This window comes from Meriones unguiculatus, chromosome 7 (genome assembly GCF_030254825.1).
Source record: "Meriones unguiculatus strain TT.TT164.6M chromosome 7, Bangor_MerUng_6.1, whole genome shotgun sequence".
NCBI lineage: Eukaryota > Metazoa > Chordata > Mammalia > Rodentia > Muridae > Meriones > Meriones unguiculatus.
Window position 1 is genome coordinate 61,425,981 of NC_083355.1, and position 144,179 is coordinate 61,570,159.

Genomic DNA, 144,179 nt, shown 5'->3' on the forward strand with positions numbered 1-144,179 from the left:
TCGATGCAAGAATTTTTCTGCACTGAGCTCTAAAGAAAAAAAGAAGAAAGGCAAAGGATACAGAGAATAAAAAGCCATTTGATGTGAGGTGAAGAGGAAGGATTAGGGGGAGGGGAGGGGAGAAAAGCTGTTACAAGGGAAAGCAAAGGAAGGAAGGGGCTCGGCTCATGTGTGACTTAATTTAAGGCTGGAATTCCGAGTGTTCCCAGGGCTTTGCTGTCTCCACAGCTGTAAAGAACATCCTTGGGTGGGTGACAGCTTTGAGGACCTTTGAAAATTGCTGGGGGAAAATGGACAAATAACATTTCTTACTGTTTTAAAAATAATTTTGTGATATTGCTATTTCTGTGTTGCTTTTACAGTTAAAGGGAAATAATTCAGAAAAATTAAATGGGAGAAATTCTTGAAGCTGTGACAGGTTTTTGAAGAGTATTCCATTAATCTTCTTTTATATATAAAACAAGTTGTGGCTTTCAATGTCCCCCCCCCTTTTTTTTTTTTTTTTTTTTTTTTTTTGCTTAGAAATGTTGTCTCCAGCTTTGGAAATAATTTAATCTCTTCAAGCATCTCTGATTTCAGAAGTTCATCATCTTTACATTCAGTTATTTGCTTGATGCCGCCAACCAGGACAAAACCATCCAACCGTTCTCCTCAATCTAGTTTTGTTTTTAACTTTATTTTGATTACTTTTCTAGTTCCATATCTCCACAGGATGGGAAAGTGTTCTCAAAAGTAAAGCAGGCTGATAGAAAGCAGACCCTTTGGGGCCAGTGGAGGGAGGGAGGAGGCTCCAGGGGGCCAGGGTCGTACTAGGTGGCAGGGTTGGTCTAACATGGTCACATGGGCATTCATCAAAATTCACCCTTCCTGACTGAAACGTCCCTGACAGGACCATGTCTCAGTAAAATGATTTTAAATAACCTTTATAATAAAATGAGCTAGAACTCTATAATAAGATGGACTACAACTTTTTTTGTTGCTGATGATTATCTGGAATACTCCAAAACGTTTTAAAAACGTTTTTTTTCTTCCAAAAAGAGAAAAAAAAAAACCCTAAAACTTATACCAAGTGATGTATATGTAAGGTCTGAAGAACTGAAAGGACTGTGCGTCCTAAAATGCCGCTTTTCATCTATTTGAAGCTGGCATTAAAAGAAGAAAAATTTTAAATTAATTTTATTCAATAACTCTTCAATGTTTTTCTTTCAATTTCTGAGAGAAGGAGGCAGGGAAGCCTCCTTCCGGTATTGATATTTTGATTAAGACAAATGTCCATCCATTCATTAAAAGTTTCTCTCGTATAAAGGAATTCAATTTTTTTTTTGATTGGTGGTAGACACACAGACAGAGAGAAATAAGCTGCCATTCTTCCATTTGATAGCCAGACGCTGCCAGTTGTAGCCAAGGCAGTCATGCTGTTAAATTAGGTCTAATGAAGGAGTAATTGCTTTAGATATAGTGAACCATTTGAAAGAAAACAAGGATTCTAATTGATTTGCAATTTGTTTGGCACATTGCATTGTCTGCAGCTATTGATTAGTCTTCTGGATTTCACACTGCATGTGTTTCCCTTTATTAAGGGAATAACAGGTTACTGATTACTTTCTTTCTGGGTTTAATGTAGCGGTTAATGTCTACTTTGTTCTTGTGTCATGTCGCAGGCGAGGAAGGAATAATAGGCAAGTGGGTGGCCCTTTGCTAAGCAAGTTCCCTGCTGCTCTGAGCTGTTTGCTCCTAGACGTGCTGAAAAGCAGATCGAGAAAAGGGGTTAGAATAGCAGGACTAGCAAGTTAAGGCCTGAGTCAGGCTAGACTCTGCTCCAAACTTGGCTTTCCCCTCCCAGTCAAAGCAGGGAGTGGGGTGAAGCTGCTGGAGGTAGGTTTGCTCTTGTACGGTTTGAGTATTTGTAGGCAGGATATGAATCTACACCCATTGTTTTGATTAATGGGTGTGCGTGAGTGTAGAAGGAATTGGAGGAGAAGGCTTTGTGGCTCCTTTAACCCTTAGGGAAGTGACATTTTGTTGGTACCTGGGAAGCACTTGTTGCTGAGGTGTCGATATGATCATCAAAATGGCTCTTATGTTTATACCAACTGCAGGGGTGGGAGAAAAAGTTCTCAGGGCTGCAGTCATTTCATTGCCCTCAAAGCACAGCGGGGGCTATTAGCTTTCCTTGGTGTGCCCCTTTGTTTTCCTAGGGCTTTGCTCCTCCAGCAGATACTCATTTAAGGCGAATCCACTGCTTTCTGAAATGTGTTTTGCAATGGTGCATGGAACAGGCACTCACTTAGCGGATCTAATCCTTTCACAGCTCAGCTTGTTAATGTAGCAAACTGCTGAAAATGGGAAATGGATTCTTTAATGAGACCAGGCCTTTCGTGGCTTTATTCCCCAGGTCCAACCCCCAGGCATTCATTCAGCTCCCCTCACTCACCCTCCCAAGCCAAGACTAGGCACCCCACTTCCCACCCAGCAAGCAACCCATTTTCCAGCACTCAATCCCCCCATCCCTAGGCCCCTTGCCTCCCTCACCTCCTTCCCAAAGCCCTTGCCTTGGCAGCTCACACACAACAAAGGGGTGTGGTGAGTAAAGTCCCCTTTCTCTGCATCAGCTACCTCTTTGCTAAGGGAGGCCATCTTTTCCGGAGCCCAGAAACCGCATCCAGTAAATTCCTTTGCTATACTACCAGCATATTTCCATAATGTTTATTTTCTTTCACATAGCTTTTGTGCTATGCTGAATTTCATAATGATTCAAAGCAGCAGAACAATGGAAAGTTACCTTGAGTTCTGGTCTAATGCCCTGCCCCCACCCTCTCTGTAGCCATGTTTGTTTCCATGCGTCTTCCCAAAGGTCTCGGACTTCTCTAGAATTCATCTTCTATTGGAAAAATAAAATCTAAGTAAGTAAAATTTAGGTTAAGTAACAAAGGGAAACTTATAGTCATGAGAGGAAAGCCGGCAGTTTTCAGCATTAATTTAGAAGAGAAAAATGAAGCCAGTTTGTGTCCATTTTGTTTGGAAATGGTTCTGGAGAGTAAATTATTTGTTCACAAGATCAAGTTTTCTTTCGTCCTAATCTTTGATTCTGTGTGCATGTACACACAATATCCATACATATGTATGCACACACACACATAGGTATACAGATGATAGAATCCTTACACAATGTGAACACTGCACACTTTACTGTTATTAGTGTTAGTATTATCATTGGTGCTGTGAATTAAAACCAGGATATTGTGCAAGCTTAATACACATGTTCTCCCACTGAGCTAGACACCCAGTCCTCAGAATAACATTAAGTGCAAAAATAAAATGACTAGGGCTGCAAAGAAACCAGTTTTACTGAAACAAAGTTAGCAAAATATTGTTAAGATCATCTTTGCTATTTATTGTTATTAATTAACTTATTGATTACAGAAGATCTATGGATGGGTGCAGCAATTCCTGTAATTTCTGATTTACTTTGCTTTTATTTTTGAGACAGGGTCTCACTGTAGACCAGACTGACCTCAAATTCACAGAGATCTGCCTGTCTTTGCCCCCCTGGGATTAAATGCATACTACCACAGCACCCAGAAAAGTCCTGTGATTTTGAAGGAGAAATGAGTGATTAAATCTGGGTTATTTTTTGTAATCTTGATGCATTATCTTTTTAAATCTTTGGTTTCCCTGGGTGACCACAGATGCTGAACGTGATTGTCTTCATTGCCTGTACCCATTATTGAAAGAGGTTATAAAAACAAAGAAACATTTTTTTTTCTCCCACCCAAATCCAGAGGTCTCCTAGGTTTTAGGCACAAGCCCACAGGCCCTGCCTTTTGCTTTAACCATCTCTTCAGTGCCTCCTGAATGACCAGCATCCTGGCATTGTAGTCCCAGCAAAGGGGAAAAGAAATGAGCACTGGTCTCAGCTGGTGGTTCTGGGTCTCCGCACACAACTCTCACTGTCCCGAGAGCCCTGATGAAGAAATGTCCTTCCAACCTTCTCTAGATCACGCTTTTCCTCATGTCTCTCCTTCATGAAAGTCATGACACAGGGAGGGAAGAAAACCTAGAAAAAGCAAACGAGAACACTCAGTAAAGTGTGACTTTTTGCATTTATAAGAATCTAGCTACAAGACATGTGAAATTTAATGACAATGATGTTCCTGAGGACGGGTGAGATGGGGAAATGGCAAAGCCAAGATATACCTCTTAGTTCACATTTGGTTAACCAGACTCACCAAACTTAACAAATAAGAGCACAAATATTGTATACTACATACTTATGAGAAAAAAAAAAACAACTTATTTCTTGTTTACCCAAAACCCAGATTTAACTAGTTCTATATTTTATCTGGAAAGTCTAAAGTAATACATGATGCAAGACAAATCAATCCCAGTATAGACTATAATTAAGTGACAGGTCAGAACTTGTGTTTTAGTGGTGAAATAATTTGAACTAAACTCAAAAGTAATGAGTCCAAACAAATAGTGATTCATTTTCAGAGCAAGGAAGATTTTTGAGGCTTGAATGAGAATAAGTAGCAGACAGAGGGTTCAAATGTAAGGAAGAGGAATGAGACTGGCAGAGGGGAGGAATGCTGAATATAAGCCTAAGAATGTCCGGACTAAACATCCAGGGCAAGGCAGCTTCTGTCAAGACCTAACTTTAACACTTCTTTCTTGGTCAGACTCTTCCACTCTGCCTCCTAGAATGCACGAAGGCAGTATGGCCTCAGTTTGTTTGTTTGTTTGTTTGTTTGTTTTTAAGTATAGCAATAAATGGGGGGAGCAGGGCTCCTGGAGACTAAGCCATTTGCCTGAAGTTGGTAGGGCTGGAAGCTGGAGAGCTGAGATTCAAATTCCAGAGCCGACACAGTTGTCACCATCTCTCCTTGCCTCTGTAAAGAAGTGTGCTACACACAATTATCCCTACTGCTCCACACACTGACTGTCCTGTTTGCCATGGAGAATTTGAAACTATCGAGAAATAGTCCCAAGAACTGACAAATAAGGAAGGGTGGGAGGGGTCAGTGGGTAAAGGCGCCTGCTGCAAAGGCTGATGGCATGATTTCGATTCCTGAAATATGCACAGTAGAAAGAAAACTGACTCCCACAAATAGTCCCTGACTTCTTCAAGTGTTCTGTGTGCCTGAGTGAATACAGACACACACCATTAAATATTGAATATATAAATTAATGCAAAAGCCTTTTAAAAGAAGAATTGACAGATAGGATCCCATAAAATTCAAATACTTCTGCACAGCAAAGAAAAACAATCGCCAGAGTGGAGAGCCTACCGAGTGGGAAAAGGTCTTTGCCAGCCCATCAGATGGGAAATTAACATCCAGACTATATAAAGAACTACAAAGACCAAGCACCCAAGCCCTAAGTTATAATCAGTAAGTGGGCTTATAAATGGAGTGGACAGTTCTCAAAAGAATGAAACAAACCACCAATAAATTGTTAATAAAGAGTTCAACATACTTAACCAGCACAGAGAAGCAAAGTTAAAATAGTCATGAATGGCTACCATCAAGAAAACAAACAGCAAATATGGGGAAAGAGATGCCCTATGCACTGTCACGGGGAGTATGACCTGCTACAGGCACTACGGAAAGCAGTGCAGAGCTTTTTCAAGACATTTCAAGTAAAGCTATCCTATGAGGCAGCTATACCACTCTGGGACATATAGACCCAAAGCAGTCTAAGTCAGCGCATCATACAGACACTTTCATGTTTATTGCTGCACTATTCACAATGGCCGGGAAATGGAATCTGCTTACATGCTCATCAACTGATGAGTGTATAAAGAAAATGCAGAGTTTTATTCAACTGTAAAGAAATATGAAATCATGGTATTTGCAAGAAAATGTATGGAGGTGGAGGCCATTATGTTACTAAAATTAATCCAGACTCAGACAAATACTTTATTTTCTTGTATCTATGTTTAGAATGTGTGTGAGGGAAGGTGGATGATGGGAGAAAGAGAGAAAGAGGGAAAGAGAGAGACATGAAACTAGAAATGGGATCATAAAAAGACATGAAGAGATATTAAGGAAAAGAGAAGCGAGAGTAATGAAATACAAGCGATGTGATGAGAAAACAGAGAGGAAAGGAAAGGAAGGGAAGGGAACTAGAGTCTAGTTACTAGATGAAAGGAAGCAAGACTGGGGGGAAAAGAAGGAGAGAACGGATGAGAAGAAACGATGAAATATGTATGCACATTCCATTACAAAACCCATTACTAAAATAATTACCCTTTCCCCCCAAAAGAAACTGTCATGGCCAGTGGGTGTATCCTGTGTGTCTAAATGTCTGACTTCTGTCCTCTCTGTGTATCTACCCATTGTCCAGGAAAGAGCAATAAAATTAGTCAGTTGGGGAGTTCGTATCTTGGGAAAGAAAAGTTAAACTAAATGGAGTCCCCTATTATCAACAATGAGCAGAACACCAGCATAGCCCAGCCTGTAATTCAGCCCTGGGTCACGTGAATTTAGATGCAGAGTTTTAAAATTGAGCAGCTATAGACCTAGACACTTGGACATGGCTCCCATCTTCCAAGCCAGGACCGCCCCACAGATGGCTAGGGTACCATGTTCAAGATTAAGATACCTGAGACCAAGGTGAAATACTATTTTTGCTGTTTATTCCCCAAAGCCCAGGAGCAAAGGCAATCCCCAAGTGTCCTGGGTTCTCTCTCAGGAGGTCCAGCTCGCTTTGAAGGACAGGAGATGCTGATGTTGAGTGAGTCCGGGCAGAGCCCTGCCACCTTGCAGAGGAAGCACACCTGTGCTTAAAGGCCCTGGAGGAACAGCCCCTTTAGTGCAGACCCGCAGACTTCCCGGATCCCATGCCGACACTCAGATACTCTCCCCCTTTGTAGATGACTTTGCTCTTACTGTATCACAAGTGCTATCAATATGTTATTTATATTTTGAACCCCATTGAAAAGAGGATTATACCAGGGCATTTAATTTTAGTTAAGAAAATATAGAAATTGCTCCCATGTATGAAAAGCGGTGCTTTGAAATGAAAGGAAATAGTTCAGTTCTCACTGTCACAGCAGTGGCCCTGGTAAGTACTTCTAAATTGCTCCACTTTGCTATTGTCTGAGGTCCTTGATAGGCATTCTGCATTTTCAAGCTTTATCTATTTCTCATTATTAAAAAGCTCATTAGTTAGTCAGCATACTGGTACTTCCTTTATAGTTCACAGATTCATATTATAACCTTGTGTCCTAAAAATGGCACCACTCATTAAGTCATCCACAACACTGGTGTGGAGACGTTTAATGGTAAGGTTTAAAGCTGAAATTCTACGTTATAAAACTAATGTGTGTGTGTGTGTGTGTGTGTGTGTGTGTGTACCCTCAGTACCTGGGGTTATAGGCATGGACTAAAAGTTCTGAAGCACCATCTGAACAGTTTGTGTACTAAAATGAACCCGCTAATCACAGAACGGAGAATTACAGTGCTGGTGGGAATCAATGACGTCACTGGTACTGATTTTTACTCAGGAAAGCTGAAGATGCAGGTCTGAGACTCTACGACAATTACTATTAGAATAGAATCACTGGACATTCTCAACTAGTGCATGCTTTTACACAATCTTTTTAGAGGGGAATGCAAATCAAAACAACTCTGAGATCCCACCTAACATCTGTCAGAATGGCTAAGATAAAAAACTCAAGTGACAACACATGCTGGAGAGGATGTGGAGAAAGGGGAACTTTCCTCCATTGCTGGTGGGAATGTAGCCTTGTAAAACCACTTTCGAAATCAATCTGGTGCTTTCTCAGAAAACTGAGAATAGATATACATCAGGACCCAGCTATACCACTCCTGGACATATAACCAAAAGATGCTCAACCACACCACAAAAACATTTGCTCAACTATGTTCATTGCAGCTTTATTCTTAATAGCCAGAAACTGAAAATAACCTCGATGTCCCTCAACTGAGGAATGGATACAGAAATTGTGGTACATTTTCATAATGGAATACTACTCAGCTATTAAAAACAAAGAAATCATGAAATTTGCAGGTGAATGGATGGAACTAGAAAAGATCATCCTGAGTGAGGTAAACCAGATCCAGAAAGACACACGTAGCATGTACTCACTCATAAATGGATAATAACCACAAAGTACAGGATAACCATGCTACAGTCCACAGACCCAGAGAAGTCACAGGAGGATGTATGAATCTCACTCAGAAAGAAAAATAAAATAGACATCTGAAGTAGATGGCTGGAGGGACCTGTGTAGGAGCAGAGGGGGTGTGGAGGGTAATGGAGTGGGGATCAGGTGTTTGGGGGAAGGAGAACAGGAGAGAGAACGGAAATCAGTTGGAGGAGGCATCTCTTGGACAGGGGAGGATCTGTGAAGTCTGTGGGGGTAATGCTAGCGAGACTCATAGCACTGGGGGGCTATGGAAGATGATATAGAGCCTGAAGCCTTTGGATCCCTTCCCCTAGCTGGGCTGCCTGTCTGGCCTCAGTGGGAGGGGATGTGCTTAGTCCTGCTGTGACTTGAGGTGCCAGGGTAGGTTGGTACTCCTTGGGGGCCTCCCCTCCTCTCAGAAAGAGGGGGGAGGGCATGAAGGTGGGACTTGGAAGAGAGGAGGGAGGTGCAGGCTGTAAAACAAACAAAAAATAAATAAATGGGGGACAATAAAACAATTGTGTGTGTGTGGTATGTGTGTGTGCGTATGTTCATGTGTGTGCACTTGCATGGAGAGACCAGGAGTGGATTCCAGGTGTCTTATTCTGTCACTTTAGTTTTTCAGATAAGGTCACTCACTGAACCCAGATCTTACTGATTTGACAAAACTAACTGGCCAGAAAGCTTTGGGGACCTTCCTATCTGCACTTCTCAGCTCCAGCTGTACCTTGGCTGTCACCCTGGGTGGTGGGGGCTTGTGCATCTAGCAGTTTACTGACTGGGTGATCTTCCCAAACTCTCAGGTAGCTATAACAGGCAGTTTTATAGCTTAATTAATACACTTTGCTTCTCATAAACCTTATCTGGTTGTGCTATTTCCAAGGGGGAAATGGTGAGTTAGGTCAACAGGACAAAAACCTGTTTGGTCCATCAACACAGAAGCCGCTCTGGCTCTGACTGATATAATCTTTGAGTGATTGATTGATTGATTGATTGATTGATTGATTTGGCTTTTTTTTTTTTCTTTTTGGCTTTTGGCTTTTTTGAGACAGGGTTTCTCTGTGTAACCTTCGCTGTCCTGGCCTCTGTAGACCAGGCTGGCCTCGAACGCACAAAGATCCACCTGCCTCTTCTTCCCTGAGTATTGGGATTAAAGGCATGCACCACCATGCCTGGCTTAATTTTTGATCTTTAATTCTGCTTTCTCTCATCTTTTATACATATCCTTATCCTGTGCTTATTTAAAATAATTGTTAATGGGGGCAGGGTGCTATAGCACTAAAGCAATGACAAATTTCTGGATGACTTCTGCTGACTCTGCTAGTTCTGAGAGAAAAGTGACAGTGTCCTTGGAAAAGTGAATACCCCCACCACACACACCCAAAACCACCCTCTTTTCTCAAATGAGCCAAGGAACAAATTCAGTATTGTTGATTCCTGTTCTAAGTAGAAATAGAGAGAACTAAGATCCAATGAAAACTGAGACTCAGGGCTGGAGAGGTGGCTCAGGGGTTAAGAACACTTGCTGTTCTTACGGGGGAGCCCGGTTCAATTCCCAACACCCACATGGTGTCTTACAACAGTTTGTAATTCCAGCAGCAGGGGCTTTGATACCTTCCTCTGGCAGGCACACATGTGGTATGCAGACAAAATACCCCCACATGTAAGTTAAATATTTTAAAAAAGAGAGAAAAGGACTCACACCAAATGAACAACAGTCAAGACAGCAAGATGGATGGGTGAATGGATGGTGGATGGATGGATGGATGGATGGATGGATGGATGGTGGGTGGATGGATGAATGGATGCATGGATGGGTGGGTGGATGGATGGTGGGTGGGTGGATGGATGGATGGACAGATGGGTGGATGGGTGGATGGATGGTGGGTGGATGGATGGATGGGTGGGTAGATGGATGGATGGTGGGTGGATGGATGGATGGGTGGGTAGATGGATGGATGGTGGGTAGATGGATGGATGGATGGATGGATAGATGGATGAATGGTGGGTGGATGGATGGATGAGTGGGTGGATGGATGGATGGTGGGTAGATGGATGGATGGATGGATAGATGGATGGATGGTGGGTGGATGGATGTTTGAATGGGTGGATGGATGGATGGATGAATGGGTGGATGGATGGATGGATGGATGGGTGGATGGGTGGATAGATGGTGGATGGATGGATAGATGGATGGATGGATGGGTGGATGGGTGGATGGGTGGGTGGATGGATGGGTGGATGGGTGGATGGGTGGATGGATGGATGGATAGATGGATGGATGAATTGTCTGAGACAAGGTCTCATGTATCCAAGACTGTCCTGAAAGTCACTACACTGTATCATCAAGGATGACATTGAACTTTTGATCATGTTACCTCCCTTTTCCTAGTGCTGAGATTACAGGAGAGCAGGACTTTTCCTGGTTTATGTGATAGTGGTGCTCTGATCCATAATGTGCATAAAAGGCACATTATGCATTCTACCAGCTGAACTGCATTCCTAGTCCGAAGACAGTATGCCTTTTTGAGAGCCCCTGACACATGCACACACCTTCATGTTCATATTCTTTCCGCTTGATCCTTCACCCTTGATAGGACACCACTGATCTGCAATGGAACTATAACGCATTTACTGCTCTCTTTTCTTGGAGTGTCCAGTATCACTCTGTGTGCTGTAGTATCGAACTGGCTCCTGTCACAGGCAGTGGCCAAAAGACAAGGCGGAGCAGCTTAGAGATGGTGATGAGTAGGAGTGTCCCTAGGGTTGTGCCTGGGAGACATGTGTCCCCTAGCAAACTGCTTGCAGACAAATATGAAGTTTCTTACCCAGACACGCGAGGAGTGGCATGTCTCCTGTGCCATGCTTAACAGCTAGGCAAGTTAACTAAGTTGAAATGGGTGAGCTTGAGTCAGTTTTGTTTTGTTTTTGGTTTTTTGTTTTTGTTTTTTTTTTTTTTTGACAAAAACTATCTAGAATGAGGACAATGTTCTCTTCCTGGGCCATTGCCTTTTCATTCCCCTTATAGCAAATTTTCTTCCTTTTTATAAAGGAATATTTATTTTGTTTTAAATAATAAATAAACTTGTATACATTTATAGATTATAACCTCATGGTGACTTTGGATAATTTCTGTCACCTCAGCCACCTCTGCCTGCAGATAGCATTTAGAAGATGGCGTCCTCATTTTTATTCACTGACTCCTGCCTATGAGAACCTTCTACGATGCTTCTTGTTTCATAAGGAGTCCCATGGGCCCCCGTCTCCTATGAAGCACACATTCTTCACTATTTTCTAAATGATGCCAGCCTCTCTCCCTACTCACCTCCCTACCCTTAGGGCCACACTGCTCCAATATCCTCCCTCTCTGCTCCTTCTTGTGGGGAATAGGGAGCTAAGAGACCCAGAAGTTCCCTTTTATCTCCCAAGATCTTACCTTCTATACCTGTATCTTGGTAACCCCATCTGTAAATTAAAATTAAAATAAATGCTGCCATGTCTTGGAGCACACAGTGTGTGCATGCTTTCATGTGTATGCAGGCACCCACAGAACTTGATCTACACACATCTTTTAATAAAGTTTAGGGTTTTTTTAATTGGCTTCTAGGCTTCCCTGGGGTTCTCTCAGTCTGCTGCTGGCTTTAAGAACCAGGGCTGAGCTGGGTTATGAGGCCCAGGAGGTACCTCACCTCAGCCATTGAACTCGCTCTGCGCTGGCCGTGAGTCTGTTCCAAGCTCCGGCGAGGGAGGCATCCGCCCACTCGGGGCATCTCCTGCCCAGTCTGCCCACGCGTGGAGCCCTGCTCTCTGGGAACTCACCTCCCCGCTCAGGGAGAGCCCGGTTAGGGCCGCGGGAGGCCCCAGTCTCAGACCTTCCCAGGGGCCAGGGAGTGACGAGCACTCAGCACGTGGCCCCGTTGATGAGCTTCCCCCGCCCCAGGGCTGAGCTGGGACTTTTTGTTTATGTCATTTAATGTGACTGTGACAGAAGCCCACATCACTCATTCACCTTTAACCAGCAAGCTGCACCCAGACTGTATCACCATGGTCTGCGTGTGCGGTTAGCTCTCGGTCAAGCCAGGCCTGTACTCTAAAGGTTCACTCTCATCAAGAAGGAGAACCGTCCTCTAGATTCCAGAGCCTGGGACCTGGATGAAGGGAGGTCTGCACTAACTCTGAGTGTCAGCAATGGCACAGGAAGGCCATAAAAGAAACAGATTTATAGAGACCACGCAAGCTCATGGCTTCACCCTAACTCCCCTCCCACCACTCGAAATATTTTAGTTCTCTGACATCAAATGTGCAACAACTTAAGACCATGGAAGCACACAAACTTGCTATGTGCATATTTGTTTTTATTTCTGTCTATGTGGTAAGCAGATAACGGCCCTCAAAATGTCCATATTCTAGTCTCCAGAATGTGTCACTGTTATGTTCTGAAGCTAAATGGGACTTTAAAACTGACCAGTGGTACCCAGTCAGGGGGAAACATGAGAGCAGAAGTAGGAGAATTATACCGGCATTGACCTTGAAGAACCTTGAACCAAGGAGGGTGGATGGCCTCTAAAAGCTAGAACCACATTTCCCCAACAGTTCTGTTGGCGCCTTGATTTTAGTCCAGTGAGGCCCACTTTAAACTCCGACCTCCAGAACTGTACGACAGGTCATCTGTATTGCTGATGCGGTGAAGTCTGTGGTAGTTTCGTTGACCACTTGGTAGAGCAGTTGGCTAAATCTGTTGCCATGATTTATCTCCCTTGAATACTTTAAGAGTTTTCATTACATTTCTTTCTTTTGTGGGTTTTCTGGAAACAAATCACCCCCTTGCCTTTTTTTCTCCCCCTTTAGGTGTAGCCTGAGGCCTTGTTCTATTCACTTGAAGCTTCCGGCAATGTTACCTCAGCCTATACCTCCTCACGGGAACAATCTGCACGGGATGCTGATTTTTTTTCTCCCTCAGTAAGTGGGGTGTGGGGGGGATCCTTGTGCGGGGGCAGTGAATGCATTTACTGAAGACACACTCCAGGGAAGAAGAATAGAAAAGAAGATGTTTTGACCAGCTTGACTGTGGCACTTCATCCTGGGCTTGTTCCCTAGAGTCTAAATTGCCACTGACTGGGCCGTTTCCCTTCTAAGAGCTTCAGGATGCCTAAGTGTGCTGTCCTGGGGGAAAAGCCCTCGGGGCGAACACAATGGCTATAAAAGAATCATGGATCTCACCCCAACCGCTCCCCTTCCCAACAATGAAAAGTTCAGAAAACAACCAAATGTGCGCCTCGGAAAAATGCCTAGTCAAGCAGATGCCTCGCTTCTGCCTGTTGAACATTTGGGTTGCCCAATGCAAATGTTAAAGCTGTGTTCAAACCAGAAAAATAAAAATAATAAGCTGTCAGAGTAATTACTAAGAACATGCAAGGATTCTACAAAGTAAACTGCAGCCTGCAAAAAAGAGAATTGCATGTTAGCTAATTGTTAATTTTAGCAATCGCAGCGGCTAATTACCACAGCGCACATTGGCGATTAGCTTGGTGCCCTGGCACCTGCTTTCTCCAGTGAACAGATTTCTTCATCGCTAGCACCGGAGCAAAATGTGTAATTATTGGCCATCATTGGGGCGATTTTTCAGTGATTCTTTTGTGCAGTGTGAATAAAGCATAATGACATATTTTATTAGAGGGCAAATAGCTGTTTGTTAATGGAAATGATTTGAAATCCAAAAAAAAAAAAAAAAACTAGAAGCTAGGAGCATGTTTTCAGTATCAGCATGAATTCAAATGTATTTTCTTTTAACTCTTTATAAAAGGAGCATAGAAATCAAATCTAAACTGAGTATAATATATTTAATGATATGTGCAAACACAGCATTGATTAATTACCTCAAATGCTTTCAGTGGTATACCATTTATTTTGTTTCAGTCATGTGTTAAATTTTAGTATTTCATATTTAAATTCTTATTTCTTGGTCCGAGGGTCTTGGTGAAGCCGGCCTGCGTCACACTTCGTTTCTGTAGAGCCCTCTTTTTATTGGTACATGCAGCACTTGCAAAAAAAAAAAAAAAAAAAAAAAAAAAACCACAACCTTGCCTTCCTGCCTTCCTTGCTTCCAGAGCTAGGCACACCAGGGTTTCTCTGAAGAGAAAAGCATGAATTAGGTTATCAACACCCAACCGTCAGCCATGGGGCGTACATTGTACATGGTAAATAAGGTGCCCTGAGGATAAGACTAGAACTCTTGCAGGCTTGGAAATGATATTCTTTCCCCTTTCATGACAAAATTAATAGATCGCTGCTACAGGAGCCTATCAAAGAATAAAAGCAATGCCTGTCTTCATCTCAGGCATATAAATGACCAAACATGAGTGTGAGTGGATGTGTCTGTGTGTGAATTTATCTGACTGGAGAACAGTGCTCTCCTTGGCAGTGACGCAGCCTAGGAAGGAAATGGGGACGTTTCCTTTCAGCTCTGTCCCTGACCAGGCTCTTAGACTCTCCTCTGACTCCATTTTCTTCCCCAGCAACTACATATTTTCATTTAATGGCATGTGGCATGGAGAACTCCGGCAGATTTAAAACTGAGAACGGATTGTCCAGTGATGCAAAGGGCTGGAGGTATATCTCAACACAGAGCACTCACCTAGCACCTTCAACGCTTTGGGTTCCATCCCCGTCACACCGAAACAATAACAACACACCATCCACAGATGCCCATCATTTCGAGCTGAGGCTGCATGGGGGCAGGGAGGGGAGAAACTCCAGGGACGAGCTTTCTTCCACCCAAACTCATCCCTTCCTTATAGTTCCTCTTTGTGCTGAATTCCCTCTAAACCAGACTCAAGCAAGCACCTCCTCAGGACCGCCAAAAGGGATTCCACTTGAGCCTTTGCTAGACTCCCACCCCTCCTTCCATGCTGGGGTCTGTTATGAAAGTTATGCATTTTCAAAGGTTGTGGAAAGGCAGTCATCTCCGGGAGTCAAGAACTTCTCCTAATTGCCAGGAGCGTTGTTTTATTGCCACTGTTTACAAACAGGGGGAAGTTCCCTTGAAAGGGCACTTCCTCTTTTACTGCAGGCTTCCCCAGTATTTTAAGATGTAGATAAGTTCAGTATTCAGGTTCACTGTTTGACCCATTAAACTGGTATTGAGGTATAATTTGTGTGTTTTCCCAGTACCCTTGCACATAGAATGGGGTTCATTTCCACACGTTTGAATAAATTTATCCAGTTCAGTGAACCTGTTGTGAAGCTCAGCAAAACTCAGTAGGTGGCTTTAAAGTCCCGTAATTAGCCCATTACAGAAAATCTGTACTTTAGATTTTTGCACATTGGTTAATAAGCATAACGTGCTTCATATATAAATAACATTACATTAAATGATGCGATACAAAGGAATTAAAGGCCAATGGAGTTAAAAAAAAAAAACTTGAAAGAGACCTCAAATTAGCATGTTTAATTCCAACTCAGTGCACAGGAAAAGCCCCTTGCTCTTACTGTACTGGTCCCCACCAGCTCAGGGTAAGGGTGGGGTTGTGCCCACGTGCTCAGGTGGCTTCCTACATACCTTCCAGCGCTGTCTCTGTCTGTCTGGCCTGGGCTGACTTGCCGTCACTCCGCTTCCATTCACTTTTGGACACAGGCAAGGAAATGCGTTGACAGGGTTAGAGGGAAATGACTTCGCTCCTTCAGGATTCCCAGAGTTGAGTGAGTGCCAGTCTCTTTGGTGATCCCTTCGGAATAGAGCGTGACGTGGGTGTCACATACACAGGAGCTTAACTTCAGAGCTTCGAATGTTTTGTTATAATGAACTTTGTCACATACTCAAGAACTTACATCTTTAGAGCAGTGGTTCTCAACCTGTGGGTCTCAACTCCTCTGGGGGTCACATCTCAGGTATCCAGAGTATCATGTATTTACATTACAATTCATAACAGCCGCAAAATTACAGTTATGAAGTAGCAATGAAATAATTTTTACGGTTGGGGTCACCATAGCATATTAAGCTGTGTATTAGGAAGGTTGAGAACATTAGCATTTTAAATGTTTTATTACAATGGAATTCAACCCTTAAACAACTGTGCATACCACTGCCTCGGTCTGGCTTGTTTGATAAAGTGTTTACCATCTCTCTGTGAAATGAAGTTACCTTTCCAATGAAATGATCCCCGAGTCCCACGTGATGGTAAAGCTAACCCATTTCATGTTCTATGAATTAGAACAAAAGGTGTAATTTGCGTTGTAATTGTGTAACTGGTAACAAGAAATAGCTGGGTTAGAACTCACTCCACACTGTACTTGAGCTTCCTGAGCCTGTTGCTCTGATGGGTTTGCCTCTGGTTGTGGTCCCTTGGAACCCTCGCTCAGTAATTACTTGCACCTCCTGCGTAGACACTGCAGGGAACCTCTGATACATTGGTGAATGTAGGCCGTCTCCAGCTGGTCAAATATCAACCTCGAAAACTCAGTTCATTGAATAATCGTTTTACTTCGTCACCGATTGGTCAAATGTGTCAAGTGTATTCAGTCACGACAACATTTTAAAAACTATTTATAAGGTTGTCAGTATTAGATTTGTCTTTGAGACTTTCATTTACTCATGAAGGCCGTATTTTGGAGAAAAGTTAAGTCATCGAAACCTAAGGATGCTTCACTCTCCTTAAGAATACATGCCAAGGAGAACGAGGGGCAGCCAATGAAGCCTCCACCTTACCCAAAAAACTGTGGGTAACCGAGGAAAGCTGGAAACAGGAGAGGTGGTCCACCCCAGGAAGAGCACACTGATTGGCTGTCCAGTGCCAAATAGTCAGGCCTGAAAGCACACACACAAGTAACATCACACAGATGGAGCAGAAATACGTGTGTACGTGAAAACATGCATATGCACGCAATCATGATAAGTGAAAAAAAGAGGCCACGAGTCTGAAGGACAGCAGGAAGTCTGGGAGGGAGGAAAGAGAAGGGAGAAATTTTGTAATAACAATATCAAAAATTTAAAAATACATGTTCTTTAGTTTCTACCTATGTTCATGTGTAATTATATGTATTCACATGTGTTTGTATTTTAGCATGATTAACATGTCCCGGCATCTCACATGCTGACTTTTTGTGGTAGAAATAGCTAACTGCTAACCCTTAAGCGGTGTTGACACACACGGTGGGGGAGTTATGGACGGCACGCTGTACCATCGCTGATGCTGATTCCTCATGTCTAACTGATGGACAGCTCCTGTCTTCCCATTTTTCCCCTCTGCCCTCTCCGGCTTCAGCTAACCTCCATTCTACTCTTTGAATACATTTTATAGTCACAATATATTTCAGGACATTTTTGTCCATGTGTCTATATAGATTTCTTTTCATAGAATTAGTTTTTCTGGCCCTTAACGCTTACAAGCTTGTTTTCATCATTATTAAGAAAACTCAATAATTCAGCCTTAGTCCGTGATGCTGCTGCATCATTATTTTTTAGTCTTTTCTTAACCTCCCCAACTTTGATAATTTTTTTTTGTGTGTGTGTTTTTAGCCAGCATTTCAAGTCTGTTGTAGGGTTTGCTATGTAAGTATTACGATAATATAGGAATCAAAATTGAAGTTTTATTTTTCACTTCATTACACCAGTCCTTCCGAGCGTCTTTTTATGCGTCTTCTTTTATGCATCTCTTAACATGTTTGTCCTTTAAGTTCAAGTCTTTTGGTTCATGACAACTGGGGAAAGCTATTTCAACTTCTTGTTGGAAAGTAAGAAATGAATATTTTACCTTCAGCCACTTCCAGTTTCTGTCATTTTCTAATGTTTTTCAAATTATGTTCTATTATTAATATTCTTTTTGTCATTGCTTGGTGGCATGGTAGACTTAACTTTGGCTCTAGCAATTAAAAAATTTAAATTCTACATTACACATGGGATAAGATAGTTTCATTTGCCTTAGAGCTTTTCCCCATCTTTCTGAATGGCATTTATAATTTTATCCTTAATCCTTTTACATTCTTTCACCAGTACCTCAAAAGGTATTGTTGAAAAGTGAAAATGCTTTTCACTTTATATCTCATAATTAGTATCCTAAATCTGTATTTCATGTTGGCGTGGCTGCACTGAATCTTTCTGATGATTTTATATTTAAGAGAATGAATTTTACATTTAAGAAAATAAATTTTATATTTAAGAGAACTGGCAATCCTAACTTTAAAGCTTTACTTATGAATTTTAAAAATCCTTTCCTGAATATTAAATATATACTTTCAAGACTAAGCCAATTTATGACCTATAGCATTAACAATTGAGTATTCTCAAAATGACATTATGAAGGACAAGTAAGGACCAACCAACCAAACTTCCCAGGGACCAACAAACCTACTAAAACATCATAGCCAGTATAAATTCTTACATAGTTTATAAATAGGAAATTAATCTATTTTGGTAAAGCATTCCTTGCTAAATGAGCCAGTGTCATTCAGAAAACTATTTTAAGTAATTTAGAGCTAAATGAGAAACAATCTACACCGAGTTCACAGAAGCCCTGTCTTCATGGAGCTTATAAGTTAGGGGCAGGCATTAATAGAGGAATGACACTTGACAATGTCACAATGCCAAGAGGGCATTGTGTCCTGAGGGAATGGGCTTCATGAGGAAGGCAGAGCTGAGGGATCAGAGTCTTCCAGGAAGAGAGAAAAGGCTGAACAAGGCAGGCTCAAATGCAGCACATACACAGGAATCTCTCTACACCTGTAGACTGAATAAATGACCACATACTCTGAGCACCCTTCCCAGACAGCCCGGCTGGCAGCGACAGTGCGCCATCAATGTCCTGGGCAGATTCTGCCCGGGAAGGCCTGTTAGCTACTATTCACAGGGGCCATATTGGAGAACTAGTCTCCTACCCACAATTATGCCTCGAAGTTTTCCCAGAGGTGTAGAACGATTAGAGGAATCTTCTAGCAGTGTTAACGGTGGCCAGCTCTCCAAAACAAGCATTTCTTATGAGGGATATTATAGATAGGTTCTATGGAACTTAAATGCCACAGGACGTGAGCTCTCTAAACATTTCCCTACTCTAGGGTTATCTTACAGTGCACTTCTTTAGGGAGAGATATGAGACTGTTTTTGAGTGTTTTCTAAAATGCAGCATGTAGGAAACTGCTCCAAACCTACAAAAATAGCCATCGAAGGGAAGAAGATCTGAGCACACGTTTTATCGACTTCCCTGACTTGTTTTGTACCCTGAGAACAATTAGTGATGATGAAAAATTACTAAGACTTGAAGGGCATTTGTAACTGGCATCCCAGCTGGTATTTGACTTGGCTCTTCGAGTGAGTTGCTTACTTTTGCTCTCTCCCTCATAGCGGCAGCTTTGTGTCAGGGTAAGAAGCATGACTCATTTCTCCCTCTCACTGTGTCCTAACGCTCGAGAAGTCCATTCCAGGAGCTGCTTTCTGAACTGTAACGGGTCACTTGGATTCAATTTGCACATGTCAGTTTGGGGCTGTCTTGGGCCCCAGGGAACCACAATGTTCCATACACAAGCCAACTTCCTAGTCCTCTAAAGGTATGCTCTCTCTCAGGCAGGAAGAGAAGTTCCAGGCTCTTCATTCTTCTTGGCTATGGCAGCAGCATCACCTCACACCATAGCTTCCCTTTACTATCTAATGGCCCTTTCCACATGATTCATGCTACATAGAATTAAGCAGACATTTTCCTAACAATTATCTTTGGCTGAAAATAGTATATTTTTGTGGCTACCTCACAGCTTGGTTCCTTTCTATAAGCAATTCCTGTAAAGGTGTGCAAATATCCCCTCTATAGAAGGCTCATGGAGAAGTAGATGAGAAAGACTGTGACAGTGATGCTCAGCAGACTAAGATTAGGGTGGTTTCTGACATAAGCAGACCTTCCCAGTGTCTTATAACAGCTGGAGGAAGCCAGTCTGCTCAGGCCCCTCACCTCATGAGGGACAAGCATGACCTGTAGGCAGACTATTGTAGGGCTCATAAAGGACAATGCTTAAGTTCTCACTGTGGATATTGCCACAAAGCTAGATTTTTACTATTTAAAAAAACTAGCCTTTTCTGTTAGAGAACTAAAAGGTAAATAAAAGAGGTCAGGAGGTCAGTAGTTCTCAACCTGTGGGTCAAGACGCATGGAAGACACAAATCAGGTATTTACCTTGTGATTCATAACAAGAGCAAAATTACAGTTATGAAGCAACAATGAAAATTATTTTATGATTGGGGTCAGCACAGCATAAGAAAATGTTTTAAAGGGGGACACAGCACTGGGAAGGTTGAGAACCGCTAGCTGATGCTTGTGGTGAGACAGGGACCCGCGAGAAGCTCCAGATATCACTCAATATTGACACCAACATTTTTGGCTATTGAGGAGGAATGGTTCCGTTCCATTCCTCCATGTCTCAAGGAAATGAGAAAAAAAAAAAAGCGCATTAGTCAAGGTTCCCTAGAGGAGCAAAATTGACAGAATGAACACACACACACACACACACACACACACACACACACACACATACACACACACAGGTTCTTTGAAAGTAGCATAAAGGCTTTGCCCTAGCTAGTCCAACAATGGCTGTCTCCTGTTAGAAAGACCAAGAATCTGATGTCTGTTCAGCCCACGAGACTCAATGTCTTGTCTGGTTTTCAGTATAAGTTTGAATCTTGAACGAAGGAGGCTAACACCTGCAAAGGAATGCATCAGCGTTGGGAGAGATGATTTTGCTCTTCAGAGTAAAGTGAAGCAGGCAAATGGCGGGCGGTGTAAATTGATCTTAGTGATTGGGGAGGAGGACACCATGACTGGCTTCCTGCTGGGCGGCGCAAGGGAGCTTAACAAGAAAAAGAACCACCACCCAAACTTCCTGGTGGCGGAGAAAGATACCACCATCAATGAGATGGAAGACTTTCAGGGACGATGTCGGCATCATTCTCATCAACCAGTACAATGCAGAGATGGTTCGGCACTTCCTTGACATCCATCAGCGGTCCATCCCAGCTGTCCTGGAGATCCCATCCAAGGAGCATCCCTATGAGGCAGCCAAGGACTCCATTCTGCCCAGAGCCACGGGCACATTGACTGCGGAAGACCTGCAGTAGGGCACCTCAGCCTCAGCCCCCTCTCACTACCAGGCCCCTCCCAGTTTGCATCCGCTCTTTAACTTTCAAGCAGTGTGTCTGTCCCTTCCCTTCCTCTTCACGGAGTGATTCCTAAGCTGTTGTGGTTCTGTGTTCAGGTCCAGGCTGGGTAGGGAAAAAAAGCTCAGCCTCTTCTCCCTCCGCTACCTCCCCCCTGTGCTGTTACACAGTGTCATTGTTGATATTAAAGGAATGTCCTTCTCTTAAAAAAAAAAAAGTCAAGCAGGCAAAAAGCAGAAGCTTTCTTTCTCCATGTCCTTTGACATTTATTTCCACCAGAAGGCTAGGCCCAGATTTAGGGAGGTCTTCCAACCTCAAAGAATGCAATCAAGAACAGTCCCTAGGTATGCCCAGCTGCTTGGGTTTTTGTTAACTCCGGACAGCCAACCAACACAGGAAACATTGTATGCTTGGGGCCCTTCGAAGTTTTCAGACCCAAAACACTGTGAAAAGTGAGGCTCCAGAGGGCATCAGGGATGACCTAACCAAACGTTCAAATTTATATTGTGACTATTTGATACAAAGGGATTGTTAGTGTTCAAAATATTAATAGAAGAGAAAAATCGAGTGTGCAAACTGTTAAGGAACAAGGTCAAAGCCTGGAATATTGATTCAAATGGGGTGGGGACATCATTTGAGTTTTCTCTGCTTCCCTCTAAACCCTTAATTCCTAAATGATAGCTTTCCAAAAACTCTACCCTGGAAAAGTGACAGAGAGAGACACACAGAGAATTATTGACCCATTAAGACAAGAAGGCAAAAAGCTCCAAGCTGTGCAGTTATTTTTTTCTGACTCAGAAAGTCACAATCCTCGGTAATATATACCCTATTGTTTGATTACCCTATTTTTTAATAGTCACACTAGTTCTCCATCTAAGAGAAGACTTAGTTCCATAGTCTCCCAATAAGCTGAGGCTAAAATAAAGGTTCCCCTTCCTGACAGTATCTGGGTGGACTCCTGGGTCAGTGTGCACATGTGTATGAAATCCTATACGTTGCCTGTAATGATGGTTCGAAAAGCTTGGTGCTATGATCCAGAGAACACACTCTTAGCTCTTCACCATATATCAGCAGAAAATCTGATATATATATATTATATATGCATATATATATATGCATATATATATATATTTTAGCAAAAGTGACTTGAATGAATACGATTTACCAATTTATTGACTCATTGTCTTAGTTAGGGTCTCTACTGTGGTGATAGAACAACTTGGGAAAGGAAGGGTCTCTATCTCCTTCTGGCTTGCAGTCTGGTTTACAGGGAAGTCAGGACAGGAACTCAGGGCAGAAACCTGGAGGCAGGACATGCAGAAGTGGTGGAGGGGTGTTGGTTCCCGGCTTGCTCCTGCTGGCTTTCTCAAAGCACCCAGGACCACCAACCTAGGGGTGACACGACCACAGTGAAGTGGGCCCTCCCACGTCAATCCGCAGTCAAGGAAATATACTACAGACTGGCCCAAAAGCCAATCTGGAAAGGGACGTTTTCTCAGTCGAGGCTCCTTCTCCCCAAATGACTGTAGCTTCTGGCCAGTTGACATAAAGATAGCCAATGTACTCATTAAGTGCATTGATTTATTCAGGAAGTATCAATTGTGTGCTTGAAATGTGTAGGACACTAGAATTTGTTCAAACTTAGATCCTCCTTCCAGGAAGCCTACAGTGACATAAGAATACAAACACTGAAAAGTTGAAAGGTAAATTGCCCTCTGGCTTATACACAGGATGGAGGATGGATTCCCTCCAACCAGGAAGACAAAAAAATAAAGCAAGTTTCATGTAAAGGGCATTTGACACAGGGCCTTGAAGAAGACTCCCAGACAGACCAATACGGAGGAAGCCACCGGATTGGAGGAAGTCCTGAGCTTCTGTCACATGGGCACAAGACGAGGATGGGGCATGTGATCTCCAACAGCTAGTTGCCTTTGAACACAACTCCCACTACTTCAGCAAGGGCATCCCCATCGTGCTCCACTGCACACAAATGCATCCTGCATGTAAAATAGCCACTTGTAGTGTTTTGTTTACATAGGGAGGTGGTGGCGGCCAGGGATGGCCGAACCAAGAGTTTGAGCCTTTCAAAATCAAGCCACGTATACAAACGACAAGTGAACACCAACAGTTTTCAGCCTCCAAAGTAACCCTTCTCTGGGAGAGGAGCCAGCATTCTTGTGTCTTGAAGACAGGAATAACTACTTATAGGAGGAAGGGGAGACAGAGACAGAGAGTGTCCATGTGAAGGCAAGATGGAGGAGGGCAAGGACGGAGAGGGAAGGTGGGATGCCATCCAATTTGAGTAAACTATAGGAAGCCCTCACTTAGAGTTTTCTCTGGACAGAAAGACAAGGTTACTGTTTTAAAATAACATTCCCCTGCTCAGATGTAGCCCATAGCTACATCAGTCTCCATGTGGGTTTCAGAGTAAGGGGAGCAGGGGCTGTCTCTGTCAAGAACTCGGTTGCCTGCTCTTTGATTACCACCCCGTGGTAATACGGCTCGCCAGGCCACTGAGGAAGGAGGATCCAGGCAGCCTTGATGAGACTTGATATGTTAGGATCAGATAGCAGGGGAGGAGGACTCCCCCTTTCAGTGGACTAGGGGAAAAGGTTGGGGTGAAGAGGAAGGGAGGGTGGGACCTGGAGATAGATGAGGGAGGAGGCTACAATTGGAATATAAAATGAATAAATTCTAAAAAATTCAAATGTAAGCCAATGGGGGAGAGGGGAGAAAGAAAAATAAAATAGACAGTGAAAGCAAGAAGCATTACCTATATAGGTTTTCTACTCCATTTTTGAAGTGAGAAGACTGTAGTGTCCTGGAGAATATTCCAGATAAGCATATTGTTGACATACTCTGTGATCGTGGACATGAGACTTAAAAGGCTGCTGAGAACCACTGGCTTAACACATAACAGAACTTCATTGTTCTGTCATCGCTCTAAAATAAGCTAGCCTTGGTACTGTCTGCCTACCAAAATGCACCGAAGACGTTTTAGATGGTTACGATGACCTGAAATAGCGTTTTGGAAAGAATTATACAAGATATTGCCTCATCTGGGACATCATTTACCAATGTAGCTGTGTATAAGGTCCTTACATGCCTCCTACAAAAGCTCTGAAGAAAATTTGCCTGTAGTCCACCTCACTGATTTAACTCTGAGATATTTCTAAAGAAACATTTCATAAAGGAATTATTATTAATAGAAATTATTAATAATTTAATGTTATATCTCACATTCTTACACTAAATATATAATATAAAAACTCTTATTTATTTTTATGTGAATAGGTGTTTTGCCTTCATTTATATCTGCGCCCCGTGTGTGTGCAGTGCCTGGAGAGGCCAGGAAAAGGAGCCAGATCCCACAAAACTGGAGTTGCAGACATCTTAGCTGCCGCGTGGGTGCTAGGAATCAAAACCGGGTTATCTGAAAAGCCATCAGTTTCTTAACAGTGAGACATCTCTACAGCCCCTCGTATACACATTTTTAAATTAAATTTATTCTTATAGTCCTGGAGCTATCTACTATAAGCCATTTTGAATACCAAAACTAAATTCGTGTGCTTCCTTTTAGCCCCATTGAGGAAATAGCATGAGGAAGTAGGATGGGACCGGGAGCATGCCTGACTCTTTCTGGCCAGGGGCTATACAATTTGCTAACTATGTTGAGCAGGCAAAGATAGCAAAGGAACAGCACAGCATGCAGCCTGGGACCTCTTGTGGAGCCTTGTTTGTGGAGCAGTAAAGGACTGACATTTGCACTCTCTGTGAGAACCTCACTACTGAGACCAGATTAAAATAACTAATTGAGGGTAATTCCAATTTCACAGTAGCACAGGTCAGGCTTAGCAGATGAGATGCATTATTTGATAACAGGTACCTTCATTACAGCATTTGGCAGAAGAAATCTTGGCATGATTCAATAGGAGAAAGAAAATTAGTCTGAATAAAATAGTTGTACATACACAGGCCTTAAGTAAAAATGAAAACTCTGGCTAGCTCTTCTTTAACTGTGGAGAGAAATAATCTCAAACACAGACATTTAAAAAGAAAAAAAAATCTTGACCAAGAAAAAAATCTGCCTGGAGATTTTTTTTTTTTTAAGTTCTTGACTCTTAAGGCAAGTGTACAGAATATGTGTAATTAAGGTATGTAAAAGAAAGCTGGCTCAGTGGTTAAGAGCACTTCCAGAAGACAGGGTTCAATTCCCAGCACACACATGATCTCTCAGCACGTCTGCAGCTTCCGTTCCAAGGGTTCCAACACCCTTCCTGGCCTCCACAGGCATCAGGCATGCACACTTACATGCAGTCAAAACGCCCACATACATAAAATAATACCACAATTGTTTGAAGAGGTGCAAGCACAATGCGTGAAGAAATAGAATAAAGGACTTTAAGATTCCTTTTTTTAAAGATCTATTTATTTATTATGCATACCATGTTCTGTCTGCACGTACACCTGTACGGCAGAAGAGGGCACCAGATCTCATCATAGATGGTTGTGAGCCACCATGTCGTTGCTAGGAATTGAACTCAGGACCTCTGGAAGAGCAGCCAGTGCTCTTAACCTCTGATCCATCTCTCCAGCCCCAAAGACTCATTTAGATTTGTTTATGTATTTTATGTATATGGGAACTTCATCTGCATGTTTATCTGCAGTTTTATATCAGAAGACAGCATCAGACAGTAGTTAGCTGCCACGTGGGTGCTGGGAATTGAACTCAGGACCTTTGGAAGACCAGTGAGTGCTCTTAACCACTAAGCCATCTCTCCGGCCCCAAGATTCTTTTTTATGTTAGCTGAGTGGGAAGTTGTATGTGAACGCAAGTGCCCAAGGAGGTCCAGAGGCATCAGAATCCTCAGGAGCTGGAGTTAGGGCAGTTGTGAGTTGTAAGCCACCAGAATACACTCCTAACCACTGAGCCATCTCTCTAGCCCCAAGAAGGGACTTCAGCATGTGGAAAGAGAGACACTCACAAGAAACTGGCTCAAATGGTGTGATCTGGCAGGAGACCTGGGTAGGGGTAGAGGATGAAAGAAACATTTTAAAAACCGACTGGTTAATCTTGAAATGACCGTATATTGCCTTGAAATGTTTTTAAATTAAAAAATAACATTCTAAGGCGTCTGCCAAGTGTTCTTCGTATTTGTCCTCTTTATAAATTATTCACTCTGTGCTTGCCCCAGTGCAGCTTTGGGAAGTTGCTGTAACAAATAACTGGATAAATAAATTAAGTCATAAACCTGTGAGAAAGCAGCTGGGGGATGGGCCAAGGGTATTTTTTTAAAAGTATTTCTTTGCTCTGACTTTTTTCCCCCTCTCCTTTTTTGTATTCCACATTCTAAACCTCATGGAATCTCTCTGCAGATTTCATAATTTCAGTTTTACCCAACTCATCCACCTTATAATTATGAATATATGGACATAATTAACTGAATCACTTTGAGAGAGAGGAAAAAATGCCCTACTTAAGGCTAATTAGATGAATCATGAATGCCTGGAAGGATGCATTTCAATAAGGTGAAAAACTTCAGATAAAAATTTAATGAAGTTTTCGGTGCATTTGACCACGGAGAGCATTGATAAGCATTCATCCCACAAAGATGATTACATTGTATTGATTTAGGGGACCGAACGCTAAACACTGCCACTGTTTCCACAGCAGAGCTGATTACACTTACATGTCACATTCATAAAAAACATGCTGCAATAATTGGGCGTCTCCCACCATCTGCACACTTGCCTCAAGGAGCACATGAAATGATCAATGGGAAAGCAGGGTCAATCCAGGCAGACTGTGAGTGAAATTAAAATAATAAAATGTCTAAACATTTAACTGCAAATAGGAAATCTTTATCTCCACCCACACCCTATTCTGTAGCATAAAGCTAAGGCACAATTATTCATATACCTCAAGTAATTTGCAGGCTCCATACAAAATCTCATTTAAAATAAGAAATTGCTATTTCTGCACATTTATCCTACCAAATGCCAGCTAATTGCTGCAATGGCCATTATAAAGAATAATTTTCGCTTAGTGGAAAAAAAAAAGGAATGAAGAGAACATTTTCTGGTTTTGTTCCGCGGCGAAGGCTCTATTCAGCGCGCACTGAATGCACAGCGTTTCGCTCTGCGTTTATTATGCTGGGAGGTCAAGTATTAGCCAGCATCTTGTCTTACGCTGTGCATGCTAAGTATTTCACTTCACAAATTGACCCTCCGGTGTACTCACTACATAATGCTTTAAAAACCCAGCTAAAACGCAGGACAATTAGCAATACTTTCACTCCCAGTTAACAATGGGAACACCGATGTAGGTGATTGCATTTACAGTGTAGCTTTCTTCACAAAACATTTTTGACACATTAAGGTACTTCGGAATTGTGCAGTACCAGTCCTCTCTTATGAATGGCTTTCCAGCATTTGCAGAGAGAAACAGTTACTGTATGTTAGAGCTTAATTGAAAAGAATTCAGCCACGGCCTATGAAGCACCAATTAGGGTGATATTATATCATAAAAAGCTGTAATATCCATTTTCAGACTTGTGCATTAGCCAATACAAAGTAGGACACAATTAAAAAGGTATACAGTTTAAACTCTTGAAACTGTTAAATTTAATTAGGAGTTCAGTATGAGGGGGAAAAGTGTGTGAGTGGGGGGCTGTGGCAGAGAAAAGGAAGTTCTCAGGAAGGCTGAAGGACAAGCAAGCACTAGCAGCCCTCGAGGACCACGTCAGTTGTTCCTCCCTTAAACTACCTGTAGTTACTGTGGGGGTAAGGTGTTTGCTTTGCCTGGTGACCGGTTTCTGAGGGCTGATGAATATTCATGCTAGTCACGAATTGCTGCTTTCCAGTAATTCTGGAGCCTACAGACAAGAGAGGACCGGGGGCCAGGCCAGACGGAGCCTAGTTAGATGTTCCCTAGCTCACACAGTTCAAACACAATTAAAAGGGAGTTAACTGCATAGCTTCTCACGAAGAAAGACACAGATAATTGTGAAATAAAATGGACAGGGCCACATTGGTATAAGTGTCTTTGCAGGCTTGGCTCTGAACGTAATATTTAAATACTGGAACCTGCATGAAATCCCACTTTGAGGTGCCAGCCGGCAGGTAATTATCAGTAAAACAACATTATCAAAGTTCTCCTGCCTAGCGTGTTTGACTGACTGGAGTGCTTCTCCTTCCAAATCCCACTAATATCCATCTCAATCTGCTTTAATATGTTCACAAGTTGGGGCTTACTTTGAATCCCACTGGGTGAATGAGGACAGCACACTTTGAATTTGCATACTATACACATTTCCTTCATTTGTAAAAGGTTCCAGTGTATTTTTTTTTAAAGAAAGCTAGTCTAGTATAACAGAAAGAAGCTTTCTCTACAGCTAAAACGAAAATAGAAATGCAGATCGTTTATGTCTTCTATTTATTCTATTTATAGATCTATGACAATGACCTTTACTGTATTTGAAGGAGAAGGTATCTTAATTTGCCACTGATAATGCAATTTTCTAAAGGCATTTAAAAAAAAAAAACCTTGGGGGAGAAAACAACACAGGTGGAAAGTTCCTGTTTCTGTCTTGAGACTGTTATTCTTCAAAGGTCCTCTTTTTCAACCTGACTTTCGTGACCTCTAAAACGTCAGCAGACAATGCGGAGAGGACAGAGTGTGCCCCATTCTCAAGCCTACCATCAATGCCGAGTCATCCAGAAGACACTGTTGTCACTTTGAGGCTACGTCCCCAACTCACCCTTGCTCTCCAGGGCTTGGATTAAATTAAGACTTTAATAAAATAGAGATAAGGGTCTATCATGGCTGCATGCCTGTAATCCCAGCACTTGAGACAGCTCCGTCATAAGTCCCAGGTGAGCATGGGATGTACAGGAAGAGCCTGTATCAAAAACAAAACAAAACAAAAACAAAAACAAACTGAAAGTATCATCAACAACCCCAAACAGTAGCAAGGTACCATACAAACCGGAAGTAAAGTTGGAATAAACTGCAAGGGCTGTTTTGTTTCATTGGTAGAACATGTAGCAGGAGGCATGTTTGTACTGGAAAATTCTGCCTTTGAAAACTGGGTCCATTAGACCCCATTCTACTAGACCCTGTGGTTCTAGCAGAATAAAGGTATTGTGTCTTTTCATAGAATTGTAGTCAAAATAATGAATGAAATTAAGTTAAGAGGAAGATCCAGGGATGTAAATGTAGATGGTTTTAGGTGAGGCTCCAGCAACTGCCTAAAAATTATACACTGAGCAATCTAGATTCTAGACATGTCTGCCTAACCCCTTTTCTGCTGTGATGCCCATCCTGAATGAACTAGATGGAGGAGGTCCTGTTTGCCCATTTAACGAGAACTTGGAGCTTGTTGTAGAACGGTTCTTCCTAGGAGACAAGAGATTTTTGCAAATGTTTTCTTGAATCCTTTTTTTCTGACTAAAGGTATTTCTGGAATCCTCATCCTATGGAGGGGGCTGAGAGAATTAATTAGTCTATGCGCACTTTTACTGATTTGATGATGAAAATTGCTGCTGAGGAACCCAAGATCTATTTTTATTGTTTTCTGCAGGAAGAGGCTGTCTTTTTCTCCACAAGCTGGTTCTCTCAGAAAGATACTACATGGATTAGCATCGGTGTTCGTCCCTCATACACTTTATCATCTCTGTGTCATTATTCATGATAGTGTCTTGTTGAAGGAGTAATCAATTTCTCGCTCACCACGAATTCCTGTGTATCTTTATGTAGCCTTGGGCCAATAGAAAGTGCAACTAAGCCAGTAAACCAGGAGTGAATAAGGTGTATCGTGGCGGCCTGGGAGGACCTTGGTGATCTATCCTTTGCAGCCACAGCTTCAGAGATTAGACTCATGGGAAAATGAGAGTTAATGGGTTGTTAGTTTTTAATTTTTTTCAAGAGAAGCCAGAAGCAAGTGTGTGTGTATAAAAGTCTCCCTGATTTTTTTTTCTAAAAGAAAAAAAAAAAGTAACGTATTTTGATTTTAATTTTTATTCATTGGTGTGAGGGTGTCAGATCCCCCGGACCTGGAGTTACAGACAGTTGTCAGCTGCCATTTTGGTGTTGGGAATTAAATCTGTGTCCTCTGGAAGAGTAGACAGTGCTCTTAACCACTGAGCCATCTCTCCAGACTCTTCTACCCATTTTCCAAATGCTGTGGTCAAAATGAAACACACCTATGGCCCAGGTTTGTCCACAGTCATCATTACCTGGGGCTGGTAAGACTGATCAGTGTATAAAGGCATCTGCCACCAAGTTTGACAACCCAAGTTTGAGCATGGAACCCGAAACGGTAGAAGGAGCGAACCAGTGGCCAAGCACATTGCCCTCTGACCTGTGCACATATACTGCGGCACTCACACATGCATAAGCACACTCTGAAAGACAATTTACAGAAATGTGTTTGCTCAGTGTGGTGGCGCCTTTATCCCAGCACTCAGGAAACAGAGGCTACACAGCCCCACCTCACCCCCAATAACGTCAGTTTCCTTATTTTAATGGGCTCTCCTCAGTGTGAAATGATTGCATTTGTTACAATATAGTCCAGTGCAGGGATGAGCAGGCAGGGCAGATGTTTCTTCTAAAAGCCCTAGCTTCCAGAATTTTCACCTGAAACTAAATTATATAACAACTACAACAAAGGCATTTTCTGTCTCAAGACATGTCACATCATTACTGTGACTTTCTAACAGTTCAGTGACCTTAGCCAACAGAGTCCTGACTCTGGTACATGCTTGCATGTGCCATGTGTTATCTGACTTAAGCATCACAACAATCTCGTTGCAGGCAGGAGCTAGAGGATGCTGCTCTTGCAAATCACCCCACCACTTCTGTGACTCAAGACAGCCACACCTCAGCCAGGCGCGGTGGCACACACACCTGTGATCCCAACACCCACATAGGCTGAGGCAGGCGGGTCTCTGTGAGTTCAAGGCCAGCCTGGTCTACAAAGTGAGTCCAGGACAGCCAAGGCTACACAGAGAAACCTTGTCTCGGAAAACCAAAGCAAACATGGGTTAAGCTTTGCTGAACGGTAGTGCAAACCCAAACCCACAGAAGTAGCTTCCCACTGGGTGCTTCCGAGACAGGAAGAATGGGGCTGGGTCCTCAAGCTCAACCCCCAGGCTTCTGTTTACACTAAGCAACCTGACTTAAAGAAACACTGGGCCAAATAATTTTTAGAAAGAAAAGCTACGAGGGACATGCTTTTGTCAAACACTGGATACCGCAAAGACTCTAATGTCAAATTAGGCATCTGCAGAAGATTATACATCAAGCCAATGAAGCAGGATGAAGAACCCAGAAACAAACCCCAGTGTCTATGAGAATTTAATATGTGGTAATGGTGACAATCCAACTCAGTGGGTAAAAACAGGGAGTTTTGTTTATTCGTGGTGTCTCTTTTCCAGTGCTGGGGATGGAACCCAGAGCCTTGTGCATTCCACACAGCTCTCTACCACTAAGCTACATCCTGTGGGTATAAGAGTATAGAATATGAAGTTGAATTTATATGCCAAAATAATTTCAGGGTTTTAAAAATGTACAAAAAAATAATAATAATCGAGATGGAGACATGGCTCAGTGGGAGAGGACGCACTCGGCAAGAGCCAGGGTCTAGTTCAAATCTGTCTCCAAACAGGAAAACTGAAAAAACAGACACTCTTCAAAAGTTTGTGTGTGTGTCTAAAGTTCTGTGATTTGGTCAGTAAGCATAAGAGCCAGCAAAGCAGAGGTGTATTGAGATATGCATGTTTCAAATAGCAGCTGAGGTAGAAGAAATTGAGAAAAACCATAACAAATCCACATCTGAGTTCTTTTAAAATATAAGCAACGTATATATATATATATATGCATGTATGTATATATATATATATATGTTTCACACGGGGCAAAATTAGAAGGCCTGCAAATTTGTGAGAAGACATTTAAGCTCACTAGTCAGTCTCTTAGAAAACAGAAAATGTGGTACCAATGAGGTTTGAGTCCCTCCGCCACACAAGCATCAAAGAGTAATAAATATCTTTTAGTGTAGTAACAAAGGGTACCCTCATTTTTATTTATGGAAACAATGACTACACAGTCCTTTTCGAAAAAAAAAACCTGAGGACATTTGTCAAAGTTAAATAGTCACATGATTTTGACCTAGAACACACACTTTTGGAATCTACTCATAAAAACAAAAGCCCCAGTACACAAGGACACTTATCCAAGGTCAACCGTGGCATTATTTAATATGCCAGGAAACTGAAAAGTAAGTCATGGTACATACACGCCATGAAAGAAATAGAAAACAAAGTTGCATTACAACAGTTACCTTGAGGAGGTGCTCATTCTTCTGAAGTAGTTATTAGTAAAAACAAAAAATATGAGAAAGAATATATTTATATAATCATTTTTCTTCAAAACTAATAATCTACAAAAGCTTCTGCCTAGAAGTGTGTATGTGTATCCTTAATACACACCCAGAAGTATATATAGATGAATTTAATATTCTCAGAGACACATGTTAATTTGATGCACAGTTGCTAACAGGAGCATAAAAAAGCAAGAAAGGAGATAAGGGGGGGGAGACATAAAAAGGAGGAAGAAAAATAGGCTATACAAAGAAACACTTCATCAATGAAAATATTTGTATATTGTGCATGTGAAGAAATAATTTTGTAAATCTAATGAAAGTGAAATCTGTGTATTTAAAAAAGAAAAGAAAGAAAATTACTCCAAACTGATGTTTACTCTGCCTTGAGCTTTGCAAGAACTAAAAGGACCGCATGACGAATCCCATCAGATGCTGAGGAGGACTTAAACTTGCCTAATGGCAGGTGCTTCCCAGAGGATGGCGTCAATGTGGGCAAAGTGTCCCAGTGTTGATGAGCGATGCTAACTCGGTCGTGTGTTTGTGGGATGTCCCGCATTAGGATGTGAGTCTCTAATCAATCAAACCCACTCTGCCCTACTCCTCAGGATCTTGTTAGAGACAGTAACCCCATCGCCCCTTGTTCTCCTGTGCTGAAAGCTATGCCGTCTGGTTGAGGCCCCTAAAGGAAGAGGGCTTGATTAAAGCTGTATTAACTAATAATTTTAATAGTGATAGTTCAATCCGGGGTTTCTTCTACAATGAGAATTAGGTCTGGTAGAAAACTGCAGTGAGAATTAATGTACATTTGGAACTGGGTCTTCTATAGGAAAAAAAATAACCATTTCACTAAATAGCTTTGAAGAAGCTGTTGAACTCTACTGTAGCCTGGTCAATTAGTAAGTAGTCTTCCTGGAGCTACTTGTAAATTGCTTTTCTTTTCTCATGAGCTTCATTATTCCTATAAACTCTTTTCAGCCATTAGCCAACCACACTGCAAGATAAGAGAGGAGCTCATAGAATTCATATTCATTTCAATTAGTCCTTCAGCTTCCTCAGTCCAGCTGTTGACACTAAAAGAACAGTTGGCTGAATCCAGTATCTGCCCTGAAGAGCTTAACCAATGACATGAGGAAAGCCATGTCTACTCTCTACAACCCAATGTCCCCATATATTCTGGAGAATCCTACGTTGGAACATAGGATTTCAGAGAGATCTTTTCTTTTGCCCAATATCACATTACAAGAACTGACTAGTTTCGTCTCTCCCACTGAAGTATAATCTGTAGGTGACTAGAAATTATACTGTAATAACAACACCTAGTATCTGGAACATGCTCAAATTCAATAAAAATGTGTGATTTTAATAAATGGATATGTAAAATGAGGGAAATGAAATCAAATATCTCCTATTCTTCACAGTATATGAGACTCTAAATGTAAGAGGCTTTGGTGTTTTTTTTTTTTTATTTTGTTTTGTTTTTTGTTTTTTTAATTTGGAGTTAATTCTGTCCCTCTGCCCAAATGTCATATAGTAGATTCAGTACCTAATAGTGAGCTTGTGTGCGCTGGAGAAATGGCTCAGAGGTTAAGAGCACTGACTGCTCTTCCAGAGGACTGTGGTTCAATTCCCAGCGCCCACATGGTGGCTCACAACCATCGGTAGCTTTAGTTTCAGGAAATCCTCCAAGGACATAGCACACATGTGGTGCACAGACTTACATGCAGGCAAAGCACCGTATTCATGGCATAACAATAAGCAGATCTGAAAGAAAGAAAGAAAGAAAGAAAGAAAGAAAGAAAGAAAGAAAGAAAGAAAGAAAGAAAGAAAACCCCTTAGCCGTGTGCGAATGTTACAGGATGCCATTTCATGCACAGCTCTGCTCTCAGCGGAACAGAAGCCCATAGGAGCTTGATGACTGTGGGGTGATAAAAGCAGGTTTTCAGTCTGCCTGCCTGTGTTTTCCTGGATCTTGAAATTCTAACAATATCAAAGCATGAACGAACTTGCAATCGTTGTTTGGTCCAGTGATTTCCAAACTGTATTTTAAGGTGAGAACTAATTAAAAAAAAAGTTACACAGAAGCTCAGTATTTCTAAGCTTATATTTATATAAACAAATACAAGCAGCAGAAAGAAGGGAGGGAAAGAGGAGAAAGGGGTGGACCCGGAGCAAAGGTGGTAGGGCTGGGGAAAGCGGGACGAAACAGGCTGGACCGGAAATGAGCAAAGAGCACTGCAGAAGGCTCCCTCTCGGGCCTTGACCTCTTAGGCTGCTTCTTTGCCATCTTCCTTGCTCCCTCACCTGTATAGCCACTCCAGTGTTCCCACTGCACCACTGATACCAGAGGCCTTTAAACATGACTACTTCCTTCTAAGAGAAGATTAAGGCTTGACAGTCCGGTCATAACTCTCCTTCAGTATGGCAACTCCTTCCTGCCAGAAGAAACACACCCTTCTTCTCTTTCCCGTTAATAGATGGTGCGCATTCTCCTCAGGTTACCATCCATTCAGCCGTCTCTCCTTAAAGTGAAATCACCATAATTTTATTTCGTTTGTGTGGCTTTATTTCAAGAAAATGTGTTTTTTTTTTTAAACACAAAATGTCAAAAGCACTGATTTCCAATAACAAGGAACAGAAGTTTTAATTTTAAAGACATTGGGCTTCCTAATTACACATCTGGACTTCACCGAGGGCTGCTAGCGCAAAGTGGGTGAATCAGAAGGGGGCATCACCAAACAGTCGCCGCTGAAACAGAGATCCCCATTCCAGTGGGGAGGGTGCAGATGGCGTAAGGCGAGGCGACGTGCGCGGAAGAGCAGGGGCAACGCTATCGATCCGAGATTGGCAGGGCGACGGCTGCCACGCAGCTCTTCCTCTTCCCAATTAAGGTGTCTCTCTTGAACTGATTGAAAGCTGTTGGAGAAGTATACTTTCTTCAAGATGGTTGTGCTCAGTTGGGGGTCTTTTTATTAAGCTGAAGTCTCATCATTAGCCCTGACTGGCACCAGCTGCTGTATAAATTCCACATTGACTCGGATCTCCACTGCTATTCCAAACGTGGCAGGTTTGTCTCCAAAGCCTGAATCGTGAAGTGTGAATAATTAGCATCTGATAAACGCGGAATCGAAAGGATTCTCGTTAGAAGACGCAGCACCGGGGACGGAGTTCCGCTGCGGCTTCTCAGACACCGAACCAGATAGGCCTCAAATCTGTTTTTTTCTCTAACTCTCTCCAATACCTAATATTTTTCTACACTTGGTTATAATGGGAGCATTAGGTCATGGATCAAATACTTTGCCTTCCAGAAAAAAAAAAGTAAATGCTGAATCCAAACTCTGTACATCCTAAATATCACCTACCTGTGACTCCGGGTAGGACACCAGGCAATGCGGAGTGAGCCTGCGGGAGTACTCTACGCAGGCTAAAGCTATCGCTCTGAGGACAGAGGAGAAAATTCCCCATTATGTGTCCAATATTATTTCTGTGAGATAAAAAAATGTAATAAAAAATAATAAAAAACCAGAGAAAGTCTCTTTACAAATAATGCGGGACCGGGGAAAACACTCACCTCGTGCCCAGCATACGCTAAGTAGAACTTAGACCTTATGCCTCGGAGGACGCATCTTAAACTTAATTAAAACGATGAAACTGTCATGCTGTGATGGTGAAAGAAGCAGGACCGAGCTGAACTTCCGAGCCTTGACTTCTTTTTCTGTAAAGTGCCTCCAACACCGGTGTTAGGCTCCCCGGGTGCTTGACGCCCTCCCGCAGTGTTATGGCATGTAGCATGAGGATAGAGCACTGAGCGTCTGTTTTCTAGTTCTGGAAAACAAATGACCACAGACTGGTGGTTAAAAGCAACCAGTACTATCTCCTAGTCTCCTCTGGCACTGGAAGTCACAAGCAAAGGGTCTCTCTAACCGTTCCAGTCTGCAGGCTTGATTGGGAAAGTGATCTCTTCCAAACTCACCCAGGCCTTTGCAGACTTCATCGTCTGTGGCTCCAAGAGAAGGGATCAGGCTTCTTACCCTTTAATGGCCGAGTCTGCTGGGCTGCCCCACTCAGTGCACTTCCGTAGTGTTGCTCTTCATCAAGATGGCAACCAGGAAGTCTGCTAGGAAGACATTCGTACGTGATTTAACTCGGTCACGGGAGGACATCCTACCACCTTTATCGTAGTCTACAGCTGTAAGTAAGCCACAGATCCTGTCCACATCCAAGGGTGAGCACCAGGGAGCAGAGACCACTGCGGATTAACCCGAGGCTACCGGTCTCTGTGCCACATGTAGTGAATTAATGAACGAGTGAATGTGTAAGCAAATAAATAAACAATTGTGTGAAACTCGGTATGGATGATATACAAGTCATAAAGCCTTTAATAGCAAACCTACAGACACATGCAGAATAAATGGGGTTGAGGAGGGCAATAAAATGCCAAGCTGATAGCTCACATGACGATGTGTTAAAGAGTTAGGAGACTTGGCCTTTGGGATACAGAAAACGTGAGAGTAAATTCTCAAAGAGAATGAGGAGTGGGACCCTAAAAGAAAGAGAGAGCTTTTTTGGTTCCTCTTCAGGGTGCTTTCTTTTCTCAAAACTGGATCAAAAGGAGAAATTATAAATGAAGTAAAATGACCAAATATATTACACATGTTTTAAGCCATCAAAATAGTAAAGTTAACTAGCAAGAAAAACAAAACACAGATAATTTTAGAGTTACCTCCTCCAAGCATGTGAAAATGTATTAAAACATGCATATGAGCTCTAACAATACCCCTTGGGGAAGTGGGCAAAACAGCATGGCTGCATGCTTTGTGCCCAGGAACATACAGGATTTTAAGACCTGAAAATAATTTACAACTAACATAGAGGCCAGTGACATTGCTCTGGAGGTGAAGAAACTCGCCGCACAAGCCTGACAGCCTGGATTCCAAGTCTGATCTCTGGATCCCACATAAAGATGGAAGGAGAGCATGAGCTCCACAAAGTTGTCCTCTGACCTCCACATGCACATCTCCATACACACCTGTCACACGCGCACACACACACACACACACACACACACACACACACACACAAATAATAAACATTTAAAGACTAAAATCTAATATAAATGAAATGGGCCAAAAAGCCTCATTAAAAAAATAAGTCCCAAATGATTACTGTGAGAGCCTAAACAGTACAATAAACTCCGTCAGTGTTAATCAGTGTTAGTCAGCAAACCCCTGGCATAGCTTGTAGCTCACCGTGGACAGGTGGGTGTCTGATGAGAATTAACTCTCAGTCAGTCAGTGGGATGGGGGAGTTATATTGAATAACTGCTGTCCCCAGATAACCAGACATTCTTCACGCCTTACTCTCTCCAGCTATGGCATCCCCCTACCCTGCTACCCTCCTCAGAGTCCAAACTCTCTGATTACCTGCAGTGGCCCTGTCATGTCCATGTACTCCTCACCCCTTAACATCTGGGTCAGCTTTCACCGGTTACCAGGAGTTGTCCGCGTGGGCAACACTGATTGCATGCTTTGCATTGTTGGCCTCACACGAATGCCATTGGGGGCTTTAGCTTGTGAGGCTTAGTTTTACAGCTCCGTGTCTAACAGACATCCCATAATATCTTTAAACCACCTCTGTTCCACATTCTCTCTTTCAATAATATTCAAATATGTAAGTATGAACTGTTAAGAAAACTGCTCTGTGCCAGGCATAGTGGCAAATCCCTTTAATTCCAGCACCTGGGAGGCAAAAGAAAGTAGGTCTCTGTGAGTTCAAAGCCAGCCTGGTCTACATAGTTGGTCTAGGATAACCAGAGCTACACAGTGAGACCTTATTTTAAAAAACAAAACAAAACAGGGAAAGAAAAGAAAACACTTCAAAGCTGAAAACAAAATAAAAAACACATTAAAAATCTAACAAGGGGCTGTAGAGAGGGCTTAAGGGGTAAGAGCACTACCGTCCCTTCCAGACGACCCAGGTTTAATTCCCAGCACACTCATGGCAGCTCACAACTGTCTGTTAATTCCCGTTCCAGAGGATGACAACCTCATACAGGCAAAACACCAATGCACATAAAAATAAGTAAATATTTTTTGAAAGTCTAAGAGGAATCTATTCTAAGATAGACTTGTAGGTGATAATCTGTTCCAATTAATTTTTTTAGATTTTCTTTATTATTTTATATGTATGAGCGTTTCCTGCATATGTGTGTGCACTACCATGCCTGGTACCCAAGAAGGTCAGAAGAGGACATCAGATGCCCTAGGACTGGAGTTATGGATGGTTATGAGCCACCTTGTATGTGCTGGGAATTGAATCCAGGTTTTTTGCAAGAGCAAAATGTGCTCTTCACCATGAAACTCTCCAGCTTTTTTTTTTTTTAATTTAAAGAACATAAATTATTCTGAAAATATAACTTGTGAGTGTAGTTCATACTAGAAAGACAACTCCAGACTTCAATTTTTGGACATAAAACTAGAGAGAACTTCTTAGCCCTGTACCATTAACATTTAATTTTTTATCAGAATGAAAATTCATAGAACATTCAAGTAGCCATTGAAAGTTATTTATTTCATAGTCCTTAGAACATCCATAATACTGTGTAGCCACCATCTCTATCGAGTTCCCTAATGGTTTCATTATCCCAGAAGAATGCTCTGTGATTTTTAAGTAAGCATTTCCTATTCTTTCTCCCTGTCTCCTGGAAACCCTAAATCTTTTTAAGTTCAAATGGAATGTATGTATGTAAATGGCATTGTGGTGTCTGTAGTCTTCAGGGTAAACTGTTGGTCTTGGGGCTCTGAGCCATAACCACTTCTTCATCTCCCTTTCCTCCACATTCCAGGTCACACTGCAGGCAGGGCTCACCCTTGAGAGCTATTCATCACTGTTTCTGCTGGATGTGCTACAGGGAATGGCACGATGTGCAATTCATAATCATGATATTCATTCAGAATTAATTCAACCAAAAAGTTGAGTAATCTAACTAAGAGTATACAACTAACAAGTGGTGAGTCACAATTTAAGTTTCAATCTCTCTCTCAGCGTCTTGAGAAAAATATGAGAGCTTGTTTGGGAGATATGACATTGTTCCTGCTAAAAACCCTACAAGATTAATGCTATTATTAGATCATAGAGTTGGGACAGGAGGCAGACATTCTCAAATCCAAGGAAACAGGAAAACAAGGTAAGACCTGGGAGTCTGGTAGCCATTTAGTCAAACCATTGAAAACCGCCATCTTTTTGTCACATTAGTTATGGCCTTTAGGATGCAGAGGTGGAAAGACTATAAGGGCCAGAGGGCATGGAGGACACCAAGAAAGCAAGTCCCTCTAGATCAACATGATCAAAGCTCATGTGAGCCCACAGAGACTGAAGCAGCATGCACAGGGCCAGCAGTGGCCTACACAAGGTTCTCTCAGCGTATATATTACAGCTATTATATATATATATATATATATTATAGTTTTTATGGGATTCCTGAGTGTGAGAATGAGTGGGTCTCTGGGGTCTCTGATTCTTGTGCCCTCTCTTGGGCTTTTTTCCTTCTTTGGTTTATCTTCTTCAACTTTGATGTGATAGCTTTTGTTTTATCTTATTATATTTTATTTTGATTTTTGATTTTTTGTTTTTTTAATTATTTTTAATTTTATTAATTACAGTTTATTCACTTTGTATCCTCTCTGTACCTCCCTCTCTCCTCCCCTCCCAATCCCACCCTCCATCTTCCCCACTCGTGTTCCTCTCCCAGTCCACTGATGAGGGAGGTCCTCCTCACCTTCCCTCTGATCCTGGTCTATCAGGTCTCATCAGGAGTGGCTGCATTGTCTTCTTCTGTGGCCTGGTAAGGCTGCTCCCCCCTCAGAGGGAGGTGACCAAAGAGCAGGCTAATCAGTTCATGTCAGAGATAGTCCCTGTCCCCATTACTATGGAGGCCACTTTGACACTGAACTGCCATAGGCTACCTCCATGCAGGGGTTCTAGGCCATCTCCATGAGTGGTCCTTGGTTGGAGTATCAGTTCCAGAAAAGACTCCTGTGTCCAGACTTTTTGGATCTGTAGCTGTCCTTGTGGAGCTCCTGTCTTCTCCAGGTCTTACTATCTCCTACTTCTTTCAAAAGATTCCCTGAACCCTACCCAAAGTTTGTTATGAGTCTCAGCATCTGCCTCGATACCCTGCAAGGTAGCGCCTTTCAGAGGCCCTCCATGGTAGGCTCCTGTCCTGTTCCCTGTTTTCTCCCTCCTCCAATGTCCATCCTCTTTGCCTTTCTGAACGGAGATTGAGCATCTTAGCCAGAGTCCTCCTTCCTGATTAGCTTTCTTAGGTGTACAGATTTTAGAATGCTTATCCTATATTATATGTCTAATATCCACTTATGAGTGAGTATATACCCTGTGTGTTTGTCTGCTTCTGGGATAGCTCACTCAGGATGATCTTTTCCAGTTCCCACCATTTACCTGCAAATTTCATGATTTCCTTGTTTTTTATCACTGAGAAATATTCCATTATGTAGATGTACCACAATTTCTATATCCATTCCTCAACTGAGGGGCATCTGGGCTGTTTTTAGGGATACAACACCCTTCACAATAGCCACAAAGGACACAAAGTACCTTGGTGTGACCCTAACCAAGTAAGTCAAAGACTTGTATGAAAAAAAATTTAAGTCTCTGAAGAAAGAATCAGAAGACGATACCAGAAGATGAAAAGATCTCCCATGCTCATGGCTTGACAGGATTAACATGGTAGAAATGGCCATCTTACCAAAAGCAATCCACAGATTCAATGCAATTCCCATCACACTACCAACACAATTCTTTACAGACCTTGAAAGAAAAATTCACAACTTCATTTGGAATAACAAGAAACCCAGAATTGCTAAAACAATCCTCTACAATAAAAGATCTTCTTGAGGTATCTCCATCCATGATCTCAAGCTGTACTACAGAGAAACAGTAATAAAAACTGAGTGGCACTGGCATAGAAACAGAATGGTGGATTAATGAAATAGAATTGAAGACCCAGAAATAAACCCACACACTTATGGACACCTGGTTTTTGACAAAGATACCAAAACCATACAAGGGAAAAAAGATAGCACTTTCAACAAATGATGCTGGTCTAACTGGATGTCCACATGTAAAAAATTCAAACAGACCCATATCTATCACCCTGCACAAAACTAAAGTACAAGTGGATCAAAGACCTCAATATAAAACCAGACACACTAAACCTGTTAGAAGAAAAAGTGGGCAAGAGCCTTGAACTCATTGGCACAGATGACAACTTCCTGAACAGAACACCAACAGCTCAGGCTCTAAGAGCAACAATCAATAAATGGTACCTTATGAAACTGAAAAGCTTCTGGAAAACAAAGGACACTGTTGTCAGAACAAAATGACTGCCTACAGCTTGGGAAAGGATCTTCACCAACCCTATATCTGACAGAGGGCTAATATCCAGTATATATAAAGAACTCAAGAAGTTAAACATCAACAAATCCAATTCAAAATGGGGTACAGAGCTAAACAGAGAATTCTCTGTAGAGGAATATAGAATGGCAGAGAAACACTTAAAGAAATGTTCAACATCTTTAGTCATCAGGGAAATGCAAATCAAAATGACCCTGAGATTCCACCTTACACCCATCAGAATGGCTAAGATGAATAATTCAAGTGACAACACATGCTGGAGAGGATGTGGAGAAAGCGGAACCCTCCTCCACTGCTGGTGGAAATGTAAACTGGTATAACCACTCTGGAAATCAATCTGGCGCTTTCTCAGACAATTAGGAATAGCGCTGCCTCAAGATCCAGCTATACCACACCTATATATATCCAAAATTCACTCAAGCATACAAGTGCTCAACCATGTTTGTAGCAGCTTTATTTTGATTTTTTTAAACAAAAATAAATAAAAGTGAGTCTTTTCTTTAAAAAGAAAAAATTCTAACATAGATGGAATTGGACACCCATGATACCTGTAATCTCACTTGAAAGGTGAGAGCAGGAGGATCATGAATTCAAGGTTATCCTCTTCTCCAAAGAGAGTTTGAGGCCACTTAGAATGCAAGACTACACCTTTGATGAATGAGTGAATGAATGAATAAAGTATATGCAGCTGAATTTGTTTTCAATGCATTTATTTTCTCAGCCCTTATAATAACAGTAATCATACATGTATAGTTCTTACGAATCGAGTAGTGGTAAACATTTCAAACTCTAGTAAAGGGACCAGGAAGATGTCTCAGTGAGTAAGGGCACTTGTCACCAAACCTGATGGACTAAGTTGGGCGCCCTAGTTCTAGGTGGTCGAAGGAGAGCTCCGGTCCTATGTGGTGGAAGGACAGACCAGCTCCCTAAGTTGTCTTCTGAATTCTACTCATGTGCGGTGCTAAGTGTGTTCCCACATACATAATCACATGCACACACACACACTAAACATAATAAAAAACAAAACCATCAACTGTCTCCTGGGGGTTCCAGGTGAAGTTCAATAGCAGTGTATTCTTAGCATGCCTGAGGCCAGAAATCCAACTTCTAGCACTGCAATATATAACAATACAATAACATACACATACAGACTACTGACTCAGGTCATTTTTTTCTTGACCATTATCTCCCTCATTATCAGTAATCACTACTAACATCTGGATAGAACTTGAAGTTTACAAATTATTTGTACACATACTTTCTTGCCCTACCTTAATATCCCCATTTTCTTTTAAAAGAAAGCCAAGAGTCATGAAGGCTAAATGGATTGCATGGGCCCTCACAGAGGCTTGAAATGAATGGCCAAGACTCAATCTCGAGTCTGCCATTTCTACACATTTTATCTACTATTCTACCCCATCTACGTTCCATTTCTTTGGTTGCTGGACACTTGCAGTGCTGTCAGTTGGCCTGACTGAGACAACATTCAATCAAACCTTTGAGTAGCAGCCTTCACCAGTGCTCCAAAAAGTCAATCTGTGACTGTAGACTAAAGCTCATGTGACACGCACACTTACGTGAGAGGGGCTCTCCTACCTCCTCTCACATCTGTGTGCTCTTTGAAAAGTGGCACCAAACATTAAAGGCATGCTTTTGAAGATTTAATATTAACATTCAGATTGAAGGAGAGAACGAAACTGTCTTCTCCACACTACCGCTGCTTGAGGTGGCAGTCGATGCCTCTCTCCATTTGTTGATGTTTAAATTTTTATTGGAAAATGTAAGCAAAATCCTCAAGAGGAAGCAAGCTTAAGTAGCAGGGAGTAGTAGAATATATTTTCTCCTATTTTGTTACGATAATGAAATGTCCAAAGCTAGATACTTCATTTTAGAAAGGGGGGAAGGGGATTATTTAGCTCATAGTTCTAGAGATCCCTGAGCATGGTGAATTCCTTTGTTGTTAATTTCCACCTTGGAGGGAAGCTCACGAAGATATAGGATGCTCTAAGGGAAGATGAAGCATGCCATCTTACAGGAAAGCTCATTAAGCTCAGGAAGTAAACAACTCAAAGGCTTCAGGAAATCCTTAAAACTGATCTGATTAACTGGGTTCCTTTCTCCACCAAACATATTTAAGCAGTGAGGACTGTGAGAGACAACCTCAGTGAGGAGTTGCTGTCTGGAAGAAACAGCCCAGCGAAGCTGGCTGACAGACACTCAGACCAACCGAGCCACCCAGAGAGATCACTTTCCGACTTGTACTGTTGCGCAGTACTGTTGCGCAGTGTCCTCCAGAATTCCGCTCCTATGGTCTATCGCCCGTGCTCAGGTAGGCTTTGCCGACGCCGCTGTCTTTGAGCTACTTCTGCTCCTGTAAGTAAGTAACCCTTCACCCACACTCCTGCAAACAACCCCAATCACGCCCTCATTCACTTTCGATGTACTTTCACGATGTCCTTACTTTGCTCTGTATTGGTTCGCTCTCTGCAAGGGTCGGGGAGTAGATGTTTGTTCATGTCTCCCGGGAGCAGTGTCCCTTAACACCATAGCCCTGGCCCTGGTGAAGTCAACACCAAAACTGTGAGCCTACGTCTGGGGAAAGGAGATAGCACCCGAGACAAGAAATCATGGGACATTAGGAGCTCAGAGGTTGGCTGGCTCTCACAATAAGTCACTCTCACAAGAACTAACCCAGAGTCCATAAAAACTGTCATGATCCCATCCAAGGGTAATCACCTAATGGCTTCTCAAGAGGACCTAGTTCTTACAGGCCTCACCACCTCTCCCTGGTCACACTGAAGAGCAGGCTTCCAACACATAATTATGTGAACGAACCACACCCAAAGCTGACCACGAGCCGAATCACCGTGCTCGACTGATGATTGGCCTGGGGGTTTTCCCATATTCCAGGCATCGCCCTTTAAACAGTGAGCACACACGTGTTCAAGTGAGTGTCTGCAGGCCTGAGAGGCCTCAAGCCAAGCCATGGCAGGCAGGGAAGGAGCTATGTGGGGACTCCTCAGAACCTCTATGGTAGAGTTGCCATGCCTAGAAAAAAATAAATAGTGCAGGGGACTCAGGGGTAGTTGGTTTCCTAATAGCCACTTTTTTTTTTTTGGTATAGCATGCTGCATTCAATAGCCTGTATGTAATTTTATATGAAAATATTCACAGTTGATCAGAAATTAAGTTTAACTAGGCAATCCCGTACTTGGTCTGGCTGTTCTTCCCCAAGCACAGCCGTGTCAAGCGACGGCGCTACTTGTTAGGGGATAAAACCTCGAACCTCTGAGCTACCAGGGGCAGGTCTGCATTAAGTCCTTGGGTGTGCACACACATCTTTTTAATGTGTTTCATCATCTGCTTGAGCCTTTTGTCTTTGATTGAAAGTCGCTGTAAACTAAGCCTGAATACCACAGCGTTAATCACAAGCCTCTTGAAGTATTTTCATATTGTGTATAATAAATGCCCGTATCCTTAGGATTTAAGTAAGCACTACTTACCACAATATTTAGTTAAAAGTACAAAGTGGGTGCAAATTAAGCCATCATTTTAAGGTTTACATTATAACTCTGATTTAATTTCCTCATGCTTTTCTATGTATGTTTGTACAACTGTTGTGTGAGATTTTTCACTGATAAAGCATTTCAAATTAGCTGCTAGAAGAAATACATTTAAGGAGTTACAACTGATGCACATTGGGCCTGAACACCTACAATCAGGGTTGTTTCTCACCTGAGTCCCACTTACTGATGTTATGTAACAAATGGTCCTGATTGCTGGCAATAACTCACTTGACAGGCTCACATTTGTACGATAAGCTCATAAAAATAACATAATGAACCACTAGTTTTCCTGAAAAGAAACCAACACTAGATGTGGGTTCACGGACATTTTATCACATCTGAAGCTCTCCTTCTCCATTTGTGAGAGGTGGTGGCCGAATGGGCGGCATGAGTGGAAAGGAAAAAACAGGAGTCACCCTCTTTATGGTCACTGATCTCCACACGTCCAGCCATTTGGCAGTACTGTCCTAGGAAATCAAGACTGTCTGTTAGGTATAGTCTCGGGTGGAGGATGACTAAAAAGAGCTGAAAATTCAGGGTAGTAGCAGTGAGAAGACACAGAGATAGACACGGGTTTGGAGTTTTCTTCATTTGTGTCCTTGTCTGACTTGTGTGAAGATTTAAAATTTTCATATTCATTTGACAATGTCATTTACAATCATAAAATCATTAGCATTTTTCTCATTTATAAAATTTCTCTACTACCTTCTTGTAAAACATCCTAATTTCAGTTCATAGAAGAGTCCAAAGAATTCTCCAGATCTAATTTCATCCCAATACCTCTCCCCAAACCACCTTAATGAGATGTTCTGGGAATTTTGAGGCAGACATTCTAAGTAAAGAATTTCTCTTTGCAACTCAGCATAAGGCTTTTATTTAAAGCTTGAAGAAGAGAGTCTTCACATTGTTCATCTTCAAAACTTAAGCAGGTTAGCTCAAGCAAGGCCTGGAAAATCACGCGTTGATGACCAGGTTGGTGTGGGAGGCCCGAGGTGGTCACTTAGAATGGCCTTGCTGCAGGTCGAATGCTGGACGCTGCCCCTAATACTGTCGTCCTGTCTTACCACATGCCCTGCTCGTGGGAAATTGTGTCTTTGTGAACTTTGTGTAGTATTCTTTCCCCCAGATCTGCTCAAGACAGACAACGGGTTTATGGAGAGGTAACAAAATCCAAGGCTTGTCTGTCTCCTGCTCAGGGATTCTCCAGTAAAATTCTTTATCTCATGTTAAGGTAGCCAAGCACCTAGGATGTCTGTGAAGAAGGGATTTGATTTTGAATTATAAAAGTACCTAATATGCTATATATATATATATATATATATATATATATATATATATGATATTCAAATGTTTGGAAAACTAAAATGACCCACCCATCTCAGAGCACTCCTAAACAGTTATTGATTCCTGAGAAATGGGGAGACTTTCTTCAGTGGTTTAGCCACTATTAAGTTGCTCATGTTTCCCCCACCCATGCTTCTGTCAACAACCATAGTGAAACACACGTGGGTGGGGAGAGAGAGTGGGGCAGACTACTTGGGACAGAGGAAGGGAGTCAGCAGAAAAGGGAGAGGGGAAAAAAACAGTGACTATAGCAAAACACATATGTCATAGTGAAACCCATTAGATATAACTAGTATATGATAATATACATGGAAGAAGATGAAAATAACAAAATTAAAATAGCACAAAGATATATGGATTGGAAAGTTACATTTAACCCCAAACTCTAATGCCCCATAGGGCAATACACTGTTTTTAGGGGAGGGGGGCCTTCCAATTTTTTTATATGTCGTCACATGTCACTTCCAGAGATCATTTCTGAGAAATATATCATAAGCAGTTTTGCCACTGGGCGAAGCACATAAAGTGTACTTATGCAGAGTGACTCTACAAGTCCTCTCAATGCAGGCAAAGAAGGAGATGATCATGAAAGTCACTTCTAGAGTAAAATAGAATCTTGTTTTATAGCATACTCTTTTGTACTAAGGAGGACACTCTGAAACTACAAAAAAATTCTGCAGCATAGCATGCACATGATCATTATTATCGATATCCAATATTACACACAATAGAGTACTTTCATGTAGCTGGCAGCTCAGTGGGTCTGTCTGCACCAATGTGATTACAAGCATGTCAGTTACTCTGCTATAGTGGCTAAGACATCGCTAGGCTGCCGAAACTTTCCAGCTCCCTGGGATTCTGTGAGACTGCCATCCTATCTGTGACCCACCATTGACTGAATCATCTTCATAACATTCCTGGATATATTCATATATATTCACAGGTTTTTCTACAAAGGGAAACACACATTATACATGTTCCGTTGTTTGCTTTTATGTGAAATTGATCCTGGGTCACTCCATGTTATTCCATGGAGAGCTTTTCCTAATTGACAGATTTCCTTCTCAGTAACAAAAGCCCCCTTGACTCTTCGCATTACGTACAATCCTGCACTGAGCAATTTGTCTTCTTTTCTTTTCTTTTCTTTTCTTTTTTTTTTTTCATCACAGGTATATCTGTGGAATAAGTTTCCGGAAGTAAGATGTCATAGAATTTTAATTTGTATATGTTTTAGTGTTTATCAAAGAGTGGCCTACATTTGGTTAGTGGTGTCTGTCTCCTCATAGTTTTACAAGCTTCTAAAAGGAATGCATGTTTCACTTCTCTTTGATCTACAGTTCTCACTGTAGAAGCTAGCATGCTAATGTTGAACATAAACTAAAAGTCCTACTGTAACTATAGCTTTGATAACACTGGCATAACCCTCCAACTTAAGGGCTAGGTTCAGGTACAGAGCGAGGCATTTCTGCGTATCTATTTCAAGATGAAAATGGGCCTGATAAAGATAAAAGTACTGAATAAGGAGTGGTAGTTTGAAGGATAAGGTTACCTCTTCAGTGCAGGGACTGGGTCAATGTCAGGTAAATCTCTGGGTTAATCACACAGGGGAGCTGAATGACAAGGTGGAGAGGGAGCCCAGAGAGCCTCAGGAAGCCTTGGAGACTGAGAACAGCATATGCTTGGACTCCAAGCCAATGAGGGGAGGAAGGTGAGTGCACCCTTTAAGTAGAACCTACGCAGAGATGGAGAAAGGAGAAACAGCCCCTGCAGCTCTAGAGGCTCCAGCCTAGCAAGTAGACTATAGTGAATGTTCTCTCTCTTTCCACAAGGTCATCATCATCCACCACAGAAGAGAATGCACTATGTTTAGCCAAGTTTGAGCAGATGGAAGGGCAGACAGAGGTATCCCATGTTTAATTCTCATCTCAGTCCTTGTGAAAAATCCCTCAAAATTTGTCAGAGAGAGGTGAGCTGGTACGGCTTCTTTGGTTGTGTCGGTAAGGTAATGGTGACACTTAAAAACTGCAAATGCGTTTTTATCTAGAGATTCCACTTCAAGGAATTAGTTCTGCTGAAACCACTTATAAAAACACACAGTGTGCATGTTTACTGAAGCATTTTTAAAGGCAAAAATCAAATGAAATAACTTAGCTTTTTATATTGTTTCTGTGGTTGCAAAGATCACTTACTCAGGCTATTATTTTTTGAGTTCCTTTGATGTATAAGTTTTGTGATGTTTGGTGATCACTTTTGATTTCAAGTAATCATCACTTTCACAAACTCTGCTCAACAGGGGTTCCTTATGGCTGAGTAAATAGCCATGGTTGACATTAACTGAGGTTCCCGGAACTTACTTTAAATTTGTGGGTATATTCTCCTGCAGAAAACTTAGTAAAATGTCATGTGAGTGCAAAATTCAGTATTTGTGTCCTCACACTCTTAATCAGATTGTATAACTTTAATGCCATCCTTCAGTTCCTATACACTTCCGTTTGTTCCTTATCAGGACACATATTTTAAAAATACTTTCCAGGTCTTCTGTTGTTGCCTGCAAAGTCTCCAAGCAAGTTACTTAAAATAATGGAAGAAATGTATCAGTTTAACAAGGTCAGATAGAAGTGACCAAGAAAAGACAGTCTCACCTTATCTAGGTACCCGCTTTGCTAAAGAGACTGCTCAAGATAGACTTACAAAAAGCAGTAAATTCTAATTTAGACTTCTCCATACTGATAATTGGAGCTGTTCTGTCTGCCTTGAAGAAAAAGAACATGAGAGAGAGAGAGAGAGAGAGAGAGAGAGAGAGAGAGAGAGAGAGAAATAAGAAAATGGCAAGGCAAGAAAAAACACACTTGGCCAATACAATCAGCAACAGACTCAACACTCAACATATATTCTCTTGGGGCAAGGCTTTGGTCAAAAAGCTCAACCAGGCTACAGAGGAAGACAACACAGCCAGCCCTGATGAGAGCTAATAGGCTAGGGTTAGACAGAAGGGGAAGAGGACCTTCCCTACCAGTGGATTAGGGAAAGGGCATAGGGGGAAAAGAGGGGGAAAAGTAGGAGGAGAAGGAGGGAAGTCTACAGCCAGGATACAAAGTGAATAAAGTGTATAAATAAATAAATAAATAAGATCAAATGTGGCAGTATATCATTTGAAACATTAATTTACAGGTCACCTAGCTGTTGCTAAGAGGATGAGGTCTTTGCATATATTTTAGCAAAAATTTCAGGGTTGGTGAGTTTTAGCAAATTCACTTTCCGCGGTATGAAACACGTTGTAGTGAATGCGGTGCTTATGTGATTGACTTGTCCAACCATGGCTGTTGGTGAGGAAGGGCGCTTTGTGTTTATAACAGATGCAGGGAGGCCTACATGTTTTAGAGTAAGCTAGTATCTGCAGTAAAGATAACTGAAAGCCAGGCATGGGGGCACATTCCTCTAATCCCAGCACTCAGGAGGCAGATGCAGGGGGTTCTCTGAGTTCAAAGCCAGCCTGGTCTACAGTTGGAGTTCCAGGACAGACAGGGCCACACAGAGACACCCTGCCTTGTCGAGACATATGTATATCAAGCAAACAATTTATCTCACTGTCATTATGTAAAGCCAGGTCGAGCTCACGGATGTGAACCAAGCCTACAATCTGTAAGTCACCTCGAGGTTTCCATAGTGTTCTTTGGAGATTAAGCCCTGCAACCTTAGACAGTGTCTACTTTGCAGCTGAATGCCTGTGCCTGGTGATCACTGAGGTGAGGCAAAGGGTTAAAGGATCAGCCAATCAAGAAGAACAGAAACTAAAAGCAAAATGATAAAAGCCCTGTTTCCCCAGATCATTTAATACCCAAATATTCATGTTTTGCAGTTTAAAAAACACAACTTTTTTTTAAAGAAAAGTGGCTTCCTTGAAATGGACAGGTTGTAAGACCGCTTGACAATCCAGCTTCAAGTGTATGTGTTGGTGAAAATTTGTGTTCGAAAACACTGTCCTCCAATATTTAAATCCGAGTTCTTAGAAATAAATGATCTTGACAGCTAACGTAAAGCCCAGAGGCTCTCTGGCACTCATAATTGGAATGTTAAAATTTTATTTTACTCTGTTCTCCAGAAAGCTTGCACATAAATATACCAAACCCAGCCCACGGGACGGAGGTATCCAGGTTTATTTTAGCACAGACTGTTTTCGTCTTTGAAGCACCAATCAACTTTATTACCTGCCATTTCTACAATTCCAGTCTGTCTGTACCAGTGTCTTAGAATCCTGCCATCCTCTCGTCGGAACACCGCTTAGGTTCCCTAGTGGGAATCAGTTATCCAGTTGCTCGCCTGATTATTCACGTGTTTTTGAGATCTGTGAGATGTGGCAGATAAACAGGTTGATGCTGTGTGCAACTTGGAGGGCAGCCAAGGTCTGCCTGCCTATACAGTGTGTTTACTCTCCTCCCCTGAGTCTGTCTCCCACGCGGAGAAGCCGTATTTGAAGGCTAAAATCAGCGTAGAATGCAACCCAGTAACGCCACTGCAGAAAACAGCAGGTGCCTATCCTCTCATTTGCAGTGATTCTTGCAGTGAAGAAAGTGAATCCATGATTCACCCAACGGACAAAGAAACGTCGCGGTGAGCATGTGAAAAATCAAAGGCGGGGAAAGTAACACTTTTCTCGAGAGGTGTGCTCTGATTTTAAAAAGCAGAACCTCTCGCGAGAACATCAGGAATGTTTGCCGCACCTCAGAAAGCCCAGGCATGCCTCCTCTCTCCCTGCCTCTGCTGTTTTATTGCTTTTGTGTTGTACTTCTAAAATAAATATCAATAAATCATTGCGGTTAGATACTCTAATATAGACAGAGATGTACTTGACTCCCTACAGTCATTACAATTGGAGGGGACTCTGATTACGACGCTTTACTTAATTAAGTGATGCCGTCTAAAGAGAGTTCTTCCCTCCATTTTCTGTTTAACAGTCTTATAAAACGCCAACAGAGGAAATTCATTCTGTTGTTTGCCTTCCTTATTGTAAATGGTTTCTTCCCATTCATGGTTTACAGATGTGTTAATGAAAGGGCTAATAAGCCAAGGAGTGCTCCTCAACTGCAGGTTTACCTCAGTCAGCCCGAACTACACAGACTTGACACACTTGCTCTTCTGTCCCAGAAACGTAGATGGTTTTTTTTTTTCTTCTGACTTTCTGCTTGTTTGTTTGTTTGTTTGGAACCATGTATAAACTACAATTAAGATGATTTAAAAGAAAAAAATTCCAAAACAACCAGAATTCATCTAGTTTATAGGTCTGGTTCAGCAGAGACCTTTACGATCTCTTTCTTTGGGAAAACAGGGGGGGGGGGGGAATGGCCAAGCAACCCTTGTGCGGTAGGTGTGATTTGTAAGGCATTTCGCCTTTACTGAAAGGAGTCATTAAATTTGGATTGCCAATACAAATATGATTATATATGTTTTCTAAATAAAATGTTGTTATGTTGCAACTGAACTCATCCCATTTATTGTTTGTTTACCTAATGCTCAAACTGCATGTTTTATTCATAGATGTCTGGGAGAAAAAAAATCTGCTTGATAATCACACCGAGCATATTTAACAAAAGCAATTCTCCTTTTATTAGTGAGCAAGTTTAAGCAGAATGATTTCATTTTTCCCCCATTTGTTAATTCAGACCCGCTGGATCCTTAGAGCTCAGCCTTTGTTTCTCTCCTGCTGCCTTTTATACCTTTAATGTATGCATGCCTATCCACTGATGGGAAAATATCATTTCCTGAAACTCTTCCTTGTTCCTCCTTGGCTGTTCTCTCCGTTGATTTCTCATTTTGTTTAGTGCTCACTAGTTAATTTTGGCAGCTCACTTTATATACAAGGTAGGTAAGCTGAAGCCAAGTCAGGAGCTCATGGTCCTGCTAAAGATTCTGAATTTCCTTTCACTAGAGTGGACCCTACATAACTTTATTTACTTGTCCTTTTAAAATAACACACAATTATGCTTCTAAACAGATTAAAAAGTGTGTGAGATAAGGAAGTGACTATTTATCAGCACCAAGGTATTGCTTTTAATACTCTGATGTTTTAATAAAAATGTTTGAAACTTTAGCAAATTAACAACAGCATTGCATCTAAAGCAGAATTATTAAAAGTGGTGTTAAATGTCAAAACTTTGTTGAATGAACTCAGATAGCTTGCTACAGACTCTCTTCACCTTTATACAATATATAGCTAAAAACATTTGCTCATCTGCAAAATTTAAATGCATGTAGGTCTGAAGATAAATGATGAATAAAATGAATCATATTCAAGGGGCCGCTTAATTAATTGCTGAACTATTTAAAGAATATTTTGTGATATTGTTAAGAATCTACACTTTTTTATGTTCATTCATATAAATTGGTTATTTACCAAATCAAGCGAAAGTAAACACAACAGTGTAGCTGTGACTTAGCCTGTTTATAAGCTTTTGTTTTAAAGGCATACCATCTACATAGGACCACCACCTGGGAACAGTCTAAAAGCGTATAATTTTTCCTAGTTCCCACAGTTAAGAAAGTCAAATGAACACAATAAAATAATGTGCTCCTGGATTTGTGAGTCTCAGAAGTTCCAAAGGTGCCATTTATTAAAGACCATTATAACTTGAGTTCTAAAGTTCATGAAACTTTAGGTTCTGTCCTAATATTGTAATCTGGATCATTTTTATGGCTCAGTTAACCTGCCATCTGCTAAGCAAACTTCTTTAAACTCTCCAGTTTAAAAGGCATCCTTGTCCTGACACTGAGCACATGATGATTTTGTGCCTCCTGAGAACATTTTTGAGAAACTGAATCACGTAAAGTCCATGTGAGAGAGATTTTATTCTTCCTGCCCCCTGCATTTGTTTACTTCTTTTAAATTATTTTTAAACTAATTCGTCGCCCCCCCCCCATCACCAAGACTTTAAGCTGAATGAAAACTGTGTTTAATGAATACCACCGAGGTTGGTGTCACCACCGGAGCATTCTCTGGCAGAAGAATGTGAGCCCTGTTTCCGCTGAGCCAATTATTTTTATCAAATGACTTTTCTACTTAAATTGTTTGCTTTAAGAAATACTGATTTTTAGAGATAAGCAGAGTTTCTATAAAGCACATTTTAAACCATGATTATCCCAATCCCTTCGAATCAAAGTGTGGGCGACAGAGCTGATTTGGGTCTGATGGCTACAGAAAGCACTTTCTGTGGGAGCATTATTCACAGCCTGCCTTGGGGGACAAATGCAGCAGTCTTGGGTTAAATGCAAGTGTGACTGTCTCTTAGTAGGAAAAGGAAATCATATCCCAACATACCTCTTTATTGTTGATTGTGAAATGCATATCCAAAGTAAAATATTTATCCTGAGGCTGGTGGTTTCTATGGAGCAGAGGGAAGGGCGACTTTGTTAAGGGCCACAGGTGCCCCCTCTTGCCGTGATGAAGAGTGAATCTGTGCAAAGAGGAGAAAGAAACTGTTTAGTACTAGAGAGAAGAGAATTCTCAAAACTTGCTTTCTTTCTACAGGCTTACTGAGTTTTCAAGAAAGGGAATATTTGGCAAAGACTTTTTCTTTTCCTTATTTTATTTCTTTATTGATTGATATGGGAGTAGTGGAAAAGAGGGAGAAGCCACATCTTGTATGATGTAGGAGACAATATGCAGACCATAACAAAACAAACAAAAACTAAGCCGTGTGCACCAGACAGCTTTAGCTTTCCTCCAAAGCATGTCTCCTTCTACCAGGAGACGGCGGCCGAGTCTGAGAGCTCATTTACCATGACAAGCAGTGCTTTTACAAACACCAACACCGGGCACTGGACCTTGGGCTCCTATCTGAGACATCTCACTTAGATCAACAGTGCCAGTTTCGTGGCCAGTTTCGCCTCCAAAAAAGGTACCTGCTATTCGTTCACAAATTAGCTTTTTAACGGAGGCAAAACTTGACAGCAAACTATTGTCAAAACATCTGTATATTTTTTCATATGTCATTTTAAAAAATGTTCTGAAGCACCTCAGCAGCTCAGAGCATTCTACCTTTTATGTTGGATGACTAACAACAATAACAAAAACAGATTTTTTTAAATGTTGGTTACATGGCAAAAATTTAAAAGCAGTGTATTTCCCTAGTACTATTTTTCCTGAGAATAATAAATCAACTTTCACTTAAAGTTTTCTGGGTAGAAGAAAACAGTGAATAAGTTGTGAAAGCAAGGCAGTGAAGTCTTGCGTGTTCTCTTAAGAACTAAGTTAACTACTTTTAAGATATGCACAATGTTGCTGTTACATAGTTAACTTAGCTCAGCACTGTGTTAAAATGAGAACAGATGTGATGCTTCTCTGCAATGTATTAGTCATCCATCATATTCCTGTATTCAATGCCTCAGTTCTTTTTCATAACTGCAAATAGTTATACAAAAAGCATATAACAATTCAAATCCATGTTCTAGACTTTATTTTTAAAATCAGTATTTTTCTCATGTTTAAATACATATAGAATTAAAACAAAAATTTAAATCAGATTATCCTAAAATGCACATAAAATGGCATTTGAGGAAGTTTTTTCAAAATCTTATTTCCATAACAGTCACTTTAAAAGAACTAAAAGGACAAGAAATTCAAATGTGCCACAGAATGTAGTGAGTCAAATATTTCCTTCCCATCTTTTTTTTGCAGCAAAACTGTGGGAAATGTGGACGATGAAGATCAGATGGTGCACTGATGTGAGAGGTGTTGCAAAGCATCCCCGCTGATTGGTCCTAATTAACTGTGATGCTCTTGTGGTCTCGGTTTTAGCCGGGACACACTACACAATGCCTTTTATTTGGCTTTCAATGGATTTTTACTTAATAACAGCTGATCACGATATCTGCAGCCTTCTGGCTTATTTCCTAAGATTTTCTTGAATATTTCAGCTTCTGTTTTGAGGGATAAATTTGAAGATATTTCTACACCATAAAATAGTAATAAATGTTAGTGGTATTCATACAGTCTCCCACATGTATTTTGCATATTTACATTTGTTGACTATATTTTCAAACCTCACTTCAATTCCCCTTTAAAAGTTGTATATCTGGGCAATGGCCTAAGCAGGAAGCTTCTAAGAGACAATTGTGAACTGCTAATTTTCATTTACTTCTTGATCAGAGGAGAGCCAAAACAGAGCCAATCCTTGCATTGGAAAGGATTCCAGAAATTTAAAATATTAAAGGAAATTTTTTGCACTCACCTTTCTCAGCTGAAACAGTCGTGATGGAGAAAAGTCATGAATTTTCATCAACTTCATACATGTCATACATTAAAAAACATTTTGATTTGCAGGAGACCCCACAATGTCTCTGAAGCTTGGTAATGGTTCTGCTGTGATGTTTTGTCTGTACAAACCCCACAGAGCTCCAAGAGTGCTAGGAGATATATTACTAAAGTAAACAGTCTTTAAGTGACAGGGGGGAAAAGCATTAAGTAACAGGAAGTTTCCAAAGAAATACACCTTAAAATAAATAGCTATAATAATACTATTATAGAAGCAACACACTTTTGGTCATTTTAAGGTCTACAATTTTGTACAATACTACCCATTCTGAAACCATACAACTATTTGACCTGAGTCAAACAGAATCATTTTGGACAGGAAAATCCATAACCGAAATGTTAGAGCTTAAATTGTCCATTTAACTGAGAAGGTCTAGAAAGTGACTAAATAGTACTCCTCTTTGTGTTCGTCTGAAAATACAATATGACTCATGTGGACAGTAAGTCCACTGCTTCAAAACAACCAGCATCCTGCATGGAAGAAGGCTAAGTAAGTTAAGCATGGAGCAATAAAAATGGAATTATATCTAAATGACACCCTGAGGGGTTATCTCTGAAATGCATCTATTCTTCCGAAAACTGTTAAAGTTTCTTTAACTAAATCAAAAGCACTAGGATGAAATGAGAAATGGGAGGGATTAGTGAGTGAAAAGCTGTGAATCAGAGGGTCCATTGCATTGTGCCCTTCACTTTACAAAGGAGGATGTGGTGGCTTAGGAGATACTGCAACTTCCCCCAAAGTCTTTCAGATACTGAAACGTGAAATGGGCAGACAAGTCAGTCAGCTCCTGGTAGCATTCTTTCTGAAACTATACAGTCTTCCACATCAGTAATAGTTGCTTGTCAATCAAGTAAGGAACACAATGTGTGTATTTAAAAGGTGGGGGGGGGCAGACCAAATTAACAATCACGATTAAACAGTGTGAGCAATCGTTTTCATTATGTTCAAAAAGATATTTCTCTAGAAAAATATCTTTATGCTTTTAAACTCTTGCCATGCTTTGGATTTATTTAACGAAGTTTATTTCTCTTCAGCACCCTTCTACCACACCAGCAGATGTAAAAACGACTGTTACTCATCGACTCCATCTTCCTCTCTGTATTCTCTGTTCTGTGAATAGCATGGCCTTTCTAGAATGTACTTCTGTGTTCCAAAGTTTACAACAGTTTCCAGTCTGGTACAGAAGATACAGTCTGAACGTCTTAGCTTGTTTCTCTAAGTCCTTTAACTTTTAACTTGTGCCCACTCCTCAGCTTTCCTTCCAGTATTCTCTTTATAATTTCTCCTCTGGTAATGCAAAGCAGGTATTATTTCCCAACCCTGGCAGGCTTTGCCATCACTTCTGGGCCTTTATTCATAGTTTCCTCTTCCTAGAACACCCAATAAACCTTTTTCTTCCTCCGAGAGTGAGCTCCAACATCACCTTTCCTCCCCCTGCCAGACATAAATACGTCTTTCCCTGAGATACGACTGCATCTTACACATTTGGCACATGATTCCTAGTTGCATAAAACTGTAATTACCTGTCTAAAAACTATCTTCTCCCACACAGAGACCAAAGATATGTCTTCCTCTCCATGGTTAGTACTTTGCCTGGGTTAAACGTTCAGTGGAAGTTTTCTGGCTGAATAAATGAATCTATAAACAGACTACTGTATTTTCTTATGACGACATCACTGTCTTGGGACGACAGTCATAGCTTCTCTTACAATCTCTAAACTGGATGTATCAACAACAGGATATTTGGAACAACTTGGCTTGAGTTTTTATCAACTACTTCTCCCAAGTAGAGCTTTTAAATCATTCTCTCTTGTTGACCAATTGACTTTGATACCAAGTTTGAAATACCAACTTCTTAAATGAAGAGGTGAATTCTTTAGTAAAAAATGGGCCACTGTTTGTTCTAGACATTGGTAAAGAGATTTCCTTTAGTGGATCCATTTACTTTTTAATTTTGTTTGTTTGGTTTTAAAAACAAGTCTCTTGTAGCCCTGTCTTGAACTCTTATGTTGCTGAGGTTGACCTTGAACTCCTTGTTCTCTTTCCTCAGCTTCCCATGTGCTGAGATAAAGGAAGTGAACCACTGCTTCCATTTCCTTCTAGGAATACAAGTGGGAAGACTCCTTGAGATCTGTGAAGCCTGTAAATGCAGATTTGCATATCAGCACCACCTGTACACCAAGAGCTTTAGAAGAGGGTCCTCTGCTTTAGCCGAGCGGATTGCAGAAGTAAGACCTAGTGTCTCTGGGGTACTGTCACCATTACAGTTTAAGACCTAGTGTCTCTGGGGTACTGTCACTATTACAGTTTGACTCTTTCTGGTCCAAGCCATCAAGATGGCCCCATGAGTATGCTGCTGACATACAAATGTCTGCTATGAAAGACTGTCCAGGGAAGTTAGAGATATCCTTGGTACATAAACATATATTTTCCACTTGAAAAATATAATCACCTCTTATAATCATCCTTCAAAACTGTAAATAATCTTGAGTCAGGCCCCCAAATCAATGAAGAAGCCATCCAGGAGCTCATTTGAGCTAAAAGAAGACGCAGGCCCACAGCCACTTCTAAACTCAGGATTCCACCCCTCCTCACCCCCTTCCCATTTACTTCATTGGTTTCAGTGTGCCCAGGCTGCACACTAACCTGTGGGGAGCACTTACTTAGGGGCAGAGGTTGGAACTGTGCCCACTGGGCCGACTTCCTAAAAACAGCCCTATGCGGATTATGGTTAACAAGCAGTGCTAGTTTTTAAAAACATTTCCTCATCAAGAAGACCATGCCAATCAGTTTCAAAATTTATCTGATAAGGCAGAATAGAGTTTGTGACCTTGAACTTCCTTCACCTCTTCCAAAGGTCATTCTTTAGGATGGTGGATGTTCTTCAGTGGGTTTATATCTGAAAAGTAATAAACGATTAGGGCTTTCTAAGTCATTTCTTCTTTAAATGCAGGTTGTGTTACATCTGGAATTTTACGTTTGTTTCAAACAAAATAGTATCATGCCACACAGTTGTAACTCAACTAGGAAAATACCATCATTCTCTCTTACCAACTGGCAAAGAATTGACTGTTTTCCTGTCATTTTTGTTTGATCAAAATTACCTAGAATTTTATTTGTTTTGTTAACATTACAAGAAAAAAAAAATAGCCCAGGGTGGTGGCGTACACCTTTAATTCTAGCACTTGAGAGGCAGAGGCAGGAGAACCTCTGTGAGTTCGAGGCCAGTCTGGTCTACATCATGAGTGTCAGGACATCCAGGGATATATAGTGAAACCTTGTCTCAAAATTAAAAAAAAATAAGAGAAGGAAGAAGAGGAGGAGGGGGAAAGAGGAGGAGGAGGAGGAGAAACCAATAAGAATTACAAGGGAAATAATGAGGATATTGCACAAACTGAGTAATAAAGTGTTTGTCAAATGCTATGTTTCAGGCACTATGCAAGACATAAACAGCAAACACATAAAGAAAAACTTTTAATTTATGGATGTGGAAGGTGACCACCTGAGTCATACAGGCTTGGAGGTTCCTTCTTGCCTTTTGTTCTCTGTTACCTTGAAAGAAACTTTTATCTGGCAAAAAGTGTTATCCAAGCTGGAAATGTTCCTGAGTAAAAGTTTCAACTTTATAACTTAGTAAACAAGAAAAAGTCTTCAACTTGGGCGGGGCCATTTGAAACTTCCTCCCAAAGTCACAAAGAGTCTTCAACCTCAGCTGTATTGAGGCTCTAAAATGAATTCATTACATTGAAATGATTTTCAGAGCAAGAGCCAGTAATGATTTGTATTATCAGCTAATAAAATAGGGGGTTAGGCATATTTGTTCAATAAAAGTCTCTTTCATTCACTTTTACAGACATTCTCTCTTCTTTCTGCTTAATGAACATGGAAGATTGTTCATCATTCAGTATTGTTTAAGTTATAAAGCACAAATCTGTCATCTGGTTTTAAAACATTTCCTCCTTTGGTAATGTAGATGACTAATGTCTATCCTGTTTTTTTAAGAATATACTAATTTGATAATATAATTTTGGAAAATTAAATTTGGAGGATTTTTTCCTTACATTTTACATCTAGAGACCCCCTTAGAATATTAGAAAATATAGTTAAAGAATATATTTTGCTAAGCCTCCTGAACACACACACTTCAGTGAACTGAACCTTTCTGTTCTGTTCTAAGGTGTTAGAAACCCTCTCGTGCAGGCAAGTCCCCTGGGATTTTCTTGGTACCTACTAGTAAGTTATGGTTTTCCCCTTGGTAATAGTAGCTCAATTTAGGTCCCCCAAACCATTTCCAAAATAAGACTATGAGAAGGGGGGGAGGCTATCGTCTGAACCAAGAAGAGCTACGCAGTCATATTTCACCTGTAGAAGTCTCTTATGATGCACTCCTAAATGCTGTAGCCTCATGTACAAAACACTGATGTTTGAGAGAAATGTATTTTAATTTTACAATGCCTCTGCTGTGCCAAATACTACCTTGTTTCAACCCGTGGTGTTTTTTTTTTGTTTTTTTTTTTACTTTTTATATAATCCCAATTTCATATTTCTCTGAAAGTTCAGTGTCTAATCTCTAATGGATTTAGGAAGAAAAAAAACCTTTATTAAAGCAAATGCTATAAGCCAGAAATTTGTTCAACTGACATGAAGTAGCACTCCTCCAAATTTCATTGACAGCACTTGATTTCTCTGCAGTATTCATGGCCATCTAACAAGGGGAATTCCTGGGTTTCGCTCCAGTCAGGAATGAGAATGCTACTTTTGTGTTACTTTTCAAAACTAAGGCTCCCTAGTAAGACACAATTTACTTTCCCCAGGAACTAAGATTTTTTTTTTTTTAATCTAAGTCAGGTCTTGTCATTTTCCCCCCTGTTCTTCCCAGGAATGAATCCCCTGGGGGTCTGTTCCGAATCTGCGGTGGAAGATGTAGAACCAGAGCTGAAGGGCGGCCGCAAACTGCCCCTGAAGTTTCCCTGGTACCTCCTGATGCTACTTCAGGATCACACGAGTGATTCAGCCATCTCTCCGTCTTCTGGCAGCTAAATGGGACTATTGGAGAGCTGCCAGAAGGGTAGGTAGCCAACCTGCTTGCCCTTGATTGTGCCTGCCAGCTTTTTAATAACAGAAGTAGGGTCAAGTAAGTGAAATCACAAACGGAGGAGAGTATTCTGAGAATGCAGAGGCAGTTAATGTCCTCCAAACCTCAGATGGCTGGCAACCCTTGGCAGAGTAATCTATGATTTGTGGTGCCTGACCCTTTCACTGTGACTGTTATCTCTGTATTCACTAGAAACATATTTACAGAATCTCTCCATTAGCAAAGATGCCTTGTGTGTGATTACCCAATTGTCATGGTCACACTAGGGTTTTGATACAGACCCTATTCACAAGTGAAAGGGTGCACTAAACTACAGAGTGAGTTTAAAGCGGGATCCTCACTCAGTCTTACACCAAGACTTGGTAGATCTCAGACAGCTTAATGCTGCAACCTTGTCCTTTTCTTCTCTTCCCTGAAGCTGTTTTCTGTCCCACACCCAAGATCATAAAAAAAAAAATCTGGATTACTTTTTGGATGCTTAAAAATTCTTAATGGAGTTTATAGTAGCTCGCAGTAACAATTGTCCTACAGACATGGACTATTTCATACAGCTTTGAGAGAGCATTACTTTTTTAAACCAGTAAATTCTGCCCTACACTCAACACTCAATCAGCAAAGTACTTTCTCCTCACTTAAAGAATTTCAGCTACAACAGCAGACAGCTTTCTCTCTTCGTTCCGATGGACTCAAAAACAAAGCGAAAAAATTAAAACGTCCTCCCTGGAGCGAGTGATCGGAAAAGAACTATTTAGAAGTTAAAAGTAGCTTAAAAGGTGGCTCTGTCCTCTTTCGGATAAAAAATAAAGAGCATTGAAGCCCTTCTTGTGAAAAGTCCTCTGTTTACATTCTGTGTTGGCTGGGAAAGGTAATTTAGGAAAAAGAATGAAGTGAACTAAGAGAGCTAAGCCAGGAGTCAAAATGGAAGGAGCATTAACTCCCTTGCTATCTCCCAAATGAAGGAATATTTTTGAGCAGATCAAAGTGGCAATCTTACTAGATTAAACCACGAAGGTGATAAACTCCCCACAGATTCCGGTTTCTGCTGACTCGGCAGTAACTGCTGGCTACCTCCCCGAGCAGCCTAAGGATTGTGTGACCCAGATCTGGAAGGCCGAGAGAACAGCCCCAGACCCCTCAGCCGAGGTGGAGGCGTCGCCGTGACGGGCCTGGCTTTGGGCCTCTGGAGCGTGGCGGTCAGAACCGAGAGGCCAGCCGGGAGGGAGCGCTCGCTGCTTGAGAGTCGTTGGCTTTAGGGAGACGGAGGGCAGAAGCCAGCCTGGCCCGCGCGGGAGCCGAAGAGGACCGGGACGGCCACTGCGGGTGCTGGCCACCCCCGCGCGCAGCCCGGCCGAGCGGAGCACTAACCCCAACCGCCGAGGCTCGCCCCACCCGTGCCCGCCCCGGGGCGCGGGGCTAGCCCGGAGCCAGCGTCCCGCCAGGCTCCAGAGCAGCGAGGGGCCGGCCTCCGCGGGCCGAGCCGAGCCGACCGAGCCCCGAGCCCTGCAGGAGTGATGCCGGGTGGGTGCCCGCTGGCCGGGAGCAGCCGCCCTCGGGGCGCGCCCGGGCGGGGATGCTCCACGGGGGGCCGCGTGTAGGCACCCTGGTTGGCACTCCCCCCGCGTGATCGCCGCCGGACAAGGGCGCCTCTCTCTGCTGGAGGTCTCTAGACGTTGTCCCGTCGAGACCCCAGTCCTACCCCTGGGAAGACGGTCGCGGCGACGGCGAGCACAGGAGGAGAATAATTCAGGTGGGGGAGGGGACGGGCCGGAGGACCGGGAGAAGAGCTCCCGAGAAAATCCCCCACCGCCACCAAAACCGTTTCTAAAAAGTGCTGAGGTTTTTTTATTCCTGAAGATTTCGCTTTAAAGGCTGGAAAAAAAAAATATTCCACTGCTTTTAATTGAAGTAAACAAAGTGCAACCAATCCTAACTCAAATATGATTGCAGTGAGATTAAGGTCTAATTGCTTTAGGGTTCAGGCGGAATCTGCAGGCTAAATCCTACAGGGCCCATCTGAATTTCTCAATCCCTCTGTCAAAAGGGGGGCGCTGAGAGCCCACACGCTTCCTAACAAGTCATTTTTAACAGTTACAAGCTTCGCACAAAGACCACACAGGGCGCCTAAGAGATGCAAATCCCATCCCCGGTCGTCCTGCCGGCCTTCCACAAAGATGGGCTAAACCCTAATAGAAAAGAAATCAGTTCTCTGTCACCGTCCCCGGGAAAATCTATTAGGGGACGGGCAGATCCGCGTCGGCAGCAGTTGCTGCAAAGGTTAAGGACAACTACAAATAAGAGAGACCCAAGTTTTGTCTCCCGTGTGAAATATCGGGAGGCGCTAACCCCACGTGAGTGACAGGATTCGATCCGTGGCTTCGCATTCGTTTGAACGCTACAAAAATAAGTAAGTGAGTAAATAAATAAACACACGGAGACTTTTTTCGAAGGCTCGGTTGCTGAATCTGGGAGAGATGAAACTAATCCGCCCCGAAGATGGAAGGAAATCTCGGCTTCCAAAACGTTCAGAGCCTAAAGAAGCGGGGTGGGGGACAGGGCGAGCGGCGAGTTGGAGAAGGGACACAGGCCTCAGCCTCGGGTCGGATGGAGTCCGCGCTGAGCCCGGCTCTTCCACGAAGAAAACAAACAAACAAACAAACAACCAAACAAACAAACCAGCCGGACGGCAGAGCCGCCCCGCCCGTGCTCGGTCGCGCTCGGCCTCCAGCCGCGTGAGCTGGGCGAAGGGCGCCGGGCCCAGCCCGGACCGCCTCCCTCCATCCCGGGCCGGCCCGCAGCGCCGCCGTCCCTCCCGGAGACCTCACCCTGCTGGCCTGGCCGTGGCAGAGCCGAGTCCCAGCCTCACAGCCGCCCAAGCGTCTCAAATGAGCACTCCGGCCGGTCATCACCCAAATGAGGTCCTTATTCAGGCAGCCCGTGTCGTGCTGGGGTATTTAAAAGGTTGTGCTGCAGCTAAAATACTTCACAGCGTGTGTGACCCTTAAAATAGAAAGGGTCTGGGCTCCCCAGAGCTGCAGAGACGCCCCCCCAAAGGGGGCCCAAGTGGGGTGGGAACTTCCTTGTAGCTGGACAGAACCGCTCCATCAGGCCCGGGCAGTCTCTAGACTCCCCAGCTGTGTGCGCCCCGCGGAGCCAGCTGGCCCCAGCCAGTTATTTTTGTTGTTGTTTGGTTAGTTGTGCTTCGTTTGTTTGTTTCATTTTGTTTATGGGGGGCGGGGACTGCCTTTGTGAAAACACAGCCCTAAAGGATCAAGGTCTTCCATCTTGGGAAGCCTAGGACTCTAAAGTGAGGGTTACCCACGCGATCTCCCCGCCCTGTTCCTAGACAGCTGGGTCGCTCTTCGCGAGATGACTCCCTCCAGGTCATGCTTGCAGGGACCAAAGGGATTCAGGTCTGTCTCCCAGCTTGGGGGCATGCTGTGGGACATAGGTCTCCAAGGAAAGTTTTGTCTTCCTTCACAAGTTTCCAGAAGCCATCCTTCTTTCCTTCTTTTCCTTCCTTCCTTCCTTCCTTCCTTCCTTCCTTCCTTCCTTCCTTCCTTTCTTCTTAGAAAGAATCTACTGTTTTCTCTCCATATAACTGTGTCCTTTGCTTCCAATCTCCCCAGAATTTGTACCTCCTTGGGGCACAGAGTTCAGAGCTGACAGGTGGAAGTTGCCAGCAAGAAGGGGTTGGGGGAGGGGACTACTTGGGGCTGAAACCAGGGGCTCCTTAATTTGTCTTGGCAAGGTAGTTCCCATTTCTGGGCCCTGGCAGTATCTCTAGAGTTGCCCCCTCCCTCCAAGACTATTCCAGACAGACTTACTCCCTCTCCGCTTGTGTCTACGCTGGCACAGCGCAGGCCTGCCTTCTGTGGGGGGCTGTTTCCCTCCCTCTCCCGCTACTGTTGTTGAATTTCTTCAGACAGAGGGTTCTCCTTGCTCCCTCTGTCGTGTGTCTTGCATATCCTTGACAGGCAGACCTTGGCTACTCTTTGGCCCTCTCATTCTTCAAATGGCCTCCCATGTAGACCTCACTGGCTTTTATTCCTTACAGGTTAGCCCATCCACTTTATCTGCTTTTCCTTTTAGTAGTGGCATTAAGAAAATGACACTGAATTGCCTACAAAATAAGACTGCAGCTCTGAGTCTGGAATTGGATAAGAAAGCAAGTGAAACAGGCACTAAAATGAAGAAATGGAAAGTTGGGGAGGGTAGGGGAGCAAGCAAACTGACGATAAAGTCACATTGGGTTGTGAATACAAGCTTTAAATTGCCCCTGCAGATGGTCCTTGGGACTCAGGGGAAGGAGTCAAGGAGCATTCCTGAGGAAGACAGGCCAAGGTTTACATCTCAAGGTCTACACCTGAAGACTTGGCATAGACATACTGATTCTGGCACCTTTGCCCCAAGAGGGTGTGAAGGGATAAGCACAGGTCAGCCCTCACTTCTAGAGTAGCTGGTTTTGTTGTTGTTGTTGTTTGCCATGACCCTGTGGGGCTGTTTGGTAGCTGCAACTTCCTGCTCCGGGAGTCTGCTCCAGCTCTCTGTGGCTCTAGACTGTCGTGTTCTGCTAAAACACTCGGCCCCAGGCCAGAGGAGGCTAGGCTAGGTGCTGCTGAGCCCAGCTTCACACTCACCTCCTCTCAACTGTAGGATCCCTGTTTCCTCCCCTCTCTCTCCCCAGCTTGTAGAACTGGGGGGGGGGGGCATGAACCCTTCCTGCTGAGCAGGCCTTACTCCTCCCTCCTCCCAAGGTGAACATTTGCCCCTAGGCATTTGTAGTTTATCCACAGCATCGGTTCTGGGGAGAAAATAAAAGAGAGTTTTGGCGGTGATGGTGAAGAAGGTGTGAGGATGGTGTCTTTAGAGTCTTGTGGTCCTTATGTTTGGTGTCCATTAGAAAGAATATTGGAGTGCTTTCTTTCTGTTTCTGATTTTAGAATAGTTTTGCAGAAAATTGAGCAAGACTGGGAGCAGAAACTCTACCCCATCCTAATCTGTCTATTGGATCTCCTGAGATCTTCCCAGACAGGAAACACTTTACAAAGAACTCTAAAACTATACTTGCTTAAGAGATACCAATCTGAGGTTCACAATTTATCCCCCATTTGAAATAAAAAATGAAATTTACAAGAGGTACATTCCATTATCAGAATTTCAAGAGTGCTGGAAAGTTAGGTGTTGGTATCTGAAAAGACACGAACTGTCTTTTTCTCCCCCATCAAACAGCTGTGGCATGCTTTAGTTTGGATTTTCTTTCCCTTTTTAAATTTTAATGGCTTATTTATTTTTATTCTACATGCGTGGAGTTTTGCCTGTAACTATGTCTGTGTGAGAGTGTTGGGTTCACTGAAACGGAGGTGACAAACTATTGTGAGCTGTAGTGTGGGTGCTGGGAACTGAACCTGGGTCTTCTGCAAGAGAGCAGCTAGTACTCTTCAACCGCTGAGCCATCTCTCCAGCCGGCCTCTCCCCCGCCCCCTCCCCGTTGGGTTTTCTTAAAATGTTGTTGTTTGATTTTTTTTTTTTTCAGGTTAAACTCTTGGATCGGAACGCTGACCCAGTGAACTAGTATTTATATATTCTACGGTTCCAAATTCCTCGCATGTTCTTCTCTTCCTCTCCTCAAGGGTTGTGAGGGTAGTTTCGGGGAGGGGGGCTATGGTGGTGTAGGCAGGCGGGCCGCAACAAAAATCGTTCCTCCCGGAGACTCACCGCTGGATGGCGAGTCGCCGCTGGGATGGGGCAGGGGTCTGGGAAGCGGGGAAGCGAGGCTGCTCTCTAGGCGCTGCAGCAGCACTCAAGGGAGCCTTGGGCAGGAGTTGGAGAGAGGGGAGCAGTACGGAGATCCCGATAGGAAGCCAAAGGCTCCTGGCGGGCGCTTGCCTTGGTTCTGAAGGAGAGACCATGAACTGCCCCGAAATTCAAGAGCCCGTACTTTTCGCTGAGACCCCAGACAACCCGTGTGGAGCCACCAGGCTGCAGGAGGCCCCCGTGTCTTGAGCTGTGGAATTGCCAGGTGGCCGAGTTGTCTCCTCTGCCACAAGCCTCCTCGGTTTAGTATCCTACACAGGGTTCAGGACTGCACGGCTCAAGCGCGTGAACTTTAGTCCTGGACAACCCCTTTAAAAAAAAAAAAAAAAAACACGACCGGTAAGCGTCACCGAGGAACACAGTTAACGTGGCATCTTTCTGGCCATTTGTTTTTTACTCCCTTCCTGATCACAGAGTCCCGGTTTTTAAGCAAGTAAGTTATATATCCAACAAGAGTACTCCATTCATGTTACACCAGGACTGAGACACGCAAGACGCACAGGTCTGAGGCTGGGAGAAAATATTTAGCGCTTGCCTACAGATTCTGTCACCCATCATCTGCTCTTAATGCACTCTGTATCTTTCAGTGTGTCCGGCTCTTATGATTGCAAATGGCCCTGTTTTCAAATGGAAATAAGACTTGCAAACTGATTATGTGTATTGAATCAGAATCACTCACTAGATCCTCTTGTTTAAAATGTATTGAAAAAAAGATGATGGTTGCAGGCCTCTGTAACCAGCGCCCTCTCTTCTCAGGAAGATCTATCTGTTTTGCAACTTCTTGCCATCTGAACACGTTTCAGCCAGATAATTACGTTTCCATTGTGTTATGGCACAAAGCTCACACACCATATACACAGCACCTCCCAGCCATCCCGAGACCAGCCCCGCCATCATTAACCCTTAAACCGCGCCTGCTCTACCCAGCACTGATCTACTTCACCAGGCCAGTTTGATCCACTCGCTATATCTAGCACCTCTCCGAAGTCAGAGCTGTGGACATCAGCCCCACGCTTTCACCGCTTTCACCGGGCACAGGTGTTCTAACCTCTCTGCTTCCATTCCCTCCAGTCCCCTCTTCTCTTCCTGTTTTGCCAGGAAGCAGAGAAGCACATACCAATAAGCTCCCAACTTTCAGACTCATACAACCGATAGACTCTGAGTGGCAAGCTACACCAACATTTTTAAAAACAATTAATTTTATGTTGCTGCGGCACTGTTCTTGTCAGAAAGCATTTCTACAGGAAGGTTAATTCTCAGGTACTTGGATAACATCTCGATCTAGGATGTCTTTCTCTTTATCCCCAGCTAGTGCCGCAGGGTAGACTATGGAGGGATGACCTTCCTGTTGTCCTCAAGCATTTCCAATGGATTTTTTTTTTCCGTTTGGTTTCAGTATGAAGCAGACAGACTCTGCGGTTGTCCGGGTAGAGCCAAGCTTTAACTGTTCTGTCAAATGTGAGGATCATCTAAGGCAGCGCTTTTGGAATTTTCTGCACCCACCCTAGCCTCGGAGCAGCCAGGGAGCAGCAACCAATGGCCAAGGAACACTGCTCGCTGGTGGAGCTAACTAGCTACAGCTTCTGGCTGCCTGGCTAGAGGTGGGGATGGATGCATGCTTTCCACTCAGGGCTGCTTATCACGGGACAAAATAAGCTGCCAGGCTTCAGCCCCCCCACCTCCTGTATTCTCCACACAGGCCTGCAGACCCAGAGGCACCAAGGAGTGGCCAGGTCTGGAGAGACAATTAATCCTCTGAAGTAGCCTGCCTCGGCAAGCCTGTTTAGAAACCTGGCCTGGCGCGGGGGGGGGGGGCATCTTTGGGGCTCTAACTTTCTGGGTTAGGCAGGATAGTCAGATCAGTAAATATTGGCCAGGCTTCCCCGAGTTAGGGCATAATAAGGAGCCAGCTCGGAGGATATTCTCAGGTTTACACCTTGGTGTGCACAGTATGCAGTGTCTGTACTGAGGAGCTCAGTAAATCAGTAGCGTGCAAAGCAAATCAACCTGTTTCTCTAGCACTTTGGAAACATCAAGATACATCTCTGGGAGGTAGACACTGAAGGAAGGTGGTATTACCGGGTGATTTCCCACAGACTTATTTCTGAACACAGAAAGTGACAGGGGAAGGACACCCAAGGATTGCTTCTCATTATGTGTGGGATAATTTCTCAGACCTCAGAAATAAATTTTAACACAATCACCCAAAGTCTTCAAAATGTCATACTGAACAGTCCACCAACAGCCTCTGCTCCCATAACTGAGTGCTGACCATTAGAGACAGGTTATCCCAGAATGCGAGAGACAAGGACAGGGCAGCTTCTCTTGTTTATTCTGCCAACAACAGGACAGACAAGCTCTCTCATTTCCACTACTATGGATAGATGCACACAGAGAGGCCACCTGATACCAATAAAACCCAGAAACATCCCCTTTCTACCTTGTTTTGCTTTTCTTAGCTGGATGGCAGCATCCTCACCAACTCATTTCTGAGTAGATGTTGGCAGTCCAATAAGAGAACCCCACAGTTTGCCTCATACACAGGTATGTCTCAGGCACCTTGATAGCAAATGATGATAATGTCTCCAAGCAATAAGCAGCCTTCTGAATATCCCAACTTAAACTGGGCAAAAATAAGGACATTTTTGTTTATCTTTAAGAATAACTCAATTTCATTTGATATCATAATTGGGGTAATGGATACATTCAACTTTCTTTAATTGAACTAATATGTTCTGTAACTATACTTGAATTTCAGTTTTATACTTGAATTTCTCTTTTAGAAAATCTTTTGAATAGTTACACAAAAATGTATTCCTCTATTTACCTACGCACACAGTAGGCAGAAACAAATGTGGCTATTTTATTGGAGGTAAGGGCTTGTTATAATCATAAGTCATAATCCTGGCAATGTTTGCATTTTTATGTTTTTATTTATCCCTCAGGCGTGGTACAGCCCACAACCAAAAAAAAAAAAAAAAAAAAAAAAACAAAAAAAAAAACAAAAACAAAAACAAAAAAACATTAAATAGGAAAATGTACTGAAATCTTACCCAAAATTTTGAAGGAAGTCATAATAATAAAGGGAGTAAATGTCTAGGAAGCAGAAATAAAATGGGAACTTAGTCAAAAGAGAGGGAGAGAAGACCAGGGGCGCACCTAGACATTCTCCAAGTTGGCATTAGAGCCCCATAAAAAAGAAATACAGCCCCCACTTCACCTGTGGTTTCAGAGGAGGCAAAACTGTGCCGTCCCCCTGAAACAGCTCTTCCTCCATTTCTTTAAAACGTCATCAGAGAAAGTTCGGAAATGCAAATGCGTGGGTGGGGGTTCGTGCAATCCTTGACTCACCCCTTCAATAAAATATAGACTTTCCTTCCATCCACACCAACTCCTTCAGACACCGGCAGGGTGACTGCAGAGAGCCCACACCTTCCAAAAGCCATTTGCTTGAATGGAGACTAGAAAAGTTTTTGTGGGGGCAGGTTCCCAAACTGAGTGCCACCAAGGTGAGCTGAAGCTCCGGGACCGCGACCACACAGTGACGCACACACCAGCCAGTAGGGCACCAAGGAGCGGATGGAGCCACGGAAACACTGTGCCCATCCCCTCCAACACCCTTAGGCCACTTCTTTCCGTTTGAAACAAGCTAATAAACAGCCAAAGAATCGCGTTATCTCAGATTCACATTTTCCAATGGGCTTCCTGTTCCCCACTAATAAAATCGTGTGTTCACCCGGTTTCACACTGGTAACTGGGGAGGGATGGGGAGGAGGCTGAGACGCCATGCTTGCAGAGACTGAGGATCGGATCAGGATTCAAGGCAGCATCCCCCAACTCCCATGTTTATAGAAAATGAATGTCTGCCTGACTTACTTTAGCCCGGGAAAGGGGTCAAGCCTATATCAGCATGGTTCACACAGATTCTGGATCCCCCCCCCCCTTATCGTAAATTGACCCGCTTTTAAGATAAAGACATAATAGAGAAAGCGTTGACCTTACCTGGTCCCTAATGAGTTGGAAGTCAGAAAACCTCTCTCTCATTTCCTCTTATCTGGGATCGCCTGAGAAGAGACTCACGCCTTGAGACAGCTCCTCACTGCTCACCGCCGCCTGGACCCCGGGCAGCGCGAAGACTGTGCGTTCAAAACCACAGAGCACGAAGCCAGATCCAAGCACCGCCAGTGGAGCTCCTAGGTGCAGACTCGGAGCATCTAAAATCTCTTGGGAGACTCCCAGGCAAGTCTTTGCCCACGAAAGGTCAAGCCCTAAGCAGTGGCACCGAGCTCTGTCTCCTCCATGCCCTGATCGGGCCACAGATGTGGACGCGGCTCTCAGGCTTGCTAACTGCACCCGGACCTGACTTACCTTGCTCTCCCGGGCCCCAAAGCCACCTCCACCGGGCTGACCCCTGTCTCCAGTGTATGCCCTCAGACTGTGACATTTCCTCCCTCTCCTGCCTCTTGGCCTTGAGGAGCTCAGCTGCATTCACACGGACGGCCGCACCAGCCCGGGTCCCTTCCTCCTCCTCTCAGGGCATCTCTGCCTTGTTGTTTTCGCCCCTTCTCTGAGCCCAGCCAGTCCACCGCCCTCCAGCTGAGCGAACTGCTTCCCCTTCTCCTCGTCCCCACGGCTCGGGGTTCCCAGGCTGGGGCGGGGGTGGGGAGCCGCTTTGGGATGCTAAACATCAAACAAGGCAAGCCTAGGTTTCAGGCCCCGAAGCCACTAGAACGGCTCTCCAGGGCTCTCGAGAAAGTCCTCTTGTTTACACGGCGGGGTTGGGGTGGGGTGGGGGAGAGGAGCAGAGCGGAGGATGCTGTCTGCAAGATCCCCCCCCTCACTGCCTGAACCGTTGCGCCCTGGGGTTGGGTGGGGTACTTGTCGGGGACAGTTTCTAGGGCGTTTGTTCTACCTTCTCACTGGGGGAAGTTTTTAACATCTCAGTGCCAGGAGCATCTCCAGAATACTTATTTCTTTTCCTGGGAGGCCAGAGTTATCAAAAGCCTAAAGCCAGAGACAGCCCCCTTCCAGATGCTGGCCATGTTTGTGGCTTGTGTGGGTGGCACGTGTCCTCATGCCCCGGGAAGCGCTCACCTTAAGCCCAAAACCTAGTTTCCTAGAGACATGCCTCAGTCTGCATCCCAAGATTGCTTCTGCAGCTGCCACAGGTCCACCAGGCAGGAGCTGGATGAATCAGAGTGATGGATGACAAGGATGGGCCAAATCCCTGGTTGTTGGGTCTCATCCCCAGACCCCTCTGAATTCATTTATTCGGGGGCAAGTGAACAGATTCCAAACCAAGCCAGCTGGAGAAGAATGTATTTGCTAGAAACTTCAACTAAGCCCAACGAAGACAGGACGGAGTGCTACAACACGCTCTAACGCTCAGTAGAGCGTGTTCTTACTCTGCTAGAAAGCAGGTAGCCCGGGCGGCTGGGTGTCTGCAGCCAGCTAGGCCCTGCCTGGGCTTGTGCTGGCCAGTGGGACTGATTGAGCTAAACTCTTCCTTTACTTAGAAGCTGAACAGCAGCTGCCAGCACCTGCCTCCCCTGGACAGCCACAGCCTGAAGTCCTTGTCCCGACAGCAATGAATAAACTTTCCTGGTTTTGTTTTTCCAAAAGATGAGGTCTGCTGAGACTACCCCCCCCCCACGCATTCTCAGCAGACCATCCATCCTTTCAGAATATCCTTTCAGAATCCGTCCTTTCAGAACCTTCAAGATGTGAGAAGCCATATCCTAGCATCCAGCACTGGTTTTCCGAGGAAGAGAGCTATTCCCAGCTCCCATCCCTAAGGTATGGTAGGGTAAAAATCCTCTGGGGGGGGAAAAAAAGAACTGCTGGATTTGCTGGATTCTAGTCCATACTTTGAAACAAACAAACAAGGTCTAGGTGAGAAATGCAGTGGAGAAACCAGGGGAAGTTGGAAACAGAATATTACAGAAGAGGAAGGAGGGAGGGAAGGAGGGAGGCTGGAAAGGAAAAAAGAAAGAAAGAAAGAAAGAAAGAAAGAAAGAAAGAAAGAAAGTAGTTGAACATCTGAGTGAAAAAATGAACACGTGCCAAAAGTTACTCAATCACCATAATAGACCCCTATAGGCACCTGGTGCCTCCAGGGCCAAAAGGGTTGTCCATCTGCAACCCACAGGCTGCCTTGTCTGCACAAATTGCCAGGGGTGACCAGAAAAAGCAACAGTCCATCCAAAGAGGTCTAGTTCTTCTCTCTGTCCTTACCTACTCTTCGCCACTACTACCCACAACAACCGGAATGTTTTCCCCAACGCACATATCTGATAATGGAGTTGGAAAAAAAAAAAAAGCCAGAGACTGAGGGGAAGTTTAAAATTATTTTGGTTTTGTTTTGAGGGGGCTGATAGATAGTTGGGGGGAGGAGAAGGATTCATTGCTTGCAAAGGTTTAGGTCCTCGGATACAGAACATACTGGGTTAAAAAGTGAAACCTCAGCTCCCAATGTCTTGCTAGAGGCATCCCTAGGCTGGCCACCAAGTCCACACCGGGAAAGACAGGGCAGCCGCTCAAGACAGGGTGGAGAATTCTGGGAAAGGGGCAGCTGGTGACCCCTGAGCAGAAGGAAGGAATCTCTGTTTTAGAGTGTTGGAATACAACCCAGAACCACTTAACTTTTGAAAACAGCCACCAAACAGATTCTAAGTGAGGAGATTGGGTGGGAATTAGGAATTTAAGTTTGGCATTCAAATGTAGAGAAGCATTTCATTCACTAAAAATAATAGATCCTTTGGAGTTATTATAAATGGTTGGTCTGGTCCACCATTTTAAACTTTGGGTTAGACATGTAAGACCAGACTTTTGAGGTTCCTAAAAATGAAAGCTTGACTCTTAAAAAAGAAAAAAGAAAAGAAACAAAAAGGTTCATTGTTGTTTTGTTTTTCCCTCTTTTCTTTCTTTACCTCTCCCTTCTAGAGAAGTAGTTTGCTTTTCATCCTCTCTATCAAATAGTTCCAGGGCTGCTCAAGATTTAGTTCCACTAAAGTTCAAAGCTGAACAAAATTCCATCTTCTATGGGATAGAAACTTTGAAATTGGCTTCTTTACCTGGATCAGAATCCCTGAGCTCAAACCCAACAATTTGTATCCCATTGGGCTTAATGATGAGCCCCCAAGCCCCCACTCATTTAAAGCCAAATCAAAACCAAGCAAAAAGAAAGTGTTTTCATCAGAAAAAAGCATCTTTTTAATTCATATAATTTATTAGAAGCTTCTTAGGAACTATATTTAAGCCAAATATCTACATAAGTTACAACAGGAAAAAAAAAAAAAAGACTGATGCTGCAAATACCAAACTGCCAAATAATATACACAGGTTTGTCAATGCCCTTTTAAAAAAGTGAGGGGCTGGGGACTGGGACTGGGTTTCTTTTTACAACATAATGTACAGATTACTAAAAACTAAGCATTTAGTCCAAATTTTGACAGCATTTTACAGCTACAAGTTCACATCAAACCTAAAACAATTTTCTGAGAGGCCAGCCTGGACCGAACCTCTAGGGGCCAGAGGGCGCCTGGGAGGGCGTATTTCTTTGTGTCAGTACAAGTGGTAGTTATGCTGAAGAATCTTTCCTCGCTCCAGCTTCTGTCCTCCCTTCTGAAAAAAAAAAAAAAAATCCTGGTATTTACAAGCAAGGTCGCTTTGCTGGCAGAGTGCATCCAGAGGAAAGTTTTCTGTCTTTAGAGTCCAGGGCTTTGGTCGCTTAGAGCAGGCTCCAAAACTGTGCCGTGCCTAAGCTTGGAAACCCATCTGAACCACCAGAAAGACGCCCCATATTTGTTCTCCGTCCTTCTCTGTTTAAAGAATCCATAAGGGCTTGAATTTGCAATTTGCTTGGCTGTTTTAATTTTCTTTTTATGTTAAAAAAAATCCACCAGTTTTAGGTAGGAAAGAGAAAGGGAAGGGGGAAGGATGAAGGAAGAAAGAAGAAGAAATCATAGAAGAGGAGGAGAAAGAAGAGGAGAGAGAAGAAGGGGGAGAGGAGAAAGAAGAAGAAGAAGAAGAAGAAGAAGAAGAAGAAGAAGAAGAAGAAGAAGAAGAAGAAGAAGAAGAAGAAGAAGAAGAAGAAGAAGAAGAAGAAGTCGTCCAGCAGAGCAATTTGGTCTTTGTGTAATTTTCCTTGGTCTAAACACAAACAGATTTTTTTTTTTTTTTTAAAGAAAAGTAGAAGCGCGTGGGGCAGCGGGCGAGTAGTGGTCTTGGCGGAGGGCAGAGGGGAAGCTGTGAGGTCGCGCGGGGGCTCAGGCGGGTCCCACGTCTCACCAGGTCCGACCATAAAGCAAAGTGGAGCAGGACATGGCGCCATAGTCCGAGCCTGAGGAGTTCAGATGGGATAAGCTGGAGACCTGGCCCTGCAGCGCCGCGGGGCTGGCCGCGTGGTGCGCCAGGTCCGGCGACTGGCCCGCGCTGCCCGGCTGGTGGGCCGGGTGCGCGCCCAGCCCCGCGCCCCCGCTGCCCACCGAGATGGCCGCGGCGGCCGCCTGCGCCGCCTGCGCCTGCTGCTGAGCCTGCTGCTGCGCGTGGCCCTGCAGGCTGGCGGCGCCCGGCGCGGGGGCCCCCGCCTGGCACGGCTTGCCGTCCTTCACCAGGACCGGCACGGCCACCCGGCGCGGGGACTGCTGCTGGGCCTGCTGCTGCTGCTGCGGGCACCCCGCGCCCCCGCCGCCGCCGCCGCCGCTGTCCTGCTGCAGCTGCTGCTGCGCCGCCTTGTCCTTGGCCTGGCGCTTCATCTTGTAGCGGTGGTTCTGGAACCAGATCTTGACCTGCGTGGGCGTCAGGTGGATCATGCTGGCCAGGTGCTCGCGCTCGGGCGCCGACAGGTACTTCTGCTGCTTGAAGCGCCGCTCCAGCTCGTAGACCTGCGCCTGCGAGAAGAGCACGCGGCGCTTCCGGCGGGGCGCGCTGGGCAGCGGGGCCATGTTCTTGCTCACGTCCCCCAGCGAGCCCAGGCCGCCCATGCCGCTCATATTCATGCCGCTCGCCGGGCCCATGAAGCGGGAGACTGTAAGCGACAAACGCACAGCGTCGGCTGGGGCCGGGGCGGGCTCCCCCGGGCTCTCCGTGCCCTTGGCCCAAGCGCCGGCCCCAGCCTTCCAGGACCTTCTCCTCGCCTAGGCCGCCCAGCGCTCTCTCCCCGAATCAGGCCCAGCTAGCTGGGGGCCAGTGCCTTGCCCCCGGGCCGCACCGTCGAAGAGCTTAGGGGTTGCAAGTCTAGTCACTCTGGAGCGGTGTCAGTCCTTAGACTCGGAATGCACAGCGCGGGGAGGAGCGCGCGTCGTCGGCTCCTTTCGTGCCCCAGCCGGGTAGGAGACCCCGGGGTGCGGAGGGCTGGGGCAGGAAGGCGGACCCCGGCTCCAGGGGTTAGCGCAGGGGGTGGCCTTTCTCGGAAGCCCCGGCTTGCAGGCGCCTGCCCTCCTGCCTGCCCTCCCGCCCGCGGGGTCCGGGAGAGGACACCTGCTCCGCCCGTGCGCAGCCGCGTCCAGAGCCGCGCGCCACCCCAACCCGCCCGGAGACTGGCAGGGCGCCGGCCTGGGCGCCCCCAGCCCCGCCGGCCCGAGCCCCCGGTTCCGGGCGGGCCTCCCCCGGCTCCCCGGAGCCTGCCGCTCCAAGCCCGCGCTCGGTGCCCGCGGTGGCCGGGCGAGCCGAGCGCAGGAGCCCAGCCTCCACCGGGCGCCTCTCGGGGAAGCCCGAGCCCGCGGTTGGAGGGGAGGAGGGCCGGCTCCCGCAGCCCTGCCCCGGGCGCCGCCGCGGGCCGCCCACCCTCGCCCCGCGCGCCCCCCGCGCCCTGCCCGCGGCCCCGCGCGGGGCGGCCTCACTTACTGGCGGGGAAGCGCGGGTCCGGGTTGGCGCCGTACCAGCCGGGGCCAGAGGCGCTGTTCCGCATGGTGTCCTGGTAGGGCGGCAGCTCGCTCATGTTGCCCAGGTTGCCGTTGCAGTAGCCCCCCACGGCGGAGTGCGAGAGCTGGGGCACCCCCGCCGCCGTCATGTGGTAGGCGGCTGTGACGGCGCCGTGGTGGCCCACGGCATGCTGCTGCATGGCCGCGGCCGGCGGGCCCGCCTGGCCCTGTCTGTACGCCGCCAGCGGAGCCCCGAGGCCGCCGCCCTCCATGCCCACTTTCTTGTAGCTTTCCTCCAGGGGACTCAAGATGTCAGACACTGAGAACGGAGTCGTGTGCTTTGGACTCATCGACATGATTCGGCGTCGGCTGGAGGAGGAAGGAAGAGGAGGAAAAAAAAAAAAAGGGAGAGGGGGAAGGCGAAGCCTCGCTACTTTTTTTTTCCTCCCTTTGCCAAATATTCTGGTGTTACCTTAAGGCCGGTCTCGTTGGCTGTACACGTAACGGAGTGGCCCGAGTCCGCCTTAATTGGCTTGAGTGGAGGCTCGGGGGCTGCCTCGCGTTTGTTTTAGCCCGGCGCCAGGTTTTAGGCAGCCACCAGAGGCGGGGCATAAGCGCTAAAGCAACAAGACAATAGAAGCCTACATCTTGCCCGAGATAATTAGCTTACATGCTGATGACAAGGTAAACACCTTTAAGCTTCACTTGTCAAGATTTTTTAGGTCTCAAAGAGAGAAAGGAGGGAGAGAGAGAGAGAGAGAGAGAGAGAGAGAGAGAGAGAGAGAGCCAAAGCATTACTTTACCCCTCCCTGGTACACTCCCACCCCCATTTTTGTGGGGTGCCTGTGGCGCGCGGGGAGAAGGCGGGGGAGGGAGGAGAGGAGGGAGCCGAGAGCGGGAGGGCCAGAGGTGGGGTAGAGAGTAACCCAAAGGGCAAAGGGAGGGACGGGAAGGAGGCAGGGAGGCGACTGCCGCTTTGCAACCAACTTGAGGAGTTACAAAGTGGCCCCGGGGTCCGGCCGGCCGGGGTGGCGGGGTCGGGGGCCGGGAAGCGGGGAGGGGGGTTTCACCTGCGCCTGCCGGGGCTGCTCCTCCCTCCCGCCGCGGCCTCCCAGCCCCGCGCCTTCCCACCGCCTCCGGACCACATCGGGCTCCGCCGCGCCAAACCCCGGGCGCCACCCAGAGAGCGTGCGAGTCCGGGGCTGCGGAGCCCGGGGCTGCGCTGTCGGTCTACGTGTCTGTCAGTCTGTCTGTCGGCCTCTTCTGCCGCCGTCAGAGGGACACCTCCGCTCCCCGCCCCCTTCCCCCTCGCCCGAGAGGATCCCGGCGGGTGGAGGGGGAGCTGGGGAAGGGCACGGCTGCCTCCGGGAGGCGGTCACGGATCCCCGCGCCACCCCCCACCCTGGCTCCCGGGCGGCCCAGCCCCCCGGCCCAGCCCACCCAGCCGCTCCCTCTCTCCACCCCCCCCCCCGCCGGCCCTGGCGACGGCGCCGCCGGCCTTCGGAGCTGGGGGGGACCAGGGCGCGGGGATTAACGCGGGTCCCCCACGCAAGCCGCCCCACCTCGAACCAACCTGCTGCCCCAGACCCTTGCCCATGGCCTGGCTCCTCCGGCTCCCGGAGCTGGTGCCGACTTTCGCAGGACATCGCGGCCCCCGCACCTCAGCCCGGGTCCCCGCTGCCCCGGGGAGGGCCCGGACGGGGGGCCGCGCGGGCGCCGAGCGGAGCTGAGCGTGAACCCCGGGGGAAGGCGCGCTCCGGGAGGAGGCGAGTTCCCCGACGCCCGCAGCCCGGCGGGCGGGAGGCTGCGCGGAGGCTCGCCTCCTCCCGGGGCCCGGCGCTCCGGAGTGCGCTCGCTTCCCCGGGAATAACCAAATATCTTTGTCTAAAGTGGCGGCGGAAACGGCCGGCCGCTTTGTGGCCGCGCTGGATATTAGCGGCTGAGGATCACTCGGCTTCAATTGGGTGCCTCTCATCCGGCTAGCAAGACACCGCTTAGGAGGAAGTGGGTTTCCTGTCTGAGCGTTCCCAGGGCTTCAAGTGTGAGCCCCGCGCCTTGAGGGTCCTTGGGCGCCTGGCGAGGGGGAGCGGTGGGCTGTGCTCCCCGGCGGGGCCGGGGGCGGCGGCCTCGTGGCTGTCACCAGGCCGCCATCAGCAGTGGAGTGGCCCACCCGGCCAAGCCCTGCGCCACACGGCTCGGGAGGCCACCTCCGTGTTTCTCCTCGAAGGCCAGCGTTTCCGCTGGCGTTTGTTGGGGGGTCTGCTGTGCTGTCTGCTGTGTGAGCCTCCTCGGCGCGCTCGGGGCTGGGAGGGCGGAGTGCCTCCCGGCCCGGCAGGTGCCTCCCAGACACTTCGCGGCCAGTCAAGGAGCCTCCTTGATTTGGGTTTTTTTGTTTTCACGTTTTCTGTCCCCTCCTCGTAGCGAGGGGGCTCCCGGGAGTGAACGGGCGGTTTGGAGCGATCTCATTCAGCAGGGTTAGGCTCCTTTCCACTAATAGCAATTACGGTGTGGAAAGTTGTTGCATTTGCTCTTTAAGACCTGGCCTTGAAGAGTGCTCTCTACCCCCTGAACACAAAGCCAGCGGCTGTGCCAGCGGGAGCTCTCCTCGCCACCTAGCTCTGCCGGGACGGGAGCCGAGGCTCCGGGTCCCCGCGGGCCTCCCGAGTGGGCCCGCGTGTCCCTGAGGCCCCCACCGGGGCTTGGGCGCGGGCAGGTACGCTGGGGCTAAGCTAGGGGCGAGGGGAAGCTCTGCGCTCGCTCTCCTTTCCCAGGGCCTTCTCTGGGGGGCGCTCTCAAGATGAGCTCAGGCCCCGCCAGCGCTTGGCTCTCCTGCGTGGGGACAGGAGCTGGATCAAGTGACTGACGGAAAGGGCAGGCGGAGCAGAGCGCGGACCGTCTGAAGGCATGACCCAGACCTGCCAACCCTGGGGAAGGGTCTTAGCAGGAGGTTTCTGGTCGCCTGTCTCCGTCAACTCCGTTATTTTATAAGTGATGCTAGTTACAAGAAGCACCAAGTATAAAGTGTCGGTTGTCTCGTCCCCTTCGATGCCATTTACACAAGGAGAGAATTCTTTTTTTCTTTTTTCTTGAGACTCAAGCAAAATCGGGCACATCAAAACACACCCAAAGCTTGAGGGGGAAAAAAAATTAAGCTCACTGCCAAGGTCTGTATCTCTGTTTCCGTGGTTATTATCCAACCTCTTGCCTGTTCGGCCTTCCATGGCCTCTGGGTCGTGCAGACCTGGCCTTCAGAAACCAGCAGGTAGCCAGTGTGGGAGAGCGAGAACAAGCGAGGTTTCAGCGCTACTGTAACCCCGGGCCTTTTCCAAACTACAGCAGTGGGTGGGCGCTGGGCTCAGAGCTGGAGGGGTGAAGGCCCCGGGGGAGGGAACTGGACCTTCAACCTTCTCAGGTCCGCACTGTAGGCCCAGCTCCTACCTAGAGCTGGTGTGTGTGTGTGTGGGGGGGGTTGCAGTACGCTGCAGCCCAAACCGAATGAACTTCTCACGCTCCTTCATAAACACCTAGCATTTTGCACCTAGCATTTTGCATTACTGCCCATGAGCACTGACTCCAATAAGAGAAAGACTGAATTCTCAAGAGCTTTTGGCAAACAACAACAACAACAACAAACCCCAAAACGCTGGGTGTTTACCTCTGAACTCACCCAGGCAAAGGTCTTGGGAGTCTCTGCCCAGGTTCCAGCCTCTCTCTCTGACTAAGGAGCGTGCTGCCTCTCTGACTCTTTCCCTCTTGTAGCTGTGGATTAATACTGGAAAATCAAGTTCACCCTTCATGGCTGGTGTGCCTTCCTTTGCACTGCAACGAACTCACTGTCAGTGGCCTGGGCCTTTGGTAGCACAGATCCCAGCTCTCAGGAGGTTTTCCCAAAGGCCCATCTTCATTTCACTGGTTAGAAATCAAGGAGCGGCAGAGGCTGAGGCCCGCCCCAGAGGAGCAGAGTAACCACCAGCCTTTGCAGCACAGTGCCCTTCTCTCCTCCAGCGTCCGTTGAAAGACCAGGAGTGAGTACCAAAGAGCTGTGTGAAATTACTGGACCATAGCACGGTAGGATGCTGGGGAGAGGACACCTAAACCAGAACCATCACCTACCACCTTCTCCTCAAGCTTACTTGTTTCTAACACCCAGGAAACCCCTCACATCTTCCTGGGGCACTAGGTGTGTCCCTTCCAATGCTACCCAGTTCTAATTTCCATCGCAGTTCATGCAACAGCCAGTCATTGAACTGATGCTGTATTAGACACCGGGTGAGCTAGGTCAGAACATTTAGCTTCAGACAATGTAGATATGGCCCTTCTCCACCGGAAGCTTCCATATTAGCTCTGATCATTCCAGGGATGTATAGTCCCTTTGTAACAAGAATTGAGAAAAAGTGGGGAGGGAGTCCCAGCGAAGTTTTGTGCCCCATTTTAGTTACCATTTTCCTCATCTTTCAGTGCCAGGGGTGGGGCTGGGAGGAGCCCTTGTGTAGAGCTCAGAAACCTTGGAGTCTGAGACTCAGCATCACCATTTTCTGATGGTGTGATTTCCCACCATACACTGAAGCAAATCCCTTCACACACACACACACACACACACACACACACACACACACAGAGAGAGAGAGAGAGAGAGAGAGAGAGAGAGAGAGAGAGAGAGAATGGGAGGGGTCAGACACCTGTCTCATATAACTTCCTACTTTATAGTGTCAGTGACTTAGATAATCCACGATGAGATGCTATGCAGGAGTTTGATCATCTTTAAAATCCTTAGCAAACAGGAATTGTTTTGACTCAGTATTTCAGACTTAAGGAAACTGGGGGGGGTGGGGGTGGGCACACCTCTGATGCTCCTCAGGAAGAAGCCACAGCCAGTGCCCCCATAGCCACTGCAAGGGCAGGGCTGAACTGCACTGGGCTGGCTTGGGCTCCAGAGGACTCCAACTGGGGAGTCTAGGGGAGCTAGCTAAGAGCTTTGGCAGTTAAGAGCTTTGGCAGCGGCCCTGTGTTCTGTTCCCAGAGCCCAGTTTACAGCTCTTAACCCTCTGTAACTCCGGTTCCAGGGAAACTGATGCCCTCATCCGGCCTCTGCAAGAACCAAGCACGCACCTAGTGTACATATATTCGCGCAAGCACCACACATAAAATTCTTTTTAAAGTGTGGCGGAGGTCACCTGGCACAGAAACAACGGAAATGGGGGAGGGACCCTAAGGGGGAGAGTGTTCGCTACTCTTCAGCCCAGAGACCCAAGGAGAGCCTTCTCTCCTGGCAGCTGGCCTCTGACAATTTTCCCAGGATTCCTCCCACGCTTTCCCAAACTTCGAAAGCCGCCTTGGGGTTCTTGCTAGAGGAGGTGAGCATCAGGACCACTTTGGAATATTGCAAGGAATATTCCTGTGGGGGCAGAGTGCAGGGAAGGGAGGAACATCACAGAGGCTGCAGCACGTCCCTTGACTGTGTGGACACTCTTGGCAAGAACCCTGCCCTCAAGCCGTGGATGGGGGACGAGGCTCTTCCCTTGTGTCTCCCTCGGGTCAAGCCCTCTTAAGGGTTATGGTCTTGAAAGCTCAGTCCCAAGTTGTAACCCAAACCCTTGCTCTCTCCTCCAAAATTCCAGGGACGCCTCCTGGTGGGACCGGTTTTGAGGCAGGAGTGAGTCTCAGGAGTAGGTTACAAAAGAAAAGGGAACAGTGCATTAAACTGTCCTTTGAAATGACAGGGAAGAGCACTTGAAGCGGCGTGCAGACAGCGCCGGGCACACTCGGAGCTTTGCTGAGAGCTGGTCTCCCCTTTGCTCAGTTTCTCCCCTGAAGGAGTGGGAGGGGGCCTGGGAACACCAGCCAGTGAGCGCTGCTCTCAAGGTTGTTTTAGAGGCAGTGAATGCTGACAGAGGTCTTCGGGAGGGCGCAGCTGCTTTGCTCCAGGACCTGGGCATCTTCAGGTAGCTTCTATATTATAAATGAATTTGTTGTTTTTAGTGGGTGCTGCCGTTGCTGCGGAACCTCTCTCCACGCCAGGCGAGCGTCTTGCAATGGAGCCTCATTTCCAGTACCTCTGGCCCAGCTTCGGGTGATTAAGCCGCCTTCTGCCCTCTATCACCTCTATCAAACTTTGTTGCCTACAGAATGTTTGCATTATTTCCCGTGAAGTCGCCACAGCGCGGCTCCCTTCTCGGGTTCTTCCCTTCTACGGCCTTTCGGCCTTTCCCTTTTCTTTCCGCGCCCCTCCTCTCCAACACTTATGCTCAAGAAAAGTTTCTGCCGGCCACAGAACCGTCCCAAGCCGGCTTTGGGGATCTCCAGCTGACAGTCTGGATTCCTCTTCGCTGTCTAGATCTTTAAGCTCGACAGCTGCAGTCCTAGGCGATACGCAGCACCCTCTACTGGACATCAGTAGAAACGTATCTCTCCAGCGTCCCGGGAAAGGTTTGCTAGCTCCTGGGTCTGAGGAGGACAGGAGAACTGCTAAGTTGAAAGAGACTGGCTAACTTGCCACCCACTCTCTCAGCTTAACTATCCATCGTGTTACTGACTCGTTCAACACGTCAGGCTTTTCATAGGTCTACGCAAAGCTACCGCAATGTAGATGGTGATTGACTTTGAATTACCAACGCACCTCCTTGAAAGGGCCCTTCTGAAAAGCAGGACTGGCTTCCTGGCCTCCACAGCAGCACCCAAACTCATCTAATTAGGCTTTAACTTGTGATAGTGTTACAGGAATTTGCTCTTCACGTCTGAGGGCCAGTGGACAGGCCCTTGCTGGCGAGGCGGCTCTTCCTTTCTGCACTCCCAAAGCCTGGAGACGTGAGCGGTCCTTGCTGGGTGGCCTGAGTCTACTCTGCTCTGTGTCCAAGAAGTAATAGAATAGCTGCCCAAACTCTTGAAGCTGGAAACGTTCTAGGACTATCTTGACCTAAGACCCAAGACCACCTGCTCCAGGTAGCACCCCCTACCAACACGCCCATAGGCTGACTGATCTGATGACGGAATCTCAAGACAGCCTATCATTCAGGCCAGAGCACAATCATTTCTGCTTGATTCTAGCCAGCTTAACAGGGAGAGTCAGGGCAGAGAACAGTGAGAGGAGCGGTTAAAGAATTAGAGAAGCCTCCTGTTTTATTCGGGGACGATAGGACAGATCTTCTGGGGGCTAGACCCACCAACTGAAGGCTCCGGAGCCACCAGAGAAACTTTTATTGCGAAAGGGCTTTCCGGTGGGCTGTGCTGGAAAAGGGCTCCTCAGGAGACTTTCCCGAGGCTATTTCCTGGGAAGGCATGGAGAGGTCCTTGCTGCAGAACTTAGCGCCCCCATCCGTAGAGTGCTGGGTTTGCAGGCGTGACAAGCGCCTGGGGCTGCCGTATGGAGGTGACGGCGATGCCCAAGTCACCGTGGAGACGCCGCCACCGGAGAAACTAGCGCTGTGGGCGTCTATCCAGGAAGCTGGAAGCGCTGAGCTGCCTCCCAAAGAGGCTGTGTGGAGGCTGGCACACGCCCCAGGCGCGGGACATCAGGCTAAGGCTTGTTTATCTTGCTGGGTTTTAGTCTCGCTTTGCTTTTCTTCGTCTTTTCTTCCTATACCTATACTTTTCTCTTGTGTAAGGCAATGTTTACTTTGGGCCAGTGTATATTGAAAGTATGTACCTTAATAATAATAAAAAAACCTTTTTTCAGGGGCTTGCAACTAAGGTTTTACCTTGAAAGTCAGTGGAGACTTTGGCCTTTCAAAATCACCACTCTTACCATAGCTTTCTTCTTCTGTCTCTTGACATTTCTTCTCAGAATCCACCATTACACTCCTGTCTTGACTCATCCCCATGGTCCGACAATCATCATCAACGTTTGAGAGTTCTGAAATTCCTATTTCCAGCCAGCCTGTCTCTCCCTCTCCTGAATCACCTTTCAGGCTGTTTCTTCATGTACATGTCCACGATTCTCGAAACATTCCAATCTAGATGATTGTTGCTTGCTTGTGCTCTTGATGTAGTAACACCATGAGTATGTCCATGCGGTCTTTGCTTCCACCATCCAAATCCTCTTCTAGTAAGCAGCTTGGGCTACTGTAGCAAAAAATCGGATTGGGTGGCTCATGCAATAGACTTTTTGAAATGTTTATGCCTTTGTATTGCATTGTGTGACTGCTTTGCTTACATATATGTATGTCCACCACATGGGTGCAGGGGCCAAGAAGGATAATGACTGGAACTGAAGTTACATACAATTAATTGTGAGTTGCCATGTGGGTGCTGGGACCCTGGTTTGGGTCCTCTGTAACAGCAACAAGTGTTCGTACCCACTGGGCCATCTTTCTCGCACGCACGATTTGGTTTTCAGTGTTCTGGAGTGTGGAGAGTCTGAGATGAAGGCCCAGCAGAATTCATTTTCTGTTGAGGACCCTCCCTGGTTCCTAGATGCACGTTCTCCACAAAGATACATAGTTTTTTTGACATTTATCTTTATGTGTTTGCGTGTCTTGTCTTCTGGTCTGTATAAAAGTCTGTGCCCCAAATGCCTGCACTGCCCGTGGAGGACAGAAGAGGGCGTTATCTCCCCTGGAACTGGAGTTACAGAGAGCTGTTGGCCTCTGTGTGGGTGCTGGGAACAGCACCAGGGCCTCTGGCAGAGCAGCTAGGGATCTTAGTGAGAGATCCATTGCCACAGCTCCGAGAGACATGTGTTTTAGAAGACTGTGGCTTTATTCTGCGTCATGCTTATGACTTGATTCCATTTTACCTCCTGCTGCACTTTGAAAGTATCTGTTCTAAAATCCAGACTTCATGTAAAGATGGTCCCTCTAAGCACTTACATTGCTATAATGGTTGTTTCCTGGTTAATGGTCTTTAGCGCCCTGTGAAACAGACTTCGTGAGTCATCTGGCAGCCCCTGGGCTCTTCTGAGCAGCATTCCTCCAGAGGGCGCGACAGGAAGGTCTCCGTCAGACTCTGTCAGCTTGATCTTAGACTTTACATCTCCCCCAGAACTGTGAGAAATACACTTCAGTTCTGCTGACTACAACTGGATACATAAGGACCGTTACTTTAAACGTGACCGAAATGAAATCTTCAGGACGAGCATCCATGCCTTTCTGTGCTTCTGTCTTGCAAAGGTGCTTTTGGTGATATTGAGGGCCCACTGGAAAATGTAGGGACATCACCCCACCTCAAGATTCTTTCTTTTATCTGAAAAATTCCTTTTTCTACCTGCTCTTAAGATAACATCCATAGATTCTGCTGATTGGTTAGGACCTTTCTCAAGGTCACAGTGAGCCCTTTTCCTTAGTCTTCTTCTTTCTTCAAGACAAAATCTCACTAACTAGCCATAGCAAGCCTCAAACTCGTGCTCTTCCTTTTGAGTGCTGGGCTGCAGGCATGTGTCACATGTGAAGCCCTCTCCTCTTCTGTACAGGCAGTGAGGGGTACAGCTTTGCCTCTGAGTAAAACTTTAGCTTCATCCCATACATTTTTTTAATTTTTTTTTTTTATCACTTAAAAATAAGTTAAAAAACCTGAAGAGGACAGGAGCTCCACAAGGACAGCAACAGATCCTAAAAGTCTGGGCACAGGGATCTTTTCTGAAACTGATACTCCAGCCAAGGACCACTAATGGAGATGGCCTGGAGCCCCTGCACAGAGGTAGCCTACGGTAGTTCAGTATCCAAGTGGCCTCTATAGTAATGGGGACAGGGACTGTCTCTGACATGAACTGATTGGCCTGCTCTTTGACCACCTCCCCCTGAGGGCGGGAGCAGCCTTACCAGGCCACAGAAGATGACAATGCAGTCACTCCTGATGAGACCTGATAGACTAGGATCAGAGGGAAGGGGAGGAGGACCTCCCTTATCAGTGGACTGGGAGAGAGACACAGGTAGGGAAGAGGGATGGCAGGATTGGGAGGGTAAGAGGAAGGGAGATACAACATGAATAAACTGTATGTAATAAAAATAAAAATAATTATATAAAAATAAATTAAAAAGAACTTTAATTTTGAGAAAAGTATTTTATGAAACTTGTGTATCTCCCATTCTGTAATTCCACACTAAGACTGATACTTAGAACACTTGGAGTTGGGCTGGAGACATGGCTCAGAGGTTAAGAGCACTGGTTGCTCTTCCAGAGGTCCTGAGTTCAACTCCCAGCTAACACATGGTGTCTCCTAACCATCTATCATGAAATCTGGTGCCCTCTTCTGGCAAGCATGCAAAAATGCAGACAGATCAAGAACACTTGGAGTGTTGTTCAAGAAGTACGTGAACAAGAATACACGAGGGACTACATAAATGAACACGAGTAAATATATGAATGAATATATCTGCATTCATCATCGAGTGTAGGATGAGTTGAAGGGGAAAGGGTAGGGAGAATTGATCAAAACACATCGCATACATGTATTAATTTTCCAAACAATAAAAAATATATATTTAAAAAACAATCCCCTGAAGATGTTTTAACACTTTAGATTTCTAGTCTTCCTGTTTCTACAAAACTGAAAAAAAGCCCTTGAGTTAATTTTCATTATTTTTTAAAAATTATTTTTAATTTTTGAACCAGATCTAGCTATACAGTCTCTACTGGCCTTGAACTTATGCTCTTCCTTTATTAGCCTCCTGAATACCAGGATCTACTTTCTCTGATGTCTTTTGACATAAGCTATGTAATTTAGCCTCTTTAATTTTTAACATCTGTGGACATTCCAGAGATGCTGTGATTATTGATCATTAGTTTGATTTTATTGTGATCAGAGTACTTTTTCTTTGTCTGACTGGAATCTTTTTAAAGTTGAAGAGATGGATTCAATGTCCCAGAACATGGCCTATCTTGGTAAATGTGTCCATACATTTGCACAGCAAGTTTTTACTGCTGCTGCGGAGCAGAATGTTCTATAACTGTCATTTGGGTCAACTTGCTTCATAGCGTTATTCAAGACTTTCAGACACTTGCTGTAATTCTGCCCACTTGTTCCGTCAGTTATTGAGAGATGTAGAAATCCTCAGTTATAATTGTGAGTTTCTCTGTCTTTTTGTAGTTCTAACAGCATTTGCTCTATTTATTTTGCAGTTCTTTCATGAGTCTTATAAACATTTAGAATTGCTAGGGCCTCTCCAGTTCGGGGTTTTATTGCTGTGGAATGGTCCTGCTTTTGTTTCTGCTGGTATCACTTTCAGAAGTCTTTTTTCTTTTTAAACATGAATATAGATACCCTTTTATTAGTAGAATGGGATATCTGCCTTCTTTCTTTTTTCCTTTTAGACCATTCATGCCTGTAATCAGTGTGGGTTCTTGTCAGTAGCGTACAGCTGAATTTTGCTTTTATTTATTTTTTGTTTTTTCGGCAGTCTCACCTGTATGCCTGTAATTGGAATGCTTAGACTAGTTTCGTGTGTGTGTCTGGGCTCATTGATTTGGGTGTGTAGAGGGGGAGGTGCTGGGTACTTAGGGCCTTGAATGTGCTAGGCAAGGACTCTACCACTGAGCTACTTCCTCAGCACCAATAGTGTTGGCTTTAAATTTGCCATCTTGCTGTCTGTAGCCTATCTAAGACATCACTTATCTTCTCCTCTTCTTTTTTCTTATCACCTTCTTTTAGATTGAGTGTTTCCTACAATTATTTTAGCACCTGCAAAAATTTGTAGTTCAGTATAGTGTGGTGGCATATACCTTTAATCCTCAGACTCTGGAGACAGGCAGACATCTCAGCCTAGTCTCCATAGTAAAACCTTGTAACGAAACCCAAACAAAATAATACAAAAAACAAGTAAACAAAACAAAAATTCATTTTATATGCGTTAGTGTGAAGGTGTCAGGTCCCTTGGAAATGGCGCTGCAGACAGTTGAGAGCTGCCATGTGGGTGCTGGGAACTGAACCTGGGTCCTGTGGAAGAGCAGGCAGTGCTCTTAACCACTGAGCCATCTCTCCAGCCCCCAAAACAAAAATTCTATGAGCAATAACTTCTTTGTGGTATCCTTGTAGTTGCTCTGATATTCAGTTTGTCAGAGTCTACCTTCAAGTAAGACACCGCTTCGTGTATGTTAGGACCCTGCGGCTCCATTCTTCCATCTCTCCCCTTCTGTTTTTTTTTTTTTTTTTTTTTGTATTATTGCTGTCATATAAAATACTTCTAAATATAAACTCTACCACAAATGTTTATTTCCTTTATTGTACACAGTTAGCTTTTTGCACTTCCTTTATAAATATATTTTATATTTATATAAAAATAAAATTTTATATTTACCGTGTGTGCATGCGTGTGTCTGTGTGGTGCTGTGTGCATGTGATTGCAGACTCACAGCCCAGTAGAGGGAGCCAGTTTCCCTGATGCAGGTGGTTGGGAGCCACTGGACATGGACACTGAGGACTGAACTGGCATCTTTGGCAAGACCAGTAAACACTCCAGCACCGAGCCATCTTGCCAGCCCTTTCAAGGGCATCTAAATACTAAAGAGTCTCTTATATCACACACATAGTCACTATTTCCTGAATTTCCATTCCTTTTTGTAACCCTTATTTCTATGTAAAGTTATTTTCTTTCTGTGAGAATTTCTTTTAATATTTTTCTACATTTTTAGTTTTTAAAAATTTTACATTTAAAACTTTTAGATGAAGCTTATTTTGTAAATACATAAACACATAAAATAATTGTATGGTAACATACAACATTTATTTGTTTGTTTGTTTGTTTGTGTAGGTTTTTCAAGACAGGGTTTTCCTGTATAGCACTGGCTGTCCAGAAACTTGCTCTGTACATCAGGCTGGCCCTGAACCCAGAGATCCACCTGCCTCTGCTTCCTGAATGCTGAAATGAAAGGTGTGTGCTAGCACAACCTGGCTCATATGTTATTTTATAAGTGTACATTTATAAATGTACATGTTCCTTGATTTAGTCCTGGAAATTAGTGTCATCTCAACAAAATATACAGGCCGTAGTGATAGTGTGTATCTACAATCTCAGCATTTGGGAGCCTGAAGCAGGAAGATGGCAATTCTAGGCCAACTTGGGCTACATAGGAAAACCCTGTATTTAATATAAATAAGTAAATAAATACATAAGTGTGTGTGTGTGTGTGTGTGTATACAATAGAGCTTGACATTTAATCTCATGATCTGATATTTATTAATATTTTTATTTATTTGTTGACAATTTCAAACATGTAGACAATGTATTTGATTATTTCCACCCCCAACTCCCTCATCCCAACCATAAACATCCTTCTTGCTCTTCGTACTCACATTTTGTTTTTGAGACAGAGAATCACTCCGTAGCTATGGCTGGTCTCCAACTCACTGTGTAGACCAGGCTGGCCTCTAAATCATAGAGTTCTGCCAGTCTCTGCCCCCCCGCCCTGGGTGCTGAGATTAAAGGCAAGCACCCCTTCTTTAATCCCTCACCGAGTGTAATTAGTGCTGGTCCTATGCACAGAGTGTGGGGACACCCACTAGGCGACCAGCCTACCTGGGGCACACCCCAGAGAAAGCTGATTCTCCCTCCCCCAGCAGCCCCTACACGACGGTGGGGCTTTAGCATTTCTTGCAAAACAGGTGGGATGGTGAGGACTTCTTTCAGAATTTGCATCTCTAAAAATGTTTTTATGTCATCATTATTTTTCAAAGATGTGTTCCTTAGGAATAGGACTATAGGGGACAGAATAATTTCTTTTCAGTACTTTAGAGACTTCTCATTTTCTTCTGGTTTCTGCTCTCTCCAGGGATGAAGTCAAGCAGCATCTCAAAAAGCTCACTAGAGTCTCCACAAACTCTGTCCAGACTTTGGTGAGGAAAGTTTTTTAATTCTCTCACTCTCTCTGTGCACGTGTGTGTATGTGTGTGTGTGTGTATGCATCTATCTTGGAAATGTGCCACTACGTCTGGAACAAACATACAGTTTCTCACTATGTAGCCCAACTTTGAACTCTTCTGCCTCAGCCTAGTGAGTGCCAAAATTACAGACCCCTCTCATCATGCCTGACCGCAAAGTTTATTTTTAAATATTAAAAAAAGTGTGTGTTTCTGAGTAAATGAATGCTGATTGCAGAGGCCAGAAGAGGGCATTGAATCTCCTGAAACTGGAGTTGTAGGCTGTTATCTAAAGACCTGGATATAGTTTGGGAACCAAACTCAGGTTTTCTGCAAGCACAGAACATGCTCTGAACCACTGAGCCACCTCACTGCTTTATTTCCCCAGTTTTTATAAACGCAGAAAATGTATGTAGATTGGTGACTATTACATCGCTAATATGTAGCAGAGCAGGTTTTCATTGTGAACACGAAGTCTAAAATCCAAGCGAAGTCAGAGCTTAATTGAAAAGGAACATTCGGGAACTCTCAGCTGGGTATGGCGTGCTATCCCAGGAGCGGCAGGGCGCGGCTGACAGCCTTCGTCACAGAGGGTGAGGATGTTGCAGAAACAAAACCGAACCAGCCAGAGCAACCTCCACCTACCCAGCATTCACTCGTCTTGGAACGTCTGCGCTATTTGAAAGAAAGGCAATTTGAAATCCATTTTCTACTTCGAGAAGTTCTCTGCATTGCTCCCCCTTTTCTAGCCCAATAGATTAACTTTAATGTGTATAAAGTTACTCTATCAAATTATATACACAAATTTTGTCACCATTATTAAGGAGTCGTCCAGGTATGTCTATGTTCCTGGATTTACACCTTCAGCCTTACCACATTTAAAGCCGAGATGCTCCGGGCTAGCGCTCCTATTTCCTCTCTCTTAGTGTTTCCCTGAGTCTCCACTGACAATTGCCAGTCACTTTGTGAAAGTAGCACTGAAGAAAAACACTGCGGGCAAAATCTTTCCTCCAGGCTTATAGCACTTTCTTTCAGCCTTAAAGGAGTGTGACTAATGTACCTGAAGAGCTCAACTTCTTTGGAGTAAGGAAAATAGCTTCTCATAAGACAAAGTTAAACACAGAAGTTTGTCTAAGACAGCAGCTGTCAAGCTTCAGAGCACACAAGAAGCACCCAAACACTCGCTTCAAGTGTGTATTTTTGAGTGGGTGCTCTGATTACAGTAATAGAAAGTACCATACCACAGAAAGCCCTCCCAAGAAAACAGTTACATAGCCTAGGAAACACACACAGGCTCGCGCTTGCACACACACACACACACACACACACACACACACACACATCATTACTCGAAGGCACCAGAAGGTTGTAAAAAGTAGGCATGACACCAAAATGGAAGCATTTACTAGGTGAGCATTGCTTCCACAGGCTGTCTAGTGGGCTGGGCACAGTGCAGGACAGATGGATGACAAGCCAGTCCTCTTGTGTGAAACATCAAATGGTAAAGGTGGCCGTGAGAAAACTAAAATCTTAGAAGAGATGGGTTCAGGCATCCTAAAATATATTCATCACAATGGCATGTTGTAGTAAAAGATAATGAGATACAAAAAGTGAAGTAATTCCTAAGATGAGAGAATGCCATTACTCAAAATATACCTGAAGATGACCAAGGTTTAGTAGCAGCAAAAAGTATATTAAATTTACCTCTCTCTTTCTGTCTGTCTGTCTCTCTCCTTCTCATTCCCTCTCTCTCTCATGTATATTTATATCCAAACACAAAATATTTCAACAGTAACTGAACAAACTGGTAATATTATCAAGTAAATAGAACCTGTTTTAAAAATCAAGCGGAAATTTGGGAACTAAGCAGCTGAAATGGCTTATATGAGAAAGATAAATCACTGAGTGAGCTGAAGAGAAAATTGGAAACAGCAGAAGAGACAGCCTGAAAACAGATCAATAGAAAGTGTCCAATCTGAGAAGCAGAGTGAAAAAAAGAGTACAGACACACACTGCAGCAGCATGCAAATCGTCAAACAGATGATCAAAAGCCTAGAGCAGACGCTTGATTTTATGCTTCCATATTATCAGACACCCAGAAGTGCATTTTTCCACTTACAATTTGCTTCCAGTACGCAGTCAAGATTATTACCATTGTTGGCACGAATATCTTAATTACTACTCTTAAATAAAGGTGCTTCTTGGCTTAAGATTGATTATAGTATAGCATACAAGAGATTTGATCATGACAAGGCACACACATATATATTAAATGTTTATAAAATATATATTAAATGTTTCGATATATAAATTAAATGTTTATACATAATATGTGTGCATGTTTATGTGATATATATATAAACATATACATGTGCACACATATATGTTTAGGCTTTTTCACGCTACAATGCAAATGATTGAAACAAGGGCTGTGTACTTGCTAAGCAACACTCTACCACTGAGCTACATTTCAACTTTGGTTGTATTTATAATAATTTCAAATATTATCAAACTAGTATTTATCCAATATTTTTCTTTTCTTTTTTTTTCCTGTCTCTCTTCAGCCTTCCTTTGGTACTTAGGACATTTTAGGGATTACATTTTAATATTGTCCTTGCCATTCTGTCATTCCTTTCACAAATGACATCTTTTGCACTAGAATATGCATCTTTAACTTACTGTAGTTTTCTTTCTTTTTTAATTTCATATATTTATTTATTACAACTTATTCACTTTGTATCCCTCGTCTCCTCCCAGTCCCACCCACCCTCTCTCTTCTCCCCCCAAACCCTTTTCCTAGTCCCCTGATAGGGAGGACCTCCTCCTCTTCTATCTGACCCTAGCCTATCAGGTCTCATCAAGGTTGGCTGTATCATCTTCCTCTGTAGCCTGGCAAGGCTGCACCCCCCAGGGGGAGGTGATCAAAGTGCCAGCCATTTAGTTCATGTTAGAGACAGACCCCTTACTAAGGAACCCATTTGGAAACTGAGCAGACAATGGGATTCCTTTGAACAGAGTGTCTAGCTCCTCTCCATGCATGGTGCTTGGAGTATCAGTCTTTGCAGGCCCCCCTAGGCCCAGGTATTTTGGCTCAGTTGCTCTCCTTGTGGAGCTCCTGTCCCCTTCAGGTCTTTCTTCCTTCCTCTTCTTCCATAAGTATTCTGGCACTCTGCCCAAATTTTGGCTATGAGTCTCAGTATCTCCTTCGATACCCTAGTGGGTAGAGTCTTTCAGAGGTCCTGTTCCTTGTCTTCTACTTCCGATGTCTATCCTGTTTGCCCTTCTGAATGAGAATTAAGCATCTTCCCTATGGTCCTTCTTGTTGTTTAGCTTCTTTAGGGTTACAGATTTTAGTATGTTTATCCTATGTTATATGGCTAGTATCCACTTATAAGTGAGTGTATATCACATGTGTCTTTCTGCTTCTGGGATACCTCACTCAGGATGATCTTTTCTAGTTCCCACTATTTGCCTGAAATTTTCATGATTTCCCTGTTTTTAATTGCTGAGTGGTATTCCATTGTGTAGATGTACCACAATTTCTCTATCAATTCCTCCGCTGAGGGACATCTAGGTTGTTTCCAGATTCTGGTTATTATGGATAGAGCTGCTACAAATATGGCTGAACAAATGTCCTATTGCCTTATTGAACAGTGGGACATCTTTTGGGTATATGCCAAGGAGTGGTATAGCTGGATCTTGCGGTAGCACTATTCCTAATTTTCTGATGAAGCACCAGATTGATTTCCAAAGTGGTTGTACAAGGTTACATTCCCACCAGCAATGGAGGAGTGTTTCCCTTTCTCCACATCCTCTCCAGCATACATCATTCCTTGAGTTTTTGATCTTAGCCATTCTGATGGGTGTGAGGTGAAATCTCAGGGTCATTTTGATTTGCATTTCTCGAATGACTGAGGATGCTGAACATTTCTTTAAGTGTTTCTCTGCCTTTCAGTATTCTTCTGTTGAGAATTCTCTGTTTATCTCTGTACCCCATTTTTTAATTGGATTACTTGATTTGTTGCTGTTTAACTTCTTGAGTTCTTTATATGTTCTGGATATCAGCCCTCTGTCAGCTATAAGGTTGGTGAAGATCTTTCCCAGTCTTTAGGCTGCCATTTTGTTCTGATGACAGTGTCCTTTGCTTTACAGAAGCTTTTCAGTTTCACGTGATCCCATTTATTGATTGTTGATCTTAGAGCTTGTGCTGTTGGTGTTCTGTTCAGGAAGTTGTTTCCTGTGCCAAGGTGTTCAAGGCTCTTCCCCACTTTTTCTTCTAATAGATTTAGTGTATCTGGTTTTAGGTTTTAATCTTTGATCCAGTTAGACTTTAACTTTGTATAGGGTGATAGATACATGCCTATTTGCATTTTTCTGCATGTGGACATCCAGTTAGACCAGCACCATTTGTTGAAGATGCTATCTTTTTTCCATTGTAAGGTTTTGGCTTCTTTGTCAAAAATTATGTTTCCATAGGTGTGTGGGTTTATTTCTGGGTCTTCGATTCAATTCCATTGGTCCACCAGTCTGTTTCTATGCCAGTACCATGTCGTTTTTATTACTGTTGCTCTATAGTACAGCTTGAGGTCAGGGATGGAGATACCTCCAGAAGATCTCTTATTGTACAGGAGTGTTGTTTTTGTTTTGTTTTTTTCATATGAAATTGATAATTGTTCTTTCAAGTTTTATAAAGAACTGTGTTGGTATTTTGATAGGAATTGCATTGAATCTGTAGATTGGTTTTGGTAGGATGGCCATTTTCACTATGTTAATCCTACTGATCCATGAGCATGGGAGGTCTTTCCATCTTCTGATGTTTTCTTCAATTTCTTTCTTCAGAGACTTTAAGTTGTTTTTTTTGTTGTTGTTGTTGTTGTTTTCATAAAGGTCTTTCACTTTCTTGGTGAGAGTTACACCAAGGTACTTTATGCTATTTGTGGCTACTGTGAAGGGCCACAAAGAAATGTTTTCCTAATTTCTTTCTCAGTCTGTTAGTCTTTTGTATAGGGGAGGGTTTCAGGTTTTGTTTGTTTGTTTGTTTGTTGTTTTTTTAGTTAATTTTGTATCCAGCCACTATGCTGAAGTTGTTCTCTGGTAGAATTTTTGGGGTCACTCATGTATACTTTCATATCATCTGTCAATAGTGATACTTTGACTTCTTCCTTTCTGATTTGTATCCTTTGATCTCCTTTAGTTGTCTTATTGCTCCAGCTAGGATTTCAAGTACCATGTTGAAGAGATAAGGAGAGAGTGGGCAGCCTTGCCTTGTCCCTGATTTCAGTGGGATTGATTTAAGTTCCTCTCCATTTAGTCTGATGTTGGCTATAGGCTTTTTGTATATAACTTTTGCTATGTTTAGGTATGTGCCTTGTATCTCTGATCTCTCCAAAACTTTAAACATGAACGGGTGTTGAATTTTGTCAAATGCTTTTGCAGCATCTAAGGAGATGATCATGTGTTTTTTTTCCTTTCAGTTTGTTTATATGGTGGATTACATTGATGGATTTTCATATGTTGAACCAGCCCCGCATGCCTGGGATGAAGCCTACTTGGTCATGGTGGATGATATCTTTAACTTTCTTGGATTCATTTTGCAAGTATTGAACATTTTGTGTCAATGTTTTTAAATGAGATTGGTCTGAAGTTCTCTTTCTTTGTAGGGTCTTTGTGCAGTTTAGGTATCAGCATGATTGTGGCCTCATAGAATGAGTTTGGTAATGTTCCTTCTGTTTCTATTTTGTGAAATAGTTTGGAGATCTCGTATTGGTGTTAGCTCTTCTTTGAAGCTCTGGTAGAATTTTGCACTGAAACTGTCTGGCGCTGGGCTTTTTTTGGATGGGAAACTTTTGATGACTCCTCTTTTCTTAGGAGATATAGTACTATTTAATTTATTTATCTACTCTTGATTCAGCTCTGGTAAATGGAATCTATCTAGAAAATTATGCATTTCATTTACATTTTGAAAATTTTTTGCATATAGGCTTTTAAAGTAGGATCTAATGATTCCTTGGATTTTCTCAGTGTCTCTTGTTATGTCCCCCTTTTCATTTCTGATTTTGTTGATTTGGATAGTGTCATTCTGCCTTTTAGTTAGTTGGGTAAGGGTTTGTCGATCTTGTTGATTTTCTCAAAGAACCAGCTCTTGGTTTCGTTGATTCTTTGAATTGTTCTCTTTGTTTCTAATGTATTGATTTCAGCCCTGAGTCTGATTATTTCCTGCAGTCTACTCTTGAGTGTGTCTGCTTCTTTTTTTTTTCTAGTGCTTTCAGGTGAGCTGTTAAGTTGCTTGTATGAGATGCCTCGAATTTGTTTATGAAGGCACTTAGTGCTCTGAACTTTCCTCTTAGCACTGCTTTCATTGCGTCCCATAATTTAGGGTAAGTTATACCTTCATTTTCATTAAGTCTTAGGAAGTCTTTAATTTCTTTCTTTATTTCCTCCCTGACTGGGGTGTCATTGAGTAGCAAGTTGTTCAATTTCCATGTGTGTGTAGTCTTTTTTTGTTATTTTTGTTATTGTTGAGATCTAGTTTTAGACCATGGTGGTCTGATAGGATACAAGGGATTATTTCAATCTTCTTGTATCTTTTGAGTCTTGCTTTGTGTCCGACTATATGGTCAATTTTGGAGAAGGTTCCATGAGGTGCTGAGAAGAAGGTATACTCTTTTGTGTTTGGGTGAAAGGTTCTGTAGACATCTATTGGGTCCATTTGGTTTAGGACCTCTGTAAGTGTAATTATTTCTCTGTTTAGCTTCTGTCTCAGTGACTTATTTCTTGGCAAGAGTGGGGTATTGAAGTCTCCCACTATTAAGGTATTGGGGGCAATGTGTGATTTAAGCTTTAATAATGTTTCTTTGACAAATGCAGGAGCCCTTGTGTTTAGTGCATAGATGTTCAGGATTGTGATGTCCTCCTGGTGGATTCTTCCTTTGATGAGAATGAAGTGTACCTCTCCATCTCTTTTGATTAATTTTGTTTGAAAGGCTATTTATTTCATTACATATTAGCTTGCTTCTTGTGTCTGTTTGCTTGGAAGACATTTTTCCAGCCCTTTACTCTGAGGTAGTATCTATCTTTGTTGCAGAGGTTTGTTTCTTGAATGCAGCAGAATGTTGGATCCTGTTTCCACAACCGATCTGTTAGTCTGTGTCTTTTTATTGGAGAGTAGAGACTATTGATGTTAATAGATATTAGTGACCAATGGTTGTTAGTTCCTTTTATTGTGGAGTTGTTGGTGATTGTTTGTGTATTTTATTTCTTTTGCTTTTTTGATGTGATAGTGTCTTTATCCTGTGTTTTCTTGGATGTAGTTGATCTCATTGGGTTGAAGTTTTCCTTCTAGTATCTTCTGTAGGACTGGATTGCTGCATATATATTATTTAAATTTAGTTATGTCATTGAATATTTTGTTTTCTCCATCTATGTTGATTGAAAGTTTTGCTGGATGTAGTTCACTTTCTTTAAACTTTTTTTTTTTTAATGACCAGAGCATGGTGGCGCACATCTGTAATCCCAGCACTCAGGAGGCAGAGGCAGGTGGATCTCTATGAGTTCGAGGCCAGCCTGGTCTACAAAGTGAGCTAGGACAGGCAAGGCTACACAGAGAAACCCTGCCTTAAATTTTTTTTTTTTTTTGTAATGTGTATGGATATTTTCCTTGCATGTACCCAGGCGCACCATGTGTATGTAGTACACATGGAGACCAGAAGGGGGCTCCATGGCTCACAGATGGCTTTGAGTGCCATGTGTATCCTTGAATCAAAGCTGGAAGAGCAGCCAGTGCTCTAAACCGTTGAGCTGTTTCTCCAGGCCTCTTGTAGCTGACTCTCAAACAACACTTCACATACATTGTGAAAAGCTTACAGCAGTACAGTTTGCTTTCCATTCACCCCATTTGCGCTGTTGTATGTTTTATTTCTACTTAGGCAGAAACAATCAATTATTACAATTTTAAAGTAACGCACATCAGCTTTTGTGTCATCAGAATCTCAGCTAAAGAGACACATTGTCTTTAGCGGACATGTGCCTAAAGAACTGATGTCCAAGCTGGTAGTCATAACGAATAATGAGAATGCCGATGAAATCACAGAGAGACATGGCATAGAAATTAATAAGATTAAAAAAGCACGTCAGAAGTTAGCGGTAGTGGGAGACAGAGATAGCCTCCGTATAGATGGTTAGGACTAACAAAGAAAGCAGCGGCACTTGGAATGGAAGCGATAATCAAGGCTGTAATGAGAGCAATATAAACTGAACAAAGAACTGTGTCCACGGACAGAAAGGGAGAGCGTAGAATTAGCAAAAGCACCGTAGGATTTGAGCCAGAGAGTCTTTAAAGGTCATTTTTATTTTTGAACTTATAATCAAATCTTTGTCCCCTTCCCTCCTCCAGCACCTCCCATGCATCATCCTTTTTTGGGGGTCTCTTTCTCTTTAACTGTTGATCCATACACACATATATGTTCCTATACCCAAATACGACTTCTCAGCTCCTTTTTGCTTGCCTTTTGGGTGTGGTCTCAGAGCTAACCACTAACTGGCTTAGTAAAGTGGCAGGTGGAGGTTCTCCCTGACGACCTGTGGCTTCCCCAGCCATGCTTCGTGAGCATCTTAGCTCACTGGGCCCCTTGTTTGCTTTCCTCCCTTGGAAGCACATTCTAATACACGATGGCTGGTCCTCCAGGAGGAGGCTTCAGGTCAGGTCCAGCTCAGGTCTTCTGGGTCCTGTGTCTGACATATGTGGTGTCTTCAGCAGTGTGGCCTTGCTCTCGGCCCCTGTGAGGTAACAACAACAGTCTCCAATGCTTGGGAGTCTCTTGAACAACCCCGACCAACAACTCAAAATGGGGCTCCTCATACCTGTATTAAGTTTTTTGTTGGAGGGTCTGTGGCTCTTGAAAAGAGCATTGTCAGTGAGCTTGGGAATTTTCACTAAAACTATGTGTGTTTATGTAGATACAGACTTATATACATGTAATTTTAGGAAGATAGACATAATATAATGCTTTATGGCTTTTTCAAACATCCTTACTGTTACTTTACCCTCTTCGCTCTGTGTTTATCTCCCCTAACTTTAAGGCCTCCTATTTTTTCAGAGTAGTAACAAAAAAATTCAAACCCTCCAAAATGGATGGTACATTTATTTTACCATCCCTAGATGTTAGCTTGTTATTTGGCTAGATGAAGAATAGGGGTTTTAATGTTTGATATATTTCATAACTATAAAGATTTAATTGAAGTTACAGATATCCCCCAGGAAAATGCATGAATATTTACTATCCTTTTATTACACTAGCACCCCACTTTCAGGGACCAGTTTACCCTTCAGTTATATAATTTTAAAAATTACAAGTGCTCTCTGAATCATTTCAGTTGGATAGAGAGATGGTGTGATGAAATGCCTATAGGTTAGTGGATCAAAATAGCAGCATTTTGCTATTTTTCGTGATTTTATTGTTATCTGGGCATTTTTTTTCCTGCTGATTTCACTTAGATTAAGTCAATAATACACTCAGCTGGACTGAAGGATAATGGGTCATCAGAGCTATGGTATGCAGCTGGTGCATACTGTTGGTGGGAAAACTCAAGTTTCCTCTAGTTTAGGGACATTACTCATGAAATAAAACTATCCACTGTCTTTTTTTTTTTTTAATTAATAACTTTACAGCCTAACCCCAGCTCCTTCCTTCCTCTTCTCTTGGACCCTCAATCATGCACCTCTCCCCACTTCCCCCTTTCCTTCTCAGAGAAGGAATACCAACCCACCTAATAGAAATACCAACCTAAGGGATACCAACCCACCTTGGCCCCAGAGATCACAGCAGGGCTCAGAGCATCCTCTCCCACTGAGGCCAGACAAGGCAGCCTAGCTAGGGCAAAGGGATCCAAGGGCAGGCTACAGAATCAGAGACAGCCCTGCTCCAGTTGTTAGGGGACCCACAGAATGACCAACCTGCACATCTGGTGCATATGTGCAGGGGCTAGGTCCAGCCCATGAAAGTTTTTTGGTTGGTGGTTTAGTCTCGGTGAGCCCAGGTTAGTTTACTCTGCAGGTCTTCTTGTGGTTTCCTTGACCCCTCTGGATCCCTCAAGCCTTCATATTCATATTCATATATCTGGAAGCTCATTTTATTCAATGACTTTTCTTACAGATCGCAGAAGTCCAAGAGTTGTCTGAAAATGAGTAGTAATAAGACTTGTTCCCTTTTGTAATGAGTTAAGCATCAAAGGTGCATTTTATAGCCCCAAGAAAAAGATTCTACAGTCTGAGAACAGAACAAAGATAAAAAAGTGACCTCCCTGTCATTGATAAGACTGGCTTTAGTTCCATACTGTGCAAATAGAAGGTGCCAAAATGGAACATCAGTTCATCCCTGTTTTTCTCAGATTCAGTCTACAGAAGTAACTTTCCAAGATTTCCGCTTTGCTTGTATGGGGTTTGATACACACGTGCCCACCCCACACCCCACACCCCACACCCACACAGTATAAATACTTTTACTATTTGTGAGGGCTCAGACAAGTTATTTAATGTCTGTGAACCCCGGTTTCTTCATCTATGTTCTATACATGGTAACCATGGTAACGCTCGTAGTGTTGACTGAATGGGTGTGTACTCAGTCAAGTGCCTGAAGCAGAGCCATAGCCAACGACAATACTCATTTACATGTAACTTTCTACTACTGTTTATCTTTAAACTCCAGTTCCTTTAGCGAGACAAAAGTTATGTATTAAAGCTTTTGGCATCGCCCACATCTTATTCCTTAGGACACTAGGGTGATCTGGTTTGGCTGACGGTGGTAGCCCTGTTTGGCTAGCTCCTTCCTCCAGTCATCCCATATTTTTAATGTGCCTGCCAAAGGAATGTACTAAAAGCTTATCCTGATGCAACCGTGTGGAGGGGGGGACCTTCAGGGGAAGGTTAGATGATGCCCTTATGGATGGAATTACACTATTGCTACCCGTAGTGGGCGGGGGTTTGTTAGTTACTGCACAGAGCAGGATGAGTTTGGCCCCTTTTCCTCTCTCTGTCTCTGCATTGCTCGCTCTTTTCTGCCTTACACTTTGGAATGACATGACATGATGGCCCTAGCTAGATATGAGCCTCTTTACCTTGGTAATACATAAATCCTCCCTGGAAGGACTTTTGTTTTTGGTGTTTTTGAGACAGGGATTCTCTGAGAAACCCTGACTGTCCTGGAACTCTCTTTCAAGACCAGGCTGCTCTCAAATTTACCGAGATGCCTCTGCCTCTGCCCCTGCCTCTGCCTCCTGGGTGCTAGAATTATAGGCACGTGCCACCACACTGGGTCCTAGGAGGATTTTTTTAAATGGCCCAAAGAAAGAAAGAATGAGAAATGAAGAAAAGTGCTGAAATAGAGTACGTGTGACAACTGACTGTTTAAACAAACCACTGTATTGATTTTTAATTTACACACCTTTTTTTCATTAAAAATTCACAATTCAATTGTCTTAGTATATTTGCAGAGCTGTTCAGTTTTCAGAACATCTCCATCAACTCAAACAAACAAGTAAACAAACAAAAACAAAAAAGCCCATTATCCATTAGAATTTAATCCCCATTTTCAACTCTCAGGTGTAATCAACTGTTAATTTACTTTCTCTCTATAAATCTTAGTCATTTCATATAAATTTGATTATGCAGTATGTAGGTTTTAATGCCATCGCATGGATGACTTCACTTATTCAAACAGGAAAAATATATTGATCTGTACACCGACCCAGGTAGACAGTGCAGAGATTATGACATGCAGCTTTAGTGTGGAACACGTACAAGTTACTTGCACCTATTTACCTTGTAGTAGTATAAATAACGGGGGATTTGGGTAATTCTGAATTTAAAACAACACACTGGTGTGTTTGCTTGTGCCTTTATGTGTCCTGAAGACAGATTATAGCCTGAGTCCTTGACTGTGCCAGGATTGTTCTGCTTTATTATAAATCCAAACCCAAGTCAAGTTTGATCATTTCCAAGCCATATACGAATTTTTCTTGTTCCGAAGAATATAAGTAGCACACAATAGAGTAGAGACACTAAGTGAAAAGCACCAAGAAATACTGTCTAGAGCTAGTGATGGAAATTAGCACAGGTTTTTAATTACCTGCACGGACTTCAGGAGTTTTCCACCAGCACGGACCCACAACTGCTCTTCAGAGGGTTCCACACTCAGAATTGAATGTTCGGAAGCCAGGTCTTAACATCGCGTTTTAAATATTTGTTTATTCACTTATTTAATGTGTGTGAGTGCTGTGCTTTCATGTATGTCCGTGCACCGTGGGCATGCCTGGTGTCGGTGGAGGCCGCAGGGGGTACTGGGTACACTGGAACCGGAGCTTTGGTTGTTGAGCCATCATTTGAGTGCTGGGAATGGAACTCTGGCCCCCCGGGAGGGCACCCAGTGTTCCTACCCGCTGAGCATAAGGGCTGGCTGGGACTCTGTGGTTAAGGTCTCTTCCTGCTCTTTCAGGGGACCCAGGCTCTGTTTGTGGCACCCACACAGGGGCTCACCCGTTGCCAAGGAGGTAGCTGATGCCGGGAAAAGCAACATTACTTCAGTAGAAAAGGTCCCTTCTTTACTTTGGGGGAACATTTGACACTTTACTTTTTGAAGTAAAAAGGTCTGAGGAAACGTTTTAAGAAAAACCTTTTAATGAGTTTTTTTCAAGGAATCCAGCATGCATATGTTATCCCAACCATATCTAGAGCTTTCTTAGCTGCATTTGCTCTCTTTTCGGTGTACATCCTGGAACAACAGCATAGGAAGTAAACTCAGTACTTTTTACTATGGAAATAACTTGCTCTTTTATGGCCCAATGTCTGTGTCTCCCATACAGCATAACACATATGAGGTAATACTTTAAACACTACACTGAAATGAAATTTTACATATTTCTTTAAAAAATGCTAATTTACAATAAAGCCTTAAAAATAAATCAGCCAGATATGGTGATGCATGCCTTTAATCCCAGCACTCGGGAGGTAGAGGCAGGTGGATCTCTGAGTTTGAGGCCAGCCTGGTCTACAGAGTTAGTTTCAGGACAGTCTGAGCTATACAAGGAGATCATGTCTTAAAAAAAAAAGAAAGAAAGAAACAAGACAAAACAAAAAACAAAGCAAAATCAAACCTAAAATCCAACTTGTGCATCCCAGTGTTGACACTCAGTCTTTCAGAGTACTGGTGACTACACTTAAGTACTTTGCATGCTTCCAGAATAGCTTCCTGGCACAACTCCAAGTCATCACAGTAAGTTAGGGCGGGATTTTGCACCCAGAATGCTGCGTCTTCCCACCTGTTTGCTGTGCCTCCACGTGCATCCCTTTACTCTTCGAACACTGCAATGAAGATATTAGCCTCGATTTTGTCCACAGTGGGGCCATCCTGCGCCTATTGAACATTTTGGTACTAATCTTACTATGGAATGAATGACATGAGGAAAGCTATGTGTGACATTACATTGTTCACTAACTGTGGTAAGCACATTGCGTTAACTTAGAGCCACTCACTTTGTAGTCATGCCAAGGACAGACAGATATCCTGCCATGTGTTGCTATCACTATTTATTCCCACTGTACTGGATCCAAAAGAGAACAATATGATATTCAACTCCTGTCACACTTCCTATACTTAACAATCTTGGTTAATCATGCCCATTCTCTTGAGGTCCGGTGGTCAGTCAATAAGACCCAAAGCCAGCAGTTCTCAACCTGTGGGTCAAGACCCCATGAGGGGCTGAATGGCCCTTTCACAGGAGTCACACACGAGATATTTTGTACATCAGATATTTACAGCATGATTCGTAAAAGTAGCAATAGTACAATTATAAACTAGCAGCAAAATAATTTCATGGTTGGGGGTACCACAACATGAGGATCTGTATTAAAGGGTTGCAGTATTAGGAAGGTTGAGAACTAAACAAAGGGTAGTGAGCTGTGTCCCACCGACCAATCTCTGTTTTTAAATATATTGAAAACACTGCTCTGCCTCTTCTCCGTGTTTGCTTTCACATTGTAATAGCAGGATTGAAGAACAGACAGAGAGACCATGTGTCTTGCGAAGTTAAAAGAAAGACAACACTCACTTTTTTATAATCTCCTGATGCTCTGTCTTATTTAGTCTGTTTAAAAGGAGAGGCAAGATGTGCTCGGTTTCAAAAGGAAAAATAATGTGAGAGGAGCACCACATGACAGTTCTGTGCATTTACTGTTGTCATCCACTGAAACAAGTGTCCTTCTCATCCTCTGATTCCCAGACAAGTGGCAACAGGAAAACATGGCACAAAATGATTCGACTTAATATCACTTTCTAAGCTGAAGGGTCTTCTCACAGCATAAAGTCATTTTCAACCTGAAACTGTAGAGGCAAATCAGAAATGGAGCCTCTTATTGTCCATCAGTGGTTCCTCACACTTTTGTAAGATTGTAAAGCAAGGGTTTGGGGCTTTGAACCTCAGTGTGCCCTGGCGTAGGTGATCTGCCCCTCTTCAGGCTTGCTTATAGCCAGATGGCAGTGAATGTGCAGAGATGAGGGAACTGATGCTCAGGCTCCCTAGGCCTTGCTGCTTGCTGACAATTGGCATTTGTTTGTTTAATATCTCTACTTGTCAAAAGCTAGGTCAGTGAAGATGGTAAATGACTTCCTTCTAGGCTCCAGAGTTTCTGGGACATGCAAGGCTTTCAATGCTAACATCAGAACAACAGAAAAGGAATTAAATAATGACGTACTTTAAGATTTGATTTGTCGGTGTGTGCGCGTGTGAGTGTGCATGTGCGCGAGTGTGTGTTCACATGCCACAGTGCATGTGTGGAGGTCAGGGGCAAACTGACAGGAGCTGGTTCTGTCTTTCCACATAGAGGACCCACTCAGGTGCCCAGGCTTGGGGCAAATGCCTTTACCCGTCAAGATATCCCACTGGCCCAGTAATAAGGTATTGAACAAGTGAGTACTAGACTTTGATTGTTAGAAGCCTGGCACTCTAATATCATGTCACAATTTATCCTATTTACTTATTGAAGGTCGGATCTGCTAGCCAAGGATAGGCTTCAACCCATTATGTAGTCAAAACTGACCTTGACCTTGATTCTATCGCCTCTGTGTTCAAAATGTCAATGCCCAAAACTGCCAGATGACTCTAATAGGTGCTAACAGCAGCCAGTTTCTTCTGTCTAGCATATCTACAGCCCTTTCTAATATAAGCTTTATGAGATATTACCCGGTATATAATCAGCTGCCGTTATGTAGAAATTTAAAATTTTTATCTGCCAAATCCATCATTTATAGCTTTTGAGTTTTTACCTGCATTAAGTTCTCTCCTACCAAGTTAAGTTATCCAAACCTCTTCTTAGACACCTGAGATGTTTTGATTACATACCCAGAAAATCAGTGAGACTCTATTAAAAATGATTAGAATTAAGAAATGTATTTTGTAAAGTAGCTAATTATGAACTTCAAAGAAAATATAGTAACAGTCAATTAAAACTGGAGCTAAATTAACTTATTCAATTTTAATTGATGAATTTATTTTTATTTTATTGTTATTTATTATCACTATTGATAAGGAGTGAAAGAGTCTTGCTTCATAGCTCTTGCTGGCCTTGACATCACTGTCTAGATGAGCTGGCCTCAGATTTAGGGCAATCCTCCTGTCTTTGCATCCAAGCGCTGGGATTATAGGTGTGTTTCGCCATGCCAGGCTTCAATTTGAATTGAATTAAAACGTCGCTAGCCACATGTAAACAAGACAGATTCCCTGTATCCTATGGAAGAGTTAGCTTTGGATGGAGCACGTGAGTAGAAAATGAACTAAAACATGCTTATACATAAATAAACAGAAGTTATAGATAGTAACCACAGTATTTTATTAAAGGACACAAATAAATGTAAAAACATACTGCCTTAGATGTGAAGATGATTCAAATGTCACATTTTTTTCCTAATTGAAATACACATCTAATTCAGTTCCTTTCAAAAATCCCAAAAGGATTTTCTTGAGACTGAAATACACATTCTTTTCATTACCATAAAAGATTTTTGAAAAGGGCAAGATGTGTTTCAGATACAAACCTACTATAAAGATATGACCCCCAAAGAAGATGATATCACATGGCTGGGAGAGACAAATAACTCTCTAATACATGCAACAGACCTCGATACAGAGTGAATGTGCTGCTTCAATTTAGTAAGAGAAGAGTAGAGGCTGGACAGACAGCTCCAAGGATCTGAGGCATACTCTTCTAGCAAAGGTACCGAGTTCAGTTCCCAGTACTTACATCAGTTCACAACAGCCCGTATCTCCAGTTCTAAGGGACCTAATGTCTCTGATCATTAGCACTTGAGTGCACTACCCAGACAGAGACATCACAGTCGACATAATTAAAATTAAATTTTTAAGAGAAAGAAAAGAATAGTTTAAATAGATAGTCCTGAATGGGTAGATAGGCTGTTTTCTATAAAATATAGAGAAAATAGATCTCTTTTTCATGCATTGCAAAGTAGTTAAAGATTTTCTAGGTTAATTTTTCTTAATTCTTAGAGCATGTCTGATTGCATGCGGGTTGATGCCCCAGGTCCCGCCTCTGAGAAAAAGGTATCGGACGGGTCTGATGCTCTCTGGGTGGATGACACCTAAATGAACATCTGTACAAAGTCCCAATTTATTTCTAATATCAGAGATCAGACCTCTACTCTTGCCTGATGCGTCTAAAACAAAAAGGGGGAACTGTAGAGAGCTGCGGAATGCTATGCCTTAAAGATGGAGCTGGTTTCCGCCTTCCACCTTCCCGATGGTGAGTGCTCTCTGTCACGAACAACTCCACATTTGGCTAAGGCCGAGGATCTGGCTTGCTTCCATGTATGTGGACCTATCTGCATTGCCCCCGGGGCACGCCTGGGTTGGCTACCCAGAGGCTATTTAAGCTGTGGGCTGGCTTTCCCCGGGGTCCGAGGATTGTTCAATGTTCCTGAATAAACTGCATTGAAAAAAAAAATTTTTTTTCTTAATTCTTAATACATCATGGAAAACTCTCAATTTCAATATTATTCTTTTAGTGTATAGATAGCATCATTTAAAAGAAGCTATAGCCAGGTAATCCTCTTTCTAGACAGTGTAATAAACGTGTGATAAAGATACGGATAACCATACCGATTAACCCAATTAAAAGCATATGAATCCTTTAATAGCCAGTGATCAAGAGTGGGCTCATCCCTCAACATCTGGTGCTGAAGCTCAGGGGGACAGAACTTTTTAAAGACAAAGACACAAGGCACGGAGGCACACATCTTTAATCCCAGCCCTGGGGAGGCAGAGTTTTAGGCTGGCATGGTCCACACAGTGAGTTCCAGGACAGGCAAGGCTAATGAAGAGAGACCCTTTTTCTTTTTCTTTTTTTTTTAAATAAATAAAGGCAAAGCCCATAATTAAATCAATTTTAAGCAAAGGTCAGAGTAACCTGGCTACATTTGTTTTGGCAGAACATAGTAGTTATTTCAGACACATGACAATTAGTTTTGAACTTCTTCAGTTATTTTAGCTCAAGTTTGCATAAACATTAGTTTGGCTAATACATCTAGACCATGATCAGGGTCATGGAAATCTCAAATGTGTTGCCAAGGCAGACATGACTATTTCGAGCCACAGAGCCACAGAAGTGTCTACACAGACACAAAATGGAGTCAGGACAAGATGGCGTTACCTCAGTCAGTTCTTCAGGATATAAGGTTACAAGTGAAAATTCCATCTCTCTGCTAAAAATGCAGAAAATGATATTCTCATAGCAAGATGAAAATGAAACTATCTCATTTAAATAATTTGGGCCTGGGTACGCAGCTCAGTTGGTAGAGTGCTTGCCCAGCATGCACAATCCCTGGCATAAAATCTGGCGTCACAGCCCACAGCTGCAACCTCTGCTCTTCAGGAGACTAACAAGTAGGATTGCAAGCTCATGGTCAGCCAGAACTGCATAGCAAACCTCTGCCTCAAAATAAAATTCAAAGGATTTGGAGGGTAGCTCCTGAGACCCCAGCCAGAGAGAAGACAGGACCCCTCACATTCCCTGGAGAGTGAGTGTGAAAGGACCGAGTTTTGAGTGATTCTGTTGGCAAAAGAAGGCAATGGGCAATGTGGAAGGTGATAGTGTCTGTAACAGATTTGTCAGGAAGCGCCAATCAGCCGTCGTCTTGAACTCAGCACAGACCTCAGCCAATCTGCAGTATCATTTCTCGTCATTTCTCGAATTGGTAGAATACATGTTGAGACGGTCCCCAATGCCAAAGAATGCTTTTCTGTCTGTCTTGAGAACTCCTGTATTGTATTGCTCATGTGAGGATCCAAAATGCAACAATTTTTACTCAGCTGTGCTTCTTCCTGGTGTCTGGTAATAAGCCCGATAAGAATTTGGTATCACACAGTGACCATTAATTAGCACCACTCGTCTTGACATCCTTCGGTATTTCTTCCTTAACTGTACAGAGCACCTTCACAGCACATCCTCTGGTGGTGTTAGCATTAAAATATGGAATCGGTTTGGAAACGTCTGCCTCTTTCTCGAAACGGTCACTCACCCTCCTGAGAAGTTGCATCCTGTCTCCGGCAGGTGACACTCCCCTCCACCAGAGGGCTCTAGCTCACTAGTAACGAAATCTCTTCTAGAGAATAGACTAAATCTGTGCCATCCCCAAAGTAGCCACTAGCTACCCAAAGTTAGTTGAGACAAATGAACTAGAGACCCAGTTCTTCGGTTGCCTTACTACATTGCCCAGTGGCCTCACAGGGCCCTGGGTGCCCTGTTAGATGGTACAGGTATTCACCGCTTCTGTCATTGCAGAGAGTGAGGGTGCTGCGCCCAGGGCTATGCACTTAAGCCTTACACGTGGAAACAGTGCCCAGTGTTAGCAGGACAAGGAAGCAGTCACCCTAGCATTGAGTCGCCCCTTTATCTACAGGATATCCCAGGCAGGTGATGAAAATGTTTTCTGACATTGTATTCAATGTATTACCCCCAGAATAAGCATTCCATACTTTTGTGTTCTAACAACTCATAGTTATCATTTTTGAGGCAAGGTCTCATGTCCTCGATTGTCCCGGAACTTGCTACATAGACAGGGCTGACCCCAGACTCACAGAGTTTTATCTGCCTCTGCTTCACATGCTGGAGTCAAAGACATGGGCCATGAAACCTAGCCCTCCTCTTAATTTTTTTTTTAATTGAGGAAATCAAGGGTGAAAAATTGAAAAAAAAGTTGCCAATATATATATATATATATATATATATATATACACACATCCTTGATATTGTGTTCAGCTGTGTCCCTGATAGACATAGAAGGTTGCTGAACTTCTCTGGGGCTAAACTCGTTTCTGGACAAAAGGAGTGTGGGTCCAGGTGTTCTCTAAGACCTGAGACACTAGGACCCAGTCCTCAAGTGCAGAGTCTCAGTGGTACTCCTTCCACCTGCTGGCCTAGGCAAGAGGGCTCCTGCACCTGAACAAGCTTGGCAGTGTCTGCCGAATGTCAAGACGAACTCCAAAGCCGCAGGAAACCATGACTCCGGAAAGGTTGTGGTAAACAGAACAGAACGGGCCAGTTGCTTAGAAGGCCAGGTTAGAGGACAAAGGCTAGTTTCACTGTAAATATTATTTTCTATTTTATTTGATTGGGCCATTTAAGGGTGATACCAAGAGTATTAATTGTTAATGAGTCACAACTCATGCATCACTTTAGATAGAATATTTTGAAATGGCCCATGACTTCATTTCAAGCTTTGTGGTTATTGAAATCCTGTAATATCCCATTTCTCAACAGAGATGTCCCTCTTTTTATAGAGATACCACCCAGGCTCCAATCTCTGCTTTGGTATTCAGAATTCAAAGAACTGAGACTTTGAAATTATTATTAATTTTTTTTCTGTATACCTGCTTTTTTTCAGATTCTAGACAAGAACATTTTTGAGCCTGGAGTTCCTCTTGCAGGTAGGATTCAGTGTTTTGTAAGTGGGTCAGATTGCTGTGTTTCACGGCTTACCATTATAATTCACTGTGGGTTGGCTATAAGGGAAATTAGTCATACAAATGAGTTGAAGGAGGTGAATGTGGGGAGAAGGAAGCAGACCAAAAAGTGTGGTCAGGAACGTTTCCTTGTGCTTCCAGATGCTTTGTTAGCAGGGATAAATAATAATAATAAAACTTCATACAACCCCACCTGAATTCCTTCAACTACAATGATGCGAAGAAAATACACGCTAATTATGAGCAGGAACGTTATCTATTAATATGTTAATGAAGCAGGTTTGCTAATGGTGAAAGACCTGAATTTTAATAAAAATTTAAGAGCTTCTTGATTACGTGTTTGTTAGTCAATCTGATCATTTAAAATTACCTCTAGGTGGCTTTACATGGAATAAAACCTACATTAGAACTGTATTCTAAACAGGCCTTAATGAAGCAGGTGAGCAGACCATCTGTGACATAAACACTGGCAGCCAGGAATTCACTTCAAAAGAAATGGAAACTAGCTAACAGGAAGCATGCTATCATTCCTGCCAGTAACGGTACTCAATGTAGGTAATTTATTTATGCATTTGCTTGCTAATTTCCTCAGATATATTTGCTTATGAAAATAATGTTCGATTGAATTAATGGATACTGCCTTTCAATATTGGAAGGGTTATTTTTCATTAAAAACAAAACAAAACAAAAAACCTCCTCTAGTGTCCTGTTTGACAACATCCCATAGATAGATGAAACTCTCTTATCCCAACCAACCTTAGATAACTTTGGAGAAAGACAGAAGGAGTCACCAAATGTCCAAGTCAACCAGAGTGGCTATAGGGACATCAAAGGTATGCTTCTGAATAGTTGAAACTGTGTTCTGTTTTCTCTAGGCATCAAAGTGCCTAGGAGTCCTGTCTGAGTCTCCTCAGAAGAAGGCGGGCAAAGGCACTTGGCATCTTCTCTTTTGCATATTAGAATCCTAAGGCTCTGATTAGTAGATGAGGTTAGACTGAGACCCTGAAGGTCCTAGAGAGCAGAACAGAACCCTGTGATGTAAGCCCAGAGGGTGCAGGGCTGTATAGGTCTGAAAGCCTGTGTGCCAGGGCTCTTCTGTGGTCCAGTTGTGGGTAAGTTCTGCTCTTCTCTGTTCTGTCTGAACAGGTCGCCCTTACAACAGGCTGAGTGAAAGAAGTGACATTGACAGTAGAAACAATGAAACAGGAACCAAGATCCCAAAGTGCAGGTAACCGTAGCCCCTTTTCTAAAATGAGCCAAGAATAAACGAAGTAGGTTGAATAGAAGGGGGAAGAGCAGGGGCTTCTACTCCTGGCCTTGTGACACAGAGCTTTGAAGAAAGCCGGGTGACAGCTGGAAGTCACGTCCTGAAGAAGAAATCCAGTCTGAAAAATCACCTGCTTCTTCCTGAGGGACTTCCTTCCTGCAGGTAACTATCCATATAGATCAGATCTCATTGTTTCCCAGGGTATCATCCGATGGGCTCAAAATAACCTAATACTTTATAATCATTAGAAATTATAACTAATGGTTGCTTAAATTTTGATAGTGTATCTTAGTAGGATTTTCTAGCCCCCCCCCTTTTAGGTCAATATAAAACTCTGGCTAAAATGCTCAATCTCCATCCAGAAAGGCAAAGAGGATGAACATCAGAAGAAGGAGATAACAGGGAACAAGTTAGGAACCTGCCACAGAGGGCCTCTGAAAGGCTCTACCCTGAAGACTATCAAAGCAGATGCTGAGACTTATGGCCAACCTTTGAGGAGATTGCAGAGAATCTTATGAAAGAAGTGGGAGTTAGTAAGACCAGGAGGGGACAGGAGCTCAACAAGGAGAGCAACAGAACCAAAAAATCTGGGCACATGGGTCTTCCCTGAGACTGATAGTCCAACCAAGTAGCATGCATGGAGATAACACAGAACTGCTGCACAGATGTAGCCCATGGCAGTTCAGTGTCCAAGTGGGTTCCATAGTAATGGGAACAGGGACTGTCTCTGACATGAACTGATTGGCCTGCTCTTTGATCACCTCCCCCTGATGGGGGAGCAGCCTTACCAGGACACAGAGGAAGACAATGCAGCCACACCTGATGAGACCTAACAGACTAGGATCATAAGGAAGGAAAAGAAGACACCCTCTACCAGTGTGGACTTGGGGAGGGGCATGGGTGGAGAAGAAGAAGGAAGGAAGGGATTGGAGGGGAGGAGGGAGGGAACTAGAGGGGGGATACAAAGTAAAAGAAGTGTAATTAATAAAAAATTAAAATTAAAACAAACAAACAAAAAAACAACCTCAAGCAACTGATCATCTAAATGGATTATTTGACAACATGCTACCCTCTACAGAAGTCAGGTGGGGAGGGGAGTACTGTCATGCTGTCTGACTTTTCTTAACAGTGGTTCAGTTTTCATCAAACTGCATTTTTTTGCCGCTAGAAAAAAATAATAGAAAGTATTAGCTATTTTAAAAGGTCTTAACATCAGATCAACAGAGCTACCATACACACACACACACACACACACACAAATACCTATTTTCTCTCCTTCCTACTTCTTAAGACTTTTAGGTACAGCTAGGGGTGTACAGCATTTCCCTGGCTTTCATGGGACCTTGAGTACCACCTCCAGTGCCTCAAAATAAAATAAGCGAACAATACACTAAAATACAAAAATAGAAATCTGCCACAGGGAAGGGCGAGAGAGAAACGTACCCACTTAAGAGTCCACCACTTAGAGCAGCCTTCCCTGGTGCTTGCATGTACCGCCATGTTTAACTCTTGTCTCATTTTATAGAGATATTAAAGGCCACAATGCAAGCAAGTGCAAAGCCTATATCTGAACCCAGGTTTTAAATTTCAGAGCTGGTGTAGACTTAGGCTGCCTGTCACTTAGCACTTAAATGACTGCCTTTGTGTGCTTCTGATTATATAAAACAATCATGACTTTAGTTTTTATTTAAATAAAAGGAAGGGTTTGGAGATGTAAAAGTATGACAACCACAAGTTCTGCCATGTGACAACACATTTACCTGAAACCTCAATTTGTCTAACATAGTCAAGGCAGAAATCCAAGCATGAAAAATGTATATTGTGATGTAGGCAATGGGCCAGGGAGAAAGCAAAGTCCTAAAGTCCGGGAGTAAAAGAAACAAACTTACAATAGCACACACTAGAGATGCAAAGTAGGAAAAATGACATTAACTGTGAACTGATGACACTGGGCAGTAAAGTGTCCACAACACAAGGACCTGAGTTTAGGCCGCAGCACCCAGTAAAAGCCTGGGTGTTGACAACTCAGACCTGTGTAACCCCAGTGGTAAGGCAGGACGATCTCAGAGGCTTGGTGGCCAGACAGTCCAGCCAAATTAGTGAACACTGGACAGTGAGAGACCCTGTCTCAGACATTAGGTAGCAAGTGATAGAGCAAGACGCCCAACATTGACTTTTGTTCTTCACAATCATGCACACGCATGCAGAGGCATGTACTCATGCCTGTGTCACACACACACTCAAATGAAATGAGGATCTCTTGCCTCCCCGTGCTTCCTGCAGCACAGGAGGCCATCTGGGAGTAGGACATGTGCTGCCTGGAGGGTGATGGGGGAGACGCCTCTTTCCTACCTTGTCCTCATCCCCATCCCACGCTCATTGAACTAGATAGAAACCGAATGCCAAGGCAATCTCTCAAGCCCTTCTTGTTGCTACCGGGGCTGTGTTAGTGGACAGTAGTTAGGATGGAAAGTCCCAGCCCAGGGAGTCCTCAGACAAAGAAACATGGCAGCAGCTGGCCCTTTGCATGTACCATGCCCCACAGGGTCACAGGGTCTTAGATGTGAGAAAGAACGTTGTGAAGCAGTCTTGTCAGCTATTGAAGACATACAAATCCTTGTCTAAAATCCCCACGTGTTTATCAGGCCCTCGCCTATATTACACTCACTGGAATCCGCCTTTTTCTCGACATCCACCCATGCCCCCTCTGGCAGGTGTTGGAGATAGGAGAGCAAATATGTAAAGTTTGATGTGATTTCCCTAAATTTTGTTTTCACTGGAGAAGGACAATTCTCCCACCCTTACTGCTGGTACTGTCCATCTTCCCTACTGACAACCTGTTCCTAATGCGTCCTCAGAGAGCAGGAGTGCTGGTAGGATCATTCTGTGGTGAGGAGTGACAGTTCCTTACATGTCTCCTGATCATGGGGGAGGCAGGGCTGAGAAAACTGTAAACAAGAGAAATTTTAGAAGTGTATGGCTCCCTTCTACAAGAGGAAGATGAAAATTGGCCATTTAATAGTCAAAGTTGCCTTGAAAAGTCGCAAGTGGCTAATTAAGAGAAGCTGCTTTTAATAAAAAGTGGTATAAATTGGCCTGGTAGTGTGTATGTGTGTGCTAAAGAGAGCTGAGGAAAAGGAGAGAAGGAGGGAGGGAAGGAGAGAGGAGGGCCTTGGCTCTTATAACCACTTTCCCTGCTGGCTAGCCTAGGCTATTTTGTTGCAACTACTCCCAGGGAAAGAAAAATGAGAGACAGAGAAAGAGACATGAGCCTCCAAGGAGGTTCATGGGTTAGGTAGCCTGACTTATATAATAGAGATCTAGGCTGATGAAAGATTCTTTCTCAGACAAAAACTGGAAGGCACATGAAGACTGACACCTGCATGGATTGCACACACACACACACACACACACACACACACACACACACACACACCACCACCACCACCACCACCACCACCACCATCACCACCAAGACCCCATGCAAAAGTGTACTGTAAGTCATTAGGAGCTCCACACAGGCCCCTGTCTCTTGTTTCTTTGCAGGTGTTTGAGGAACTTCCTTTCCTGCATCAAGGTTTTTTTTAGCCATTGGAGATTTCTTTCTCAGATTGTGTTTAATACATTTTATTCTTTTCCTTTGGAAAATATGGCTTTTAAGATAGAATTAGAAAAATAGTGTTGTCAGCTCTTAATGCTGAAAATAAAAATGAAGAGAATTTTGTAAGTGCTATTTGCAATACATTAGAATTTTTATTGCTCCTTGAAACACTGGGTTGCTCATGACTCATCTTCTCTCAAGGGCAATCATTTCTTTATCAAAAAATCCCTCGAAGGTGAGAACATCCTCTAACATCAGTGTGTATACTAACTTGTTTGGGCAGAGCGAACTTTTTGAGATGAAATCTCCCATGACAATGTTTTCTCTCTTGCCCCTGGAGAAAGAACAGTTTGGTTCTAGTTGAAGGTGGGGAGTGGTCTACTGCCTCTCCTGGTCCATCCCAGTCACACTGGCAGAAAAGAGTTAGAGGATTGAGAGGATTCTCAAAGCCCTCTCAGCGCTGGCTTCTGCTGGTTCTAGAGCTTTCTCAGCTCTGAGTCACTCATATGCAATCATTTAGAACATATTCCCTGAGAGGCTTTCTGTCCTGTGTCAGAGTCAAAATACAAAAATAAGTATGATATCGCTTATGTGGTCCCTGTCCTTGTGGCAAATGAGAGAAGTAAATGAGCAGATACGGAAGTGAGGTCAGAGACTCGTGTTTTAAAAGATCTAAGGGAGTTGTACCCGGGCTTGAAGGCCCATCCCTTCAGTCCCAGGACTTGGGAGGCAGAGGCAGGTGGACTTCTGTGAGCGTGAAGCCAATCTCGTCTACACAGTGAGCACCTGGCCAGCCAGCACCACACAGTGAGAAATAAAATAAAATAAAAGATCTAGAGAAATTCAGTATATCTGACACTACTGTGAGTTGTGGAGGAAAGGACTAAAAATTGTATTTACAGTTAGGAAGTTGAGACTTGATTCTACATATTCCAGTAGCCACTTGCTGGGTGTTAAGTATGTGAAAAACAGCAACATTATGTGTATCATATAAACAACACTGTTTATGTATGTGGAGAAGAGAAGTAAAATTCAAAGCAGAGAGCAGACAGCAGCAACCTACATGAGAAAGAAAGATGTCCCTTTCACTGCAGTTCTCCGAAGCTCAGCTTCTGGACTCACATCTGCACAGAACCCTCCAGCCTGTCTCTCGCCGGGGCTATTAAGCCTCTTTGAGTGGTCAGTTTGCTGTAGTTGCGTGTGCATTGTGTATTTTGTTTTTTATATTTGGTGAGACCGTGAGACCTGCCTTTTGCCTGCACCTAGAGATAGCAAACAACTTGCCTCAAGAAGACTTCTTATATTCAGGAGAACAGGGCCCTCTACCTTGCTTCAGTTATTCAAGTATCCAGAATCTTCTTGTCCTGTGCATGCCATCCCTTTCATGAAAGTCCAGTGGAGGCTCCTCCCACTCTTTTCCATCACTGTGTCTTCGTCTAGGCTGTTGCTGTGCTTCCCACACAGTTCTGTGTCTTATGTTAAGCCTCTTTTTGAAAATTATAACAAGCATTTTTTTTGTCTTTTTAAATATTATTTTTTTGCAAATTTTTTTCTAACGCAACTATTTCCTGACTTGTTAGCCTTTTCATTTCTAAAATAAAAAATACTAGGTTTGGAGGTTTCAATTGGAATGTCCCCTCAGGCTCTGTATTTGAGTGCTTGGTCCCTTGTTGTTGGAACTGTTTAGGAAGGATTTGGAGATGTGGCCTGGTTGGAAGGGGGGTTTCACTAGGGGTGGGCTTTGAGGTTTAAAATGTCCACACCAGTTTCTCTCTCTCCCCAACTTCTGGCTGGAAAACTCTCACTCTCTCTTTGCCCCGCTGTCTGGCTCTTTCACTCTCTCTCTTTCACTCTCTGCTGCTTGTCTGCAGATCAGGATGTGAGGATGTGAGCTCTCAGCTCCTGCTCCAGTGCCGTGCCTGACTGCCTGCTGCCATGCTTCCCACCATGGTGATTTTAACTACCTATCTCAGTTATTATTTTTATTGCTGTGATGAAACGCATGACCAAAAAACAAGTTGTGGAGGAGAGGGTTTATTCGACTTACACTTCCAAATCATAGTCCATCATTGGAAGAAGTCAGGACAGGAACTCAAGCAGGGCTGGAACCTGGAGGCAGGAGCTGATGCAGAGGCCAGGAAGGGTGCTACTTACTTGCTTGCTTTACATGGCTTGTTTAACCTGCTTTCTTATAGAACCTAGGACCACCATTCCAGGGATGGCATCACCCAAAATGGGTTGGGCACAACCCCATTGATCACTAATTGAGAAAATTCCTTACAGCTGGATGTCATGGAGGCATTTCCTGAGCTGAGGCTCCTTTCTCTCTGAGGACTCTCGCTTGTGTCAAGTTGATACACAAAACCAGGCAGTATAGTAAACTTCTGAAACTGTAAGCAAGACACTGAACAAATGCTACTTTTAGAAGCTGCCTTAGTGTCTCTCCACAGCAACAGAACAGCAACTCAGCCACAATGCACAGTTTCAAACAAGTTACACGTCACCTACCTCACCTTTGTAAGCCTCACACTAACTAGCCCTAAGAATTTATGACTGATTTTCCTTAGGTCTAATCTGTGAAGCAGATCTACTTCGTGTTCCTCTGTGTCATGCTATTTATAACACGACTGCGGTTTATAACTTTCAAGGAAGCATTTGCCTTTTGTGAGTTGTAAAAAGAGATAGGGTTGAGTTAGCAATCTCATCATTGGTGGACTTCATGTGAGGCAGACAGAGGACTGGGGGGGGGTCTTTGACCAGAAAGAATTAGCAGCATCAGTGATTTCTCTTCACTCATTAACAACTATAAGATTTGACAAACGGGGTAAAGCAATGGTCCTCAGACATTTGACAGCAGTGAAGGGCCCCAATTTTTTGGCCCCAGTGTAGTTTTCGGGTTATGGTATTTTCAAAAGTGCTCCTGCTATGTTAAGGAAATCAAAGATTGAGGCTTGCAACAATCCTAGAAAGGAAAGGGCAATATATGTTAAAACAAAAACAAAAACAAAACAAAACAAAACAAAACAAACAAACAAACAAACAAGTGCTAGCCAGATAGAAACCCCCGAGATCTAAAGCCAATTCTTTGCTTAGGACTGATTTGAATGTCCATAGAGAAAATTTCCCAAAGCTGGGGACAAGGTGCCCAGAACAAAATAAAGTCATAAAGTGCTGAAAGGAATTCATGTTCCCACCAACCAAAATGGAAAAATGTAAAAGAAAAAGGACAAAACCAACCAACCAACCAACCCGACAAACAAACAAAAACCCCCACAAAACAAGCAAAAGACAAATAAGACCATGAATGGACCAAGTAGCCCACAAAAACAAAACAAACCGCTGACTTCATTTTCTGTTGACCAAGCACTCCTGAGCATGGGTCCCTTTGGCCAACAACACAGGAAGGTGTAGCTCACTCCTGCCACTGGGGTTTAACTTGGTGGAGTACTATGTCCAGCTGGGGCATTGTTTTTTCTATTATCTGGTGATTCCTTTCATATACGTATAGATTTTAAGAAACTATCATTCTTTATGTTTATATCAATACAGTATGTTTCTATCCCCTTGCAGTTTTCTCATATGGCCAATGGATGTCAGCAGCTTGATTGTTATGCTTGAAGTAGTTTAACTTATTTTTGTTGTACTTAGAGTTTTAAGTTTATGAGGTTTTCAAAAAACATCTTCAACAAAATTGAATATTTTTTGGTCATTATTTCTTTAATTCTCTTTTATGCCCCCCCTTTTCCTCAGTTGACTTAGAATAAACTTTAGTGTGTTGGGACACAGACTCATATACTGTCCAAGAGCACTTCACTTTATGAAACTAGACAGAGACCAATTAAAATGTATATGGTAATCTCTAGATCAACCATCAGTTTTTAAAAACAAAACATGTAGAATTTATGAACCAATGGTGGAAATAAAGTCATCAGGGAAATGAATAGAAAAATACAATAAGATAGCACTTCTTATCACTTAGGATGGCTACAATAAAACCAGAAGATAACAAGTGGTGGCAAGAAAGCAGAAAACAGGAGGCACGCACAAGGTTAATGATAGTGGTATTTGGCAACTACTATGACTTCCAGTGTGAAAGTTCCTTCAAAACTTTCAATAGGGCTGGAGAGATGGCTCAGAGGTTAAGAGCATTGGTTACTCTTCCAAAGGTCCTGGGTTCAGTTCCCAGCCACCACATGGTGGCTCACAACCACCTAGAAGGAGATCTGGTGCCCTCTTCTGGAGTGCAGGCATACATGCAGGCAGAACACTGTATACAAGAGAAAAGAAAAGAAAAAAAAAAAAACTTACAACACATCTTCTGTCGGATCCAGCCTTCTGAGTACATGGGAAAATGAAGCCATAAACTGGGTGGCACACATCTGTAATCCCTGAATTAGGGAGTTAGAGTCACGTAGATTCCAAGTGTGAGACAAACCTTGGTACATGTAAGTCCTGGATAGCCTAGGATAAGACTGAGATCATGTTTCCAAAGAGAGGGAAGCATGGGGAAAATATTAAAGAGCATCTTGGGAAGATACGTGTGCCTAATGATCACTGTTGCATTATTCAGAATAGACAGAAACACAAAAGCAAGCACCCTAGAAAGCTTACTATAAAAATATAAATTCTCCAGTGGGGCCATAAACTCCAAGTAATTGTAACCCAAACCCTATTAGCCTTAAATATACAAGGTGAAGCTTGACTACATGCTTACTGAAGACAGTATTTTATAAGCAAATTACCCAGCATGCAATTCTAGAAAACAAATTTTATGATTCCTGTTACCTGATTTTGTGCCTTTCCGTAAGCCACAGCAATCAGAGAAGCGCATTTTGGTGGAAGTACAGACAGACATGCAGTGAAGTGTGCAGGAAGTACCGTGCAGATCCCACGAGCAGAGCCAGGGCCTAACGACAGATCCACACGAATGCTCCATTCATGTTTAACAAAAAGCACCAGGATATCAAAATGCGGTATATTTCCACAGTAGGTTGCTCACCATGGCGGCAGCTGGGAACACAAAGTATAAGGAGACATAGTGAAATGGCAACTAGGTATGTCAATAGAAAGAAATATAAATTTTTATTTCCCAATAAAAATAATTGAATGAGTTATAGACCTGAATATGAGACATTAATGTGTAAAACTTCCAGGAAAAGCTCTCATAACCTTGGGTTAGTAAAGAGGTCTTCGTGCACAGGAATCTTGAGTGAAAAGCAGTTATCGCAACCGCGGTGGCTCACATCCAGTACTTGGGAGGCAGAGGCAGGTGGATCTCTGTAAGCCTGAGGCCATCCTGTTCTATAGAGTGAGTTCCAAGACAGCCAAGGCTACACAGAGAGACCCGGTCTTGAAAAAAGAAGCAAAAACAAACAAAAAGAAAGAAAGAAAAAGGAATTATCAATCCAGCGGACTTCATCGAAATTAAAATTTTATGTTATTTGAAAGATGTCAGAAAACAAATAAAAATAAAGTTACTGAGAGAAAACAATTGCAGATCTCACACCTTGTAGAACAGAGGGCTTCTGGTCAGAATATGTGAAGGACTATTCATTGAATAGTAAAAAGGCAACTTGCTGTAATCTGGAAAAGGATTTGAAGAGTCATTTCATTCAGTGGCATTAGTGATTAAATGAACACACACTAATTGCTTTATGAAAAACCTCTCCAGTGTGATGCAGCCATGATCATTCAGGCCTTTACAGCCATTGAAGCAGGACATTCTCCCCAAGCATGGTTGGATACCATAAAAAGCTAAAATGATACGCTCAGGATGCGAGGCTAAGCACTGCACTCAGGGTCAGCAGCTTTCGACCCAGAGAAGAGCATGTCTGATTGCATGCGGGTTGATGCCCCAGGTCCCGCCTCTGAGAAAAAGGTATCGGACGGGTCTGATGCTCTTTGGGTGGATGACACCTAAATGAACATCAGTACAAAGTCCCAATTTATTTCTAATATCAGAGATCAGACCTCTACTCTTGCCTGATGCGTCTAAAACAAAAAGGGGGAACTGTAGAGAGCTGCGGAATGCTATGCCTTAAAGATGGAGCTGGTTTCCGCCTTCCACCTTCCCGATGGTGAGTGCTCTCTGTCACAAACAATTCCACATTTGGCTAAGGCTGAGGATCTGGCTTGCTTCCATGTATGTGGACCTATCTGCATCGCACATGTGGCACGCCTGGGTTGGCTACCCAGAGGCTATTTAAGCTGTGGGCTGGCTTTCAAAGAAAAACCTCTCCAACCCGTAAGGATGTCTGAAAAGTTAAAGGGCTTACCGTCTCAGCGCTACTGAGGATGGGAAGCAGCTAGCGGCCACTCTACTTTTCTTCCGCATTTGGAAATACTGGAAGAGCCAGGCATGGTCCCGTGTGCCTGTAACCCAGCACTCAGGGCAGCGCAAGGTCTTTCTCGGCTGCTAAAGGTTTGAGGCTGGCGTAGGCAAAGTGCAGCAGAAAAATGAGAGAGGGGGAGAGAGGGAAAGAGAAGGGAGAGAGAGAGTATGGTCGAGGTAATTGAGAACAGAACTTACAAGTTTATTTTTTGTTCTACGTGCAGTTTCTGAAGAGGTCTAAAGGGGGTCAGATATTTGGAACTTGAGTTGGCGGTCACAAACCTGTAAGACTAGCCAATGTGATTGCCTGTTTTTCTCCAGTCATGTGATGCTGCCTAGGTTCTGGGGCAGGAGAGCTGGAAGAGTTGAATTTACCAAGTATTTATAATATTGCAACAATCCCACACATAGGGATTAATGGGGTTGACGGGGTTAAGGATACAGACAAGTGAACCAAAACAATTTGCTATGGAATAGAAATTGGGTAAGAAGGAAAGTAGAGTTTTCAGAGGATTGGTGAACAACAAAAGGCATCAAAACCAATGATTTGGATCAAAAGGTGTGTATGCACGTCAGCTAGCAATCTGTATTTAGAAGTATTTCCTGAAGATACATAGGTCGAGGTGGACAACACCACTCAGAGTATAATTTAAATATTCAATGTAACAAGAAATTTTATTATCTATAATACAACAATAGAGTTATCTTAGCTATAATACAGCAATGGCTGAGGCCTGGTGAAACAAATCAAGGACCTAAATTAAAAGCAGACTTTGAGTTTGCTTGTTGCCTGCTGGGTAATACACCAACATATTGTCTCATAGCTAGACTGACAAATCTCATTTGCCAAGATTTCGAATTACTTTTATTTGTCCTTGAATTGTCCTAATTCTCATAGTCTAAACTTCCAAGAATAAGTTTAAACAATACAATTGATCTATGCAAGATTTCTTTACTATAAGTGAACTGTGTGTGTGTGTGTGTGTGTGTGTGTGCGCGCGCGCGCATGCATGTGTAGAAAGAGGGGCTGGGAGGTCATGGCAGAATTATTTCCATTGGAACAGTTCTCAAGCCAAGCAAGGGAACACTTTCTCATTTCTGATGACCATTGCTAATGGTGTGTGCTGATGATATTTTCTGACCATAGAATCAGGTAATGACCATTCTTCCAGTTATCCCCAAGGCTCTATGGCAAAGTTGATACACAAGTAACAGGAAAATACAGAAATCCTTAAATTCTTCTGTGGTCTGCAGTATAAAGTACAGAGGTGATGCACAAAGTGGTTTAACACTTATGAAAGAGGACGTTGCTGATACAACTTTTGCAAGTTTAAAGGAAAAATCAACACTGCAAGCACACATAAGATTTGGCTATAAGTGAAACTTGTAGAAATATGAATGTCATAGATTGCATTATAATTATTTTATTTTTCACATTTTAATAAATATTTTCGTCGACCTAAAAAGTGATGTGTTCTGTTGCTATTTAAGTTTTGCGGTTCCTTACGTACTCTTCGATATTGATCCTGTCTCAGATATGTAGATGGCAAAGATTTTCTTACATTCTAGATGCTGTCTGTTTTATCATTGTTTTCTTTGCTGTGCTCCTTAATTTCATACTGTCTAATTTGTCAACTCTCGTCAATTTCCTGACCTAAGGGATATATATATATATTTTTTTCACAAAGTCCTTGACTATGCCTGCATATTACTAATGACCTGACTATATTTTCCTCTACCAGTGTGAGTTCCAGGTTTTATATTAAGAGTCAATGGATACAGATCTACTTTCATTACGTTTCATGTGGTTGTTTCTTTTTTTGAGCATCATTTGTCAAACAGGCTGTCTTTTCCAATGTTTGTTTCTGACACCTTTGTGACAAACTAGGTGACCGTAGCTGTGTGTGTTTACTTTTGGGTCCTTTATATTACAGTCAGTTGTTCTTCATGTCTATATTTTGTGCAAGTACCATGATGATTTTTTTTGTCACTATGGTTCTGGAGTATAATTTGAAGTCAGATATTTGGTGCCTTTAGCCCTGTTCTTTCTGTTCAGGAGGCATGACTGTATAAAGTCTCCATTACTCTTCCCTGCATGTTGCCATCAGGGTTGACCTCGTGGTTATGTTTTAGTCCATTAGATGTGCAAAGCAATGCATACTCTTTTAGATCAAAAGTTTAACAGCCATCTTACGGCTCTGTCTTAGACTGAAATCCCCTATAAAGAAACCACCCTTTCTGCTTGGGTTGCCTAATAAAGATAAAATAAAGCAAAGTGTCAGGGACGTAGAACATGAACAAGAAACCTTTAGTTAACCACTAACATGTTTAAGTTGTGCTTTTCTGCAAAGTTTGTTCCTAGGTGACTCCTTTAATAAAAATAAACACTGAATCAAAGAACAGAGAACTTTCTATAGAGAGGAAGAGGGACTGCATTTACCCCAGGTACTGTCTATTTAGTTAACACTTTTTTTTTTTTTTTTTGGCTGAGGGAATCTCTAAGTAAAGGGTAAAGGATCTAAGACTAAAAATAGTTTGACATAATTAGTGTGACAAACAACATTCAACCTTTCCTTTCAAAATGAAGGCCGAGCCGTCCCCAAGTCCTTGCTTTCTTCACTATGTCACTTCCTCCGCAGCCATCTAAGTGGTAGTTCTGAGTTTGTCTGCAGGTCGATATTGGATTGCCTGTGGGAATCCCTTGTTTTTCTTCCAATTAGTTACAAAGTTCTATGTAAACAAAGGAATTTAGATCTGAAACCAGTTGAAGAAAGTCAGAGTTTGGTGGCTCGTATAGGAGAGCATTTCCTGGGAAAATATGCTCAGAATGTTCTGAGACAGGATGTTATAGCTGGATGATGAAAGCATGGTAGACTCCCTCTACATGTCTGTGGGTCTCAAGCCTCTAAATAGACATGGATTTGTCTCTGTGTGTGGTGGCTTACATACACACACACCCCCCCCAATACTTAGGAGGATTTGGAGTTTCAGGGCAATATGAGTTATATTGTAATAATAGTGTATCTCAAAAGAGAAGGAGGAGGAGGAAGAGGAGAAAGAAAGAAAAAAGGGAAGAAGGAAAGAAAGAAGAGAGAGAACAGAGGAACAGAGGAGGTGTTGGTGAAGATTTCCTAGAACTGGGGAACAAGGAAATTCTTCTGGTGTTGGGGACTGGAGCTGAGGCTTTGTGCACCATGTCACCGCTGCAGGACAGTGGTGAGCGAGAGCCACAGCTGTGAGCAAGACGGTAAACACAGCACTGGGAGGCTTCGTTTAGCTGAGATTCAACTGGAAGATTAATAGAATAAATGTACGCTTTTGGTAGATCATTCTAGACTTTGTCTTCCTCACACGAAACAATGGATTATTTTTTTAAAGAAAGTTTAAATGACAAATAAAAAAATGACAAAAAAATGACAAAAAAAAATTCAAGTTATATTCAAGACATGAAGCATGCTTACCACAATCAAGTTAGTTAACATAATTATTACACCCTTGCTATACCTTAGACACAGAGTACCCATTCATCTTAGAACCAAACAGTTGACCCTTGGAGTATTCCTCCACTTTCTGTCTCCAAGCCCCTGGTAACCATCACTCTACTCTGTTTCTATGGATTTGATTTCTTTAGACTCCACATATATTAAAATAAAATCAAATGACATTTGTCTTTCTCCGTCACATTTGAGTTGGATTAGTGTCTCTCATGACAGGGTTTGTCTCTTCTCATTGTCGTTCAATAATATGCTTTCCTACCCCGTTTGTGTATGTGTGCATAACATTTTCTTTATCACTTTCACGCGGTGTCCACTTAGGTTATTTCTGCCTCGTGGCTATTTTAAATGATGCTACAATGGTCATGAGAAGAGAGATGCCTCTTCAAGATACTGATACTGATTTTTCTGAGTGTATGTACCCAGAAAGAAAATTACCAGACAGTGAGTAGCTCTCATTTCAGTTTTTTTGAGGAACCTTCCCACCAATTTTTTCTTTTAAATTTTATGTGTATAGGGGCTTTGTCTGCATGTATGTCTGTGTACCACGTGTGTGTCTGGTACCTGTGGAGGTCAGCAAAGGATGTCAGGTCCTCTGGAACTGGAGTTACAGAAATTGTGACCTATCATGTGGGTGCTAGGAATCAAACCCAGGTCTCCTGAAGGAGTAGCCAGCTCTCTAGTCAAGAGCGCTGTGTCACATCCTCATCTTATTGCTTTTCTTTTTTAAAATAATTATATTCAGTGTGTGTGTGTGTGTGTGTGTGTGTGTGTGTTTATCTTATGCTCAGCACAGTGCATGTATGGAATGAGGTCAGAGGTTAACTCACTAACATCTGTTTTCTCTTTCTACCATACGGAAACCAGGGAACAAACTTAGAGTGTTGGGCTTGGTAAAAAGCCCCCTTTACCTAGAAAGCCATCCCTTTGCCTCCCTTCTCTTTTTAATAAATCACCATACTAATATGCAGAGAGTACTATTTTGCTTTGCATTGTGATTTTGCGTTACATTATTCTGGTGATAGTGATGTTGAATACCTTTTCATACACTGGTTGAGCACCTGTTTGTTTTGGAATGCCAATTCAAGTCCTTTTGTTATGTGGATTTATTGCTGTTGTTATTGCATTATTGTTGCTCAGCTATGGAGATGTAAGAGTTCCTCATATGTCTAGGATAGTATTCATACACGCACGCATATCTATATGTCTATATCTTGGGTTTTCTTCTGTTCTGTTAGATGCCTTTTTCATTTTGTGGATTGCTTCTTTGGCTGCACAAATCATTTTCTTGTTTTTCACAGTTGTGAATGAAACGTCTTCAATAAGGCCAGTCATCTAGTCAGCCTGGGGTTGTGTGAGAACAGAGTGACCTAAGGGAATAAAACAGCTCTTGTAGATCCCCCCCAGGTACCATCAGTTGCTGCTCCTTCCTAGGAGCTCAGCTGCCTCTGCTGCAGCAACTTCCTCAGCCTCTGCAGGCTACAAATCAAGTGGCTGCAGCACTCTGTGTTGATGATCATGGGAAAAAGTTAAAGTGATACAAATCGTGACTTTTTCCCCAGAGATGTTGAAAGCAACAACAACAACAAAAAATCCTACCTCAGTTTAAAATTCATTGTGTGCTAAGACTTCAGGGCTGTGGGCTTTCAGCTGCGGGACTTTCAGAAGTGTAATTGTCCAGCACCTCTACAGTGTCCCCAGAAACCTCCCAGGCTTGTTCAGACTCCTCTTCTGCTAAGGAAGCAACAAACAGACGCTTCTCTCTATATCCTTGTTTTTACCTCGTAGTTTGATTTTTGCCTTGGTAATGACAAAGCCCATTGCGGTCACTCCCAGTGCATGACACGTTATAGATGGGGACTGTGTGAGAGTACAGAGAAGAGGAAACTGAAGAATAAAGGGGAAGAGTTCTTTCCAAGCCCACCTGACCGCAGGCTTATCTCTTGGTGGTCTTACTTTATAGCAATACAGGTGAGCTTCCCCCTCTACACTGCAACAACCTTACCTGAGTCTCCAACTCATTACACCATTAAGGAGAAACTGAATGTTACTGTGAGGACTAATAGACTTGGCAACACAGTTCGTTTATGCATTTCTGTGCTCCCCATATTATCTTAGAATGAGAAAAACAACGTGAGAAATGCCATGATGGAACGGAGATTTTCTCTTTGAGGAAGACTTCCAAGGTTTCCACATCCACTCCCACGTATAGCAAATACATTTTACAATTATATAATTAAGTATAGTTTTGGATTTAGGCCATTCTGTTGCTAGGCAGACAGAAATGATTTGAGAATAAATTTAATTTTTTCAATCAACAAGTTCAGTGAAGAGGTACACAAGATATTTGCAGTTTCTTCTGGAAATTTTTCTAGGAGCTTTACTATGTTTTGTTGATTCTCTTTGCTCCGCACAGCTCCGAAGTAATAAGATGTTCCACCCATACACACGAACAATAAGAAAATCCACCCTATCTCTTCATCTTAGCTTGAGTTAAGTGTGAAATGTTCCTGGCAGGGAACTGGCAGCATGATGTATTCACACAGATCCCTGAGTCTATTCCTGGGATTAGGCAATAAAACAGATTCCCCATAAAAGCAACTGGTTCTTTGCTCACCATCTCTCTCTCTCTTTTTTCCATCTTTTCCCTGTCATTTCATGTCTCATATTCTACATCTGAATTTTGTTGAACCTATGCTGCTGCTTATGTGATTGTATCAGATCCGGAGAGCTTATGGCTATTCAGCGTTGCCTCTAGTTGAGAATTTATCTCCGAAGAGGTCATTTAAACCTAAGTTGATGACTTCTTTAGGGCTGCAGGAATTGCTGCTTAATGCAAAAGCTTCAGGGGAAGACACAACAGAAAGAAGGCATCTTAGGTGAGAGTCAAGGGCCCTTTTAATGGATTTTCTTGACACTTTGTCACAGTTTAATTTGCAAACAGCCTACATTCCTCTTCCTAGAGAATTCTTCCAAACATCTTATCCAATCCCCAGGCTAGAGAAAGAGGAACAGAAAAAAAAAGAAGAAGAAAAAGAATGGGAGGGCAATTGGTATTATGGGTAGAAAAGAGAGAGTCCAATTCAGAGCTTTTAGCTGAAGAAAAGCATCTGAAAACCTGTTACTCATGCGGGACCACCCAGTCAGAATACAGGAGGATGTTAGGCATGACCAGTCCCTCAGATGTCCCTTCTATCACACCCATTCCCTGAAGTTATGTGGAATTGCAGCAGGTTTTGAAACTTCAAAAACAACCTAGAGGGGTTTTTTTTGTTTGTTTGTTTTTTGTCTTTTGTTGTTGTTGATGTTTGCCCATAAGGAAGGTTATTAATGTGAAAACTACTTTAAGCACTAAAGCTTGTGTGCTGGACACAGCTGAAAACTCTGAGGAGCCCAAAGCTTGGACATTTGGAAAGGAGCCCGGTAAAAGGAGTGCTTGACTGTCTAACAGCCTACACAGCTATTCCTGGTCTCCTTGTCAGGCCAAATCTTCACTGTATGGATTAACATTGAAGGGACTATCATTCAGCTTTGTTGAACTTACAGGCTGAGGATATGATCGGAAAGTACAAGGAGAACGTTAAATACCTTTGGGTTGTTGTGCATGTGTCCCAGGGGGTCAGAGAGAGGTGGACAGGTGCAGAATTGGAATTCTGGAAAGAATTAAGGAGCCATTTAAAAGTCTCTACCCCCAGAATGGCTTGGAAATCTAAGTGGACCTGTAGGCAGATTTTGAGTACTAAATCCTATAGCCACATCTGCAGAAGTTGCTGTGCCTGGAGGTAGAGGTCCTACTTCCTCTAAAAGCAGCATTGACTATCTGTTATTCACATTCACTGACAACTTACCTGCCCTGTTTAGCTGAAACATCCATGCCGGACAAATATTTAACCAAATATTCAACCATGTCAAGTCTATAGCCACATGCTTGTTTATCTTATTCACAAGGCAAAAATGCTTTAATGTGTGGTTGTCCCTGTGCATGTGTAGAGAGAAAAAAGAGAGAGATGCACGAAGATGGACTAGAAAGAGATAGAGAGGCTAATGAATTGTACCAACCACGGCAAGAGAATAATAAAGCTCCATTGTTAAAAGTGAGGGTGTAGGTTAACTGGAGCTCAGTAACTTCCTTCAGCAGCACATTATCTAAGATACTAAAGTGCTAAATTGGCCAGATAAGAGATGTGCTAAGATGTAAGATCTTCTGAACAACAAGGAAAGAAAATTGAAGTGAAAATTGCAATCTCCACTAGCAAGCGATTTAAGTGAGACGAAGTGAAAATGTTTACAATGGGAGGAAAGCAAGGAACTGTGAAGAGGATGATATTTAATAATAAAGATTAAATTGGAGACCTCGGGAGGAGAGAGCTACATGCCAGAGTCACACAGCTCCACGGGGATCTGGGCATGGGGGTGGGGACCAGCTTAAAGGAGCTTACCAGAGTCAGCAACAACCCTACTGAACACTGAGTGTACAAAAGGTGTCAAAGCAGTGGCAACAGGTGTCTTTCTGGAAGAACAGTGGAATGTCAGTCACAGGAGAGTACTATGACCTGTCCGAGAGCTGCATCTCACCGACAGCTAGACACGGATGCACACAGATAGACGGGGGGGGGGGGGGACACAGGAGCTATGCCCCAGAGCTGGAGGTTTGAAAGACGAGGTTGCAGCGAAGACAAAACAGAAATGCGAGACAGAAAGATGCCAAAGAACGTGTCTTTAAGGAAACATCTGTGAGGAAGGTGACCGAGACCGTTGAATGAAAATTCTGGGACAAAAATACTACAAACAGATCACTATGGTGTGATTAAAGGTGTACTATCAGGAGGCAAGGGTTGGGGAGATGGCTCAGTCGGTCAAGTTGCTTGTTACGGAAGTGTGGTGCCAGGGAGATTCCTGAGGCTTGCCTGCCATCCGGCCTAGCTGAATCCGGGAGTTCCATGTTCAGGGAGAGACACTACCTCATAAACGCAGGTAGAATACAATTGGAGAAGACACTCAGCCTCAAACTCCGGCCTCCACGTGCACACATAAACACTGAACATCCCCATACATTATACACACAGGCATAACACACACACACACACACACACACACACACACACACACACACACACACCAAGCCCTAAAGTTCGCAGCCTACCACTTAACCCTAGACTAGCTACTTCTATCCCTTTGACCTTAAGGCTTCACATGTAGAGGTGGGGCTGGCAGTGCTATCTCTTGAGGACTGCATGTGCCGCCCAGTCAGCAGTGGCCCTGACTTGGAGAGGGCTTTTCAGCTTACTCCAGCAGCCTCCCCATATGTATGGTGGCTGCATAAGATATACAAGGTGACAACTGTCATACTTCAGGGAAGCTTGGAGGGTAGCGAAATGTGAGTTAAACTAAGGACAGGAGTAACAACATCCTTTGAGGTTTATAATGACTATGTGCCAGTTTCTTGTATGTAAAACACAATTCCCCTCTGTCCCTGTATGTGTGTGTGTGTGTGTGTGTGTGTGAGAGAGAGAGAGAGAGAGAGAGAGAGAGAGAGAGAGGTTTCTGTGAGATCAGCTGTGAATGTAACTGCAAACTTCACCACATGGATTCTGAGTGTGAATTTACCTAGTATCACTGGTGGTGGGGAGAGAGCCCCTGACTGTTTTCACAAGCCATTGGATTCAGCTTTTGTCAGAACTGAAGATTCACCTTTAGGGTCACAAAGGAAATGAGTACTTTTCTATCTTATCATGAGTATGGTCAGAATAACACAGATGCCAGCCTGAGTCTCTAAAATGAATCAGTGCGGCGTGAGTGCATTTTACTCTTTACCGTGAGGCCTATATTTCCAAAGGAAGGGCTTTCCAGCCAATGGTAAAAGAATGCAGAGAAAGACCAACAGCTTGTATATTGTGGCTTCTGGTGCCACGGTCCCCTCCCTGCCAAGGCACAGCTGGCTCACGGGGCATCTTGCTGTGACTCTGACCACATGGCTTTAGTTTGGCTCACCATTTGACTGTGAATATGCTTTCCCCTAAACCCTCCTTGCTAGGACAGTCTCTCTGCAGACCGGATCACTGTTGTTCTGGAGACCTCACATTTACAGGCCCTTTCCACCTCACACATCCCAAGATCTGCTGAACAGGCAGAGCCCTCTCTCTCTCTTCTTAGCTTTCTCCTAAGGATATTAAGGAGCTCCTTGTAGTCACCATCCAATGAAAGAAGCTGTGCTCCCCCCTCCCCCCAGGCCGCTATTCATGAAGGAAGAACATGGAAGAGCCAACTCAGACCTTCCTCAGAAATCCCTTCCTCTTTTCAGTTCACATCTGCTTTGCCAAGTCCAGCAGAGACGCTCCTGCAGGTCCCAATATATGTCTTACAACACCGGGGCTCCCTCCCCACCAATCGTTTGTTAGAAAGGGGTTTTATGATACAAATTTGATAATCTCCCACGCACACTGGCACTGTTCTAACTGAAGTTGTAAGCCCATAAAATTCAAGCCCTTTGTCTTCCTGAAGGCCACAAGGTTTTAAAAGATACCATTGTCCCGCCTAACACCCACTGTATTGTTTCCGGAGACTGATTAAACAGAGTTCTGAATTGAAACAGTGCGGATTTTGTCTAGGTCCTTTTTAGGCCTGACAATGCCTTTTTCAGTATCTAACACAAAAGGAGGTTTAAGGATGGAGATTCTTCCAAGATAGCCACATCCATATGGAAGACAAGGTGGCAGGCAGCTGAGGCCCCAAGCACCGGCCACCCTCCCCCATCCCAGGTGACAGCCTTGCCTGGTACTCTTCTTCCTCCCTGGGTAAGAAAGCTAGGACCCCTGTCTAGCCCAATGGCTGTTCTTCAGACTTCATCATGGGCCTTCTGCCTGTTCCTGGACCTGCTGGGCACCCCTCCTCCTGGAGCGGGTTCCCAGAAAGAAGGTCTTCGCTTCCGGGAGTTCCTGCACTGGTGGTCCTCCTTCCCTACATGCTCAGGCAAAGAGCAGGTGCAAACCGAGGCCTGGAATGGGAAGGAGATCCCTTCACCTACGCTCTGGGAACAGGGCTCTTAGTAGCTGGTCACCCCCAACACAGCATTACCTAATCTCCAAGGTAGTCCTCTTTCCATAGGGTTGGCTGGAAGCCGTACCCAGCCCCAGCCGCTCCTGTGGCCTTTTCATTTCTTCACTACCCTCCCCATCCTGTCACTGCCAGGTACTGCTTGGTAGAGTAGGCAGAAAAATGACAGGAGGTCGAAGCGCACACGAGCTTAACTGTAGGTTCCAAGTTCCTTGGTTCCCAGCTCCTCTGTCCCCAAGCTTTAGCAACAGCCTTGAGCTTAGGACCGTGTTTGCCAGGCAGGATTCACTTTTAGCGTTTAAACCAGAGCCTAAAAAAGTACCAGCTTCACTCTGCAGAGAGGCCACCCAGAGTCGCCGCAGTCGCCTCCCTCAGCTCCCTTTCCTTCCCAAAGCTTTGCCGGGACGTCATTCCGATCTACCACCTAACCAACGGGTGGTGAGCCTCAGTGGCCAGGAGCCCACCACGGGTTCCCCAGCTCGGTCACAGGAAACCAATGCCCATTCCTTTAGTGGCGGGAGCGCCAGGAACCCAACCCCCAGCATTATATTCTAGCACCACAAATCAAGGCGGAGAACACTCTATTTCTTTTTTTTAAAAAATAAGTCGCTTCATACAGCTCGCTATTAAAAAATATACAAATAAGGCTCAAGAAATAAAATCTAGCTCTGGGATCTGCGGTGGGGGAGCAACCGGGAGGGAGTCTTGGAGAGAGTCTCCTGCGCGTCTTTGCGAATGCTGGTTAGGGAAAGCCAGGGGCGCGGGGCGCAGGGCGCAGGGCGCAGAAAGGACTCCAGGGTCCCGAGAGGACCGCCTGCTCGCTCCGGGCCGACCGCAGGGCCCCAATCCAGGCTGGCTCCGGGCACCCGGCGGCAGCCTCACCAGTTCCAGGAGACCAGAGCCGGGGGCGCTAAGTGCTGGCAGGCAGGGAAGAACCCCAGCGCCGAGCCCGGCCCGAAGGCGGCGTAGCCGGGCAGTGGGCACGCGGTGGCCAGGCGTCCGCCGCGCTTGTCCTGGGCCAGCGCAGCGGTCCCCTCACCGCTGCTCGGCGGCCCGTCGGGCATCAGCACGGGCACCACCACGCGGCGCAGCAGTCCGGGAGCTGCGAGCGGATCAGCCGGCGTCGCCACGTCCGACAACTCGGCGACCCCCGGCGCCCGGCCGCGCTTCAGCTTGTAGCGATGGTTCTGGAACCAGATCTTGACCTGCGTGGGCGTGAGGCGCAGCAGCCGAGCCAGCTGCTCGCGCTCCGGCGCCGACAGGTAGCGCTGCTGCCGGAAGCGCCGCTCCAGCTCCAGGGTCTGCGCCTTGGAGAACAGCACCCGCCGCTTCCTCCTCCTCTCCGCGTCGGAGCCCGGGGACGCGGGCCCCGGGGAAGCCAGCCGCGACGAGTCTGCGAGGCTGCTCTCCAGGCCGCCCTCGTCGGAGGCTGGGAACCACAGAGCAGAGCCTGGTGAGGGGTCGGCCTCTGGGAGGGCTGGGCCTGCCTTCCACCCGCCCCCAGCCCCATTCCCCGGCCCTGGGCTTTGAGAGCAACGTCCTTTGCTAGGCTTACGTCTGGATACCTGTCCCCTGCCCTCTAGGACCCCACCCGTCCTGCGAACAGTAATCACCAGGACTGAGATGCTGTCCCGGAAGCTGAGCTGGCAGACCAGATGCCCCGCAAGGTGGGTCACCGATACGGGCCCCCTCTATTCTGACCGTTTCCAAAGCCCTGGGATACGGGAAGGAGGTATTTTAAACCCTCAAATACTCCGACCCTTAGGGATCTCAAGACGCCAAGGGCCCCTAACGTCCTCGGCAGTCGGTGTGCACGGATCTGTCCGCTCTCAGGATGCGCGGACCGAACGCCCCACTCGGCGGGGTGAGGACTACAGGGCTTCGCGCTTGCTCCAGCCGGGGAAGCCTGACTCTGGGTTAGGGCCTCCACGGCCTGGCCCCGAACCCCGGTGGCTCCCCTCTCCCCCCTCCGCCCCGCAGCGGTCCGGGCTCACTCACAGGGGTAGCGGCTTCGCTCCGGCTCCAGCCAGGCGGCGGGCCGAGGCGCACGGCTCTGGGGCTCGCTCCGCCCCCGGGGCTGCGCGTCCTGCTCAGGTAAGTTCAGGAGGCTGCGCACCGTGAAGCCCAGGCGTCCCGGAGTGGCCATGCCGCTGAGGGGACGGAGGAGGGGGACGGGGCAGGCTGGGAAGCCGAGGGTGGCTGCCGACCCCGCTCCTAAGGGTGGGAACGGGAGGCTCTCGCCATGCGCTGGCTTCAGGGGTGCCGGCGCCTTGGCGGAGGGACCCCGACTTATATAAACAGCCCCCACCCCCCGCCGCTCAGTGGGCTGTGAAAGCCGAGGTCCCGGTGTCTAGGGCGTTAAGTACCCGAATGAGTGCTGGAGGGAGCCGGGGCAAGTCCGGAAAGTGCCCTATCCTTTCCCGCCCCGCCCCTTTGCACTGTCACCTCCCAGAGGTCGCAGGAAGCAGCCCTCGGCGTTAGCGATTGTCTGATCAGGCCGGAGTGCGGACAGATAATGGGGATTGTTGGCGGTGAATAACATCTTGGGTGGCGGACAGTGACCACGGTCCTCCCAAACGAGCCCCAACTTCCTCCTCCTCTCTGCTGCTGTGCGGCCAGGCTGGGGTGGTGGGGCTGGGAAGGAGGGTGGGGCGGCTTAGCCCCTGTTTGTTTTATTCCGGAGCTTGTTTTCTGGAATGGTGGTTTCTCCCGATTGTTTGGAAAATGATTTACAACACTGTGTGAAACCGGCGCGCTTACTCCCCTTGCCCACCCCTTTCCCCGACCGCTGTAGCACCTCTTGGAGGGCAGAGGGTGGCCCGGTCTTTCTGGCTGTCCGGGTTTGGTACAGGTTTTGCCGGAACCTCCTCACACCCTCCACAACACCCCACACACAGTCTGAAAGGGTTGGGAGAGGGTGGCGGAGCCCGGGGCAGGTGCCTGTCTCTCCAAGACCGACTAAACGGAGGCAGCAAACACCCAGGTAAAAACGTCCATCCCGTCCTGTCCTCAGTGGATCCTGAGTCTGGGCCTTTGTGGCCGAGCTCCTCCGTTCGAGGACCACGGGTGGTAGGCAGCGTTTTCTAGCGGCCTACCTAAGCGTTCAGTCTTCCTTGGTATCACTCTGCCGTTACTCTGGGTTACTCTGGCGTCCTCCCTGCCCTTCAGCCCCACGACCCCCAAGTCAGTACCGGTTTCTGAGCTAGCAGCAGAGGAAGGGGCAATCTGTGGGGCCCGCTGCTGGCGGTGTAGCAGAGCACAACCCAGGTGCCCGCCTGGCTTCAGAATGGGCGGATAGGCAGAATTAGCACCAGGCTTGCCCAAAACATAGGAGCCGGGCAGGAGATTCCTCCCAGATCCTTTACTCCCCAAGGCCACACAGATGAACGGTCCTCACGGAAGGCTCCTGTATCAAGCGGGGTCCGGTAGGAGGGGGCGCGTTCTGTTGCCCCAGCCTTGCTCAGGCTTCAGTCTAGCGCCTCAGTGAGGTCTCTTTCCTTCCAGCTAGTGCTTCGCGTGTCTGCTTTCTAAATTTTAGGGATGAGAGCTGCGTTTGGGCTGCCGTACCCCAAAACCTGTCTCCTCTGGGGCTGAGTTCGAACCTGACAAAGACCTGGCGCCCTCGGCTCCACCCAGCCTGTCCGCCCTACCCAGCTGCGGTCCTACCAAGCGTGCCTGCGGTGCCTGGCTGCACCGCTCGCTGGGTGGTCGGGCGGAGGCTAGCCCACTACAGGCCAACTGCTAGGCTGCAAACAAAGGGGAAATGGAGCTGGGACGCCCGGACCTGTAGGAAGCATTTGTTCCAGCAAAGATTTTGCATTCGTTCAGTCAGGAATAATGCGTGATTGACGTCTGCTCACAATGCGCTTTAGCTCGCTGGGATAAATCGGACCTTGTCCGGTGTTGTCATGGTTTTCAATGGGATTCAATGGGATTGGGAGATCGATCGACTCTGCTGGCCGTCTTTCTGTGGCCCTGGCAATAGATTTATTAGTTATGTCTTTTTAAATAAGATTAAACTGATTCACTGTGAGGACCTCTCTGCGATGAAGACCCAGGCAGGAGCCAGAGGTTGGCAAGAGATGGTAGGGTTCTAGGGAAGCCTTAGTATAGATTCCAAGACCCCCTGAACTTGGAGGCCAGGCCAGGTGAGACAGCTGAGGCCTGGAAACCCCTGTGCACCCTAGCTCTGCCTGTTGTCACTCTTGAGGTTCTCTTTCTCTCTCTCTCTCTCTCTCTGCCTCCTCCCTCCGCACCTTCTCCTCCTCCCTCCCAAGACTAGGAGGAGATAATGCTGATTTCTCAGACTCGCACTTTGAGAATCTCCTTCAGCTCAAACTCTCTCTGTCCCATCTATATTACGATGTGTTCTGAGGAGACTCTCATTCCACCCTGTACAGGACATTCTAGGAGTGGACGTGTCAGCCTTTCAGTTTGTGAAGGATGCTCCAGAGGACTAGCGCAGGGCATTTAATAATTTTGGGAAGAGCCAAGTTAGGGAAAGGACAAGGAAGGGTCTTCCTTGGAAGGACTGACCTCTCTTAGCCTTTTAATCTATTTAACATCCTAAGACCACACCGATGTGTGGAAATAAGTAAATGACACGCTTCAGCTCTTAAGGGCTCTTCAGCATCAAATATTTGCTTTTACTCTTAGTATTTAGCGGCCAAGCAGAGATCCACCCCCTATGCAGCAGTTGTGTTCTGAGAGGGAACTTACTAATGACGCTTCTGGCTTCGTATTCTTTGGCCTCAGAGCAGTGTTTCTGGGGTCCTGTGTGCAGGTGTTTGTCCCGGGAAATCCCACACCTCTTGGTCATGCAGAGCCCGGTAATCTCCCTGCTTAAAGACATCCTTGAACACTCCCTTCTTCCCAGTTCAATTCTGAAACTTTACGTCCATTCTTTTTCCCAGATGGGGCACTGGATGACAATCAGGAGGTTGTTCCATGCAAACTAGGCCTTCTGAAAAAAGTGGAGAAGAGAGGGCAATCCTTACAGGAAGGGGCTCTCTTCATCAGCGTCTCTTCCATCTCAGAGACTTGAGAGTAAACTATTATTTGGATACTGGGCCAGTAGGAGAAGAGTGGAAACAGCCATCCTTGTTTTGCGTAGTAAAAATAGACCTCTATGTATCCCTCCTCACCCCCTGCACACAAACATTCTTAGAATTATAAGTTACCATCTCCCTTATGGGGCACTCTCTCCAGGTTTTCAAATCCTGGTTGGTGTTCCAGTCTGCGATGCGGCAGACCAGAGTATTGTTACTTAACTGTGAAGGTTTGTTCCCCTGCAGTTGGGTCTAGTACATCCCAACTGGATTAAATTTTAATTCTTGGGGTCTGGTATGGTGAGAGTGTTTAAGCCGTCCACATTAATCATCCTTTCACGCTTTGCCCAAAGATGCTCATCCCTGATGATGCTTACTGCCAATGGAAAGTAGGAAACCTTTAGGTGATTAACAGGTGATTCTGGTGATGATAAGCATCAATGTGGACATGGGCTGGAGGTGTGGTTCAGTTACACTGATTGTCTTGGGTATTAAGGTCCTAAGCTCAGTTTCTAGCCCTGCAAATAAGAGAGAAGGAATGGCTAATCTATTGCTTGGCCATGTGCTCAGCCTGGCTCCAGTTCTTTCCTAGCCATGTTGATGACATATAAACAGGTGACAAAAGGCAGTGGCCACCAATAGGCTGGGAGTTTGCTCCATCTTTGAAACTGGTGTTAGATTTTGTTACTTAGCATCAAGTGACAAGATAAGATATGCTCTATGTTAGCTCATTTAAATTAAGGCTTTTCTATTGCTGTTGTTTTAGGTCTGGGGGGGGGAACTGTTTCTTTTTTTCTCATGCTCATCTAGTAGATTAAGTAGACACTATGCATGAATGTATGTCTATATATGTCTATATATGTAAAATGGTTCTGTAAATTTAAAACTGTTTTAAATTAAATACTCCTGCACTCTACTTCCTAAAAAAACCAACAAGTAAATTTTGATTTTTAAAACTGGTTTATTTTTATAACTATTTTGATCTTTTCATGCCTTCCAGTGGCATGAACGTATTTGTTATTACCTGGTCAGAATCAAAATAATTACATAATGTAGAGAAGTAATATGCCAAATGTTATTTGTCTAGATCCAAAATTCTTATTTTTGTTTCATCTTTTTTTTTTGTTAAAGGTACTTTGTTAAAGATATAAATATAAGTGTATCTTTAACAAATATTTAAATAAATTCAGATGATTCAATTTTGACAGCACTAATAAGAATGTCACTTTAGGTATTGAACATTTGAGAATGCTTCACTGTGTCTTCACTGTGTCCTCACACGTGTAACTCATCCTGAGTCAGGATAGATTATCTAGAAGAATTGGAGCTTGAGGAAAGCCTTGAAGACAAACAGGCTGTGGTAGTCCCAGAGTTGAAGAAGAAATTGGTTGGAGGATAAAGAGAACCTAAATAAAAGGGGCCTCTCTAACACCCAGTGTTAGGAAGAGTGGTGTATGCGTGTAAAAGGAGAGTAAGTCTTCACTGTAAACTCCAGGCACCGTCTGATGCAATGGGCTCTGAGGAGGAAAGCAGAAGATTCCCCATGACAGTGCTCTTTTTCCCCTGAGTTTTTATGTTTCCAAAAATCAACTACATTAGAAAAACTTTAGCTTTCAAACTCTCTCTAGTTGTGCTATTTAGTTTACTTTTTAAAATTGTCCTTTGGAAAAATAATTTTCCTCATCCAGGGTAAGGTGGGAAAGTGTTCAACAGGAACCTGAAATGACAGCCTGGAGAAATGTCCAGCAACAAAACGAAAACAAAACAAAACAAAAATAACTCTCTATCTGTTTTCCTGCAGCTCTGGGAACCCCTTGCCCAGCAAAGGTGGCTGCCTTTGTGTTCATGATTAAATGGGTGTTTACACTGAAGTCACATACCACACAAAGGAAACAACACAAAATAAAAATGTCCTTCGTGTTCTGTTTTTCAATCATTTGTGTGAAGGAGGCTCTTGGCCTTTATCACTGTCAGTGAAAAGTCGCTCCTTGGAAGAGACATTCCACTTACCCTGCTTCTGTGCATGGGGAGCTTGCCATGGAAACTGCCTCCTGAGCTCACAGGCAAATACACAAATGACAAGGCTAAAGGCTAAGCATTTTAGGTTTAGCTTTATCAGTGGCAGGGATGAAGAAAGGTATTTAGAACACCTTGAGAAAATTATTGCTTCTGTTTGTCTTTCCTTGAACCCAATGAATAAATAAATAAATAAATAAATAGACAAACAAACAAAACACAACAAACAAACAAAAAAATCCATCATCACCATCAACGACAAAACCACCCCTAAGACAATTGTAAATGGGACTTATTCCAGTTAGGAAATAACTCAGAAATTACTTGATCTAAGCATATTCTCCCAGATTCTAAAATATATGTACTACATATTTCATACAGTTTTTACATCTGGTAAAACAAGAGTTTTTACAGATGGCTTTAAAAAAACAATAGTTTTATTACCTCTAAGATAATAAATTTATCATTAATATATAATTGTATTTTCTGAATTGATTTGAGCTTTAATTAAAAATACATAAAAGCTTAGAGTTTTTTTTTTTTTCTCCTGAATGTGTTGCCTGTATAACAGCTCCCTCCTTAAATACTACTGGGTTATCTGTAAGACATAACATTTCAGCGGGCACAGTGATGCATGCCTGTGATCCCAGCATTCAGGGAGTCAGAGGCAGGTAGAACTCCGTGAGCTCAAGGACAATCTGGACAGCCAAGGCTACACAGAGAAACCCTGCCTCAAAAAAAAAAAAAAAAAGAAAGAAAAAAAAAGACATCACATTTTGCTTTGTCATCTGGAACCTGAGGAATGAGAAAGCACTTACTTAGAAAACTTAGAAATTGTTCCTTTTTTTTTTCTTCTACTCCATTTTCTTGGTGAGTTCTCATTTAACTTAAAACTAACTTTAGGTTTCTCCCCTAGGATTTTTCAGCCACTCTCCTTCCAGCTTTTCTCTGCCATGGTGTCCATGAAAAAAAGGTAATAAGGATCAGTGATTGACACGTTCATCTTTGAGCAGTGTGTCTTGAGTGCTCATTTGACTACGGCGCCTCACTTTGTTCCCAGGTGGCTGCAGCATCAGGAGATACACAGTTTGGATCTGTAATACAAACATAATTGTTCTTTTGGTCAGTGGAAGCAGGAGTAGACCTGAGCAATTTGCATTATAGATGCTTCTTTGGTTTTGACTTTGTTATTTGAACAAAGTCAAAAGCTTATGTTTTTAAATGTAAACACCACAAAGAAAGCAACAATATGATTGATTACACACAGAAAAGAAACGAGAACAAACTCATTGATTGTTCTGAAAGTCATACACAGTAAGGAAATATTTTCAAAAAGGAGCAGACAAGGTCCCTCTGTAAGGGTACTCTATCCTGTCTCGTTTGAACGGAAGAGCTTTTACCTGCTGAAGAGCAGCTGTCTCCCCTCTCAGCCATTTGTCATTTCTGGGGTTGGTGATTCCGCAAGAGCTCAGGTGACTTAGAGAGTCAAGGGAGAAAAACAGTGACAGTAGAGTATACTTCTGCTTTAGGATCAGACAGCTTATTTGGTAATTGATATTTTCTGTGTTCCTGAAACTACTCTCAATCCTGACCTCATTCATGAGGACTTTGGGAGCCACAAAAGAAGGGTAGCAAAAATGCCTGTGTATCAGGGATTGTGTCAGAGTGTGTTGTTCTTGACCGAACTACCAGAGCACAGTGAAAAGTGATTGCTGAGAACTAGCCATTCCTTTTAATAAATCCACCTTTTATGCTGAATTGTTCCCGTTAAGCCAGAGGACTGGGCTCCAAAGCAACTTTAGAAGGAAAACAATCAAATACGACATGGGCCTGAAGTTAGGCATTCTTTTTCTTATTACTTTACAAAATGGTCTCCCATCAAAGAAGCTTGCAGCAGCCCGGAAGTTAGAACTCCCAGAAGTCATAAGGCATCGTCAGCAAGCCTTCCCTGTTAAGTTGGCCCTTCTGGTTTTTTCCATAAGGATAAAATAAACACTACTCTTGTTCCAGGAATTTTAATAATTTGCTTAATAGATAATAATAAAAGCACTCAAGTTTCCCTATCCATGATTCAGTTTTTGTTGCTATTGCGATTTTTATTACTATTATTCAACTCCTAGAAAAGTCATAGCAAATCCTGATGGCCCCATCAGAAAGCTGTCCCTAAGGGCAGCCAAGGATGGGCTAGGGGTAGTGTTCCTAACTGATGTGAGGCAGTTGTGTAAATGGAAATTCTGGTGGCAGAGTGACTGGAAGAGGAAGGAGAAGGCAGGAGAGTGGGCACCTGTGCAGTCTGGTGACCTGGAAAAGCTAGCCTGGCCTAGCTTTCCCAGCTGGAAGGTAGGAAAGAGAAGGCAGTGGAGAGGCACGCTGAACATTATGGAGCACATTCCCCTCCAGGAAGCAGAGAGATGGCTTTGCGGTTTTGCTCAGAGGGGCCTGGGGCCTGCATATCTTAAAAGTCGGTGCAGGGCACGGCAGCTAGTACCTTGGAATCCCGTGGTGGTTTTGTGAGCATCTCAGTGACCAGCGGAGTGTGGTTTCACGTGATCTAAGTTGTATTTGTTTCCAAACAGCTTAGTCCCTTCCAATGCTAATTGGGTGGCACAGAAGCCCCTTTAGAAGGTGCAGTTTTAAAGTTAAATCTCTTTAGCAATGAACGTAGATTGAAAATCAGTTAAAAGCCACGGAGAACAAATGAGTCTTAAGTCAGGGATGAAACAAAGGGAAGGTGAGGCACGCCCCCAGTGTCAACAGGCAGAAAGCCCCACGTGCACAATGGGTTTGGGAGACCACCCAAGGGGATTCCAGCCAATTCTGGAGGCTGACAGAGACCTATCTGGAGCCACCCAGAGTCCTATCAGGATGGACAGAAAATTGTCTCATTGCATGCTACATTGTATCCACAGACGATTTTTTTTTCTTCCAAGCACAACAAAAATATCAATAGGTCCATTTGCTGGCTGCTGTGGCCAGCTGTCACATTCTTGGAGAAAATGAAGCCTGTTAACGAGACTGATGAGCACTAACTAGACTAGAGTCAATTGAATTACACAAATATACAACCCCTGTACCCCACCGCGAGGCGGCCACCCACATGGCTTTATTATCACTAGCATACCAGTCTCCCCTGAGGTAGAATTTTGAGTAGTAATCCACAAATATAACTCATGTAACTCATGAACACAGGGAATGAACCAGCACTAAGACTAATGTAGTCAAACCCAGACCAGGCAATCTGAGTTTTCTTTCTAATATCCGACACATTTTGGAATCACATAGACAGACTAGACGCAGGTTTAAAATCTGCGTCACACAATACGGCCGGCTTCAAGTCGAACATCACACCAGTTTCTTTACATATGAGGTGGAGGTGATAGTTCGTTCATACAGGTGTTCTGATTATTAATGAGGAACTGTGAAAAAATGCCAGGCACAGGCTTCCCCACACTCGGTAACCTTACCCTATTAATTGTGCTGTTATTACTGTTGTATAAATTTTAATTATATAAATAAGCATTTATATAATTGTTGTTATTATACTAATGGATTTGGGAAAGTGGGATATATAAGAAAAAATTGAGTTTTATTCTCATATTGTCCTGTGATAAGTTTAGGTTCATCAGTCATATAACTGAAAAAAAATTTATCTTAGCCCTTCCTTTCCAGAAACACACACTCACACACATACACATACACACACACACACACACACACACACACACACACACACACGAGAATGTGTATGAAAGAGAGAGAGAGAGAGAGAGAGAGAGAGAGAGAGAGAGAGAAAGAGAGAAAGAGAGAATGAGGATGATTGGACCAGTATTTCAGGAGCACCAGGAACTCAGATTTCTCTAGCCTATGGTTCTTTCCACTTAAGCTTTCCCTACACTGTGAGCCCAGAACAGCCTTTCTTCCCCTAGCAATAAGACAAACGCCTCCTCTGGAAGAGATTTCTTAAACTTAGCAATGCTGCCCATACCCTCCATTTTCAAGTGTTCAATTCTAGGCCTTGTTTCTTGGGTAGCAAAGTTGTACCCAGGCTCTTACCTGGTTTCAGCAAGAAGGGGAGCTAGAGCTACGTTTCCACTGTCAGGTGCCTCTGCAGCTGCCTCAGGTCACCACTCCCCAAACCCCTCTGCCCCAGGATCTCTGCGTTTCAGGATGTACGCTTTCTAGTGTGTGAAGCACTGAAGTAGCATTTACATCCTCCTGATTCACGCACGACATCTTGTAGTAAAGTCCTTTCTCTTTAGTGCATATGAAGTAGAATACTCATATGAATTAGAAATAAGAATATTAGAAAGGATCAATTACCGATTGCTTTAGAAAAGCAAAGGAAATGCATTATTGCATTTATTAATCTTATGATTAAAGGGGCTCCAGGGAAGGCTTTATTTTTATTTTTTTATTTTTTTTTCACACTGGGTACAATTAAGAAGAGGAAGACTGTCTTTGCTCACACTGCTTT

General features: G+C 44.0%; 2 protein-coding genes, 1 long non-coding RNA gene and 1 pseudogene across 10 annotated transcripts; 1 reads left to right on the top strand and 3 right to left on the bottom strand.

The window, feature by feature from the left end:
* Window positions 1-20,776: 20,776 nt before the first annotated feature.
* On the top strand, window positions 20,777-21,245 carry LOC110561088 (V-type proton ATPase subunit F-like; annotated as a pseudogene).
* A 13,562-nt stretch (window positions 21,246-34,807) lies between these two features.
* On the bottom strand, window positions 34,808-71,880 carry LOC132655421 (uncharacterized). 6 transcript variants are annotated; one of them, XR_009593232.1, is made up of 8 exons: window positions 71,227-71,880; window positions 56,232-56,406; window positions 54,320-54,455; window positions 51,216-51,352; window positions 36,697-36,782; window positions 36,237-36,490; window positions 36,028-36,149; window positions 34,808-35,747 (listed from the first exon to the last, which is right to left on the bottom strand). It is a non-coding gene; the product is annotated as an uncharacterized LOC132655421 (long non-coding RNA). The 6 variants fall into 6 exon arrangements; XR_009593231.1 differs by lacking the exon at window positions 51,216-51,352 and having other exon boundaries at window positions 36,639-36,782; XR_009593230.1 differs by lacking the exon at window positions 51,216-51,352 and having other exon boundaries at window positions 36,028-36,103; window positions 71,227-71,877.
* Window positions 71,881-74,433: 2,553 nt separating this feature from the next.
* Nkx2-1 (NK2 homeobox 1) lies at window positions 74,434-79,370 on the bottom strand. Of its 3 annotated transcripts, XM_060387520.1 has the most exons (4): window positions 78,661-79,370; window positions 77,560-77,704; window positions 77,071-77,456; window positions 74,434-76,252 (listed from the first exon to the last, which is right to left on the bottom strand). In XM_060387520.1, exons 1-4 carry the CDS (start codon window positions 78,731-78,733, stop codon window positions 75,510-75,512), a joined length of 1,347 nt encoding a protein of 448 aa, XP_060243503.1. In that variant the 5' UTR covers window positions 78,734-79,370; the 3' UTR covers window positions 74,434-75,509. The 3 variants fall into 3 exon arrangements, with proteins under 3 accessions (XP_060243503.1, XP_021513032.1, XP_021513031.1); XM_021657357.2 differs by lacking the exon at window positions 77,560-77,704 and having other exon boundaries at window positions 74,470-76,252; window positions 78,661-79,367; XM_021657356.2 differs by lacking the exons at window positions 77,560-77,704; window positions 78,661-79,370 and adding an exon at window positions 78,158-78,360 and having other exon boundaries at window positions 74,470-76,252.
* A 53,846-nt stretch (window positions 79,371-133,216) lies between these two features.
* On the bottom strand, window positions 133,217-135,090 carry Nkx2-8 (NK2 homeobox 8). Its single transcript, XM_021627179.2, has 2 exons — window positions 134,640-135,090; window positions 133,217-134,070 (listed from the first exon to the last, which is right to left on the bottom strand). Exons 1-2 carry the CDS (start codon window positions 134,785-134,787, stop codon window positions 133,520-133,522), a joined length of 699 nt encoding a protein of 232 aa, XP_021482854.1. The 5' UTR covers window positions 134,788-135,090; the 3' UTR covers window positions 133,217-133,519.
* Window positions 135,091-144,179: the final 9,089 nt, after the last annotated feature.

Bases quoted from the DNA above. Each gene is read 5' to 3' on its own strand.
- Nkx2-8 (XM_021627179.2), bottom strand. From the start codon at position 134,787: ATGGCCACTCCGGGACGCCTGGGCTTCACGGTGCGCAGCCTCCTGAAC. The intron at 134,071-134,639 runs GTGAGTGAGCCC...TGTGGTTCCCAG, and splicing joins GGAGCGAAGCCGCTACCCCT to CCTCCGACGAGGGCGGCCTG.
- Nkx2-1 (XM_060387520.1), bottom strand. From the start codon at position 78,733: ATGTCCTGCGAAAGTCGGCACCAGCTCCGGGAGCCGGAGGAGCCAGGC. The intron at 77,705-78,660 runs GTTGGTTCGAGG...TTGTTGCTTTAG, and splicing joins GCAAGGGTCTGGGGCAGCAG to CGCTTATGCCCCGCCTCTGG. The intron at 77,457-77,559 runs GTAACACCAGAA...TTCCTCCTCCAG, and splicing joins CCAACGAGACCGGCCTTAAG to CCGACGCCGAATCATGTCGA.